The sequence below is a fragment of the Akebia trifoliata genome, chromosome 5 (genome assembly GCF_017979445.1).
Source record: "Akebia trifoliata isolate Shusen 1 chromosome 5, ASM1797944v1, whole genome shotgun sequence".
Classification (NCBI taxonomy): domain Eukaryota; kingdom Viridiplantae; phylum Streptophyta; class Magnoliopsida; order Ranunculales; family Lardizabalaceae; genus Akebia; species Akebia trifoliata.
The window spans coordinates 2,812,700-2,938,186 of NC_141379.1; the positions used below are offsets into that span (position 1 = coordinate 2,812,700).

At 35.9% G+C, this 125,487-nt stretch overlaps 10 protein-coding genes across 12 annotated transcripts; 4 read left to right on the forward strand and 6 right to left on the reverse strand.

Moving 5' to 3' along the window:
* The first annotated feature begins 5,458 nt into the window (after positions 1 to 5,458).
* LOC147400986 (inorganic phosphate transporter 2-1, chloroplastic-like) lies at positions 5,459 to 10,143 on the forward strand. Its single transcript, XM_086442062.1, has 3 exons — positions 5,459 to 6,384; positions 8,809 to 9,000; positions 9,107 to 10,143. Exons 1-3 carry the CDS (start codon positions 5,635 to 5,637, stop codon positions 9,932 to 9,934), a joined length of 1,770 nt encoding a protein of 589 aa, XP_086298188.1. The 5' UTR covers positions 5,459 to 5,634; the 3' UTR covers positions 9,935 to 10,143.
* On the reverse strand, positions 7,494 to 13,098 carry LOC147400987 (uncharacterized). Its single transcript, XM_086442060.1, has 2 exons — positions 11,033 to 13,098; positions 7,494 to 10,533 (listed from the first exon to the last, which is right to left on the reverse strand). Exons 1-2 carry the CDS (start codon positions 12,896 to 12,898, stop codon positions 10,435 to 10,437), a joined length of 1,965 nt encoding a protein of 654 aa, XP_086298186.1. The 5' UTR covers positions 12,899 to 13,098; the 3' UTR covers positions 7,494 to 10,434.
* A 5,958-nt stretch (positions 13,099 to 19,056) lies between these two features.
* LOC147400988 (ARM repeat superfamily protein) lies at positions 19,057 to 20,685 on the forward strand. Its single transcript, XM_086442064.1, has 2 exons — positions 19,057 to 19,685; positions 19,773 to 20,685. Exons 1-2 carry the CDS (start codon positions 19,477 to 19,479, stop codon positions 20,560 to 20,562), a joined length of 999 nt encoding a protein of 332 aa, XP_086298190.1. The 5' UTR covers positions 19,057 to 19,476; the 3' UTR covers positions 20,563 to 20,685.
* A 4,040-nt stretch (positions 20,686 to 24,725) lies between these two features.
* LOC147400989 (Sucrase/ferredoxin-like family protein) lies at positions 24,726 to 29,937 on the reverse strand. The gene is made up of 5 exons (XM_086442063.1): positions 29,428 to 29,937; positions 29,251 to 29,336; positions 28,856 to 29,161; positions 28,587 to 28,670; positions 24,726 to 25,327 (listed from the first exon to the last, which is right to left on the reverse strand). Exons 1-5 carry the CDS (start codon positions 29,836 to 29,838, stop codon positions 24,973 to 24,975), a joined length of 1,242 nt encoding a protein of 413 aa, XP_086298189.1. The 5' UTR covers positions 29,839 to 29,937; the 3' UTR covers positions 24,726 to 24,972.
* Positions 29,938 to 37,946: 8,009 nt separating this feature from the next.
* On the reverse strand, positions 37,947 to 44,364 carry LOC147400990 (protein kinase PVPK-1-like). Of its 2 annotated transcripts, none has more exons than XM_086442066.1 (4): positions 44,231 to 44,364; positions 41,352 to 41,420; positions 39,726 to 40,949; positions 37,947 to 38,971 (listed from the first exon to the last, which is right to left on the reverse strand). In XM_086442066.1, the coding sequence occupies exons 3-4, from the start codon at positions 40,292 to 40,294 to the stop codon at positions 38,092 to 38,094; spliced, it is 1,449 nt and encodes a 482-aa protein (XP_086298192.1). In that variant the 5' UTR covers positions 40,295 to 40,949; positions 41,352 to 41,420; positions 44,231 to 44,364; the 3' UTR covers positions 37,947 to 38,091. The 2 variants fall into 2 exon arrangements, with proteins under 2 accessions (XP_086298192.1, XP_086298191.1); XM_086442065.1 differs by having other exon boundaries at positions 39,726 to 40,993.
* LOC147400991 (uncharacterized) lies at positions 44,053 to 48,622 on the reverse strand. The gene is made up of 3 exons (XM_086442067.1): positions 48,482 to 48,622; positions 48,243 to 48,359; positions 44,053 to 44,364 (listed from the first exon to the last, which is right to left on the reverse strand). The coding sequence occupies exons 1-3, from the start codon at positions 48,515 to 48,517 to the stop codon at positions 44,185 to 44,187; spliced, it is 333 nt and encodes a 110-aa protein (XP_086298193.1). The 5' UTR covers positions 48,518 to 48,622; the 3' UTR covers positions 44,053 to 44,184.
* A 1,787-nt stretch (positions 48,623 to 50,409) lies between these two features.
* EMB3012 (embryo defective 3012) lies at positions 50,410 to 87,271 on the reverse strand. Its single transcript, XM_086442068.1, is given in 42 exon segments — positions 50,410 to 51,248; positions 52,477 to 52,646; positions 52,751 to 52,850; positions 52,959 to 53,122; positions 53,216 to 53,260; positions 55,429 to 55,749; positions 56,054 to 56,114; positions 56,257 to 56,348; positions 56,889 to 56,955; positions 57,275 to 57,491; positions 57,590 to 57,661; positions 57,832 to 57,973; positions 58,133 to 58,240; positions 60,182 to 60,203; positions 60,206 to 60,259; positions 60,430 to 60,501; positions 60,753 to 60,865; positions 60,952 to 61,054; positions 62,101 to 62,518; positions 66,636 to 66,769; positions 66,893 to 66,955; positions 71,407 to 71,562; positions 73,599 to 73,718; positions 74,008 to 74,127; positions 74,228 to 74,371; positions 74,665 to 74,733; positions 74,805 to 74,864; positions 75,539 to 75,730; positions 76,224 to 76,286; positions 76,413 to 76,532; positions 77,523 to 77,788; positions 77,930 to 78,053; positions 78,247 to 78,842; positions 78,934 to 79,045; positions 81,540 to 81,688; positions 81,767 to 81,905; positions 82,078 to 82,257; positions 84,322 to 84,668; positions 85,320 to 85,536; positions 85,620 to 85,786; positions 86,589 to 86,854; positions 86,957 to 87,271. Coding segments are annotated over 42 exon segments (6,858 nt in total). The 5' UTR covers positions 87,127 to 87,271; the 3' UTR covers positions 50,410 to 50,705.
* A 4,369-nt stretch (positions 87,272 to 91,640) lies between these two features.
* LOC147400993 (DEAD-box ATP-dependent RNA helicase 20-like) lies at positions 91,641 to 99,133 on the forward strand. The gene is made up of 10 exons (XM_086442070.1): positions 91,641 to 91,922; positions 92,013 to 92,725; positions 93,151 to 93,330; positions 93,403 to 93,564; positions 93,641 to 93,795; positions 96,955 to 97,047; positions 97,159 to 97,244; positions 97,329 to 97,555; positions 98,373 to 98,600; positions 98,708 to 99,133. The coding sequence occupies exons 1-10, from the start codon at positions 91,864 to 91,866 to the stop codon at positions 98,809 to 98,811; spliced, it is 2,007 nt and encodes a 668-aa protein (XP_086298196.1). The 5' UTR covers positions 91,641 to 91,863; the 3' UTR covers positions 98,812 to 99,133.
* A 3,632-nt stretch (positions 99,134 to 102,765) lies between these two features.
* ABCB26 (transporter associated with antigen processing protein 1) lies at positions 102,766 to 113,327 on the reverse strand. Its single transcript, XM_086442071.1, has 18 exons — positions 112,741 to 113,327; positions 112,417 to 112,544; positions 111,783 to 111,825; positions 111,040 to 111,084; positions 110,558 to 110,680; positions 110,358 to 110,461; positions 108,440 to 108,494; positions 108,266 to 108,336; positions 107,970 to 108,072; positions 106,365 to 106,575; positions 105,174 to 105,247; positions 104,444 to 104,500; positions 104,300 to 104,374; positions 104,029 to 104,103; positions 103,666 to 103,947; positions 103,498 to 103,562; positions 103,361 to 103,421; positions 102,766 to 103,165 (listed from the first exon to the last, which is right to left on the reverse strand). Exons 1-18 carry the CDS (start codon positions 113,272 to 113,274, stop codon positions 103,085 to 103,087), a joined length of 2,187 nt encoding a protein of 728 aa, XP_086298197.1. The 5' UTR covers positions 113,275 to 113,327; the 3' UTR covers positions 102,766 to 103,084.
* A 2,745-nt stretch (positions 113,328 to 116,072) lies between these two features.
* LOC147400995 (uncharacterized) lies at positions 116,073 to 120,669 on the forward strand. 2 transcript variants are annotated; one of them, XM_086442076.1, is made up of 7 exons: positions 116,073 to 116,141; positions 116,228 to 116,725; positions 118,060 to 118,209; positions 118,723 to 118,830; positions 118,975 to 119,022; positions 119,120 to 119,559; positions 119,944 to 120,669. In XM_086442076.1, the coding sequence occupies exons 1-7, from the start codon at positions 116,096 to 116,098 to the stop codon at positions 120,535 to 120,537; spliced, it is 1,884 nt and encodes a 627-aa protein (XP_086298202.1). In that variant the 5' UTR covers positions 116,073 to 116,095; the 3' UTR covers positions 120,538 to 120,669. The 2 variants fall into 2 exon arrangements, with proteins under 2 accessions (XP_086298202.1, XP_086298203.1); XM_086442077.1 differs by lacking the exon at positions 118,060 to 118,209.
* Positions 120,670 to 125,487: the final 4,818 nt, after the last annotated feature.

Consider the following 125,487-nt stretch of genomic DNA (forward strand, 5'->3'; position numbering starts at 1 on the left):
CAAAAAAATTTACACTCCAATATCAACCATGGTTTTTAAACTCGATTTCACGTCTCGTCTCGTTTAGCCCCGATACCGAGTTAACGCGGACAATACATCTCATCTCGTTCGAGTTGTCTCATTCGACATTGAGACAATGGTTTTTAACCATTTAAAAATTTTGAAAAAATTTAGAAATGATTCCTATTAAAAAATAGAGCTAAAAAAAAAAAAAAAAATCATAATATACCTATCAAACTAAAAAAATTAAATATTTACATTGTTACGTATGTTTCATCTTCTTCATCCGATTTCATCTTGAATCAGATGAAGAAGATGAAGTTTTCCCTCAAAACCTTACTTTTTTTTTTGTTCACTTAATTGAAAAGATGAAGAAAAATTGATTTTAGTGAAAGAATATAAGGTTGAGAATGTTTACCTCGGATGAGATTTTCAAAATCTCGTCCGATACATATCGTTTGTCTTGCGATTTATTCATCGATTTTAGGTATCGTTTGTCTCGGACAAGATTTTGCAAAATCTCATCCAATACGTCTCGCTTATCTCATAATACATGGATATATCAAATAGGTTTGTGAGTTGGTCTCGTTTAGTCCCGATACCGAGTTAATTCGAACGATACGTCTCGGTCTCAGACGAGTTTTAAAACCATGATATCAACCAAACACAAAAATGATGTTGCAAGAGATTTTCTGATGGCTACCAAGCAGTAGTATAATACTATAATTTGAGAGTTACTATTGCCACATCAACTATTATTAACGCCACACAAACTATGTGCAATTCTTTGATGATTACATAGGAATTAGTGTGGCATTAGTAAAAAAGTTAGTGATTATAAGATACATTCAGTGCCCCAATGTCATGAATCAAGATTGGTAGAGTTTGTTATGTAAAGAATCTTTATTTTTCTTGGGAAAATGAATAAAGATTAGGGGTCAATAATTAGTAGTTAAGTGAAAGCGATATTTGAACACGGGTTGCAATATCAACATCGACAAATCTTATCAACTTAGCTAGTTGGCCCCTTCGACAAACCTAATTGTTGTTGATTAGACTTGTAGCTATTCTTCAAACTTGGTTCCGTTGCCAATGTTCTTGTTGCATGCACTGCTATATATGTGATTTGAGATTAACTTTATCAATCCAAACATCGATTTATCGCCTGATACTTTCTTCTAATTTTCTTTATGATTTTTGGCTACATCAATCATGAGATAAGGCCCATGATATATACATATTTTAGTAATCTTTGTTCAATGTACTTAAGTGCCTATTTGGGAATCAAGTGAAATGTGTAGGGCACATTTGATTAAACTTAAGGGTCTGCTTTGGATCCTAAAATTAAAGCCAGTCAAGGTCACCATTAAGTTCTAAACCAATGCTCCAAAAGTACTTTAATAGAGTGGAAAGTTAACATACCCCCACGATTTCAAGGCCGACGTCCTTGTTAACCCACTTTATGAACATTTAAGTGGGTATGATTGGCCTGGTAACTCCTATCACTAAAAACCTGATTCAAACTCTCTCTCTTTCTTTCAAAATTTGATTTAGACACATCCCTCCAAGATTTTGGTGAATATTTTGGATACCTCGAGTTTTCAAACTAATGACATGTCCCTTGACCTCCTTCTAGAATAGAAGATTATAGAAAATGCCTTAAATATCCATGTCTTCGACCTCTAGTAAAAACTCATTCATCTTTCTCTCAAAAATCCATTTATCTTCAAGTTCCTCGACCTCTATGATAAAGTATTTTCAACATATTCAACATTCATCTTCAATTTGACGTTTTTCAACCTCATTTTAATAACTTGTAGAAAATCCTTGGTTTATCTATCCATAATCCGATTGTCTTCTACCCCCACCCCAATCTTGCTTTAGACTTAAAAGTGTTAAAGACGGAATCTTTTATCCTAATGCTGAAAATTTGGGTAAAATTTTTAAAGATTTTTTTGGCTAAAAAGATATGTTGGTAGTTTGGAAATATATAGGGTCTCTCAAATAATTAGCCTATTTTTATTTTATATTATTTTATTTTGATAGAAGTGTAGGTGGGGCTGATTTTGGTTTTTTCATTGTCTACCTTCCTACACTAATGTCCGTCCGCTATTAAATGAAGCAAATTTAAAATAAAGTCCGACTTTTACCTCTTTAATCCCAAAAAAGATGTTTGTATTAGCGAACTCTAGTTAGTTGATAAAATTGAAGAACTTTGAATTTCTTATAAACATTTAAGATCTTTCCTCTTTAATTTATATATATATATATATATATATGTATTTTTTATTTATAATTAGGTATCCCCATAGATAGTGGACTGAGCCTATATCTAGGCTTTGCCTAGTCCATAGACCATGGTCTTGTCCAAGGACTAGTCTCGGGAATTGTGCAACTCTCACACATCACACGCACCAGATCAATTAGGGTACACCCTCATGGATGGCCTCTAAGGAATCAATGCTCATATTAGGTATTGAACTCACAACCTACTGGCATTAATAACTTATCGGTCCAAAATTGCCATTGAGACAACCCCTATTTAAACTCTTTCCAATCCAGATAAAATTCAGAATAGTGAGAAAATTAAATATGTGAATAATCCAAGAATAGAACAAGATCAAGAAAGAAGTAAAAAAAATGCAATCAAATCTGAAAGTTCAAAAGAATAGAAGAAGGATAAAAAGTATGATAATGATGCTCTTTAATTTCTTGAGATTGTCAAAGGAAAAAAGCTCACACACGCAAGAAAATAAAAAAGAAAGATAGATATGCAATTGGTAGGACTTCCAAAAAAATTAATAATAATAATAATACGTGCAACTTCAGATCTACACTAAGGCGGTCCCTTTGATAGTTTGATGTTTAAAATGTCTCTATCAATTTAAAGAAAAGGAAAAAAGAGTCATGATAATACAACACCCCACTTTGACACCCCCCCCCCCCCTACGCCCCTATCACAGAACCGTAGATCATTTATCTCGATATACATAAAACAAAGATTTATGATTATGCCTACCCTGATGCAAATGATCTATTGTTTTGTGATGGGGGCGTTAAAAACTCATTACAAAAAAAAAAAAAAAAAGGAATTGGCTTCTTGGCCCTTTAGACCATTTGGTAGACCTACTCCTTATGTAAAATGTCTCAATTTAATGATTCTACATCATCAATCATGTTGAAAGTTGGTTTAAATACATATGGAGGAGTGGGGCCAAACGTTCATGAGTTGCGTGCTACCCAACTTGGAGAAGTACTACAATCTCAACCTTACAACTTTTTTTAGGTCAAAGTGACAGAGATATTTTTGAAATCAATGGAGGCATGCAAAATAAGCCTCATTCTCCCCCAACAACAAATAAATAATAATATAATTAGTGATTTAAACATACCCTTCCGTTTGAGATATCCATATTTTGAAATTGATGACATGCCCCTTGACCTCAGTCTTCTCTTAGTGATTAATAAAAAAGTGACTTAGATGCCCTTATCTTGAATTTGTAATGAGAAAACAAAACCATTTTTTTTTTTTTTTTTTTTCAAAGCAAATCATTTTAAGGCTCAAGTTCTTCAACATCTATGATAAATTATTTTTTATCCATTGAACCCAATCCTCAATTCAACAATTTTTAATAGAGTTGTGTTGGAGCGACCTCAATTCACGCTTTGCTGACAAGGAGGTGTGCATAGAACCGTAGATGTTTTTCACTAATATCTCGATGAAAAAAAATATTTATGATTCCACACACATCTCCACATCAGCAAAGTGTGAATTGAGGTTGAGGTCTCCTTCACTCCAACATTATTCTTTTTAGATCCAAATAAAAAATGATTTTTCCATCCAAAATTGCATCATCTTTTATTTCAAAAATGCTATCTTGTGGTGAGATTAGAAGGTTGAGCTGTTGAAGCAGATAGAATCTTAATGTTTAAGAGAACAGTAAAAAGATTTGAAGATGAGGGCATTAGATCATTTCTCATTAGTTTATTGAGAAAATCTTGGTCATAGGGAGGGCATGTCATCTATTGTGGAAAGTTACTCAAACATTCACCAAGGAGAAATGGATAAATCACCCAAAGAAAAACTCACTTATTAACTTAGGTCCTAGGATAACTTAGGTCTTAATGAGTCAGATTTGACCAACAACAAAATATGTATATAGGATCAGGTTGGGCAGCCAACACGTTTGTCCTATGTGGCTTAAAAATTTTAGATTGAGCTGATTTTTGGTGATGATGATCTCTATGGTGAGGAGATCATCCTCACCAAAAATCAATCGAATATAAAACTTCTAAGTCCATCAGAAGTGATTTAGAATTAGAAACCATCGATTTTTTTATCAAAAATTTGTAAATTACTTTTGATGGACTTAGAAAATTCAGATTCGGATGGTTTTTGGTGATGATGATCTTCCCTCACAAAAAATCAGCTCAATCAGAAATTTTTGAGCCACATAGGACAAACATGTTGGCTCCCTAACGTTGGTTGTCAAACGCCACCCACATATAATTACATTTAACTATAGGACAAGCTAAAATCACGAAGGATTATAACAAGTCTTTTTGACTAGATGGAGTACGACCTAAATAAGACTACAGGGCTCATTATAGTGGAGTTGAGATTTGGGAGTCCCAAAATAATCTCCAAATCACTTAGTGCATCCCAACGCACTATGCATCCCCTCCCAACTACTGTTTTGGATGATGGAGTCAAAAAATAGTGTCTGCAACGCAACACCCATCCCTCAACATGTTAAATCTGAATTGAATTAAAAAATTATTAAACAATTTATGTTATGAATAATATAGTTAGAGTGCATATCCCATGAATACCCATAATTGTTACCCACAACTATTAAATTGAGTATGGGTACAGGTAGTAAGGTTGGAGTTGCTCTTAATATCTACATACTATACACATTAACCAAAAAGGTAAAAACTAGGCATACCCCTCCATATTAGAGAATATTTGAGATACCCCTATTTTCAAACTGATGACATGCCCCATGTCCGTGGTCCTCTGAAATAGATTTATGGAAATACCCTTCCAAATGCCATCCCTTCTTCAACCTCTAATTAAAAAAATAAAAAATGATGGATTAAAGGCGAGGTTAACAGATTAAAAATAGTTTATCATATATGTAGAAGAACTTAAAAATGAAAGATTTTGGGGAAGAATATTAAAGTTTTTTTTTTTTTTTTTTTTTTTCCTTCTTCGAGTTGGAGGTTAAAGATGAGGACATTCAGATCATTTTTCATTAATATATAAAAGAAGACTATGATAAAGGGGCATGTAATCAATTTGAAAGTATAAGGGTATCTCAAATATTCACCAAAATATGGAAATATCTCTAAATCACCCTATAAAATAAAAATTAAAAAGAAAAAGGTGTGGATCCGGGATAGAATTGTGGGCTCTCAAGAAGCACAACCACCACTCATTTCGATCAACCAGAACAAGCAAGCCAAATCCATACCCATCTCTCTTTCCACTAAAAACTGAAAATATGCACAATAAAACTTCCTCTCTCCTCCAGATTCCATGGTTAACAATCCAGCTTAATAGCATATTCTCTTCTCCCTCTCCATCTCATTCCCTCTCTCCCCATCCTCTCCAACCCCTCTTATTAAGACATGATAACCTCTTATTTCTTCTCTTCCACAAGAATTGTTGGAGGAACAAGGAAAGCTGAAACTTTTCTTCTTCAGAATTCTCATCTCTACCTCCATAAACACCGCTCTCTTTTCTTCTACCATGACACACACTTCTCCAAAGGAGAAGACAAGACTCAAATACTCAAGCCTCAACTACCCAATCCCTCCCTCCCTATTCTGAGATTCAAAAGTTCTAAACTCACCCTCCCCTTCGCAGCACTATCGTCTTTCGCCGAAGGCGAAGAACAAGCAGAACCCGATGGTAAACAACAACAACAACAACATGAGAAAACTAAATCCGACGAATTACCAGGAATGGCTCAAGCATTCAACATCTCTTCAAGTACTGCTTCTGCAATATCAATTTGCATTGTATTTGCGGCTCTTAGTCTTCCATTTTTTATGAAGTCATTGGGGCAAGGGTTGGAGTTGAAGACAAAATTTCTTTCATACATAACGCTATTGTTTGGATTATATATGGCTTGGAATATCGGAGCAAACGATGTCGCAAATGCAATGGGGACTTCAGTGGGTTCGGGTGCTCTGACTCTTCGGCAAGCAGTGCTGACCGCAGCGGTGCTTGAGTTCTCAGGGGCATTGCTAATGGGGACACATGTCACCAGTACTATGCAGAAGGGGATTCTTGTTGCCAATATGTTCCAAGGGAAGAGTTCTTTGCTCTTCGCTGGGTTGCTCTCTTCTCTGGCTGCTGCTGGAACCTGGTTACAGGTGCATTCCCTCATCCTTGTAAATACATTTTTGTTTCTTCTAGATGTAATGTCTTCTTCACATTGTATAGACATCACCCATGATAATTTAGCATTGAAAAGTAAGACGATAGAAAGGGCATGCTTCACACTCTAATGACTGTTTATGGGATCAAAAGCTGTAAACACCCTCAAAGGCCTCATGAATTTTTCAAAACAAATGGGAGGATTTGAATCCATTCGCTACTTACATTTTTGTAGCTCTGTAATACAATGTATGTCCTCTCACTATTGTGGATTCACATTAGACGAATTGTTGTGAAACTGTAATTCATCATATAGACTTTGCTCTTGCTTGTAAGTCTGAAGCAGTTTCGACCAAAACTAACATTTTATCTTTTCAACTTAATTGTATTTCCTCTCACTATCTTTCAAACTTCACCTAGATGTAATGTCTTCACATTGTATAGACATAACCCAAAATAATTTTCATTGAAAACTAAGACGATAGAAAGGGACTGCTTCACACTCTAATGACCAAAAGCCATAATCACCTCAAAGCCCTCAGAATGCTAAATGAGAGGGTTTATGAACTCAGATACTTTTCAAAACAAATGGGAGGATTTGAATCCATTCACTACTTACATTTTTGTAGCTCTGTAATACAATGTATTTCCTTTCACTATCGTGGAATCACATTAGATGAAATCTGTGAAACTGTAGTTCACATTAGATGAACAAACCCTTATAGACTTTGCTCTTGCTTGCAGTCTGGAAGCAGTTTTGGCCAAAACTGACATTTGACAATTATCCTCAGAATGTAAATTTGTTCTCCTACTAAATTGATCGGGAAGACGGTGCTGAAACTGGAAATGAAACTCACCTCTTGTCACCACCTGAGTTGTGGTCTCACTGTGGATGAACTCAAATGACAAGGGAATGAGTCCTCTACAAAAAGAGACCATTCTTTCTTTCATTGTTAGCTTCATTTACATTTTTTTTTTGATAAGTAAGTAGCTTCATTTACTTGGGGGGTGGGGGTGCCTCAACAAAAATCCAGAGAAGTCAGTAGGGATAGAAAGTATAATTTGTAATATAGGGGGCATCTTTTTTTTTTTTTTTGCGGGGGGGGGGGGGGGTGAGAAGAAAAAAAGTCGCAATGGAAGCTTTATTGTAAAATTCTGTTGTGTACCTGTTGGTGGCGAGTAGATATGTATTAATTGGAATACCTCAGCTTCATAATCTTTTATGAGGGGTCCTTGCTGAATCGACGCAACAATTTGGATCCCATACGTATGTCTGGAACATTTCATGTTATGAACTAACCTGAATATTGTTACTTCTAATATTGCCGACATAGTTAGTCATTTGTTTAATCTGAATCTGATTGGCTGTTAAAAGAGTTATAAGTTCTTGTTGCTTGATTGAAGATATTTCATACAATAGAACTACAAATGTCCTTTATCGTCTCATTGCATACATGTTAACAAGTTCAGAGAGTCCTGTTTTCAATCTCAGAAATGACTCTATTTCAATTTGCTCATAGAAAACTTGATATTTTGAAGGAGAACAGAAAAAATAACTAATGTTTTTGTTTTAAGTGACTACGACTGAAGTCATGACTACTTCAACAGAAAAAAAGGGTGTGTTTTGGTTTTGGCATCCTAACTTCAAATTATAAAGTAAGGGGTTGGCCTACCTTGATAGGATTCTTACGTTGGATTATTTGATTGTAAGGGGTTGGATCACCCCTAATTGTTGCCCTTTTGTTTGAGGGATGGGGAATCCGTTGATCATCTTTTAATTCATTGTTCATTTTCTTTTAACATTTGGTCTACTTTCCTTGGATTGTTCCGTATTAATTGGGTCTTTCCTCGTAAGTTCTCCTCCTTGCTAGAAGAATGGGCCAATAATACTTTTCACTCCAGAAAACGGTTCCTGTGGGCTATGCTACCATCGGCTATTGCTTGGGGGATTTGGAACGAGAGAAATAACAGGGTGTTCAATAGTAAGACTAGAAGCTCTCACGCAAGTTTCTTGGAGATCTTGGGATATTTATACATGTGGTCTAAGCAGAACATAGACTTCATGGGGATTTCTTTTGATGACTTTGTATTTAGATGGAACTCCTTTTGTAATCACTAATGTTGTTTGTTTCTTTTCTTTGTTGTTTTTGTGAGGCTTCCTCGGCCTCCTTGTATTTGTTTTTTGCTCTTATCAATATATTATACTTATCAAAAAAAAAGTTAACTTTCTTGTATACGTTCATTCAACATGGTTATAAAAGAAATGCTCAATATCTTCTTGTATTTTTATTGTTGTAAAAAATGTAGGGCATATTTCATTCATCTACATACAGTCGCACACTATATATTTCTGGTTATAGTGGATGATTTTTCTAGTGGTACAAATCGATGCCATTCATAAGTTTTCCCCTTTTATTCAGGTTGCATCCTACTACGGTTGGCCTGTCTCCACCACACACTGTATAGTAGGAGCGATGGTTGGATTTGGTCTAGTCTACGGGGGAGTTGGTGCTGTTTTCTGGAGTTCACTGGCTAGGGTGACTTCCTCGTGGGTCATCTCTCCTGTCATGGGAGCAGCGGTGTCTTTTCTCGTATACAAATGCATTCGTAGGGTATGTTCTCACTCTATATGGGGCTTAAACTACTCTGCGCATCTTGATAAATGGACAGAACTAAATCACCTCTTAACTCTCACTGATTCCTTTTCATTCTCTCTAGTTTGTGTACAGTGCTCCAAATCCAGGGCAGGCCGCTGCTGCAGCAGCACCAATCTCTGTCTTTGTTGGTGTAACTAGCATCTCTTTTGCAGCTTTCCCTCTTAGCAAGACCCCCCTTGTGGCTCTAGCCCAGGCCTTAACATGTGGGACAGCAGGTGCAATCCTAGTAAGTAAAGTTATCAAGAAACAGTTGGGTCACCTCCTCCTCAAGTCCAAATCAGCAGAACAAGAACCAAAGGACGATACTACCCTCCATCATAAAAATATTGGATTCCTCTCTGACATCGCAGGTCCTAAGGGGACACAACTGAAAATTGTATATGGTGTCTTTGGATACATGCAGGTTCTATCGGCCTGTTTCATGTCATTTGCTCATGGGGGCAATGATGTTTCCAATGCTATAGGTCCATTGGCCGCTGCACTATCCATTCTTCATGGAGGTGCCGGCGGAACTGAGATTGTCATTCCAATAGATGTTCTTGCATGGGGAGGATTTGGGATAGTTGCAGGGCTGATGATTTGGGGTTATAGGGTGATGGCAACAATTGGGAAGAAAATAACAGAATTGACACCAACTAGAGGATTTGCAGCAGAGTTCGCAGCAGCTTCGGTGGTTCTTTTCGCGTCAAAGCTGGGATTGCCCATCTCTGCAACTCATACTCTTGTAGGGGCTGTCATGGGTGTGGGGTTTGCAAGGGGATTTAACAACGTGAGAACAGAGACTGTGAAGGAGATAGTGGCATCTTGGGCTGTCACAATTCCAGTTGGTGCACTGCTGTCCGTTTTCTACACATGGATCCTAACTAAGCTCTTGGCACCTCTTCTTTGAGATGTATAATCATAAGATCCAAAAAAAACTTCTGATATATTTGATGGATTGAAGACACACTCCTCTTTTTCAATTCATATGAAACAGTATTGTGTATGTTTCTCAGTGAAATTCCTCTAGGCAAGAGAAAGGATTATGTTTAGATCGGAAATTCAAAAAGAATGAGGCTTCCTGGTTTATGGGGCAATAAAAGCTCTTTTAGTTTTTCATATTTCCATGTTATGCAAACTCAAAACACTCTAACCCATAATTTTGTTACGGGTTTCACAATATAAGGGTTAATGGATTTTCAGATAGACTTCTCTTCCTAAATTGGATGCGAAGCAAATAGCCATGTTCTACATATATACAGAGCAGGAAGTAGGTCCTCATTACCCTCTCATTCCATGAAAGAATATATGGCACCATTACAAAAGGCCATATAAGAGAAAAGAGAAAAACGATTAATACAGTTGAGCCAATTTGAATACAAGTAGAAAGCAATCATTTAAAGAAGTATATCACCTGCTAATTTCTTTAGCATAAGCAAGTACGAATTCCACATATAAATTTTTTAAGGCAATCATCACTGTCATTAGTAGAGGCCCCATGATCGCTCCCTGTACAAATAATGAAGTAAATTATCTACCATGAAATTGCAAAACCTCATCAATGGCTATAAAAACTATACTTAATCATAAACAATGAAGTTTACGAAACTGCATGATTTGTATGATATATCCTATCCAAAGAACAAAAAATCCTAGTAAAAAAAAGAACGGGAACAAGGCTTGTAGAGTGTATATTTTCCTCCACTCTAGGGTGTGTCATACTTGAGTTAAACTCCATAACCCTCTTATATTCATAGTTCTCTCTTCAAAAGATCAGTCCTTTGGAGTAGTTGGTTGGTTAACATGGTATCAAAGCGCTAGGTTCGTATAGGTGTGTATGTCACAGGTTCGACTCTTTCCACCCTTATGGGTGAGGGTGAGTGTATATTTTCCTCCACTCTCAGGCGTGTCATACTCCAGTTAACCCCGTAACCCTCTTATACCCAAAGTTCTCCCCGTCTACAACAGATCGGAATTTTGGAGTAGTTGGTTGGTTAACAGGTCTCACCTCCAGAACAGATGGGAACAATGCCATGCCACCAAGAATGCTAAGCCCAGTCAAATAGGCACTCTGCCCTGGTATCTCGGCTTGAATGGCAGCTGTACCATATTCCATGAGTAACAAATGGATCACCGTCAACAAAACAGCTTCCACATATCTCGCTTCCATGGCTAACTGTGCAGCCGCCGGGATTGAAGAGAGCCACATCGGGGTTATGGGCAACATGGCACTCATCAAAGCAAGGAACGTAGACATATAGAGGAAATGTATACGGTAGAATCGAAACAAAAGATAAGTTAAACACCCTTGGAAGAACGTAACCTTAGCGGTGGCCAACAACACACTACTAACCGCATGATCAAGAACTTCGGCACACCGAACCCTAGTCGACTTCGAAACAGGAAGCATCTCCAAAACATGATCCATGACACCACCCGAATCCGAAGTAATCAAATAATACAAAAGCCAAAAGAACACCATTAGCTGAGAAATGAAATTCAACAGTCCGGCGGCACCTGACACAATCGAAACCACCACTGAGAACAACAAATTCGTACTCCCCACCAAAACCATAGTACTACTTGCGAACACACGCTTCGGTACATCCAAACTGTGAAGAACAAAACCCTTAATTTTCTCCACTAAATCCTCCCATGCAATAACAGACATAAACTCCCTAAAAACCTTATGGAAATCTCTATAAATCACATTCCACTCTACATTCCTCATCCTCCATTTAAGGCAATAAAGCTTCTCGGACAACGGTCTATGTCGCACTTGTCCTGGAACTTTTTCAGCAAACGAAGTCTGTAACGGCCTAATCAAATAATCCTGAACTCCTTCAACGATTTCCGTCACATTGTAATGCAAAGCAAGAACATCAATCTGTTGCGACATTGTCTTGTAGAATTTCATCATATAAGTATCGATCATTTCTGGCACCTTATTCTCATCCATCCAATGATCGATCCCAATTCGCTCTGCATAATTACTCTCCTGCAAATGCGTTTTCAATGAAATCACAGCATCTTTCCCCTCAATTCCAATCTTATAAGAAAACAACATGAATCCAGACACTGATCCAAAGATCATAAACGTTATAAGTCCGATGCCAACCGTTCTTTTTAGTCCTTTAAGCATTAAGGAAGTCGAGTATCGACTAATTCTACTCCAAAATGAACTTTTGGAGACAATTAGACCGTTACGTCGAGCGAACGATATCGCTGTGAGAGTCGACGCGACGCCAGGTGTACTCGGAGTACCGCAACCGGTGGCATAGGCAATGAGGCAAGGGACGGCGAAGGCGGGGATTGAAGCGGCACCTATGCGTTCATAGACGAGAACAAAGGCGGCGAAAGAGACGAGCCATTGCATGAGTTTTGAGAATCCGATTTTGTCATTGTGGCGGCGAGGGTGGTGGTGATGGTGGCGGAGGAGGCGGAGGAGGGCGGCGTGGGAGTCGATGAGAGAGGCGGTGGAGGCGCGAAGAATGGCAATTGGGATGGTGAGGATGGTTTCGAAGAGGCCGAGATTAAGAGGATGAGACCAGAAGCGAACGAGAGCGGTTTGGAGTTCGCGTAAGGGCATGGAACAGAGGATGGCCCATTGGATTGGACGCCAGTATTCTTGAAGGAGTTTGGATAATCCGTATAAGAGAGCTAGGGTTAAAGCTAATCCTGCATGGGCCATGGCTATGTAAATTGCCAAACATACTTGAGGATCTGTTGTTAATTGGATTGTTCGTCTTTCACCTCCAAGACTCTCTTGTTCTTGTTCGTGGTCTACGTCTTGTTTTTTTTGTTTGTAACGGCGGTGGCGTTTCGGTTTTGAGGTGGTTTGTTTCGGAATCGAAGGGGTTTCGGTTTCTGACATTCTGTGGGATTTCTTGTTCCATCGTAAGAAGAGGAATTTTTTTTTTTTTTTTTTCTAAGAGAGAAGATCCGATATAGTCTCTGAACTCTGCAGCATTCTAAGGGTCAACTCAAGTTTCATGCAAGAGCCGCAACTTCCTGCAACGTTTTCTTTGGAGTTTGGACCGTTCAATTGCTCTACTCCGGAAATTGGGTAACAAACCAGATATGCGTTTCTTTGACTGTCAGGGTTTGGGAAAGTGCCTAAATAATATGACTCGCCAGGTGGCATGCTCAACCGATTCTCTCACGTGGACAACTCCAAGAATAGTAGATCTGTAGGTTTCGAGATACGCAGTTCCGTTGATACACTTTTTATGGGAAAGTGTAATCATGTATCCCAAGACATACAGATCTCAATCCTCGCACTTGTCACTCCAGAGGGTCAATTGAGTATGCCACCTGACGAGTCATATGATCACAACTCTTTGAGAAAAACACATATATCGTAGAGTTCACTTGCAATCTTCCAGGTGTAAATACTCTTTGAAAATCATTTTCCTTACTAACGTATTATGTTTGGAGTGAAAGAAGTGAGTTTCTCTCCATCACGTTTGATTAGAGAGAAAGAAAACTCGTCTTTTTTTCTTCTCATCTCTCTAATTTTTTATTTTCTCTCCCCCAATTAACAATCCAAATAAGAGAAATAGGGAGAAATTCATCTATTATCTCTTCTTTTTTCTCCATTTCTCTCAATCCAAACATAACGTAATGCAACTCAATCTGATCATCAAATCTTTGTATTTAGACGCAAGCTTTTGAACCAAACTTCAATCGAACTTTAAAATGAAGATTTCATCTCTATATATCATTATTCACATCATCACCTTCTTCAAATATAGAGTCAAGAGAGAATTTTTTTTTAACCAAAAATCTCTATCACTCTTTTTCAAATACTTATTATACCCCTTTTTTTCATAAATGCCAATTTAAAATTTTTATTTTATTTTTAAAGATCATTTTTCTCCTATCTAATATATGCTCATTTTATTTTTTTATGAGTGAGTGACTAGTATTTTAAAGAATGACTATTGATTTAAAGATGAGACTAATTAGAGTTCAAAAGTGATTGGGACTGGTTAGGATTCAAAAGTGGTTCAGAGCCTTCAAAATGAAAAAGATGTTAATTTAAATTCTTTAGTTACAGTTGCTTTTAGTATTATTCCATCTTCAAATATAGAGTAAAGAGAATTTTTGAAGACCTATCTCTATCATTGTTTGCATTTTTCAAAATACTTATTTTATCCCTTTTACTTATTGACACCCTAACTTTTACTTATTCTTAGTCAAAAAATTATTTTAATGGGTAAATCTCCATTTCATGCATTGAATATGACGAAATTCCAACTCCGATATATTCATTTTAATTCCCAAAACATGTTTTTTCAATGACTTCATCATTTTTATAATCAATAAATTCCCTGATAAAATACCAACAAATTTGTTGTTATTTGCAACCTCATGGGTAATTTATCAATGAATTCATTGATTATAAAAGTGATGAATTCACTGAAAAACATGTTTTGGGAATCAAAATGAATAGTGTACCATAATCAAAATATTGTCTTATGTTGCGCACGTTTAGGATTTTTTTTTTTGGGTAAAGAAGGGTGTTTGGGCCAGTTTGCGTGCACCAAATAATCCCTCCTTTCCAAACAAGGCTTACTGAACAAGACTTTTAACCCTTCAGTCCGTGGCCACAGATATTAGCAACCGATGGGAGTCGAACTTAGTGTGCCAATAGCAATTCTCTTTTTTATTTTATATATATGTATATTTTTATGTGAGTGAAGAACATTTTAGAGAATGAATAATGATTTGAAGATGGTGCTAGTGGGAGTGCAAAGTGGTTTTGGAGTCTTCAAATTTGAAGAACATGCCAATTTGATGAAAAATTTAGAAGACAAGGGTTGGAGTTGCATCTAGAAAGATTGGGTCATTTGGTTCACATGGATTACCACATTGGCGATTCAACGCAACAGCTGATTAGATTTCATGAGAAAAAAATTCACATTCAAAGGGAAAAATAATAATAATTCAAAAAGATATATTTTTTGAATTTGATCCAAGGTGTTGAAAATGGACGGCTATCGAACTTCCAAAACTTAAAATTAAAATTCAACGATGAAAAATAATAATTTTTTGAAAATGATAAATTCAAAGCTCTTAGAATTTCATTCTTTATAAGCCTATGGCATCGGATTATGTTTTTGGATGCCAATATTTGAGCTCACGACCCTTAGTAAGATTTGAAATCTTAGTAGGTAAGTTAGGTTATATTGACTTCTCTATTTGTGTCACGTAGGCGAATTATTTTGCTATGTGCCAAAAATTCCTATATATTGTTAATTGACAAAACTAATCCTAAAGATTGTTCAAGAAGAAGCATCTACGGACATGTACCTGCCATCACGTCAAGGTGTTCCCCACTAAGGTCACTCTAGCACGACTCAATCCTAAATAGGCGATCTATGTCGAGGTCAGTCTTGGGAGTAGATCATTTGTGGTACTTTTTCCAAAGTCAAAATGAAGTCACTTTAAAAATTACTAACAACTCAATCCTCTAGATTTCACATCATAAATCATACTTAAATGGTGTGTATTTGTTGTTTTGATGACATAAGATCCCAACCGTTAAAATTCGCTATAGGGAAACTAATGCGAAAATGTACATGTGGACACGGGATTTTCAATATTTAAAACATCCCTCCACTTTGGGGTGTTTTGGAGTCGCCACCATTCAAATTTGTAAAAGGGTGTGAATGGTCACCCGATGTCACATTTTTCGAAAAATCATACATTTTGTATGTTTGATGACTCTTGTTGGATAATGCACGTGACCCAACCTTGATTCAAGGTAAGGGGGTCCATTTATGGAGTAGGGAAGGTGTTAGGCACCCTACTCCATCCACGTAACGTGGTAACCTCGGATTCGGTTTTTTTAAAATAAAAAAAGAAAAGAAGAATCGAAAAAGGGTCGATGTGTGCCCTCAAGTGTGAGGGGCTTTTGATATTGGTTCAAATCATTGAGGGCACCCTTATTAAAAAGGGGGCCCTTTGGTGATTTAAACCATGGTGATTGTGCAAATGTGTGGAGAAGGGGAGAGTAGAAGAGGGAGGTTTAAAGGGGACGGTTCCTTTTCAAACCCACCTTGATCTTGAGTTGATCTTCAAAGGATAAGTCCTTGCCTTGATCTTGACTTGCTTGAGAGTGTAGAGAATTGAGTTGAGTTGAAAATCCTAGAGAGTTGAAAGTGAAGTGTTGTGTTTGGTAATGTGAGTTGAGGATTGAGAGTAGTGAGAGGAGAGTTGTCTTTTTTGGGGGTTTTTTGTCAAATTTTCATTAGGTGTGGTGAGGGGAGAATGGAGGGATTTTTATAGAGGTTGGAGAGATATTTTGAGGGTATAATGGGGTGAATGAAGAGAATAATGGATAATGGCATGGGTTTGAGAGGAGAGGGGTATGAAATTTGATATGGAAATAAGGGTAGTTTTGTAATGAGGGAAATGGGTTGTGTTTTAACCCAAATGGTTTGGATCTTACCCAAATCCATTTGGGTAGAGTGTTTGGTGGGGTGAGATGAGTGATGGTTGATGGGTGTAAGAGAGTTGTTTGAAAAATGAGTGTTGAGATGGTTGAAGAGGTAAGGTGTTTGATTTGGGGGGATGGGTAGTGATTGGTTTGATTTTGAAAGGATTGAAGGGATGATGACATGTGGCAAATGGAGAGATGAAGAGATGGGTTGATTGGTGATGGTGGTTAGTTGATTAGAGAAAAGAGTATGGGGGTGATGGTGGGAGGTATGGGTTGAGGTGATTTTGTGGGAGTGTTTTAAGGAAAGTGATGGTTGAGATGTGGGAGATATGGGTTGTGATGTGGGTAGTTGATAGTGTTAGAGAATGAGGAATAGGTTAGGGTATATAGGGTATGGGTTGTGATGTTGGTGGTTGATAATGATGAGAGGATGGGTAATAGGTTAGGTTAGGGTAGGATTATGGGTTGAGTTGATTTTTGGAGGGAAGTGATGGAGTTGGTTGATGATGAGGGAGGTGGAAGGGTGTGATGACATGTGTCATTTTTTGTATTGAGTTGGTGATTGGTTTGATGAGATTGATAGGTTGGATTGGGTTTGGGTATTGAATTGGGCTTAGGTTATGAATTGGGCTTTGGGATAATGGGCTTAGGTTGGGTTTGGATGTGGGCTTGGATAGGAAATTGAATAGTAATCGTAATGGACTTGGGTAGCATAGTATTGGGTTGAGTTGATGTGGGTTGGACTTGGGTAATGAGTTGGGCTTATGTTGGGTTGGATTTAGGAATATAGAATAAGGTGGTTTGGGTTTGGATATAATAAAGATGGGTTTGGGGCTTATATCGGGTTGGTTTTAAGGGTGGGGTGTTTGGGTCCATGGTCCACGTGAGTGATCTCAGACATTTATTAATGGAAAATGTATTGGGTTTTTTTTTGTAGGTTTGGACTTGGGGCCCATCCCAATTTTGGGGTATTTTGCGTCGAGGGCCCGCTCAAATTCGGGTGTCTACAGTACCATAGAGGGGTCCACTCCTAGTTGCTACTAAGGGAAGGGATCCGTTGTAGCTCTTTTTCCATGTAACTTCCTATAGTGCTATATCATGATTTGAGAGAGCATCAACGTCTATGAGACACCAAAAGCACTTCGTTAAGGAATGGGAGTTCAATGATTTTCAATTTTTTTTTATTTTTTTATTTTTATTTTTTTTTAATTTGGTATAAGCCAATGATCCTTAAATGGTTTATTACTTTCAAAGCATAACAAAGTTCAGATTTAGTAATTATTCTGTGAGGCTTCAATTAGGTTAATTAAGATGAATTTGAAAAAGTTTCACTAAAAAATTCGTCGAAGTGGCATGCTATCGAAGAAGTGTGGATTTGGTTGATTGTTAATTGCTTTCAAGGCATAATAACACAGTTTGGATTTGGTAATTATCCGATAAGGCTTCAATTTGGTTAATTTAGATAAATTCGAGAAAGTTTCATTAAAAACTTTTCAAAGCAGTAGGACGAGCAGACGAGGACTATCAAAAGTGCCTCGACGCTTCCCAACTACTACTTTGACTCTTTTTATTTATGCAATTATGAACTCCCATCCCCTTCATCTATTCTTCCTTGATTCCAATATATATATATATATAATTGAAAAAAAAAATACAAATAATGTTTTTAGGTTTCTTATCAAAATCCATTATCTTTAACTGCCCCGAGAAATCATATCTTGTTCTTGAATTTGAATATTAGAGAAAGTGAAAAATAAATAAAAAATACATCAAAGTGAGAAGGGTAAAAATGTTACCATGTTTAGCAATCGATTCATAACTCATCGATTACTTTGTCAATTCCTCAAATAATTTTACAATTTTCCACAAAAAAGAAAAATAGATTGGAGAATTTTGTCACTATGTTTCAAGATGGTGCTCTCTCCAACTACGTTATTCACCCAAGTCATGTGGGTCTCAAAGGTGCTTTAAAATCATATTTTCATGAGTACTCATAATATAACTCGCCAGGTGGAATACTTAATCGACTCTCTAACGTGGACAAGTTGGGGAACCATAAATCTGTATGTCTCGAGATACAGGACTCTCTCAAGATACACTTTTGTATGGGGAAGTGCAATCATGTATCCCGAGGCATACATATCTATTTTCATAGATACCCTCGCTCAACTATTCAGAAGTAGGGAAGTTTTTATCGCCATGAAATGAATAAAAATATCAATCCATTTCAAAATTAATCATACAAAAAAAAAATTAACATAAACTAACAGATTAAATAGAAAATTTAGATTTTGAATTTTAAAATCAAAATTTAATGACTTTTTATAATAACAGAATGGATACTATTTTTAGAAGTTCTAGACTCCGTAAATTGAGAATCTTCATAGAAAATATTTATGTGGGCCCTCTAACAAACTAAAGATTAATACAACAGTCTGTAAAGCAAGTATCACTCGTATTTTATATTATAGGAAAATGCTGAAATGACAAAAAAATTTACTGCAATTCTCACAAATCTGACGTGTGATGTGTACATAATCATAGATGTGTTTCCTCGTGATACGTGTAAAACCCATCTATGAATCACAGTAAATCATGTGTCACCCCAGCACGACTCTATTTTATATATAGTTAGCAAGTTTCCAATAATTACACCCCCAAGTAACAACCGCCTTATGTTAGCCAAACTTCGAAATTTGAAACCGAAATAATCCAACGGTCCAAACGCAACGGCTAGTTGAACCTCCTAAGAGTCGTCTTGGATTCCAAACCTGCCATTCACACGTGCAGATCCCTCTTTCCTTCAGTGCTGACGTACCTTTTTTTTTTTTGCCAAATTTAGAAAGCTTAGATTCTTTACTCTTAGATTCTAGATTCTTTATAGTAAAGATGCAGAGCTAGATTTCCTACCAAGTTCTTTGCTTCAAACTTCAACAAAGGAATCAAAGAAAAAGAAGAAACCCAAATACCCATAATTGAAATTGGTTTCTTGAGAGTTTGTTTTTATGAGATTTTCAAGGTGGGTTAGGAAGTTTTCTTCAATGGAGAGAAGAGAAGCTCAGATAAAAGCTGCTATGGATCTTAGCAAAGAAAGAAACAGATTAGCAGATGAGGATGTCATCTCTCCTCTTGTTTCCATGCTTCAATCTCGAGATCATGAAGCCATTGAAGCTGCTCTTTGTGCTCTACTCAATCTCACTTTTCGAAGCCAAAGGTAAATCACTCAACTATCCAAGTCTTTCTGTCTTTCTTTCTTTCTTTCTTTAGAATTACATTGATTTGAATCACAGAAATTTTTCAGAAACAAGATTCGGATTGCAAAATCGGAATTGTTACCAGCATTGGTTGTACTTCTCACCGAAGAATCAAATTCTTCGACCGAACTTGCGATTGCCGCTCTATTAACGCTCTCGACGTGCAATGAGAACAAATCTATAATTGTGGCAACGGGAGCTGTTCCGTTACTCGTTGGGTTCTTTGGTAGATATGGGGATGGTACTATGGGGTACATTAGCTTGCAAGCAAGGCTTGATGCCATTGACACACTCCAAAATCTCTTGACTTACGATGGGGTGGACATACCATTAATCATATCAAATGGGGCAATATTTTCTCTTCTTCAAATGATTTTCAATTTCGGTAAATCGTCTAAAGCTGTCGAGAAGACATTAGCGCTACTTGAAAAGATTGCTTCATTGTCGGAGATTGGACTTACTCAAATTGTTGGTGTCCAAGGTGGGATTCTAGCATTGGTGGAGACGATTGAGGAGGGTTCACAGCAGAGCAGAGAGCACGCTGCGGGGATTCTGCTTTATATATGTAAGAATAGTAGAGAGAAGTATCGTGAATTAATATTGAGGGAAGGAGCGATACCAGGATTGCTTCAATTGTGTGTGGATGGGACACGAAGAGCGAAGGATATAGCTCGAGCTCTGTTATTGATGTTGAGGGATACGGCGGATTATGGATTGAGTAGAGAGTTGGGTAATGGACTTTTCGAGCAGATTATGAGAGAAATTGACACAGATGAAGTGGTTGCCGATGCTACAATGAGATTGGTAGAGAATATGATAACAAATTTCAGTTTTTGATCTGTTTTTTAGGATTGGGTATCAGCCCTTTCATCATACCATTGTAAATATGGTCTCTAATGTATAAATTATGGTTTGGGGATTTTTTTTTTTTACTAACTTATTCAAATAGACCTTAAATGACCATTTACTAGTACCCAAGGCGTTCTTCAATCTCGTACAAACAAAAAATTAACCATTTTGATGATCATCGAGTTTCTACCTTAAGAAGGAAGTTGGTTATGTATGGGTACCTTTCTTAGGATCTACTCCATGGATTCCTTGATTTGTGAACATTGTGGATAAGGTACATTCACAGTTAATGGAATGAAGGAAAAGAACAAAAAATTAAAAGAAAGAATAGAAACTTCAAGACCACTACAAAGAAGAGGTTTCAAGTTCTTTGATGTTTTCTCATCTCTAACACACAAATTACATACTAAATACCTACTAGAGATCAAACCCACCATTTATTAAATTCCTAGTCAAATGATTGTCGACTCAATCAATAATCTATATTTGTTGCATATTTACACTGTTCGGTGCAGATACATTTAACTAGTAAAGAGCCATAACAGTTGAGGCTTGCTTAGAAATTTGAAGATAATGTAAGAATCTCACAATGAAAATTAGTTCAAACTTCAAAACACCTCCCACTATAGGTTCCTTTGCAATAAGAAACAACTAAACAAAGCGTTTAATAGAGAACCTCTCACCTTATTATAACATGAATATTAGCACATAAATCATGCGTTACAGATTCCTTTTGAGGCTCACAGTTCAGTTTCTTGGGAGGATTTGAAGGAAAAATATGCTGATGAGGGACTTATGGAGACGATTCTTTTACAGAAGTGAGACTAGGTTGCCACCTTTGTGGCTGCCACATTCTTGCCCTTTTGATGGGTGGCCTAAAAGGTTTCTTTTCTCTTCTACCACATCTGCACATATTGCATTGAGACCACTTTTCTCTAGAGATGAAAAAATCTTTTGCAGAACAAAAATGTTCTTCGGAACAATCGATTATTTTCTTCCATCCCAATGTTTCCTCTGACCCCTTTTTCGAAGCTGCTTCTAGTAGAAATTTCTCGGGGTGTTTAAGTTTCAGTTTATTTACCGTAGTACAAGGAACTAAATAAAACTTTTGACCCGGTAGAAGCTTCTGCTCTGGTCGAAGAAGAGACTCGTGAGGCCGTTTGAAGACTTCCGGACATGCAAGACACATCCCAGGATATTTCTCCATCACGTGAGACGCAAGAATTGCTTCTTGATACAGCTCCACAAGCCCACCTGCATGAACGATTCTCACATACAAATTTTTCTCTAGTGAGGTCAAGTCTAATAATGATATTGAAGCTCCATCGAGTTCTTTCTTTCTTCTTGATTCTCCAATGAGGTACCGGGCGACCCCTAACAAATTAACAAGCCTCTTCAGCATTTCTAGCATACAAAAGCCTTTTGATCATTGGGTCTGCATCGTAATACGGTTGAGCTGGTGCTTTCCATGTGTGTGTGTATCGAGAGAGAGTGAGAGAGAGGAATTTGAACAGTTGGGGTCATTGCTCCTAATGAGTATATCTTGTTCTTCATTGTAGGCTCTCTACTTTATCGTCTTCTTCTACATGTCGATGAAACTGAGGCTCACTTAGCACAAATGGAAAAGGACATGAAAAAAAGTTACTCTTGTTTTCTTCCCTTCAACTTGGTACAAATGGAAAAGGACATGAAAAAATGTTAACTCTTGTTTTCTTCCCTTCAACGTTGAAACCAAAGTTAGACATAGAGCCCAAATTTCAGCTAGCACCAACCAGGGTTCAGAAAGAGCTTCTCTCACTGTGGTCCTGTGCCAGAGCTATCGTTATGTTAACGTCTTACATACACCTGGCATCACATGTAGCTCGATCGAGTTTCTTCTTTCCCCTACTGGTCCAATTTCTACAGGGGATGATGCACACATTCTTCGTACAGGTCGCTTTTAGATTCTTCTAAGCCTTTCAGGTTTGAGGCACTTGTCATCACATGTGGGTATTCCCACCTTTCCCACATAATACATCATAAATGCTTGGATGCTCAGATAGGAACGAAGTCATTGTGTGCTTCACCACTCTCCACATCGACTATCATTCAATCGGAATGGGTGAAATAGAAACAATCATTTAAGCAACTAGTAAGTTTATGGGTCCTGCAAAAAAAGGACCTGAACAGGAAGAAATCAAGCTCTAGATGGCATACTCTCTGCTGGTACACCATCTTCTAATTTCAATCGATGTAAATTGGAGCATAGGTGGAAAATAATAGATGATACTCTGTCTTATAGCAAACACCCATCTCATTCCATTCATCAAGAATGCTCTATTAAAGCAGGGCCGAAGGAGCCAAGAAATGGCAACAGATTTCCGAAAATGTAGTGAAGATGCCACCTTTCTAAGTTGGTGAAAGAAGTGTAGATACACTACCCACATGGATTCAAAACCCACCTTCACCTACTAATTACTAAGCAATAACCACAAAGCCGCTTGCTTATTAAATAAAAGTATATTCAAACATGTAATGTAATCATCAAAATCGACCAGGAATACTTGTACCTTGTTTTCAGGGCCTGAAGCCCATCCAAACTTCAATCACCCTCTGAAAGCACTTTAGACACAGAGTGGTAGTAATTGAAGTCCATGTTTTTTTTTTTTTTTTTTTTTTTTTTTTGATAATTATAAAATTTAATTAGAAACAAGAAGAGAAAAAGGAGGCTGAGATAGCGCCCATACAACAAGAAGAAACAAAAGAAAACAAGCAAGCAAAAAAAAACACATCCAAAAGAGGACTAAGAGTCACAAATGGAGTCCCAATTGAAAACACAATCCCGCAAAGTAATAGACCAAAAGAAAAGAAACCCCAAAATCTCCATGATCACCGCTTGAAACATACTCCCTTACTCTGGAACATCCTGTTATTTCTCTCTTTCCAAAGAACCCAAGCAATGAGCGGTCTTTGAATTATGGCACACCCTAGGCATTGTTAGGACATGAGAAAATCCTACCCGCATAGATCATAAGGATGGCATGATGCAAGATGCAAATGCAAGGTTTTTCCAACCTATATAAGTGCACCCATCAAGGAGATCTACTATAAAGGACCACTTAGCTAAGTGGTAAGACCTTGTGGAGGTTGTTCCCACGGTCCTAGGTTCAAACCTCTTGAACCCCTTCTTATGCTAACCATTAACCCCACCAACTTAAAAAAAAAAAGGAGATGGTAAGACCTTGTGGAGGTTGATCCCAAGGTCTTAGGTTCAAACCTCTTGAACCCCCTTTTGATGCTAACCACTAACCCCACGAGCAAGCCAAAAAAAAGAGATTACCATAATAAACACGTAACTCAATTGTGCAATCCCAACCATTCCAGCATCGCATTGTTGGACGATTTTAGTATAAAAACTATCCGAGAAAAGGGCAAACCATTATTCAAAGCCACCTTCCTCAATCGAAGCGAGCCATTAATCTTAGCAACCAAATGGAAGTGGTAACAGTGGCATCCAGTACTAATTTTTTTAATTTCTTCTGAACAATAAAAGGGCTATTCAATCATAGTTGCATGGAATCATTCAGAGTGAGTCTGGCCCTGCCGAGGCAGAGATCCAACTAAAATTTAATTCCTTGAACAAATCCACCCTCGCATCATTTCCGTTTATCTCAATGGAGTATCCTAAAGCCCAATCCTTCGTGTGATTATTAGGGGATGAATGTAGTAGTTGTAAGGAATTAAATTTTGCCAGACCTTAGGGATCAATGCTTGTAATGAACAAAAGGTGAAAGGCTTTACATGGCACTGTATGAAACAGAGGCTTACATCCTCAGATCATTCAAGCAAGAGCATGAAAGAGCGAAGTCTTCATGGAAGTTTCTAAGATCGATCTTTAAGAGCATCCATCACATGGAAGGTCCTCTGAAAGCATCCATAATGATTTAGCTTCCACTCTGCTTAGCCTCCATAATAATATAATTTAGCAAAACTCATTTCATTAAAAACCAAAAAAATAAAAATAAAACATATTTTTGATAGATTGCGAAAGCATTCTCCCCCAATAAAGCAAAAGCATTTTGGGTATGAATCAAAATCTCAATTATAAGTAGTATCCCAAAACTATTGTGATAACATGTATAAAAGCCACAACCAACTAGCAGACTTGATACTTGCATCAAAAAACCATGCATCATATATGAACTGCAGAACAGATTTGATTTGTGTCAATCTATGTATTTTCATGTTTGTAGTATTTCACCTCCATATGTTTTAACAGGGTCCTATCTTCTTTATCATACCGCCTTTGGAAAATAAATGCGGTTCAGAGAATTATTTATGGGTCCTTTTTCAGCTCTTAACTTGGGAAGTCTCTAGGTACCCAAAACAACAGGAAAAGAAAATACAAGACTGAGTAATTCAGCCCGACCTTCTATAAACGCTATAAGCCACAGCAACAGTTGCCACTGCACCAATCACAGCAACAGTGGTGAGAACATCGGATTGCTCCCATTTATCCATCCATGCTGACAGCTTGTTCAAACCCTTCGCACCGACTTTAGTGCCTTCTTCTGCAACTCCAATGCAGTTCAATTCCACCTTTTCATCCCTGCAACAAGAAAACCCATTGGCACCCTGGCAACAGCTTCCTCCATCTTGGGGTTCTTTCTCCTTTTTCTCCAAGTCGGTTCCATTCGGATAAACCACACCATTTTCTGGAAGCTTCTGTTCATTTAATTTTTTATCTTCTTCATTAGGAGAACCCATTTGACCCCTGCAATTGATCATTTTATAAATTTTAATTTGTTTGGAGCTGATTAGAGGAATTCGATGAATTAAAAACATTGCGAGCTAATATGTACGACATAGCAAAAGCAGCCTATCAATGCCTGACAGCCAAGAGTTTCACATAAAAGAGTAACTATTCATAGATATAAAAAAATTAAGCCGAGGAGCGAAGTATTACTTTTTAATAGAATGTTAGCTTCTGAAGAGTACACTCTAATACACTGTGAATAAGAGTTTTCTGCACATGTGAGTTCTGACATTTTAGGATAGATGCCCTTCCCATGACATAGCAATATCGCACCCGTCACTATTAAATGACTCATCTTGGAACCTACAAAGCTCATAACTCACTAATATGCTATGCATGACACCAGTTTGCCCATCCATGTCTCCACCGATTTAGTTGCAATTTCAGGTTTGCTCGGTTCCAAATTGTTACTTGGTTACCAACCACTATACTTTCCTCTTTATTGAGATATAAAAGTAAGTAGTTCAGTCTCTACTTCACTCAAAAACCAATATATATATATATATGAAAATGGGCTATTTTAAGATGCTTTCTTAACTTATCAAAAGAATAATAAAATTCATTAATGCTTATTTAATATATACAAAGAAAAAAAATAAAAAATTGTGTCATCATCTAGGAAATTTTTATACGTTGAAACTATATTTATTGTAGGAAACATGCTTCTCTTTTACAAGTAAATAGTGCCTCATTATATGTAACTAAGTGCAACAAGCATGAGTTTGATCCATGGATACATATTTACTCTTCTTGAGACATGAGTATTGAGGACATAGAGCTAGACAGAAAGTTTGAAGTGATCCAAAACCAACATTTGATTGAAGAACTAAGCATATTTCCAGATTTTTTAGAAAGATGATGTTATATAAAAATTTCTCTACTTCTTAGGAGGTATTTGTAATTATGGGGTTTCAGTTTAGATGGAGGACATGATTCAATAGCAAAGCTCAATAGATTCAAGATTATGTTTCCTTAGCATTGATTTTAATGTTAAGGGTTAAAAACAAAACAAATAAAAGTGGAAGGAAAAGCTGAGAAGGGAAAGTTTTTTAGTTGACATTTGGAACAGAAGATTCGAGAGCATTCTAATGAAGAAAGTGAATAGGCTCCTCCATTGTAGATATTCAGGTTAGGGATAAGTGTAGCTTCCTTCCTCACTTCTACAAAGTTTTGGAGTAGAAACCTCCCAATCATTGGAATAGAGTTCAATGGGCTTAAGATCTTCTTCCATTAGGGGTTCTGGTAAGAGGAGTTGAATTAACCAACCCACCTAGTGGCATCAAACTTGCTCCACCCCCACCATTCCAAGGTCAAGGTGTAAGTGTTGCCCCCTCCCTCTTTCTTGTTCACCTCAAACTTGTCCTTCACACGGGCACAAAGTATTTGAGTAATCCTCAACAACTCTTACCCGAGGGACGTGAGCAGATTCATAAACTATTACCAGTAAAAAAAAATCCTTGCAAATAAATAAAGAAATATTTGCACTTAATTCTAATTTGGGCAACCCAATCATTGAACTCCTTTAGGTAGCAGATTAGGTGTGCCAATTACTATTATTGTAACCCTATATCATTATTTACCACTTCCTTCTACAATGCCCTTTATAAAATTTAGTTTCTTTAAACTATCCTTTAAGGGAATAATGGGATAAAAATTCTTACTATTATTATTAAGAAATGTGGGTAAGAGAGAAAACCATGGTGATACCTAAATTTTCTCCCTTTTTAACATTAAATTGTCTTTTTAAGTTTTTTTCTTTCTTTTTTTTTTTTTTTTTTGGTGGAAAAAACATGACTTTTTTAAGTACGTTCAAAAGCTTATAAGAAGTGAGAAAATTTCATACTAAAGGGCAATCAAAAAATCAAAATCAAAATTATACTGTCTTATTCAACCATACACAAAATTACAAAGCAATTTTTCAGAACTCATAACTTTTGGCACATAATTTAGTTTGCTATGAAAATGGAAACATTAGAAGGCTCTAGCCAAGACCTTCCAATATATGCTCAATTATTAAATATTTATATTCAAGGTTGTTAAAAATGTTAAGCGGGGACCCCCTTAGGGCCTAGCTGGAAAAAGAATAATTTTCAAAAGATAGTAAAAGTCATTAAAAAAAGAGAGCAAAAAAGAATTATATAAATATTACATTACAAAGATATTGCCAACTAGTAACTACCAATACAACTAACATGTAAACAAAATTAAATTTATGTAACCACTAATAATCAAGCGGTTTAATGCCCACGCTCAAATGTCTTTTACTTTTAGACATGCCCCTCCAAGTTTGGGTGAATATTTGATATGCCCCTTATGTTCTAAAATTGATAAAGCCCCTTAGACCATGGTTTCTAGTTCTAACCATTATTACACAAAATTACCCTTTTAACCTACATTTTGAAATCCCGCTTAAAGCAAGTGGGGCCTAGGTGCTTGGATGGTGTAGGAGTCTACACCAGGTCCTAGGCACAGCCGCACAGCTTTTGACAAAACTGTTTATATGTAAATATTAGGTACATTTAATAATTTGATTTACCACAACACCCCCCTCCCCAACACGCACGCATGCACGTACGACTAACATCTAGAAACATCTAAACATATGGAGAAACATATTTCATGAAACCATCAAATACAACAAAATCAACCTCAATTATTGCAAATCTCCCTATGAAAGTTAATACTTCGAAAATGGAGAGGAAAAGAGAGTCAGGGGGGGACTAGCTGGCATCACCCATGGGATCTCCAACAAAGGGACTCAAAAGTTTGGAGAAAAGCCTACACATCAAAAATTAAGAGTGTACATTTCCTCTACAATTAAGTTATACAATTCAAAATAGAGCAGCATTAACACCATTCAATAATCATTGGAAGAAAATTTTGGCCCCAATAAGTAATATTATAGTTGGGAATGCGATTTTGGAAACCACACATTCCCATTGGTCCGCGTGTATTGAAGGGCATCCCAACATGCATAACATGGGTATTTTTGTAATTTTAGAATGCAATTCAATACACATGGACCAACAGAAATGTGTGGCCTCGATGGGTCTCCAAAATTGCATTCCTATAGTTGGTTGTAATTAAGGTATGGTAGAACAAAAAAAAATGAATAAGATTCTAGTCTTAACTCTTAAGATACTAATTACAAGGTCTGGCACCACTACATAATCAGCTGAATATCAAGAAACTTCGTATAAACCTAACGGAAACAAACCTCCAAAGCCGCTCGATGATCTCTCCCTTCCCAATATGTTGATCAAGAAAAATAGGGACATCATCAGGTGTAACATAGCCATACCTGCAAAGCAAAAGAAAAAACCAGTTGGTGCCACCATCAAACCAAGCTAATAGTAATTTCTAAACTACTAAGCAAAGAAACCAAAACTAAATCAGTTCTCCGAAAAAACATAAAATAAAATAAAATATGAAAAAGAAAAAGAAAAAAAGATCAACATATAGCTAGAAATGAGAACAAAATCTCACCAATGACCCGCAACTTTCCCTTCTGAATTAGGACTGAAAATTATCAAGTTTCCAGCATATTTGTGCCCGCCTACGTGAGAACATGCACTAACAAAAACCTGATCCTTCAGCCCTCGCAATTCAATCTCCTCTTTGAACTTCTCAATAAGTACAGGTCCACAAACGCCACATCTCCGATCTCTACTACCATGAGAGCACACGAATACATGTGAACCCGTCAACAATTCCTGAGATCCAGAAACCCATGACGTCCCTTTCACAAGCACCTCCTCCACAAAATTATCCACTTCAAGGTGTGTCAAACCCCTTAAATAGATCAGGTAAAAAAAAATTCTCAAATAAAGAACTCCAAACAATAATTCAAATGAAACAAAATCAAAGAACTCGTAATTTACTTGTATTTGATCATCTCTGGGAATATTAAAACATCCCCATCTGAAGAATCGGTCCCGTCTCCTCCTTCACATACGGTCAATCGAGTCTGTCATCCAAAACAAATCTCAAAAACATCAATCAAACCGTAAAATTCCTAACAGATTATACTAAAATGAAGAACTCTAGGTGAAACTAACCTTTCCTTGAATCTCTTTGCTACGAGATTTCAAACCAGAAGCAAGAAGACTCGGAAGAGGATCGTATTCTGCGGCTTCAACACGAGCAGGCCAGCTCTCAGCATTCTTGTAACAAAGAAAAACATGGCGATCGTACGGGTCAACAGTTCCCGATAAAGAACTAGAGTACATTTCAGGTCGATCAAATCCGTACTTGAGGTCGTCAGATTTCGACGAATCGATGACGGGTGCCACATCAATCTGAGGATTCGAGGAATCGATGACGACGGAATCGGTGTTGGTGGATAAGGAAGAGAGATCTTCTCCAGATCCAGCCATGGCAGAAATTAGGGTTTGCAGTGAGGAAGATTGAGAGGAGATTTTAAGGAGTCTGAGGTGCGAGAGAGAAAATCGAAATGTGAGAAATGTCATCCACTTTAAAGCAGATAATATAATTAGTTAATTACAGAACAGTGGTGATTACTGAAATGGACAAGGTGCGCAGTGCGCACACCTTTGTTCTCATTTCTTTTAGAATTGTGATGCTTCATGCTTGCTGGGAAAGAAAAAGTCGGAAGGTGTAATACGCATTGTGTGTACTGTATCTATTATCCAATAATAATGTACAAAAAATATACTGGATCTGCTCTTTGAATTTGATAAATGACAAAGTTGTCCTAAACTCAACTGTCTTTTGCGCCAAAAGAGGATTTATTCACAAGTGAAATGTCGGTTCGTATAAATTCACGCTAATTATATATAGAGTAGCGTTCAATGGCCAACAGTTTGGCAAACATTTTGGCAAACACATTTTTCAAAACATGGGTTAGAGGTCTTGGAATGGGCTGATTTTTGGTGAGGATGATCTCTATGGTGAGGAGATCATCATCACCAAAAATCAGCCCATTCTAAAACTTCTAACCTCATCAAAAATGGTTTACAAAAAATGGACGATTCACGATTTTTCAACTTGTAAAATGGGGCTAGAAGTTTTGGAATGAGCTGATTTTTGGTGAGGATGATCTCCTCACCGTAGAGATCATCCTCACTAAAAATCAGCCCATTCCAAGACCTCTAACCCATGTTTTGAAAAAGTGTTTGCCAAAATGTTTGCCAAACTGTTGGCCACGGATAGGGACCCATATATATATATATGGGGGGCGTTCAATGGCCAACTTTTTAGCAAACATTTTGGCAAAACATTTTTCAAAACATGGGTTAGAGGTTTTGGAATGGGTTGATTTTTGGTGAGGATGATCTCTATGGTGAGGAGATCATCATCACCAAAAACCAGTCCATTCCAAAACTTCTAACCTTATCAAAAAAAGTTTATAAAAAATGGACGGTCCACGATTTTTCAACTGGTAAACATGGGTTAGAAGTTTTGGAATGGGCTGATTTTTGGTGAAGATGATCTACTCACCATAGAGATCATCCTCACCAAAAATCAACCCATTCCAAAACCTCTAACCCATGTTTTGCCAAAAAGTTTGCTAAAAAGTTTGCCCTTGAACGCTACCCTATATATATATATATGGGGGGCGTTCAATGGCCAACTTTTTAGCCAACTTTTTGGCAAAACATTTTTCAAAACATGAGTTACGAGTTTTGGAATGGGCTAATTTTTGGTGAGGATGATCTCCATGGTGAGGAGATCATCATCACCAAAAATCAGCCCATTCCAAAACTTCTAACCCCATCAAAAACAATTTACAAAAAATGGACGGTCCACATTTTTCAACTGGTAAACATGGGTTAGAAGTTTTGGAATGGGCTGATTTTTGGTGAGGATGATCTACTCACCGTAGAGATCATCCTCACCAAAAATCAGCCCATTCCAAAACCTCTAACCCATGTTTTGAAAAATGTTTTGCCAAAAAGTTTGCTAAAAAGTTTCCCCTTGAACGCTACCCTATATATATATATATATATATATGGGAAATGTTCAGCACCCTAAGTTTTACCACACACTTTAACAAACGTTTTTTGTCCTACATGGGTTAGAAGTTTTGGAATGGGCTGATTTTTGGTGAGGATGATCTCTATGATTAGAAGATCATCCTCCCCAAAAATCAGCCCATTCCGAAATGTTTAGCCCCATGTTTACACGTTAAAAAATCGTAGACCGTCCATTTTTTGTAAACCATTTTTGATGGGGTTAGAAGTTTTGAAATGAGCTGATTTTTGGTGAGGATGATCTCCTCACCATAGAGATCATCCTCACCAAAAATCAGCCCATTCCAAAACTTCTAACCCATGTAGGACAAACACGTTTGTTAAAGTGTGTGGTAAAGCTTAGGGTGCTGAACGGGACCCTATATATATATATATATATATATATATATATATATATATATATATAGGGTCCCGTTCAGCACCCTAAGCTTTACCCTATACTTTAACAAACGTGTTTTGTCCTACATGTGTTAGAAGTTTTGGAATGGGCTGATTTTTGGTAGGGATGATCTCTATGGTGAGAAGATCATCCTCACAAAAATCAGTCCATTCCAAAACTTCTAACCCCATAAAAAATGGTTTACAAAAAATGGACAGTTCGACAATCCTAAAGTTTGCCAAGTTTTGTGTCAAACATTTTTTGGTAATCACTTTTGATGAGGTTAGAAGTTTTGGAATAGGCTGATTTTTTGTGAGGATGATCTCTACAGTGAAGAGATCATCCTCACAAAAAATCAGCTCATTTTGAAACTTCTAACCCTAGTTTACAAGTTGAAGAATCGTGGACCGTCTAATTTTTGTAAATCACTTTTGATGGGGTTAGAAGTTTTGGAATAGGCTGATTTTTGGTGATGATGATCTCCTCATCATAGAGATCATCCTCACAAAAAATCAGCTCATTCCAAAGCTTCTAACCTATATTTTGAAAAATGTTTGGCACTAAACCTGACAAACTTTAGGGCTACTGAACCATCCCCATAAGGGTCAATTGTAATTTAAATATCAATTAAAGAATTTTAAAGATTATATCAGCATGAAAATCAGGTGGACTTGCAATTTTTTTTTTCCACCAAAATGACACTAATTATATTAAGTTCGAATGTAAAATCAAGGGCATTAATGGGATCAAAAATTTGGTGGTGTTATAATAGTTATTGGGATCGCTTAGTGATTACAACCCGTCACTTAAAAAATCTCCAGAATAATTGCACTCGAAAAATATTTGTATTCTTATATTTTTACAGAAAGAGAGAGGAGAGAGATGAAAGAGAGAGATGGATAGATGAGATAAGAGAGTGTGGGAAATGAGGGGAAAAAATAGAGATTATAGTGGTGTGCAATCTACAAAGATTTTAGATAGATTAAAAAATGGATAAATTTTTTTCAAATTGGGGGTGCAGAGAGTTGATCCTATTTCTTTTGGTTAATCCCACCTATTTTAATTAAAATATCTTTAAAATTTTAGAATCTTTTAAAAGAATTTAATTTGTTGCTCCCACACGTGAACTACATTCAAAGAAGAACTAAGTAATAAGGTTTGTTTTATTTCTATATCAATCAATCATAATTATAATTGGAAGAAGTAATTGTAAATCAAATTTCTCTTTCTTAATCATTGCATTTAGGGTTGTAATTTTTCGTAAGGAAGAAGATTCAGAGTTAGAGATTGATAGAAAATTAAGAATACAAGATAATGTGAGTAGAAAATAAATAAAAAATATCTATTTTGATTCAATCATCAATTAAGGGTTCAAATCCTAGAGAAATTATAGATCATGCTCCTAACTTAAGATTTTCTTGTCTTTCTCGAATGATAAGAAGAAGAAAAAAAAGATTGGGTCAAAAGAAAATGTCATTTTGCGTTCTATCAATAATTTATTTGTGTAGGTGGGGGTCTAGTAATTTTTGAGTCCTTATGTAAGAAATTACAAAATAAATCTTGTCAACAAAGATATATATAAGGATTGGTCAATTATATATGAACCAGAGATTGAATCTTGATATACGTCTGAACAATCCATTTTTTTGTAATTCTTCCAAAAATTGGGAACCCTCCTACGATGTCATTTGGATTGTCAGTTTTTATTTTTCTTCAATACACTAACATCTAAAGTATTAAAATAAATAAATCAAAATCTCTAATAAAACAATAAATAATAAATACTTGATACTTCCATTTTTTTTCTTAGGATGTCTTTCAATTAATTGATCCCATTTATTTTGATTGATGATTTTGTAACTATTGAATTTTGGCCATAGTTCCATTTTGTAAAATATCACATATATATAGTATAAGATTATGGTTGGCAGGGGCGAAGCTAGTAACGAGAGTCGGGGGGGCACTTGCCTTCACAGAAGTCAAAACTTTGAGATATCTCTTATTGTCTACTAATTATATGTCTTATTTCCTCCCACTCCCTCATCTCTCCCCCTCTCCGGTCCTAATTCCACCCTTGATAGTTGGGAGGCGATGACTCCATGTAAATCATTAATTTGATGATAAACTGTGTTTGCTATAATTATTAGGGTTTTGTTAACATGTGCTTTTAGGACATGCATTAAAGAGTAGTAAATACACCTAGGAAATTAGAATCTAAGGGTATTTTAGTAAAATCAAAAATTCTTAGAAGTATTTTTAATATAAATTTTAATTTCTCAAATGTATTTATTGCACTTTAACGTGTGTCCAAGGGCAAACGTTACTAAGACACTTATTATTATTATTATTATTTATTATATTAGATCACCACCCTTAATTAAATGATGAAAAAAAAAAAAAAGTCAATTGGAAAGATTAAGACCTCCAATTTCTATATATATACTCTAGATATGACATAAGATTACAATAGGATTGGACCCATCATGAGAAGGATGTCACCTTACGGCACAGAATCTCAGCTACTGAAATATATTAAATTATTAGGCTTGTAATCATTGAATATTTTTTACGTTTTGTTACTTTTCTTCTCATCTCCCGAAGATTGCCTGTGGGGCACATCAACGGTTGTTCAAAAAGATCAAGAAAATGTGGTGGGTATGAATATGAAACATTGTCCACGTGTTGGATGGTAAGGTGTAACTCTCAAGGTCTTCTTAAAATTAGTTAAAAGTTTGATATCATTTAAAAACATTTTTGTGTAGTATACATGAACCACATATATCTTGAATTATTGAGAATTTTAAAAATATTTCAATTTATTTGGCAATAAATCACTGAAGATCATTTTGATTTTTTTTTTTTTTCCTTTTTTTTCTTTGACGGGTCGCACGTGCCATCTCACCCAGCACGTATACAACATTAAATAATCTTTTTTGAGGAAATGACATATAAAATTTCGAAGGCATGACCTAAGAAATAAACTCAATCAACCTTACCAATTCAGTTAACCCATTTTGAAAACATCATTTTCTTTATTGAAACTTTGTCTCAAAACGAGATTTTGAGATTGGATTTTGAAAATTTGTAATTAGAATCGATTTGTGTTAATTTGTTTTTGCGTAAAGATGTAAACATCCAAATGTGGATTTCTTATGTATAAGTGAAAAATTAAAGATTATTTTTTCAAGATAATAGTTATATACTTGAAGTTGTATCTCTTTGAAAATTATAATAAAATAATCATTTTACGAAAAATAATTTGTTCTAATCCATAAAAGATCAGTACTGATTTTTAAGAAATTTGTATTTTTCCTCTTATCTCAATAGCCTGTTTGATGGAGGAGAGCTTCAAAGGCCTCAGTCATGGGTTGAGGTTAAAAAAGTCCTTATTTTATTAAAATTAATTAATTCATTTTATATCATATATAAATTCATATTATAAAATTATATACGCCTCCTTTGATTGTATGGTGTTATTGTAGTGTGTACATTTGATTTTGTTCTTCCTCAATAAATATTTCTTTAATTATGGTGTTAAGAGTGTGATGTTGTGGCTGTGTTTCTCTATTTTTCTTGATTTTGAATGACCCTTGGTTCTAATTTTGCCCTTAAGATTTCTTTTTTGATACTCATATGGGCAAGTCTTTTTGAGTTTGTACAATTTTGTAGTTTGGTCACCATCTTTTAGGGTTACAACTTGGACGAGCTAACCAGAACTCAACCCGATTGATGGGTGAGCCTGGGTTGGGTTATATGGGAAATGAGTTGAACCTTGGCTAGGAAATCTCAACCTGAATTAAATTTAGATTAAGGCTCCAAATAACTCGAATCCGATGCTATATTTACATATAAATATTTATTTATTTATTTATTTTAAAAATATTAGTTTTTTACTTCCTAAATATATTTGTAAAATTAAGAAAAATAAATTATAATATAAAAATTAATAGATTTGGAGATTGTGTGCAAATTTATTTATTAGTGATTTTTTTTTTTTTTTTTTTTTGTATTTATTTTTTAAGATACATAATAAAATTTATGTGTTGATCAAAATGAAATTAGACTTGTTCAATGAACCCAACCCGTCCAAAATTATCTAACTTGGGTTAACCCGAGCTCAACCCGATTTTAGAAGCTCAATCTCTAGTTGAACTTGGGTTAATAAGCTCTAACCCGATAATTAGGTTGATTGCGTTTGGGTTGAAGGTTCTACAACTTGGGTTAACCCTCCAACCCACCTCGGTTGCAGCCCTATTATCTACAATGGATTTCACATTTTTTTGGATTAGGGCTTTCTTTGATGGCTCATTGATATTTTACCCTTAAATAGTATTATAAATATCCTGATCTACTACATGTTTTCAGAATTGTTATCTTTTACTGGACAATCAAAATAATTGAAAAAAATTACTTTTTTAGGATTTCATGCTTAATTAATTGAAAAGAATAATGATTTTCTTACGCACATATACTCCCCCTATATGGCATGTGCTAGAATCATAGATTCTTTTTTTTAGGGATACACAACTGCACATATTTATGGAGATGTACAGCTATGTATCCCTAGGGAAAAAAATCTATGGTTCTACCTCATACCACGTCAGGGAGAGTAGGGGATGTCAGAGAACGAATTTTTTTAAAAAGACGGAATTTAAATTTTTTTCTCTCAGGACAGCTTACTCTCTAGAAAAGGGTTTCTTCAGAAGGTGTAAATGTGTTGGAGAATCTTTGTTTTCTAAATAAAGAATGGCTTGTGTTGCCTGTTCTTATCTTAAAATTGAAGTCTCAGGTGTTTATGCCCAACAAAGAACAAAAAACAGATTTTTCAGTCTGAAATAGTATGAGAAACTCAATTTTTATGGCAAAATAACTTGTAAAAGTCCACTTTCATAGAGTATTCAATGTTTGTTTGAGCGCTCTAGGGAATTCTTTTGGAGCAAAACTTTAAATTGCAATTTTCAATTTTTCTTAAAGCTTTTTAGATTACATTCAGAACTTTTGAGCTATCAACACCAAAAGGGATTTACTTCTTGAAAAGATCAACAATCCACTAAAATTGGAAAACAAATTATTTATTTAGAAAATTTCCTAAAAATAACTTGACATTTTATTCCTGGTAGTACCTGTTACCCTCGGGCACCTATCGTTCGCCTTCCAATGTAGCATTCTCTTCCTCTAAGCACATACTTCATTGAACCTGGCTTACTTGGTTTGTATGATTTCCGGAAATTCAATTTATGGGAAAATAAATTACTTGAGAAAATGAATGCCAGTGTTAGATGACACCCAGAAAAATGTTAATAAGGGAGGTTGGTTATTAGTTTTGATCGGTGGGGGTAAGCATGATTCCTGAGAATTACATTGGTAGAGAGGAAATCCTTTTTCCGCTCAAGGAGCAATAGCTTTGGGCAGAGAAATAGTTTCCAAGGAAAATGCACAATCATACACCTGAAATTTGCATTTTTGAGGGGAAACATACGGACATTTAATGCTCAGATCTTTTCTTATACATTATTGAAAAATTGAAAGGGATGGCACAAGAATCGGACAATTTTCTTATCTTTAAGAGGGTGTTCAACCTATGGACGGATACCCAATCTGACACAATTTCCATAGTTGATTGTGTTCTATCTCTCCAATATGTGCATTTAAGGGTCGACTAAAGTTGAAAAGTTTTCAGTGTTCTATTTGTGTCCTACATTTTTGCCTCACCAAGGCCTATCAAAGATAAGAAAGGAAATCTGAAAGAATAACAACTGAATCTTTAAGATATTTTGCACTTGCTTTTTTATTTGGATGACCATTATAATATGGTACAATGCTAAAAAGAAACTAGAGACAACACTAGCATACATAATCTAATAGATACATGCATAACCACATCTTGGATACCTTTCCAATAGAAGCAAAACTTCAAATGATATAGAAATTATTACTTAGGTTCATAAAGAAAAGGTAAGAACAGTGAGCCTTAATAAAGGAGGGCGTGAACACATGACACAGTGCCCAAGTCGTTTGTATGTAGCCATTATAATAATAGGATTAGTAATATGCTCCTACTCAGTACCCATTGTTCTATTCATGGTTGATTTCAGCTAATAAATGTTCCACGTGAGTACGAGATCACACAGAGAACCATATAGGTGACAGTTGAAAATAACTAATTCCAGTTTGGTTAACTAATTCAAAAAGAGAAGCAAAAAAATTTGACGAAAAAAACAGCAACTTCAGTCTTTGTTTTGATGGACTAATTTCAGGAATATTTCTGGTCTCCGTGGTGTTGGAAAAAGATCCATTCAAACAGAATACATGGAGAGCAATGAAACAGATACAGGAAAACAAAATCACTACTAAAACAAATCAATCTCTAAGTAATTACCTGAAGGCTTTACATCAAACCCTGGCACATTCTCATTTTTGGAGACTGTTGACGTCTCTGTTATTGCTGATAAGTCCATCATGAATGGCTTCGGCACATCGGGTGGATTGGTGCATCGGATAAGTGCCCAATTCACACTTTGAAAAAATGGATGCTGTTTTATTTCTGTTGCCCCACGCCTATACGCAAAGCGATGCTGAGGTTCTTTCACAAGTAAACCTCTGATCAAGTCTCTTGCAGCAAAGCTCACGGTGGGTGTCTCTGGGAATCTGAGGGGTTGCCCTACTACATTGAACAGGGTAGCACGGTTTCCCGGCCCTTTGAATGGAGTCTTCCCATACAAAAGCTCATAGAGAAAGATTCCGAACGTCCACCAATCTACAGCACTGCCATGGCCCTCACCCTTGACGATTTCTGGAGCCAAGTACTCATGGGTACCCACGAAAGACATTGATCGAGCAGTTGTAGGTTCTGCAATGAGCTCGGGAAGTGGGTTCACTTGATTATAGACTTCATATTTTGGTTTCCCTTTTCTTTCTTTCTTGGATTTGCTTGATAAGAAGCGTGGCCCGAAACATGTCGGTTGCACACAAGATGGTTGAATCATACAAGTGGGTTCAATGCAAGCAGGCTGAACACAGTACCCAGAGTTCTTTTTTGACAAGTCCATGTCTGTCTTCGATGATTTCACCAGTGTAGGGCAGACGACACATCTTAGAGAGAGATCAAAATCTGAAAGCATTATATGTCCATCGTCCCTCACTAAGACATTCTCTGGTTTAAGATCTCTGTAAATGATCCCAAGCATGTGTAGGTACTCCAAAGCAAGGAGAACCTCTGCCACATAAAACCTGTATCATGATTACAAAGGTACAGAAGTTAAAAGCCAGCAATCTATTTTTCACTTGATCATTTCAGAACCATTTTTATGAACATATCAAACTGTCATAGTAAAATTACATGACTACTGTTAGCATTCTACACAGTTTGTACATAAAAGAGGAAATTGTCAACTTTGAATGTAAATCTATTAATTCTCATTCTGTGAGTTGAACACATGTTTATATTATGTACTCATCCATGGTCTAGGTGCGAAGTGCACTTTCTATATTTTTGGCTGCGTGTATGTATGCAAGGGGAGAACATCAAGGGTGTGGAAGTAGAAATAGACTTAAGAAAATATTACATAATTGCCTTTTTCGTAACCCTAAAAAATTTGGGTCAGGGGGCAGGGGGCGCTGCACCCCACAGCTCAGCGTACCACCAACAGAATACAAGACATTTTTTATTTTTTTTGGATAAGTATAAAAATTTATAAATCAAGAGAAAAAGTACAATGAAGGCCGAGATAGCCCCCCAAAACCGAAAAAGACAATTCACAAGGGCATAACAAAACACAAGGGACGCAAATATACAAGACATTTACACAACATGATTGTAGTAAGCAGTTGCTCTTAACACCATCATGTAGGTATCTAGGAAACCAGAATATCTATATGAAAGTAGAACCAAATCTCACAGAAGCAATCAATATTGAATAACGATTATTTTCATCAGAAACCAACAAAAATTCAAACAAGTACGAAGAAAGATCAAGGATCACACCTAGCTGCATGTTCAGGAAAATGCTTATCCGGTTGTCTTTGCCGGAGTGCGTGCAGGTCACCTCCAGGGCAGAACTCCATGACCAAGCAATAGAACTTCTCGGTCTCAAAGTGGGTATACAAAGTAGGTAAAAATGGGTGATCCAGAGACTGCAATATTTCTCTTTCAGTATGAGCCCTCGGAAGCTTCTTTCGACTTGCTAGAGCTGCTTTATCCATGACCTTCATCGCATAATAGCATCCAGTCCCACTCAATTCTGATAGATAAACACTCCCTATATCTCCACAACCCAACCTCCTCAAAAGCCTGAAATGGTTCCACCCCAACATCCCATCTCGAGACCGAATAGCCTGAATTGCTTCCCATCTTGTGTCATTCGCTTTGTGGGGTTTGTTAATGGCCCAGCTAAATCTACTCGAGCTGCTCTCATCACTAACATCACTGCCCGTGCTTCCTCTGCCAATGCTACTCTCCCTGCTCTCCACGAAATCGCAAGAGTCACTAATCTTGGCACTTCTGCAAGACTTATCAACACTAATCGTGGTGCCAAAGCTGTCCTTAGCTTCCATGTATTGGGTTCCACTGTATAAACTGTTAGGAGAACTCGGATAATGGGTTTCGTTATTCTGTTGCACAGAAACTTTTTTACAAGTACAAGAAACAGAATCTGCCGGCTTTGTCAAGCAATTCGAATTACAAGCCTCAAAATCATAAGTGAGAAGCGAACCCGACACATTATGTTCTTGAGCCACTTCCGTTGATCGTTGCTCCTGAGAGGCTATATCTGTTGTTTCAACAGAAGGATCACTCGAACCCACAACTACCAAATGCCCCTTATGGATCTACAAGATTTCTTCAATGAATTTGTTAGTTCTTGCTTTTGAAATCGGTTGTCGACCATCTTTTGTGAATGTTTCTGATCGATTACAAAAGCACTTTTCATCCCATGATCGGGAGCAGTTACATAGGAAGACGAGGATAAGTCTTCGTTTGAGGATTGTTTCCCGGGTGGTAGTGGAAGGGGGTGAGAGCTCCCCAATGTGCTATGGTTAGCTGCGGAATCGAGAGGTTTCGACAAAGAACCAATACCAGCACCATTGAGTGATTCGCTTGAGAAATTGGGTGCGGGCACCGCTACACTGTAATTCGATTGTGTACATAGATTTTTTTGTGAAGTTGCTCGAAATCCTGTTGTTGTAGCCATCAATCACAGAATACCCAACTCTGATCGAAAGACTCTATCGATCAGATGGATCAATGCGTGGAAACTGTTGTACAAAAATCAACCCAAAAGCAAGATTTCAGAGTAAAAATGCTTTAATTTGAAGGATCTTCCTTACAGATTTTTTTTTTCAAAACCCAATCCTCCGAATTTAAGGAGACTATCCATTACACCAGAATCCAAAAGATTACCGGAAATATCCCAAATCCATAATTAAGCAGAATAATTGACTAAAAAAGGATCAAAATCTTATCTTTTTCAGAAAAAAAAAGGAAAAGAAATCAATATTAGATTATAGAGACCAAAATATTGAATTTTAAAATTGAAAACCGTCATTAACAGATACTTCAAGAAATCTAAAAAATCTTCCACGAAATAAAGAAAGAAATCGATAGAAAGATTACCTGGTTAGAGAAAAGATCCCGAAATGCAATTTTTCATGACTGGGAGATCCAATGAGGCCCTTCAGAGCTCTGTGAGAGAGAGAGAGAGAGAGAGAGAGAGTGAGTGAGAGAGTTTCTTTCTAGGAGTTCAGATCCAATCTAGAGAGAGAGAGAGATGTTTTTCTGTTATTCGTCGTTTATCGTTTTGGCTTTTTTCGAAGAGAAAAAATGAGTTTCAGTCACAAGCAAAGTTAACTGCCCTTATTTTTGGATATTCCCATGACACAGTGATCTTTGTTCTCGGTTCTCGCAGACGGCACAGCAGACCAAAAGCCACAGAGATTCGGTTTTTAACATTTATTTGATATGGTCAGGCAAATTGCAAAATTCTAGTCCTCTTTCGTCTTTTAAAATATAGTCCTGGTTGTATCACTTTTACATTAGCTAGTTTTTTTTTTGGGCTTTTTTTTTTCGGCCCAAGTTAAGAAAACTATTTTGTTTTATGTTCTTGTTTTTTTTTTTTTTTTTTTCCTACTATGATTTGACTTTTCTTTATTTATTATATTGGATGGATTTTCTACACGGACTCCATGCACGTAAGGAATCTGTAAGGATGGGCTCTTCTTCTCTAACAGTCTTAACTTTTTGCCACCTCGCGTTGGGTGGGACCAACCCAACCTTGATGGACTCATTTCGATTGCAATCTGGGCTTGGAGTGGTACTATTTAGGGATTGGGTTGAAATTTTTCTACTCGGACCGAACTTTGGATCGTTTCTTTGGCCATCCCAACCAACCCGAGCCAATCACCATATATATATGATATTTAATAATTAACATATTTTTATTTCCTTTTCTTTCTTTTTTTTTAATAATTTTATATTCCTAGAGTTTAACCCATTTTAAATAACATAATACTTGACTTCAGACGCAAAGTTGAATGGAGAAACATTAACATTATTCGTTTAGTTGACCCAAATCTTTGGGACGAAGTTTCGTTATTGTTGTTTTGTCATAATTTTTTACACCCAATTTTTATTTAAATCTTAAAAAAATTTAGATAGTTCTTTCAACAATATAAGATAAAGATTTTGTCCAATCATAGGAGTATTAAAGAGATTTTAATAATAGTAAAAATATGACTAATATTGATGATATGATTGCAACATCTCTAGTTAAAATACACTTCAAATAGTGGTTTTTTTTTTTTCACTTTTGAGCATTTAAAAGTTAAGAAAAATTTGTTTGGGTTAATTTCAAACAAACTACTTTTAAAAAGAAAAATTCTTAACTTTTTAAAAACTAAAACTAAATTATTTTCTACTTTTTTTTTGAAGCTACTTTCTCTTAAAACTACTTTCTACTTTGTATCCAAACAGGACCTTCAACTATCACAAGGATGGTTTAAGTGCTAAACCATAAAATATCATTTTAAATCCGGTATAAATTGTTAATTACAATTATTTTTAATGCAAAAATAACTCAACCAATTGATCTCTAAAGTCATTGTGATAATATATAAACGTATCCCTCCATGTTTTAGTGGATATTAGAGATCCCCCATCTTTTCCAACTGATGACATACCTCTTGACCTGAGTCTTCTTTGAGAGACTAATAAAAAAACACCCTCATTTTCCACCTCTACCAAATCTCTTTCTTTTTTTTCCAAAACAGTCTTCTTCAATCTCTTGGGTGAAAAAATTTCATTCCATCTCAGTGTTTGAAGATTTTCTCTCCGTCAATGTTCAAACCTCATAAACAAGTGTCTTTGAGGGGGAAATGTTCAGCACCACCAACATTTTGGCAAACATTTTTCAAAACATGGGTTAGAAGTTTTGGAATGGGCTGATTTTTGGTGAGGATGATCTCTACGGTGAGGAGATCATCATCACCAAAATCAGCCCATTCCAAAACTTAAACCCCATCAAAAATGTTTACAAAAAGTGGACAGTCCACGATTTTTCAACTTGTAAACATGGGGCTAGAAGTTTTGGAATGGGCTGATTTTTTGTGAGGATGATCTCCTCACCGTAGAGATCATCCTCACCAAAAATCAGCCCATTCCACAACTTCAACCCATGTAGGATAAAAATGATTAGCTAAAATGTTGGCCAAAATGTTTGGTACTGAACGGGATCCATCTTTGGAGAAGTGAAAGAAAATGAAATTTTAGGTAAAAAAAAAAATTTAAGGATTTTCTCAAGGAAGTTAAAACCAAGTTTGAAAAGCATGGATTAAAGACGAAGTTGAAATAGGTACAATGGTATTTATGTCATTTTATGAGACCGAGGCCAGGGGTTATCTCAATATTTACCAAAAAGTGGAGGGGCATGTCTAAATACTGGGAGTTAGAGGGGCTGCTCTTTTTTAATATTTTACGGGACAAGAAGGCAACGATGTGAGATGTCGTCATGATTGCCATATGCTAACATGCGCTGCAGGAGATGCACCATAGGGTGGATCCCACCAATCCCCAAAGAGTAGTACGGTTTTGCTGTTTACGATACGATTGTTAAGCTTTAAGTGAACGTCAAACTGCCACGTGTTTCCTAAAAAAGAAAAAAATCTCATTCTCACCCACGTTTTTCTCACAATACAATTGATTCGGACATGTTCATCATGGGCTCAATTGAAAGGCCCATGGGCGGGTCTAAAGTCAATCACCTTCACCTTCCTCTGTTGGGTATTTACATTCTCACATTCTAGACTTACTAGGTGAAAATTATAATCAAGGAAACAAATAAGGTTTGTAAATTTTATTAGCAAAAAGAGAAGAGAATACAAATTATAAGTCATTGGAGGAAGAAACTATATTTTAATAATCAAAATATTGTTGAATTTCAACAGAAGTAAAATCAAGATTGTTCAAGTAGATTCTCTAGGTACAAGTTCAAGATGTACCTTCCAGTTGACAGTACGTCAAGCCTCTTCTCGCTCGGTTCATACTTTCCCTTTCGAAGCTGGTATCGATGAGTTACAGCCGAAACTGTGTAAGTTTGGCCTTCTATCGTCACATTCTCCCCACACTGCGTGTTCTGTTAAAGAAAAATGTGCACCAAACACAATAAACAAATAAATAAAATTAAAAAACAACACGACAAAGCCTCATCCTAGACATTTGGCTGTCCAGACTCCGGAGCCAAGTCTTCTATTATTGAAAGTAGGTAAATAAAATGCATATACATGTTTGGTAGTCCTTGTAGTAAAGGTATGATTAGGCCTACAAATGCCAATCATTGGACCATGCAGCTCACGTGTCCTGTGAAGTGCAAAAAATTTATTTATATGGAGTACACAACTCATGTCCTTGAAAATTTATTTTAGGCCTGATCATCCCAGTGATCAAATTATTTAGGGTCAGCGTGAGTCCCACATCTAGCACAGGCACATGGCGTTGCATGCTTATAGATAATATTCAATCAGTGGGCGGTCACGTCTTGAAATGCTTTCTAGTCCCAAAAGTATACCCATGGATGATTTCAATCAAAGGATATAAAGTAAAGAATTGTACAACTCCCTTTCTGTACAGGAAAAACTAGAGTAAGTGGTATCACTTTAAAAAATAATGAGACAGTAAATAAAGGGAGTAACTATTGACGCACCAACTTTTACTAATGCCACAAATATTCCTATGTAAATCACCAAAGAAATATACACATTTGGTGTGGCAACAGTAACTCTCTAAATAAAACTATTGGACATAGATGGAACTAAGCAGTAAAGAATCTAGCTCCAATCCACTTGACTGGATGACCTTTGAGAATAAAATTCATGTAGACATAAATCTAGAAATGTAAACAAGTTCCCATTCCATTTATATATCATGTGGAGATAGTGAACCAACTTTTTAGTTCAGTATCAACAAGAAAGGGAACGTAACACAGATTACATTACCTTTGGAATAAAATCCAACAAGAATTAAACCTAGAAATGTGGACAAGGTTGCCATTCCATTTATCTAAGTTGGAGAAAGTAAAATGACTCGCTTAACTATTAACAAAGATGCTCATAAAGTTGGAAAAAGGACAACCTCTTTTAGAGAGAACAACCAAATTTCCACCTTTACCCATACATGGAGTGTAGAGTAGGGTAGGGTAGGGTAGATTGATCGATCAAGGTCATGTGTAGGAGTGAGATGGGGAACCCGTTACCAAACTTACTATTTGTTCAAATTCTTAAACAAGATTTTGGACCTGTTCAGTAACCCGTCTTTCTGATCCACAGGGCCTTGCTATATGCATTTTGTTTTCACTGTTGTCCAATCCGATAACCGCATACCTAATAGACTCGACCATTTGTGGTCAGATTGGGTTCAATTTTAGACCGATTGTTGATGGGATCACGCTAAACATACTCGAATCCAATCAGTTGATACCCCTACTTGTGCATCCGAGGTGACTGATCAAGAAAATTTTGGGAAATGTGCAAAGCGGCAACATTGATTTGTATGCTTTGCACAGATCACAAATGAAACAATCCAGGAAAACAGTATCCTTCTAAAGGACATTCTTAGGTCACTAAAATCAATTTAAAAATGATCAGAACTTCCTAAGGGTCTTAATTAGAGAATTACGTAACCAAGGGAGGGAGGATGCGCAAGGTTGTTCAAGTCTATCTAAAGGCTTGAGTAATGTATAGGTTTTTTTTAAATAAAAAAAAAAAGGAATGCATCCCAACCTACACCCATCACCTCGAGATTTGTGCCATGCGACAAGATAAACAAATTCCGAGCCCATAACAAGATTTCCACTCACTTGCCAAAGGAAGTATCCCAACCTCAAGACCCAGACCAAGGATCAAACTGCAACAAAACATCAGTCAGGAATGACACGTCAACACGTAACAGTTTTTTAATATATATTTAAGTTCAAATTCAAAGAGTATCGATCCCAATTCTGTGGTACCACCACATGTAACTGATGTCGAGTTCTAAAAAGATAGTGATCCCAATCGCCAAGGATTACGGAAAGCAATATGGATGTGTACAGGAAAAGGTACCACCACATGTAACTGATGTCGAGTTCTAAAAAGATAGTGATCCCAATCGCCAAGGATTAAGGAAAGCAATATGGATGTGTACAGGAAAAGAAACATCCTAGAACATATTAAAGGGGGTAAAATTTAACTTGTTAGGGTTTTTATGCAATTCCAGTAGAACATTTTCTGTAAATCTAACTTAAGAACTGGAACTTGTTTGGCTACCCCACTGGTGCCCAGAAACAGAAAATTGGATTTATCGCAGTACGGGTCTTGAGGTGTCAGATTGAAGGAAAATATCCTCCACAAGCAATTTATTACATATTTCAATTCTCCCACTACTTCAAAAGAAGAAAGTTCTCATATCCCAACTCCCCTAGAACTCCCCAACTTCATTCATGAAACACATGTTAATAAGCGGGTTAGTGGAACCACAGATGCCCAATTGGAAAGAACTTCATTTTATCTAGAAGAATCGCTAAACAGATTTCATTTGTTGACAATCAGGATAACTTTGCACATCAATTTAGCTCATCAAAGTCCCAAGAGAGTCGATACAGATGGTGAGCCAGCAATCATAAAGACATGAGTATTAGGAAACACCACACATACTCTCTCTTATTCTTAGTGATAGTAGATGACTATTTTACTCTTTAAGTGCATTTTAATACTCATAATTTCGAAATAAAATTCTAATAAGCTATACTTCTTTTGAAATAAAACAAATAGCCAAGATGAACTATGAAATAACATCAAAAAGTTGTTTTCCCTCACAATATTAGTAAAGATAATGTTAATAAGACCTATGACAATTCAGGAAACATTAATAATTCCTTCAGTTTCACAAGCCTTGATGAGATACATCTAAACAGTTAATGCAAATTCAGAAAAATTATTATAGCCCATTGACCTCATGTCACATTAGACAGATAATTAATGAAATATCTATCATATTCTAACAAATTGAACATGAGGAATATTCAACATTCGGAAAAGCATAATGAGATAACCACATTCTCAATTCCCCCCATCACCGAGTTACTGATCTCATTAATAACATGTTTACCAATAAAAAAATTAAATAAACTCATATTTCCACATTTTCTTGCCCGCATATTTGAGGTAGTAAACACATCCAAATCATGATTTCCCCTCTTATACATTTTATTGTATTACAAAAGCATCATTATAAGCGGTCAGTCTCACATTAACCAAAAGCCAAATGTTGACAGATAACATTAGAGTGGTGTTCTCTTTGCAAAACCATGAGGTGAAATTTTTGGTTTTCCCATTGTAGCTTTAGCAAACAATAACTAGTTTTTAAGTTGGTATTCTTTGACCTCTCGTCTCATCCATGAACGATTAGTTTTCTGATATGTTTAAGTCATCTCATTCAACAATGAGACCATACCATGGTTTTAAATCTCGTCTGATACATTTGACTTGTCCATCCGTCTCGTTGGTGGACGATACTGAGACACATCGGACGAGTCGTCCCGGTCTCGGATGAGATTTAAAACCATGACACCAATGGCACTGAAAAAATTTATGTACTTGGAACAAAAGAAATTATTAGTGTCTTTATGGTATCACTGTGCTTCTACATAGTTAAATTGCATTTATTTTACTTTGGTGCATAAAATGGGAACCAACCCCACACTTGCAGAGCGGTACGTCGACCAATTCAGCAAAGGAGCTCAAACCCAAGTCTAGAATTATGTAAATGGAACAAATAATTATATTCTGTCAAGTAATAAATATACCACATAATTCCCCCCCCCCCCCAAAAAAAAAAAAAAATCATAATTGAAATAAGGGTCCCTCTTCAATTTTTCTAAAATTTCTTGTTTATTTATGGAAATCCCAAATCATGAAAACTAATATAGACCAATTTAAAATACTTAGAATTAAATAAATAAATAATCGAAGTACTAACGGAGGGAAAGCAACGAACGCCGAGGTTCTTTGGAGGTGGCGTAATTTCAATGACTTTATAGGGGTAATGGTCTCTATCTCTCTCTTTCTTTCTGCAGAAAACCTGAAGCCTCTGTGACTGAAAAATAAAAATAAAAATTAAGTTCCAACAATCATACTTAGTTTTTCTTTAAAAAAATATTCGAAATTTGGATGAAGAACGTAAGCACCGAAACCTCCAATAATAGTGGCATTTCGCACCTTCTGAAATGTGACCAGATTTGAAGCCATCGCCATTTCTTTCTCTCAACAACACGAAAACTACTTTGTGGAGAGAAAAGTAAGGATTTTCTCTTTTTCTTATATATAAAAAGGTTAAGTCCAATCCAGGGTATCTTCTTTGAGCCTAAACTGGGGCTAAGAAGTCATTTATTAGGCCCACACCCGTTTTAGATCCAGATCTATAAAAATAAAACAAAAAAATTGCATTCTTGTTGATTCTAGTTATTGGATTCGAGCATCTTCGTCATCCTGGCCATTCATTTTTTGGTATCTTCATCATAGATCAGTGGATCCAGAAGAGTATATATAGCATAAAAATAAAAAATAAAAAATAAAAAGGAAAAATTACTAAAAGAGGATTAAATATTTTAATATTTATAGAAATTTTTTTTAATTACTAAAACTAAATTAACTCACCAAACAGTCCAACAATTTAGTAACTCACAGTCCAATGTCTTAAATGAAGGCTAAATTACTGAGGTGTTAAAGCAAGCTATTAAACTACAGAGGGCATTTTTGGTAAAGCAATGTATTTTAACACATTAAAACACTGGACAATCCAGCGAATTACTAAAACGTTGGACCGTCCAAACAACTTAATTCATTTTTGATAATTTTTGATAAAATAGATATGGCCCTGGTCATGGATCTGCTGCTCATCTTCTTCCCACTCCTCTGATTCAAAGCCTTCAGATTCCAATTACGAGATCTCAAGATAGCATGAGATCATTTAACACGAAACTAGCAAAGCCATTCCGTTACTTATCAATCATTTAATGTGGGATCGACCGGTTAATTGTTGGGATTTTTACATTACACTGTGATCAACTCAAGCTGGTCTTTTGGACTGGGATCCTAACTAGTACCATGCCTCCCAAGATTCGTCAGTACATATGAGTTGGGGATTACAAGAACATCTCGCTAGTCATGTCCTCATTCCAATTAGGACAATGGGTAAGGAAGGCCTTCTTCCTAGTCTGCAGTTGTTGGAGTCACCCTCCCGTTATAGATCAAATCGGAGATTAGAAATCATAAGTTAGAGAACTTGAAATCAAACGCCCGTGGTCAAAAGTCACAAGGGGCAAAGGGGGGGTCCAAGTGATATAATATAATCAATACTTGGTGCACTGCAACTAGTCAATCACATAACCTTATTGTCATAGACGATCCATATTTTATTAAAGAGTCGTGTTGGAGTGACCTCATGTTTGGACCTCATCTCGCACATCTTGACATGTAAGTGGATAGGTGTATCACAAGGAAAAGCATCTATGGTTCTAATACACTTTCACGTCAAGGTGTGTGATGTGAAGTCCAATCTTGAGCTCACTTCAAGATTATTCATTTCGTTATGATTGAACTTGAACCTTCTTCTTAACTAAAAGATGATGGATGGAAAACGAATAATAAAGAGCTGTTTTTTTAGGAAATGGCCTCTTTGGAATAATTATAGATGTTTAGTCTTATTCATCACTCAATCTTATCTTAGAAGCATGGGTGGCATATTTTTATCAAGCGTTATTATCAGAAAAATTACATATATTTTGATGTTCTTCATCAGCTTTCCTTCCTTCCCACAAATGGGCGAAGTAGGTCTGAACCACTGTACTACACTTCGCCATTTTTGCCTTCCCATTTGGATCCAAATGTGCTTTCAAATGATAAAAACCCAAAAAAAAAAAAAAAAAAAAAAAGGGAAAATAGCAACCAAAAACCATTAAAATAACCGATTAAGGCCATTGGGTCAAATCATTTTTTTCTATACTAAGAGAAGGCATTAAAAAAAAAATGCATGTCATATAACATAAGCTTCAATCCCCTTGAACTTATTGCAATTTTCCTCAAATAAATGTCAATGGAGATGTAAAAAAATGTAACCATGCACCTACAATAAAACACAGAAAAACTTAAAAACATCCATCCACTTCATTGATGATAGTTAAAACTAATCCCAAGTACTAGACTTTCAGTATTTGTGAGGAGAAAATAATTGTATGGATGAACCCTACTATTGAGGTCACCAACCTCTCCCCCTTCCATAAAACCCAACGAAAGTACACCACCTCAAAAACCCTAAGGAAGATGCAAGTGAGCACAAAAATCTCCCCTTTGGTACATGAGAGTTAAAACTGTTTGATGCCACAAATTGAAGATTTAAATTCTCCTCCAGTGCTAATGCAATTATCAAAAACCGTTGTCCACTCTACCTTCCATAAGGATGGTATCGACTACCCCCAGCACCACCTCCATAACCCCCTCTACTTCCATAGGAGTAGCCACCACCACTACCGCCGTAACCACCACCAAGGCCAGCATCAAAGCTACTTCCGTAACCACTTCCTACACCACCACCACCATATCCTCCATAACCCTCACTTGCTCCACCGTAACCAACTCCCCCCATATCATAACCCCTTCCAAAACCTCCACCATAGCGGCCTGAGTATCCAAGGGAAGGCTCACCCCTATAAGCTCCTAAACCACCACCACCATATCCTCCATACCCACCACTAAATTCACTTCCACCATAGGCACCGAATCTACCTTCGAAACCCCCTCCCGACCTATAAGAACTAGCGCCAAAGCCACGACCGCCACCACCACCACTGCCGCTGCCGCCACCACCACCATATCCACCATAAGCATCCCCAAATCCACCACTATAGCTTGACCTAGTATCACTAAAACGCTTGGGTGGTGGCGGTGGTGCGTTTGGTTTCTTTGGTTCAGCCTTCTTGATCTCCACCTGCAACAAGAGAGAAACACCAACCAAATTGTAAAACTTCAAAAGCTATCCGAATGGGTACAATCCAGGCTCCTAAGAAACCATAATTGAAAAAACAAGAGAGATCACGGGGCATCATTCATAAATCCATCATTTGCACAAAGAAAATGTAAAAACTTACCAAAAACAATAGCAAAGTCATTAATGAATAAGAGGCTCAAACACAACAAAGGTTTCCTGAAGTGTGCAAAATTTTCCACTCAAATGCATTAAAGTCCATAAACATGCATTTGCAAGGCTGGGTATTTATTGCCAACCTATCTGAGTGAAAAAGTTTACAACAAACTTATCATCTAGCTAAGCATGGTTTTAAATCTCTTACGAGATAGATTTACACGGCGTCACAGAATTCACACCATCTCGCGAGATAAGCATGATGACTCAGATTATATTTTGAAAATCTCATCCGAGTCAATAAAACTTGGCTGAGCCAACTGGGATTTTGTATATTTTGATTAGAATAATTATTATTTTTAAATTTAAATATTTATTATATATGAAACATGATTTTATGACTAAACCTTCTAATCTACCTTATTTTATTAAAAAAATTATAAATATTTTCATTTGTAAAAATATATATGGGTCAGGATCCGAAGACACATAAAGCTACAAGTGTTTTGTCCTATATGGGCAAAAAGGTTCGGAATGGGCTGATTTTTTGTGAGGATGATTTCTATGGTGAGGGGATCATCCTTGCAAAAAATCAGCCCATTCCAAAATTTCTAACCCCATCAAAAGTGATTTACAAAAATGGATGGTCCAAAATTCTTCAACTTGCAAACATGGGGCTAGAAGTTTCAGAATGGACTGATTTTTTGTGAGGATGATCTCCTCACCATAGAGATCATCCTCACAAAAAATCAGCCCATTCCAAACCTTTTGCCCATATAAGACAAAAGACATTGTAGCTTTATGAGTAGCTTTATGCGTATGTGGATCCTGACCCCATATATATATATATATATATATATATATATATATATATATATGAATAAAAAATCCAAACCCAAGTTAAATGGTTTATCTAGTCCAAGTGAGTCAACTCCTATGAGACAAATCAGTCTCGTCCTTGGACAAGACGACAACAAACCATGTTTTGAAACCATGAGCTATGCAAATGCGTAAAAACAGTTAATGACTAATGAATAATAACTGCAATTATCAGCCTAGTAGGCTGTGCACTAACCTGAGAACCAGCCAGCTCAATCTTGTTCCCCATAGCCAAGAGATCGTCGACAGCTTGCTCGGTCTCAAATGTAATAAACCCAAAACCACGAGACCGGCTTGTAGCATGGTCCCGCATGATCATATGTTCCTTGACCTCTCCAAACTTTGCAAAGAAGTCCTTGAATTCATCTGCCCCATTCAAGACGAAGATAAAATTACATCTCGATAGTCAAAGAAACCAACCTACCCACGTTGAGATAAAGGAAACTGAAAGTAGCGAAATTGAAAAACACCTTCCGTCACAGATGTAGGAACTCCACCCACAAAGATTTTCTTCGTCTTAAAATCCCTAGAACCAATGGATCCCTTTGGTATGGTCCGCTTGATTTCCACCTACATTTCACACAATCGAATCGAAACAATGTTAACTACATCAACAACCAACAAACTAATGAAAAATAAGAATTCTAGCCCAAAATAGGCATTTTGAGTTAAACCCACTTGTTTCCCATTTATAATATGGGTGTCTTGAATGACTTTATCGACGACAGACGGATCAGCATAAGTCACAAATCCAAACCCACGAGGTAGCCCACTTCTTCGGTCTTTCATTATAACAGAATCGGTGAGTTCACCATATTTACCGAAATGCTTGGTAAATTGGACTGCATAAACAAAGATAAAAATTAATTAATTAAAAAATCAGAAAGAAAACAATGCTAACAAGAAATTGGAAAGTACATGAACATAGAACTAACCAGGAGTCGTCTCTTTTGCTAAACCACCTATGAAAATTTTTCTGCAAATATATATGGAATTGAGTAAGAGATCGTGAAAGAGCCAAATGAATTGCAATAAAAAAAACTTTAATATAACAAGAAAAAGAGCCCAATTCACTAAATCAAAGAGAAGAATATTACAGATAAAGAACAAATTAATGGGTTCATAGAGGAAATAAAATGGGTACAAAGAGAGATTCTTAGTTGTTTAAGAGATAACTTCAACAAACCAAGAAAAAGAACCAAACAAATGAAACAAAAATAAATGAAGAAGAATGAATCTGTGAAAATGGGTACCAGGAAATATCTTTAACTTACTAAAAAGGATACAAAATCAAGAGCAGATAAAATATGGGTTCCACAGATAATAAACAGAGAACTTAAGAAGAAGAATTAAAAGGACTCACCCAGGGCTAGCTCCTTGACCTGTATGAGGGTGAAACTTCTCTTCCTCTGTAGGCTCTGAGGATTTAACGTCGTTAGCTTCTCCGTCAGAGGAACCCTCATTTGTCATGATTTCCGAGGTAGGAAGACGGAAGTTGAGACGGCGAGGAGGGATAAAGAGAGAAGACCTGGAGAGGGTACTGGCGGTTTCGAAGAGGATTTGGTGAGTAACGAACGTAAGCCCTAGAAAACAAAAGGATGTTAGATCTGCTTTACGTACTATTTATTGTTGTTGAAATATTTACCCAAAATGACTGAATCAGAATCACTGTATCACACGGATTAACGGTCCTGATTTACTGGAAAGAGAGCCCAAATGGACCCAATTTTGAAAATCACTTATTGGGTGAAAGTAGAATCTGGAACTCATCCAAAATTGACCTGAAACTCAGCAGAAGCTGTGAAAAATGGAATCTGATAGCGAAGCACTGCAGGCTTCGACCGAAATAACACTTTCAAAGAAGCAGTTCAAAGTAGCCTTAATAAGGATGCTTTTTAGAAACGAGTTTTACGAGGAGTTTAAGGCCTATATGCAAACATTGATGAGAGCTTTCAGTTCCGACCATGATTTTTAAGCTCGATATCGCGTCTCGTCTCGTTCAGCTCCGATACCGAGTCATCTCGGATGAATTTTCTGATACGTTTGAGACGTCTCGTGAGATAACTCAAAAAATATAACGTGAGGCATAAAACTCGGTCAAAAAAATCACTTTGTGAGTTGATCTCGTTTAGCTCTGATACCGAGGTAACTCGGGCGATACGTCTCGGTCTCTGACAAGTTTAAAAACCATGGTTCTGACGCTAAACCTAATAAGGGGTTAGTGACTCCATCCTTTATTTTGGCTATGCTTCTCCTGTTAACATCGGGCTTCTCCAAATTCATTCCCAAAATATTCATTTATAATTCCTAAAATGTTCAAAATATAAGTACATTAGTAATTAGAGTCGTGATGGGGGTGACAAAGCATTTACTGCGATTCTTACAATTCTAACTGTAGATTTTTATTCGTATCCCAAGAAAATACATCTATAGTTATGTGCACATCTCCCGTCAACTTGTGAGAATTGCAGTAAATACTTTTCATCATTTCAGCATTTTCCTTAGTAATTATATTTTTCTTTTCTTACAATGATCCCTTCAAACCGTTAAAATAACGTAAAAATTACGTTTCAAACACACATTCAATATTTATTACTCATAAATAATAAGATTATAATGATGAATGCACACAATGTTGGCATGCGAATGACATGGCAAGGGCACAAAACCACACCTATTATTCTGTGCCCTTGCCATTGCACATAACCTGCATATCAAGAGACATGAATTCATCACAACTCAAATAATAATTAAGCAATTTTAAAAATGGAGCAACGATTGTCCTTTTAAGGGTGTACATATATCTTCGTACTACTAGAAGTTTTAGAGTTACAACTCGTAAAAATGACAACCGAAGTTTTTTTGTTTGAGATGGAAAAAAAGCAAAATTGAAGTTTGACAGATAAGAACCATCCAGGTCAAAGTAAATGACAACACCATCTAAAGTTGGTTTCAGATTTATGGGACGCCAAAATTTTTGCAGGTATGTTGCCAGTGTTCAAGTTTATGATACATGAGGCCATTTTTTAGAGCAGAAGTACAAAAACAAGCTTCTCATCCATCAGTTGAAGAATCATCGCAAGTGAATGGTTGGGAATGGAATTGTCATCGATCCACGATTAGTAAGTATTCTGTGGATTAAATCTCTGTCGCCCATCGCGCCTATAGTATGGTGTTTCGTCGATGGTCCTCCTCACGTAGTCTATGTATGGTCGAGGTGTCTGAGGTGACTCCTGCAAGTTGTGACCAGGGGTACTACGATCAGGTGTGACCGGACCTAAAATATTTGGTGTGGTAGCCATAGATCGCCTGGCCCTATCAGGTCTATCGAGAAACCATATGAAGATCGCCACGGTCATTAACAACACAGCAGAACACCCAAGAATAGTAGCCCAAAGAGCAATACTTGTAGTTGAAGATGGTACTCTTTGTTCAGGCTCATAGCTGACACCCAATTCCTCTCTTTGACCTGTAAAACAGATCCATTAGATACGTTATTGCTGTGGTTGGTCTTAAAATTTGCCCCAAAACTCTTCTCCCACTCCAAAAAGCATTAAAAAAAAATTAAATAAATAAAAAGGGTGACTTGTTAATTTTAAAATAATTAAATGGAAGAAACCATCCAATTTATAGGCTCCCACACCATTCAATCTATCCCCTACATGTGTGACATGTAAAGGGCTAGCAGAAAGAACAAATCAAAAAGAAGAAAATCCGAAAATGAAAATTTCATGGGAGAGGTCCTGTTTCTTTCCAGGAAAAAGTAGGCATACCAGTGGCTGGGAGAGTGATGATGATTTTGTCTTTGAATCTCTCATCTCTAAGAACTTTGACCTGAAATCATGTGTGAGAGAAACGGACATCACAGCAATCAATATTTTTTTGGGTAAACTGAATATTCAGATGGGATTTGAGATAGTTCATTGTTGATAGATTGCATCATGACAACGTATCAAAAGAAAGAATTCATGCAAACCTCATATTCAGCACGCCCACCAATCCCAAAATCATCTCTGTGGATGCATCTGACGAGCATCAGATCTCTGCCTTGCCAATGGATTTCCACATCTACAATTAAGAATGAAATTAGTTCACCATTGTAAACATCATAATGGCCAATCCAAAAGGAATATTTGCAGGATGAACAGAAGAAATTAAATTATTGTCCACACCTCTACCCAACACATGTGACACGACAATAGCTGCAAACAATATATTCATAAACTAAGGTCTGTTTGAAAAAGATCGACAGCGTTTCTGAAATGTTGGTGCGACAACGTGTGCAATATCACCAAATTTTCAGAAAATGGAATGTCCTTGTTACTAGGATCATTCCCGATGGTTAACATACTAAATCTTTAGAGACATTCAGAACAGCTGTAGTGAATGTTCAAGGAAAGAAGTGTATGGATCATACAGTTAAAACATCTCATTTGGTTAGGTGTTTCTTGGAAAACCTTTTTGGTGAGAACCTCAGATTATAAGTTCCAACCCAAAATGAACAAGCCACATATCAAGGCAGTCACAGCTAGAGTTTTTTCATCCTCCAATTCAAATGCAAATATTCCTCACCAATCTAAACAAAATATAAATTACTCAAGTCATCACCTGTATTACCCACAACAGTTATGATACTCGTGTTTGAGTCTGGTGTCAGATTCAACTGCATCAAGTCCTGTAACAAGCAAGCATCTCAAGTTGAGTGACTATGTCGTCAGAAATGACAAATCAATCTCTAAATTTCTTCTTTTATTTTTTTTTTCCTTTTCACTAAATCCAGGAGGGACTCAATCAACTCTGTATCAATTGAATTATCAAATTCGCCAACTTTGGAAAAGCTAAAAGGTAAGCTCATACTGATGCAAACAACACTCCATGGTTATATAAATAACACAAAATCATCAAAAAAAAATGACAGCAACAAAATATAACTTGTTTCATATGTAATTATCAGCAGATATTTCTTTGTTTTGTATTATGTAACAGCTTACTACCTTGCCCATTTCTAAAACTTTGAATCCTCCAACAAAAAGTGCCGTTGATGATCCCATTACATGTTCCACTTCTCGAAGTGAAGCATTGACGGAAAGAGTTATGTCTGATTTCAAGGCCTTTGATTTCGGTATGGAATGCGCCAAATGCTCAGGGGAGTAAGGGAAGAAGAGGCAATATGAGTTGCCAGTATCAAGATCTCTCCACGGCTTTACATACCTTAAGTCCCACCAAAAGAAAGCAACATTGAAAATATGAGAAAAGAATTTGGTAGTTTCATAAATAAATAAGCTTTAAAGAACAAGACAGAAAAATACCCAAGAAAAGTTGGCTCCACCCTACAGTCAAACAGGACTCCCTTGCTGTTCCCATTAGGTTCAAAGTCATTGCTGTAAATATCGGTTTTTCAATCAAACAAATAGATTAAAATATATCCGTGTATTAATCAAGGTTTCAGTTACCGAAGAATCCACAATGTCATAAGATTACCAAAACAAAAACAAAGTAATAGACATGCAAATCCAGAAAGGTTGGCAATCAAAGCAAGGGAGCTACTGACCTAAATCTCACAGAAAAGTAATATCCTTTTGTAGGGAAAGGAACGTTTGTCAAGGTCTCTGCGGGAGAATCAACAAGAACCAAATCCACTCTTGGCACTGTAACTGTTGTTTGCAGTTTCAAATTCGGACCTTCAAAGATTACTGTTCACAGAAAACAGTTACCGTGGGAATGATAGCACTGAATCCAAATTCAAGTGTATAAAGATGATTGAAAGAAGAGCAATAAAATTTTCATCAAGCGCGTGTTTCCTACGTAGCTACTTATGCAATATCAATTAAAATATAGTTTGATTTCAATACCTTCAGTTGCACCCTCCCCAACAGCATGAGCTTCTCCTGATTGCACATCTATGGATAGAACACTTTTATTGGCACTTAACCATTGGCCAAGTACACGATCATCCAACCCTACCAGATAAAGTGAAATACTAAGATACCAATTTACAGATTAGATGATAAATCATGACTACAGTTTGTCCCTACTGCACCCTCTTAGATACTGAGTTGAAAAATGACATCAAAACAACGTTTGATAAGAAACAAGACAAGAATAAGGAAACAATACTATCGGTGGCCACAAGGGGTGGGGGTTGTTTAAAATGGCAATGAACCCATGACCTCAACATCACAACATATGGCGTATCTACAACATAAGATGTTTCACTTCACACCCTTCACCTCCAGCAACATAAAGTGTCACTAGTTCCAACAAACTATTTTATTATGGGATGAAAGCTGTTCATGCATATAAAGAAAGAGAGAACTTTATTGAAAAATATGACAGGACGAAAGAATTTTATTATTAGTAAAAAATATAGTGGATATAAACCAATAAATGGGCAACATAGAAGGAAAATCTTAAACATGCTTCAAGTCAGATATTTCATACATTTTGTATGTAAATGTGAACTTTCTGTGTCATCCTTTGAGCAACACTTCAATACAAATAATTTCATCTTCAGTGTGTCTTAAGAGAGAACAAGATTGAATGAGAAGGATTGGTGAACACAAGAGTAATATTTTCAATGGCTATAGCCCCTAAATAATCACCAGGTCCTGATGAATAACCAGGGCTAGAAAATGCTGAAAATGAAAGTGGATTTAAATGTTATCCATGCATCCAATTTCCAGGCAGGCTCTACACCACGGAGGACAAGTATGATCAATGTAGAAGGATGTGGTTCAACGCCAAGGAATACAGTTATTTCATATATAGGACCTAAGCCAATTCATTATTTTGATTGATTTAACAATTGGACCCCCTCCCATAAATCCTACAAGAAAATCGGATCTATAAATAATTATTACACAATAATCAAATCCGAATTGAGGAACTTTGACAGGCTAAGGACTCCATGCTGGTGAGTGAAGGATCCTTTTACCAGCTCTTTGCAAGTTCATCAGTATCATAAATGTATGTGATATCCTAAATCTAGGTCAAAGTTTATCTCAGGAAAACTCAAGCATTTGCTTTTATTCCTCAAGCATCTTATCGGTCATGTAGCAAAAAATAGTTGTTGTCTAGTGATCAATCTGATGTTCATAATTTTATACATAGCCAAAGTAGTGTCTCATATATGTTGGATTCCCCTGATGTAGGGATGATGAGTGTTGTTACTGCAAATCCGGGAAACAAACCTTGTAGCCTGAACAAAGTTTTTGATGGATTCCCATCAAGGTATACTTTGAATGCGGTGCAATGCAACTTCTTCGGCTCTTCCTAGATAGCACCAGTAGTGCACCAAGCAAATGCTACTCCCGCAATACAAAGCTTGTGGAGAACTCACATGTCAAACTACATACTGTTGTATGGGTTGATAATACAGCTTGTTGAAGAGAAGATAATCAATTAATCAAAATTATAATATTGTTAGAGTTCATCAGGACATATTAATAATTTTTTGTGGTTTAGAAAGCAGAAGAACAAAACAGTAGACTGTAGATACTTCTATACGGGTTCAGGAAGTTGTCAAATAAATAACGTTTTTGAAATATCAATCTTCAACGAAAAATGGAATTGTGGGGTCAAAACATCAGGGTTCCATCAGTGCCTTGGGATTCACTCCCAACTATCACAGACCTCAGAAGTGCCTTGAGCAATAAAAGAAGATGATGGAAATGAACTGAACTGAAGTTCATTTGCATCAAATAAGCATTGAGCGATAACGTGGAAATGCTTGACATCAGCAAAGCTTTAGCCAAATAAAATTGAACAAAATATGTATAATAAAGAAAGAGCTGCCTCATCAATATATCAGGACTGCCTCCTGGGGACTTATTGAGGAAACAAATTGGTTGAGTTATGTCATAACAAAACAAGAAATATGTATATATAAACAAAACCACTACCTTCAATACTGAAGTTAAGATAATAGGCCCACGAAAAACGACTGCATTCCGAGGGTATAAATGAGCACCAACTGAAATCTGAAAATAGTAAATTTCAAACAAATAGCAAATAAAAAATCATTTTTTTCTCATATGCTGCAAATGGAAACACACACGTCATTTCAATGGAAATACGAAAGATCAACAAATAGAAACATTGATTGCTGTAGAAGACATGTAAAGAGTTAGAAAATGAAGAAATAAAGTACCATCACATAGTCTGACTTCTGTGGACTGTTGTGAATTGATATCCGTATAAGAGCTCTACCATGGCGAATTGCCTTCAATCAGAATAACAAAGAGAAAAGGGTTGAGAGTTGGATCAAATAGACAGGAAGAGCTTAAATTGATAATAGACAGAAATGATGTGCATGTCTTCAAGATGAGAAAGTGAATGAATATCAGGATAATTATAGAAAAAAGGTAACAAAGATGCCAGGAAGTCCAAAGCGTGATTCCTCCCTGATTGCATGTTTTTTGAACCATGAGAGAATTCAGAAGCTGCATAAAATTATAACGATGCCAAGCAAACCTTGAGGTGAATATTTCCAGAGCTATCACGTGTGTCATTAATGGTCACAACATCTGGATAATTAGTCTCAGCATCAAATTGAACCACATCATAAGCTTCATGAAAGGGGTTTCCTAATCAAAAGATGGTGAAGCCCCAAAGTCAGAATACATAAAGATAAATGGTTAACAATTGATTTAAATTGTTGAACTATAAATACCTAGAGCATCACGATAGTTTAGTTCAAGTTCAAGTTTAGCACCAACAGCAAGGTCAACCACATGGCAAGGGAAGTCCTTAGAACCTACTCTTATTTGAGCCACCTAGTCATAAAATAAAGCACCCACACAATAAGAATTTAAACCAATCCAATAATGTCAAGAAATTAGACTGCGGGTTTTACATTGAGAACAAGTTATAGAAAAGGCTCACAAATTTCCTCAAGGCGTATAACTATTTCCATGTAAGAAATTATAATATCAAAAAGATAATGGAAATGCCTGATATGCAGGTCAAAAGGAGACTGGAGACATATACTTAGTTTTATATGTATACTTAGTTTTTCATTGTCAAGAAAATTTAAACAATGACAAAATGCAAAATTAGACATTTTTAATGGTAAAAAATTGTACTTTCCAAATAAATCTACGTAAAGATTATACAATCAAATCAGAAATTGGGGTCTTATTTAAACTAAATACATTTATTTTATTCAACTTTTAGTGAGGCATGCGCCTGGTGCACGTTGCACCTTGACTGAGGCAAAGTCAAGGCATGTGCCTTGCTACGCCTCGCTCACACTGCCCCGGCTGATATGTATGACAGTGATTTCGGTCTGCCCCACCTCGAGGCGTGCCTCGCCTTGACTATACTGAAAGGAAGTTTGTTGTGCACAATTATGTGTGTTTCGTAAACATCAAAGAAAATAAGATTTATTGCACAATTATGTGTCTCGTAAACATGATAGATAGTAAGATTTATTGCTTTAGAAACTTTGGCTTCGCAAAACATGGATGTTAACAAGTTTGGGGAAATACTTAAAATGTTGACCAGATCCAATTTAATGAACTTTCAGTTCATAGGATCACATTTTCTTCTCCCATTTATTTTTTGTTTTTGCCTTTGACTCGGTTTATTAGTCATTAGAAGAACTACTTAGTCATTAGAAGAACTACTAAGCATAACCATGAAATATTGACGTAATACAGCAATTCAAAATTTTCAACACAGGTTTCTAACATATATAAAAACTGAGATGAGAACAGCGAAACATAGTTAAATTTAACAGATACAGCAGAACGATAACACTACTGTAATAGTTACATACATCACATCATGTAAGAGCCATGGATAACATAAGTAGACATACCTCTGCCACCCTTACACAAGATGCAATTTCAGTTCTTCCAGTTGTTCGATCTTTTGCCTGAATGCAACCAAGATTATTACTCTCCCTTGTCTTTATTCTACTCCCATCAACAGAAATAGCATCCTGTTGAATCTCTTCATTCTTTCCACCGCAAGGTCTCAATAAAGAGTAAATAATAGTCCCTTTGCGACTGTAAGAATCCAATTGATTGTACGAGCCCGTTGATGCAGGTAAAATATTTGATGTGGTATAAAAAGGTGGAAGGATCCAAGTGATTGGCACTCCAAGAGCAAGAGGAGGATCAGAAACCACCCATAACGATCCCGATACATTATATGATATTGACTGTGAGAGAAGTGTGCCAGAAGAAATAAAATCACAAGAGAATGAAACACCAACGTTTGTTCGGCCTCCAGATCTGGTATGAATAGAAGTTCAGGAGAAATGACAAGTTACCAACTTCATAACACATTTTAGAAAACATCTTATTAAAAAGCTCTCCCTGGTAAGAAGGATAAAATCCATGCAACAACATTATATTACAATCAAAGAAAATGCAATAGATAAAATACAGAACAAGATGGGGAAACCTTGACTACCATTCGAAATTCAGAACTAACAAGGACCACTGAACAGGTGGAAAAAAGCCGGGCATACTCATGGAAAGTGGAAATGGAAGCAGATGAGTTTCAAGTGAATGGATACCTACAGATAGATCCATTGTTCTAGCACATATCTTAATCTTCCCTACCACATATCTTGGTTGCAAGTTATCAACTTGAAACTCTGCTGCCATTCGAAAACATACAATTCCTATAGCTGCTTCTAAGACTCATTATGGGCTAATGGACTAGAACTTAGAAATAAGTCAAAGAACCTATTGAAACACCCCAAAAAAAATCTGGTCCATACTCATCAACAATCCCCCGCAACTGCTCTTGGGCATGGAGAAAGATTTTGCATTCTCGAGACCAAACAAAAAAACTTCATCTACCACATAATTGGAAATGGAAAGGAAGTCCCTTTGGAAGACCCCTAGCACCCCAAAGCGTTTCTCTTTGAACACTTTATCCATGCTAGCACAATCGATCTCTCCCCCAAAGTGGCGTCGAAGTGTCCTCTATTATCTTCAATGGAGATTGGCCCTCCGCCTTGGGCTCTAACAGTAAAAATGAAAGAATTTGGGATAACTTAGCTCATATCCCTCTTTCCAGATTCTAACAAAAGGGTAATAAGTCTTATGTTGTTAAAGCTATTCGGCCTGCAGGTAGTACAATGAATCATAAAATTATTTGGGTTAGAAAATCCGTTTCTTGCATTTGTTTCAATGCTTGGCTAGAAATCAAAGGTAGACTCAAAACTCAAGACCTGCTCATCCGTTTAAATCTCTTCACCAAATCTGCAACCTTATTAGAGGATTCATTTTCATTGGTTTCCCTGATCAAACTTGAGGTTAGCAAGGAACAATGCATAGCACTGAAAAGGGGGCGGCCGAAAACACCAGCTACACCTAACATATGAAATGGATGCATAAGGATGTTGTGCTCAGCCTGGAATACAATCATAAATTTGAAAGTTTTTCAGATGGTATGCCTCCGTGAAATTAGCACCCAGATTTTTTGTCTCTTCCAAAAGGTTTTGGTGGGCCCCGGATTCATCTTGTGTTTTCATGTTTCACGCTTAAAACAGAAACTCGGAAACATGTGATTACATCAACAGCATTTCCCACAATAACAAATGACGGCATCATACAGGTGGCAGTGTGGCACCATACGGCAAACGCTAATTAAAGACCATCTAATGGTCAAGCAATCATTGAGGTATTAGTTCAATGGGTTGATACAGTTCAAGATTTCAATCCTTGCAGGCAAGGACATTGCAAGGGGACGATGTGATATGTGTTGTGTATGAGATGTCTTGTATTTTGTTGCACTATACAGAGTTGCGGTGGGGGGGGCAGCCCCTGTCGGGGTATGAAAAGGGCAATCGTGTAATATTGTCTTAAGGATTTTCTATTTTGGGGAGAAAAACGCGATTTAGCAACTACTGGCTTTATAGATAGAGATCTCTAAGGATGTAAAACTTAAGAGAAAATAATTATTGTTCTTGTTCTGATATGAAGACGTAGGCACACTGCAGAACCACGTAAATCCTTGTGTTTTTGTGCGATTTTTGTCATCTTTGTTGTTTCGTTTTTTTCACAATATGAACCACCCTAATAAACAGTTCCTAATTAATGATTAAGCTTTAATTAGTAAGAGATACTAAGTAGTAGTTACCATGCTGTTCTTAGCTTTCTGTTTCATATTCTTATCTCTTTCTTTTGTTGCGTCTTCCTATTTTAAGATCCTTTCATGATTAGCAGGATAACTATAGCAATAAAAAGTAGCTCTTTCTATTGAGAAGGCCTCTATGGTATCTTTTTTTCACAAGAAAAAAACTTTATTAATAGAAACAACAAGAAAGAAGGTGGTCAAGACGACCAACCAAAAGAAAAACAAAGAAGCCCCCGAAAACTAAAAACAAAAGATCAACCCTCACTCAGATGCAAAACACCCGTCCCCCGGTCATCTCGAATTGACCATCTTCTTTTTCTTCTTTTTTTTTTCTTCAGATTAAACCAAGTTTAAGAGATTCCTGGTCGTGTCGAATAGACCATCTTCTTCATTCTTCTTTTTTTTTCTGAATAAAATAAGTTACTGACAGCTGCAATTCCATACCAGCTCTAACCCACGAATCATCATGTTTGCCTTCTAAAATACACAAATAAAAAAAGGTCTACAACAAGCTGGATACAAATAGCAGCCCATCAACAATTAATAGATAACCGAAATTTAAAATTGTAGAAGATATGAAATTTCAATAATGTCCTTCCATCAACATAATCATGATCCAAAATAATCTTGTAAAGGAAAACAGGGAGATCTTAACTCGCAAGTCATTAAACATGCCAAAGAAAATTTAAATTAAGACTACCTTAAAGCCTAAAGGCAGAGCGATGAGAAAACAAACTGGATCCTAGCTTTAATATTTAAAAGAAGGAACCAGTGGCATTTATTTAGAAGAATGATCACAAATGAAAGATAGAAGATGACGATTGCAAATGGAAAATTAAATTTCAATGTACGTCAACAATCAAGGAATAGAAGAAAAAAAATTTCATTACATGGTCAGTGTAGGCATCAAAATTTAAAGAGACTTTGCAAGTCTCTGAATTATTGGAAAGTCCCTAAAATCAGACCTGGGCCTACACATTTTAATTATGACCCATTAATTGAGACGAATCTCATATGGTTTAGGTTTGGGTTTGGACTTTTGCAATATAACCCATAATCTAAACAAAATCAAGTAATCCACATATTAAGTGTTGGGCCTTACTCCCAAATAAATAAGTCTGGCCCACCAATAATCCATAGAATCCTTAAAATAGGATTTGAAGGAACTTAACCTTTAAACTAACCAATCAAATCCTTTAAGTCAAGGGTATAGTTGGAAAGTTAATTTAACTTAATTCTATAAATACCAAAGCTTCCTCATCTGAAGGAGATTTGGATCACTCTTTCTCAGAAGACAGAAGCTCTCCCTTTATAGAAGAAGAAACTCTCAGGCCCTCATCCAGAGACAAAGCAAAATTCTCCAAGAGACTCGGACTCTGATTAACAAGAAGATCAAGCCTAAAGCCCTTCTCCAAAAGCCAAAAAATCATTATCAGCCTATAAAGCACGAAGCCCAGAGAGAAGAAAATCTACAAAAGCTTCTACAAAAGATCAAGCACTAACAAAATCACCGTCAAAGCAACCTTCTCATCCGATCATGCACAAAGCCCGGAGAAAAGAAAGCTACACACACGTCGCTATCTTTATTTTGTATTTGACTGTTAATCAGAGGATAACACTAAGATATGTATCGCTATTTTATCAAAATCATTTGCGATCTTGTTTCACAAATCTCAATGTATATTTGTGAAATTTGTTGTCGACAGTTGGTACTTGGATCACCCCCCCCCCCCCCCCGGAGAAAAGAAAGCTACACACACGTCGCTATCTTTATTTTGTATTTGACTGTTATTTTGTATTTGACTGTTAATCAGAGATAACACTAAGATATGTATCGCTATTTTATCAAAATCATTTGCGATCTTGTTTCACAAATCTCAATGTATATTTGTGAAATTTGTTGTCGACAGTTGGTACTTGGATCACCCTCCCCCCCCCGCAAAAAAAAAAAAATTTACATCTTTAATTTAAAGTGAACAATGCAGAACATCCCTAGGTTTTTAAGATGACTAAAATTGCAAAACAAATTGACATAGATGCACAATCACACCATGAATAGGTTTTTTTTCCTCCTGGTCCAAGAAAACAACAGTAATCATTCAATTGAAAAGTTTTAGCTAGTGAAATTATTGACCGAAGGAAGCAATCTTATTTTGCCAGTAATTTCTGCAAGAAGAATAGACAATATGTGGAGCTGCTAAAAGATTTTTTTCCCTAATAAGTAGCAAGTTAATACAGTCAAAGACAGTTAAAGCATACCTCCCATATACTACAATAATAAAACCAAGATCTTCAGCATTTGAATAACTGTGGGAGTTAGTTTCCTTTGCATTAGAGAATGAAACATTATAATTATCACCACGCGATCGCCTGGGACTTTGGAAACTCAAAACCTAAACATACAGAAAACAATTTTATCTTAGTTGTAACAAATATAAAAAGTTGATCTCCTCAACTATTTAACACATCTGGAAACAAGAGCAATAGATACGAAGAAATAAATTATCTCATTTTACCTGTTCATCTTCTATAATCCACTTGTAATTCTTGCAGAGTTCATAGAAGGAAAACAAATCGCCCTGAGTTACATGAACAAATTAGTTAAACATGTGCCAAGCCAAGATCATCATCATCACCAAAGCTTTATCCCAAAATTAAAGGAAGGATCAGGATTCATAAAAGAAATCGCAAATTTTCTCCATAAAGTAAGAACATCATTTTTTTATGAAGTCATTATAGAAATCCATTATTATAGATCAATCCTCAGCATCCTACGACTTTGCTAGTTAGGACCCAAAAGAGCCACCTAAGGCATCCTTCTTCATTTGGTCAATTTCACTTTGAGAAATTCTTACCATGAATGACTAGGAGATTTACTTATGTCAAGTGTTGTCATATGTGTAAATCAAGTGGGGAATCAGTCAATCACCTACTTATTTATTGTTCATTTTCAAGAGAGGTATGGCCCCCACTTTCTTTCCCTATTCCAAATCTCAAGATGTTTTCCATCCTCAATTTTAGCACTGCGTCAAAGCTAATTGCTATAGCTCATTATCCGCAAACCAAAAAAATTCAAAATCAAATAATCTTAGTATTAATCAACTTATTAATCTACCATCGCAAATTAAATTAACTAATTGAGCCCATCGATCTTAATTTAGGATCAAACAAACCAATGTAAAAAATCAATAATTAAATTGATCATCAATCAAGCCAACCAATTAAATTCCGATTAACCAAAAATTCAACAAATAAATTCAATTTTAATCAATCTCACAACTGATCAATCTAATCCATGATCCATCTTAAAATCTTAGACCAATCAATGAACAAACTCAAATCACTTAAACTAATCAATTCGACCCGACTAAATATTTTCGATCTAACTAATCTCAACCATTCAATCGATCAATGATGAAGTAAAATTCAAGCAAATCATCAAACAACCAATCATAAAGAGACACCAAAGTGCATGAGATGTGTGGGATCACCCTTCCCCATTTGCAAGAATAGAAATAAAAAATAAAAGAGAAGCTTCCATCTTAGGTTCGGTCAAAGGAAAAAAAAATAGAATAAAAAGAAAAAAATTAGGAAAGAGAAAAATATTATAAAATCCACTCTCCCTTTGTTACAAGCCACACATTCGGTTCAGCCATAGCAGCCAAAAAACCGAGTTGAAGCAATCCCAAATTCATCTTTCCATATTCGCATTTTTTGCAAACAGTCCAATGCGTTTATTTAAACATGAGTAACTTTCTCTAGAAAAATCGAATCTACGAGTCATTTTTTATGTTAGAAACTACACATGAAGAGTTTTCCAACGGTATATCACAAGACTCTCAACTCTTCTCCGATTGGTACAGATTTATCTGTGAAGTTAAGGCAAAATTCGAGATAAAATATAAGGCAATTTGACACTTTTCAGTCAAACGCGTATATCTTCCTCTACAAAATTCCAATCAGGAACCGTTTTTGCGCTAGAAACTAGACACACAGAACTTTCCAACGACATATCGCACACCTTCTAACTCCTTCCCAATCAATACATATTTTTCCCTGAAATTGAGGCAAAATCTGAAATTCGACCTCGATTTTCATACTCATTCAAGTTTGACTCATTCAGCAAATTTCATTAACGTTAACCTTGAACATAGTCTTCTTCATTTGACCTTAGGATTTTCTTAGATCGTAATAGAGACCGCCCACCTTGATCGGGCGGGTTTAGTGTCTAACACCTTCCAAAACCCGTAACTTGACCCCTTGCTCATTTATCTTACCCGTGGACCAATCCAAATCCGTTTAGGAGTTATTTTGGTTCCTAGACCTAAATTAGGTGGCGACTCCCCATTCCCTCAAAATTCTCATTTATCATCAAACACTTTTATTTGAGTAAAAAAGTGTCGAGGCATTTACAATGGCATAATGAAATTTGTTGAACGAGTCGGGCTTGAATGAGTACGAAAATCGAGGTCGAATATCAGATTTTGCCTCAACTTCACAGACAAATATGTATTGATTGGGAATGAACTAGAGGGTGTATGATATGCCATTGGAAAAATCTGTGTGTCTAGTTCCTAATACAAAAGGCGGTTCATAAACTGGAATTTCATAGAAAAAGATATACGCGTTTAACTGAAAGGTGTCAAACTGCTTCAAATTTTATCTCGGATTTTGACTCAACTTCATGGACAAATCTGTACCAATTGGAAAAGAGTTGAGAGCCTTGCGATATACTGTTGGAAAACCCTTCGTGTCTAGTTTCTAACGTAAAAAACGGCTCGTGATTTGATTTTTTTTTAGAGAAAATTATTCACGTTTGAATAAAACGCATCAAAATGTCTGCAAAAAATGCAAATAAGAAGATATGGACTTGGGATTGCTTCAACTCGATTTTATGACTACTATGGCTGAACCGAATCTGTCCAGTAACAAAAAGGACAATAAATTTTATAATATTTTTCTTTTTCCAATTCTTTTTCCTCGTTTTTATATTCTTTCTTTTTATTCTATTTTTTTCTTTGACCGAACCTAAGATGGAAGTTTCTATTCTATTTTTTATTTCTATTCTTGCAAATGGGGAAGAGTGATCCCACGCGTCTCATACGCTTTGTGCCTTTCTTGATTGGTTGCTTGATGATTTGCTTTAATTTTATTTTATCATTGGTTCGATTGAATGAATGATTTGAATTTCAATGGGTTAAGGACAATAAGCCCTAGTAATTACTATTGACACCTCACATTCATTTAATTTGACCTTTCAAATTGGGGTGTAATAAGTAAAATTTTAATTTTTTATCGACAATGGTCCAATACCCAATTTCTTGATTAAAATAAATTCCAATTTTATTATCTTAACACGATCGAATAGTGTCATTCAATGTAATAGAAATCGTCATTTTATATGATCGATCGATGTCATTCCACATGACATAAATCATCATTTTAAGTATAAAATCTTGTCATTTTATGCGAAAATTCAGTTTTCCTAAGCGTGGGGTTTCTAGATATGCTCGATGTACGTGAATATTGTCGAAAGTTTTTTTTTCTTAGTCACATTTCCTAGGAATCGAGGTTTCTAAGTAAAGTCAAATATCAAGGGGCATTTTGGTCATTTTGTTGTAATTCTTCGTAAACATGAATATGCATGCTTCATAAACTCCTAGCAATTCTTCGATGTGCTCAGTATAGAAATCTAAGTTTATTGAGAATTCTTGAATGAATATTACAAAAGCCCCAATAGGGTATTTAAAGACATTTTACATCAACCAAAATATATGAAAACTACCTAATGTAAATATCCTAGAATATCATAATTGATATATTCTAAATATCAATATATATTCTAGAATATCCTCCATCAAAATCTTCCATTTGTGATGAGATACACTAACAATGAAACAATGTATCTCACGCATCTTAATACAATGCATCTTATTCTCTAACATGGGAGGATGATGATTAGTTGATGACTATTAATGGTGCAAACTTGAGCCCTTGATGATGTTCGGAAAGCATGGAGTGATGGAGATACGTCTTATTGTTGATCATGATCATATGTCGTTGGCAGCGATGATCTTAATGGCAAAGACAAAGGCATGGACGAGGTAAGGTTGCAATGGCTATTAGGTAGAATGTGTGGAATACATGAGAATAGGGTCAACAAAATGGACTCCACCGGCATTGTTACCACCACTGATTGGAAGATGAGATGCAAAAAGTAAGGATCAATAGACTACAAGTCGGTGGAGGTGTTAGAGAAGAAGTAAATACGGTGATGCATATAAGTTTTTTTGATGAAATACCTAAGAGACATAAGTTACTAATGCGGCGGAAGGTGGACTACTAAGATCAGTCTCTCAAGAGAGACTCAGCTTTGACACCATGTGAAACCTGGAATTTTATTGAGATTCTCGGATGAATATTACATGAACCCTATTAGGGTAATTATAAAGATTACATCAACCAAGATATTAGAAACTAACCCAATATAGATATACTAATTATCTATAATTCCTAATTTAGAATATCTAATAGATATTACTAAATATTTTATTCTCAATCACCACCTCAACCTTCCTTTCATTATGAGATACATTGACAATGATACAATGTATCTCATGCATCATAATATGATGCATCTCTTACAGTTCGTAAAGGAAATCTATCACAAAAAAAGAATCATTGAGTCTAGAATCTCGTTCACCGTGTGTCTGGAAATTTGGATGGAGCTGAATAGTAGGACTTTTCAAGGGAAAGAACATTCGCTGCAAGATGTCATTTTGTCCATTTTAAAAGGTTCTTCAAAGATTTCATGTTTAAATGGGATTTAATATGTTCTAATTGAGTGGAGCATTGTTTTTTTCTCCTTGGCCTTCTGTACTCTAATAAAATAAATAAAAAAATTACCTATCAACAACAAAGAGATCACAAATTTTTATATTGGTTGCCAACTTAACAGAACCCTCCTTTATACAGGCTTGGAACCGGTAATGCAACGTAAAATGAACTAATAAATTATTCTAACACTTGCCTCGGCCAAAGAAGGGAATACTGGCATTTCACGACCAACACCAAGTTGTTCACTCTGCAGACTCAAAATCATTGAGGAAGGAACCCCTACTCTAACTCTTCCATATGCTTGACATATCACAGTATCTCCATTCCCGTAAATCATGGCACGTATAGTCTGTTCACAAGAACAAATTCGTCAAAGTACATTAAAAAACATACTTTATATCCAAAACTAGGATGTCAACAATCAAGGTAATACAAATTAAAAGAGAAAGACTAAACACGCTAATTTAAAGTCACTGATGCAAAGAAGAAAAAGGAAAATCCACAAAGGGAAATTAAACTAGAGGAATCTATCCGAAATGATTCTTCAATATGTAACGTAGACAGAGAACATGTCGGAGCCGGTCACAAATATGAAGTGTCAGACACATTGATCCCGCAAACCCAATACAAAAACAGGCATGTGCAGTCGGCTTGCTTTATTAAGAGATATACCTTAAAATTTAATTTTATCCATATAATTACAGAATAAAGAAATAAGAGATTCTGCTAACTAAGATAATGTGCATTAAATTTTGTTTTGTTTTTTTTTTTGCTTATCGTGGGTATCCCCACACTTCGGATGAGACTAATCCCACAGTTACATGCATCGCCCCCTCGAAAAGTCCTATGTGCAACTCGTTGAGTCGAGGGCCAATCGGACCCTAGAGGGCGGCCCCAAGGAATTCATTGCTTCGTGGGTTTCGAACACTTGACCTACCCATCCTGAGGAGCTTATCGAGGCTCGGCTTGCCACTAAGCCAACCCCTTGGGGTTGCACATTAAAATCATACAATTGGCATAAATTATTCTTGAAAACAAGACTTCAATCAAAGAGATGAGAAATTCTATGGAACCCACCATAGGGTCCCAAGCATGTGGAAACCTCACTGCATAAAATTATATACAAATGGTATAAATTAGTCCTGAAAACAAGACCTTGATCGAAGAGATAAAAATGCTATGAAACTAACTGAAGGTTCCCAAGCACGTGAAAACCTCAATGCATCAACCTTACCAAGACCCTAAGTGACAAGAAACCAATACAACAGGCACTTCTAGACTAAACGAAATGAAGAGAAGGTAAGGGGCTAAAGTTTTATTGATTGTCAGACATCTAGTGTTTGCCCATTTCACATGGCATCAAATGAATTCAGGCCCCATAAAAAGGAACCATCCCGGTTGTGCTAGGATTAGTCTTAAGTGATTTCTGAACAAGTAAGGATCAGCATTTTTTTTTTTTTTGGATAGATATAGGATCAGCATATTTTTAGGATTACAGATGAGAAATTTTTAAATAAGAGAAGCATGGCACTTATGCTTGACACAAATATCTGGAAGTGCAACCTAATTTTTTCAGCTGAATCTAAATTTTCCAAACATGGCTAAGATTTTGGATCCCATTACAAAAATAGGACAAGATTTGTTATTTCTCAAAATCCAAGGATGTATACCGGGAAGAGAAGATTTTACAGGTTCCGACGGGAATCTTTTTAGGTTTTCACTTTTCCAAAGTCCATACCTCAAACGAGCACTTTGAACCTTGGATTTCATATTGATAACTAGAATAAAAGATAGGGAACTAGATTCTTACCAGGTCCCATATGAAGAACAACCATGTTTAGATAGTTTTTTTTTTTTACCAGGTAAAGAGTTAGTGGTTAGTAAGGTGAAGTTGGGTTCAAGGGCTTTTGAAACTAGACCGTGGGAACAACACTCCACACGTTTTAAATGTAGTTTTATAATGATAAAATTTCTACTTTTGTCCTTAACATACCAAACCCAATGGAACTTGATGTTTTTACATTTGGAATCTTTACAATATCCCATTTGTACGATTTTATTACAAAATAAGTAAGATATCATTAGAAGAACATAACAGAGCCGATAGTATACCCAAAAATAAGTTGACACTAAACAGTAACTCACAAGAACTCATGCACACAATATTCTCCTTCTTGATACTCCTTTGGCTTATAAAATAGGCACCAATGTCAAGTACCATTGTGGCAGTGTCAATACTATAATGCACAAAACATTAATAAAATTACAAGGAACGAGATGATTGCATCCTAAAAGAATTTAAGCAGCATCCAGCATACTTATAGGTCGATACTGATTTAATATGGTTTGTCAAGCAAGAGTAACTATTTGGGTATCAGAGCTTACAGTATTTCCTGGTGATACTGCTGAAAGCCGTCCTGAAGATCCAAGGATTGTTGCAGTCCCATCATCCATGCTGGCATACTCAACAAACACCCTATTTGTTGGGCCTCCTTTCAATGTAAGCTATATAAGAGAAATCAGACCTACCTTAAAACAAAACATAATAGAAGAAAAAAAGCTCCAATTTTGGCAACTAAAAATAATGAAAGATAAAGAACCTGAGTTATATAACAGACTGGAATGCATATGCACTTTCAGATATAAAGCTAAGACAGACGTGAACTTCAGATTTGAAGCAATTATGTTAAATTTTTTACTATTTTACAATCCCAGTATTTTAATTCCAATTTCCAAAATTACTGTCTGTCATCAACATATGGATAAAAGGAAAAAAGAAAATTCTGGCACATACCACATAAGATGCACCTGGCACAAGGAAAATATCATCAGGATGTATCCTTGGCGGTGCATAGACTTCTACTTTAATAGGCTGACTTAATATTTCATGGCCGGAATGTCGTCTAGCACTGACCTGCAGATTTCAAAATTTATTTGTAAATTAGTAACACACCCAAAAGAGGGTTAATCAAACCATATTAGTAATTAAGCAAAAGACTACATGGAGGACTCACATAAAGAGTTGTGAACCCAAGACTTTTTGCTCGAATTACAAATTTTGGCACACTGAGTTCTCTGTCACCAGGATTTGAGGCATGCATGTTGACAAGATCAAGTATAGGATCCTCTATATGCACATGAATATTCATATAGGCATACTGCATCAAGTGGAACGTAACATAAGCCCAAAGAGGAACATAATCTACGAGAAACAAAAATTGATTCCAAAGGAAATACATTTTGTGGAAAACAAAGCTTTAGAATAATTGGGTAGCAAGTGGAAAATACATCGTGGAAAAGAAAGAATCACTGGCCAGGGAACCCAGACATTATACAGGCACAAGTACTCAGTACATATGCTCAATGAATACAGATCAAGAAATGTGACCATAAAACACCGGAAATGAACACAAACGCATCAGAAATAATACAGACAACAAATTGTTCAAACCTGAGAAGAGTCGAAGACACCTCCATCGTTAACCCCTGCTAATATATCAACAGACTTTTCACTCCCTTCCTACAAAACATCAAAGTAAACGTCATACTTCCAACAGAAACAAAAAAAACAAAAACAAATATCCAAATTACCATAAGGCTTATATCTTCTTGTGAAATGATCTTAATCCAGTCCACATCTGCAACTTGAACCTGTAAAATTTATGTTAACCATGACATCATAAAAAAGTAGAGTTAGTGAAGGTAGCATAACTGTAATGGACATGGTAGACAGCAAAGATGAACGATCTAAGAAATGATTGAAAATCAAACCGTGTGATGAAAACGTAAGACACTTGCAAAAGCCATAATATCCAAAAGTAGTTGGTGTGTAAAAATTGAATATGGATCTCGTTCATTCCCAATTTTAAAGGGCTTTTCTTTGATGATATTTTTAGAAGGGATTGGACTGTGAATGGAGAGGGGCAGGTTTTAGGGGTGTGTGGTCCTTTTGTTTATTTTTTTTCTGTTTCTTTTTTTTTCTCTCTTTTACTTCTGCTCTTCTTTTTTGGGTACTTGATAGGTCATCTCGACCTTCTTGGTTGCTCTTATACTTCGTTTTTCTGCTTTTCTAATAAGATCTATATATTCATAAAAAAGGAACAAGAGGAACAGAGATGCAAGTAAAAGTCTCATAAAAAAAAATTATCCACGAGATTTTGTAAAACAGTAATACATGAAGTAAAGACCAAAGTGAGATCTCCTTTTATCTCTGTCACAAGCAAGAAGGTGGAGTTCCAGGAGGAAGAACTACACATAATAAAATGTGAAATTATCAAACCAATGAAGTAATCCAATATAAAAATACATCAGAAAAAAAAAATTACCACAGCAGAGGCTGCAACAGGAGGAGCAAGTCCATTATCATAAACAGTAACAAGTGCAGTTCCCAACCCTCTAGGACCAAGCATCAGAGGCAAGCACTGCAAACTAGGTGGTGCTTGAATTACTTCTACGACACGAGTATCATTCACAACGGCATCTAGGAAACAGGTCCCTCCAGTAATCGACAGATTTACCTGGTAAAGACATTCCAAGAAATTCTCATTTTATTTAAAATTACTAATATGGGGAAAACCAGAACCAAGATAACAGAAAAGAAATTGACCCAAGTTGTAATAAATTGATTAAAGTGAAATGGACAGAAGTTGGTTTAAGTAGCTTGTCTATGATCTATGCATTCAATGTATCCCTCCATATTTATCGCCTGTTCTTGTAGAGGATCTCACTTGTACTTACATTCAAATGTGACTCCCTATTTTTCTTTAATGAATGGGTAGAATTGCCCCAGCTTACCAATCAAAATAAATAAGAAGACTTGAAATAGTACTGCTCATCAAATCTTGTCATAAGAAATGACTAGATTGTGCAAGGCATGCATAGATGCATGATAAACAGGCAAATACAACTTTCTTATGGGACATTAAAAAATTGTATAAACATGATGATTACAGATCAGTTTAGACAAAGTTATGCATCAAAATAGTGGCAAGGGTTATGAAATCTAAATACCTTTACATCAGCATTGAAAAATAATAACATAAATTCTGGAACAACCCTTGGGGAAGAAACGAGCTGCATGGTCCCACAATTTGCAAGTAAGAATAATAAGAAAAGGAAACAAAAAGGAACAAGCAAAAAAGATAAATCAGCATAAGCCATCCGGCAAACATGGATATTATAATATCATATGCTACAGACCTGCAAACGTATGGCATCTGTGAGAACATTTTCTGACTTTTCAAGCAGTGAAGAAGCTTTCTCACGAAGATGACCAGTCATGGTATCGGAGAATCCAATTACAGTAGCACGGACAACGCACTGAACAGTGAACAACATACATTATGTTCAAATACCAAAGTTAAACAAACTTCATTTAATATGAAATTAAATAATCATTCAAAATATTAAGAAAGTCAAAAATAGTCCCAATCTCAAATTCATACATTTCAATAAAGAATACCAACCATAACATATAAATTCAAGTAAGAAACTAACTAGAGAACCTAACTACAAAAGGTTAACACAAACTAACTACTTGACAATATTATTGCACCAATCCAGTAGGAACAAGAAAATGACAACTAATAACCACTAGCCAGATTGGGCTCTAACTTCAGTTGGCTATTTTGTTTTGATAAATAAGTAGTTATTCATTTGGAAAACTTTTTTTTAGAACTCTCCCTGCACATACAAGTTTCTATATTTACACCATTTTTTTGGTAGTATAACTGTATTTAACCAAGAAGGGAGATTGATGAGGTTCCAACCCAAATCTCCACAGCCATTTCCCAAACTGGATGCAGAACATTGGAATTTGACATTGTGAATTGCCATAATGTTTTCTTTTTTCTTTTTTCTTTTTTCTTTTTTCTTTTTTCTTTTTTCTTTTTTCTTTTTTCTTTTTTCATCCAATCTTCACTTGATTAGAGTATTTTATATTTATTTATTTGTATAATTATAATTAATTATTTATATTTCAAAAATTTATGCTCGTGAGGCTTATGTCTCAGACTTTGGCTAGGGAAACACCTCACCTCACGCCTTAGCATTTAAAACAATGATTGGAATATCATGCAAGCCTAAAGCCTTTCATATATTAATCTTAGCTAAAAAGTTTCTTTCACTCTTGCAATCCTAATCCGACAACAATTGAATTGCCCAAAGATCCCTCTAGGATTAGCATTTCCTTCTAATTCCAAATTCCCAATATCGCATTAGAGCAACAAAGAGGGTCAACCTCCAAAAAAGCTCAAAAATATTATGATACACAATAATGGGTAGATATAAGTAGCATTAATTAGGTCTTACCAGTCCCGATGCATTCTTTAAAACCAAAAACCTCTCCCAACTGGCCTTAGAACTTTCTATCTCATTAGCATTCCAGTAGGTCAACCCATTACAATTGCTCAATTCCCACTTTAAGCAAAGAGATGAAGAATTTGCAAAAGCCTTTCCAGAGTTATGGATGGCAACTGCAGCTACTCGAATAGTGCAACCATTTGGCACAGTAATAGGTGTTGCACCCGGACTGTGATCAGCATGAGCCGCAGACCAAATAAGATCAGGCGTATTCACTGAAAAGTATGATGCGAAATTACACGCCAATAGATGAGAAGCAAACAAGGATAAAAACAGAAACATAACAAGTGGTAACTGTTATTAGGCACATATATAGGAATATAGGCGTAGGTTTCATGGAGGATTATCACTCGTACCAGGTTCATTAGCAATCAGAGTGATTGAAGAAGGAAAGGCACATGTAAGAGATAATTCCACTTTTTCTATAGCTGGCAGTGGATGGTCGTCACCAACCAAGTTGCCACGTGAGAAAACCAGTTGCTGTGTCAGTGAAACAGGAGAGTAAGTTGAGAAATTCACTCAAAAATATCAAATATAGGTATTTTATTAAGTATATCTTATCTTAAAAAATAAATGGAGAAAAGAAAGGCAAACCAAAAAAATATATATAGTAAATGAGAATTTATCCCAAAAAAAGAAGGAAAAGAAAAGAAGATGAGATGCAAAATCTTACAAAGTTGCCCAATGTTAGGCACAAAATTCTATACAGTCGCCCTCTATTTGCAGATGCATGAACCACATGAACTCCGTCATCAAACGGTCTATGTTCCTCATTAAAAATGTCTACACTTACAAGAAACTCAACACCATGGTCCCATGGTTCAGGTCCTCCGACAAGCATTACATTTAATTCTGTTCCAGGAACAAGATTCAGCTCATTCAAGGTTTCCAACAGAACACCAGCTTCTTCCCTAGGCAAATCAACCGAGTAACCCCCAAATTTGTTTCCATCCCCGGCCTGTTGCATAACAAGAGGATCATACGCAGCTATAAGTGAAGAGGCTTTCAAAACATTCGATCCATCTGATGGGCGATCAGAAGATTGCAATTCTTTGGACAAAGTTGCATGCAGAAAAGCTCGACCAACACTCAACGCATATATATAGGTCCATGCACATGGAGGACTATAAAGTGATTTAAAATCCTCAATGTCTTGTAACTTGTTGAAGGCAGATGCCTTCCCTGATGTATTGACGATTTTGAAAGACTCGCTTCCAGATTTCCACCTTACAAAGGAACTAAAAGAATCACACCTGTCGAAATGGCTACCTGAAAATTTCAAATCACATACATAACAAAGAGAACTGGAAAATAAAGTAATAATAAAAAAATAAAAATAAAACATCTTCTAGATAATCACCGTCGGAGGCTTTCAATGTCACTGCAGCTTGAAGATATGTTCCTACAACAGTCTCTACAGGGAAGTTATGTAGCATAACCATTGATGAAGGAATTGAAACTTTAATGACCACCTACAATTAAAAGAACGACAACATGAAGTCAATAATGAAGAAGAAGAATAAAGATCGAACCGGCCAACAGCTGATGACTCCATCTGTAAGAGTGTGAATAGACCTAGTACATTAGTTAGGCAATATTAACTATGTAAGTATAAAATAACTCTCAACAGAAACCAGATGTACAGAGAAGGATTTAGAGCTTAAGATCAAAGAGTATGAAGGTAAATTCATTAACAGAATATCATTACCAATATTTTATTTTATTTTTTTGATAAGTAAGAAAGAATGTACAAAAACCCAGAGTTCAAAAGACCAACCAAGTGAAAAAACGGGAAGAAAAAAAAACAACAACAAAGCTTGGGACACAATAACAATCATGTTCCATCTAAAAAAGAGATCTTCAAATAAAATCCTTTAGCATTCCTCAAAAACAGTTGACCACGACAAAGCAAGGCCTTTATGTTGATCCTAATGTTCTAGATGTCCTCTACTTTTGCTTTGAAAACCCCATGAATCATTTCCTTACCAATGCCCCAGCAAATGGCGAAGGGAAGCATCCTCCACAGACTACACCCGCTCGACAATCGAGAAGGCTAAATTTGCCAGCTAAAACAGAAGAGGTATCTACAGCTGTAGAGTCCTAACAAAATATACTTCAAGAACTAAATTGGATAAGATCCAGGCCATTCCAAATTGAAGGGAAAATGAACAACAAAACGAATGAAATCCTGAACACCCAATAACCAAATGGTTCACATTTTCCGCATTTTTCTTGCATAAGAAATAGAAACTAAAAATTACATTCCGGGACCTGAAATAATCAATGTTTAGAATTTTGTGGAGACATGAGGTCCAAAAAAAGGTGGCAACCATGGAAGGAACTCTAGATCCCAAAATGAAAGATGACGGAAAGAGAGAACTGGCTTCATTCCCCTATGTTTTATAAAAGGGTCTAATTATGAAGCCACTATCTCGATCTCAAATCCAGAATCTCTTGTCTGAAATGGATGGATTTATGTGGATACTAGAAAGTTTCGTGAGAAGCATAGAAGGGGATTCCAGCTCTTCATCATTAAGACTTCTTCTGAAACCAAAATCTCATGACAAATCTTCGTCATTTTAAATTATAAAATCCCAGATTAATGATTCCTACTTGTATGACAAACATAAAGGATTGGAAAGGTACTTTGAAAGGGCTTTCTCCACACCATTTTCCCTATAAATTATCTTATCTTCTCTATCAACCTTAAATATGATTACTCTTTTAAACTCAGATTGAACTTTCATGATATCCCTCCAGAATCCCCGCCCGAGATAGTACTCAAAGGCCCTTAGAAGTCACAAGAATTCACTAGGCAACTCCAGAGTACCATCAACATCCAACACTGAAAGGAGAACAAATAAACCCCAGTAATGACCATAAAGAATTGGAAGAGCAATGGTTTATAACCATATTGAGCATGATATCTTAATACTTTCGACATGCACTTTTCTGGTTGAAAATAAACAACATCAAACTTCTTGAACCAATTATCTAACTCTAATGAACTAAAATACCTCGTAATTCTTAGTAGGCTGGATATCATAATTCACAACTACCACCTAAAATAACATAATGAAACCCGATACTGCTGTGCCAATATATTTTTTAAAAGCATAAATGTTGTAGAAAGAAACCATATTCAAACCCCTGTGCAAAGGTTTTGTTGAAAAATTCATTCCAGATTCCTATATTTAGTGTGAACAAATTAATGTATCATATATAAACATGCATCTTCACAATAACAAAATAATTCAAATTTCTCTCCGTTTGGTATCTATGAGATGCGTGAGTTAAATAACCCACCTGAATGTGGTACTGTCCTGACACCATCCACAGGATCAGCTCAGGCCCCAGTATGAGCCCCATGTTAAACAGGATCAAACAGCCCATTCAGATGCAATATCCAGATCCTATTCTAGGTCTAGGATTCACTGATACCACATACCACATAGAAAACAAGAAATAAGAATTTCAGCACTATATTTATTATAGACTTTTACAAAAACTACAGAAAATAAATGGATAAACTATAACAATGGAAGGTCAAAGCACACAGAAATTGTCTTTTTAAATACAATGCAATTCAAATTAAAAGCAAGTAAAGAATGGATTATTATTTGGACAGGATATTCTGAATATTAGATTGTCTAAACAAATATTAACCAATTGACCGAAATCCTGTTGGTCTCGTCTAGCCTAGTTCATTTCTTGTGTCCAACTTAATGTTTTATCTAGTCCCACAATAAATTAAAAGCATGAAATGTAAAATCTTTTTTCCCATCCATACCCACGATATGAAGGGAACTATCAAGAGAAGCATGACTATCAACAAAAACTATTTCTGCTCATCTGAGTAACCAGATTTTTGTTCCCAATCAGAACAATAGTAAATATAAATAAATAAATGTTTGCTTGGACAAGAAAGCAACACAAGCATCTATAATGCTACTGGAATATCAATACCTCATCATAATTCATCGAATCGAAAACAGATACCACTTTAATCGTAGCCTGACCAGGCTTCTTTGCCCGGACAACCCCAGAAGCAGATACAGATACAATGTCCACATCAGAAGAATACCACTTATAATCCAAGGATGTTTCCATACAACCTGCAGTTTGTGAATCCCAAGTTTGAGAGTAGTGTCACAAGTGAATTATTTAAAACATCAAAACTCAAAATCCCTGACCTCCTGTTGCCCTTAGCTCCAATTCTTGATAAACTCCGGGTGCCCAAGGAAGGTGAATGAATTTAGAGGAATCATTAATATTTCCCATGTCAAACTTCACTTGATTGCAGACCATGACTTCTTGCACAATTTCAAGAACCTAAAGGTGCAATTATCAGTAGAAAGCAGCCAATACTTGCTTAAACAGTGTAATTTTAAAAAGAACATCCCCACCCCCAGCCATACTCCAAAGAGTGCAAGGATGCCATTTGTGCGTATGGGTATAAGTTCCTCCCCCATCAAATACAAGAAAATAGCAAAGTTGGCCACACCTTGGTTGTTTCTGGAAGCCCACTATGATAAGATAAGGAAGCAGTCAATCTTCCCAGCCCCCGTGAAGTTGCTTTTAGGATTCTACAACTCTGCCAACCATGTTTAGCAGTGATATTATCTGGCACCACAAACGTTGTCCAATATGCAGACTCGTTGTACTGCAACTTGATATCATTGCTCTGCACAACGGGGAGGAATTTTAAGTATAAAAGAACTCGGTGAAGGAGAAAAAAGAAATACACCAACTAAAGTATAATTTTTATTCACCAAGAGAATTAAACAACAAAACCGAAGAAGTCCTATAAGGAAAAAATTGATTTTCACATGGAGAAATGAGCATGGTGTAAAAAAGCATTCTCAGAAAAATAAACCCAAATAGAAACTCAACAAAGTCTTCATCATCATCACCAAAGCCTTATCCCAAATATATGGGGTAGGCCGCCACTGAACAAATCTGTTCCTTCATTCAATTTAACGATGTAACATGCTTCATGATAGGAGATAGTAAAGTTTTTAGACCGGTTGCCAACCTTATGTAACATTCCTCCATTATTTGGGCTTTAGACAAGCAATGTAGAGCCCAAAAAAAAAAAAAAACCCTACACAGTACTGATTTCACTTCTTTTTTGAGCAGTGGTAAGATAAACTTCATTGTTAGAAAGTTACAATATCTTTTATCTTATTAAAACTTCTTTTTACTTTAAAAAAAAAAAAAAAATCTTTTATCTTCGCTCCTACTGACAAAAAAGGTAAAATGCCGAGGCATCTACTGATAAATGATTGATCTGCCCAAAAAGATATGGTAAAGACCTAATCATCTGGTTATCACGAGTACCACAGATTCAACTAGTTATGCATGTACTGGGTTTTTCCGGAATCCATGGACCTACAATGATCGGGAATCAGAATCAAGTTTGGGAGGAGCTTGATGGCGTCACTATGTTTCAGGCCTGTCTATGGTGAATCGAAGGAGATTTTAATGTCATCAGCTTCACGCATGGGAAAAAAGGGGATCAAGAATAATGAAAAATATGAAAAATCTTCACGGAGTTCCTAAATTGCTACACGCTAATTGACCTTCCATTGAATGAAAGAGTGCTCACATGGCCAAACAATCAAGAGGAACTCGTGCTGTCTAGAACCATGTTACCGGGTTCATTGGTTTGCTCGATTCAACTTTGGGTCCGTGGCTTAACACTTTAGAATAACCTAATTCGCAAAGGTAGTTTCGTAAAGGGTGTTTAGGTAATTGTAATATCGTTTCTTTCATTATTGTAGTTGGTCTTAAAGATGCTGTACTTTCTCAATAGTTATCTCGACCATCGACATTTTTTTTTCATAAATAAATTTATACTTTTCAAGAAAGAAAATGGGATGTATCTTGTTACATACATTCAGGCTCATTTTTTTCTTAGTAACTTTGCATGTGGTAGGTCTTCTCAACCTCTACCCTTCTTTTTTGATATTCATCTATAATATATATATATATAGCTGTCAAAGCTATCGTTTAAAATTATTCCATGCCATCTTTAACGAATTTGACATATCATCTTTACTTTCTTCTTCTTAGAACGAAATAACGGTTGCTACCGGCTATGGTCCTTAATGATGTGCATGCTAATCACAATCAAATGTGATGAACATTTAATTTTAGTGACATGTAGGTAGTCCAAGAATCAATGTTTTCTACAAATGAAACATGGGTTGCAAACTACAATGCTTTTTCAACATGCACATCGACCTCCCACTGATCACCAACCTATAATTTATGAGTCATAGAACTTGTAACAGAAGTTGGTTAAAAAAAAGCACCAACACCGATTAAAAAAACACTCATGTCAATCATAGTCGCCGCCTTTTTCAAAAAATTGTGTTTAAATCGTGATTTTAAAGACTGGCAATTCAATCATGACTTTTTTTAAAAAGTCACGATTTTGACCCCAAAAAAAATGTTTTTTTCAAAGACAATTTATTCTTAAGTTTAAAATAGGATTTGATGTATAAATGATAACATCACTTAGTAGAAAAATATATATTACCTTAACACTATTTCGATTTTTTCCCATTTTTATCCCGATTTTTCAGTTTTTTCCGACTTTTTCCCTTGCCGACTTTTTCCCGAACCCCGACTTGGTGACTATGATGTCAATAAGGGGATGCGTACCTCTTTTTCCATTAGCTTGTAAAAAAATAGTAGTGGTCGTAATGGTAATGGTAATAAAAGTAATAAAAGGGAGATATACCTCTGTAATATATATTTCGTGTGCATCAGGTCCAAGTGAGACAACCTTCATGTAAATGATATATTGTAGGCCAGCAACTACATACCAGCGGCCAGTGGATGGAGTTGCTTTTATTCCTTCAATAGGATCACCATTAGCATCCACAGGTAATTTGTATAGACATAAAGTGCCCGGTAAGACAACATGAAGGGACGACATTTGCATGTGACCTGCAACTCTGGTATCTTCAACAGTGATAGTTGTAATCCCTAAGTTCAATGCATGAGCTACACCCATCAAAGAGTCCACTTGAGCGACCGAAGAGTTCCACACATGCCACTGGTGATGTGGAGATGGTAAAACTATTACTACAGTAGACAATGAGAAGAATATTAGATCGTTATAGAGAATATTCATAATTCAATAAAATATAAACAATCTACTTCCCTCTAGCATATAAATCATAAATTGGGAATGGGCTAGCATGTCAATGGAAGACAATTAGATGTTCTTTCAAGCCTTAACTTTGTAAACTAGGGTACGTATGATTGCATAGGAAATCAGCGAGAAAAAGGTTTTCTTGGGAAAATGCAATTTGAAGGTGTACGATAGCAGATTTTCATGGAAAGTAATTCTCCCCAGAAAACAATCTCCCAGTCTTGAAGGGAAATATTCTCCAACCCGTCTCCAAGAAATGCTTTTCTTGTGTGGGTGGGAAAATTCTAATGTCATTTTCTCTTGATTAGCACCAACTCCAAAACTAAAAACAACTTCGCTTTTTGACATTTTCCTAGGTGCAATAAAATTCACCAGGAAACATTTTGTGAAGAAATCCATTTCTAGAGACCATTCTCCTGGGAAGTATTTTCCCAGGAAAGCATTTCCTTTGCATCATATAGATCCTTAGCAACAACTTCTGCAGTTCAATTTATGTATACGGTATACCAGATTTTGTGCCAATTGCAAATGAAGTAAATCAGTAGCACATTAAAAACTAAAACGGGTTCATATTAGAAGACCTTGAGGAGTATTCTGACGGATAACTTTAAGACTATAATGAACAGATGCACCAATGATAACAAAAACAGGGGATGGAGGCTCGATAGACATGGCTTCCGCAACAGTTAAGCCAATATTATCTGCCGTAAGCTTGAATTCCGGCTCAATCAAATTCACAGAAACGACCTCATGGCCAATTTCAGTTCCTCTCACCACATATAAGTCCGAGAAAACACCCTGCATCAAATAACAAGGAAACTAACTGAATCTTAATTATTATCACTAGTAATCAATAAGAAAACTGTTGGCATCAAACTTACACTATCTTCCAGTTTTATTTGCATATCTAAGTCTCCACAGAAACCTCCACAATCACTCAAGGGAGATTCCTTCAAGGGAACATGAACAAGATGATGATTCCCTCCATAATCTTGAGGCTCAAGCCGCCACATAAATTGCAAACCAACCAATGATGAAAACACATTCTCTGCAACACAAATTACCTAGTAAACTACCATTCGTTCCCAAAATCGAATCAAATGCAAATAACTACAACTAAAAACACACAAATTACTGATCAAGCTACCATTTGATCCCAAAAAACTTCCAATCAGAATCTACACTGAAATTCAATCAAACGCAAATAGCTACAACTTATAACACACAAATTACTGAGTAAACTGATCCCTAAGTGCTTGCTGTTAGAAATCTACACTGAAAATCCAATTAAATGCAAATAACTACAACAAGTAACACACAAATTACTGAGTAAACTGCCATTTGATCCCAAAAACTTCCAATCAGTTATCTACACTGAAATCCAATCAAATGCAAATAATTACAACTAATAACATATAGATTACTGAGTAAACTACCATTTGATCACAAAATGATTCCAATTAATTATAACTATAACATTTTGGGGATAACTACAACTAATAAGACACAAATTACTGAGTAAACTACCATTTGATTCCAATTGGAACTCCACACCTAAATCCAATCAAATGCAAATAATTATAACTAATAACATATAGATTACTGAGTAAACTACCATTTGATCACAAAATGCTTCCAATTAAATATAACTATAACATTTTGGGGATAACTACAACTAATAACACACGAATTACTGAGTAAACTACCATTTGATTCCAAAATGTTTCCAATTGGAACTCTACACCGAAATCCAATCAAATGCAAATAGTTACAACTAATAACACAGAGTACTGAGTAAACTACAATTTGATCCCAAAATGCTTCCAATTAAACAAACATGTTGGGGATACCTTCGTCGTCAAAAGCACGGACACGGAGTGTTGCAAGTCCATCTAGGTCAAGTTTAACCGAATTGTGAAAAATCTGGATTCTGGAGATCTTATCGATGAAAACTTTACATCGAATTACAATCCCGGTACGTAGATCAGCCGCGTAAACAGCCGTCTCCTTCCTACCACCATAAGGAGAAATCGATCTCAACCGAGCACTTGTCGAGCATCGAGAACTGGAATTGAACTCAGGTTGAACAAATAGAATGTCGTGGTGATCCCAAGACCTGAAGAAAAACAACAACAACAAATCAAAAACTGTTCTTGAGGTTCAAAACCTCGGTTTTAAAAATGAAGATGAAGTGTTTGATGTTTGAACTCTTACGTACCATGAAAAGCAGCCATCGCTACCTTGAAGACGATACTCCACTGGATAAGTCATGTGAGGAGGTAATAATAGGTTCACATCAGCTATGTGAGGACCTGTAACTGACTCTGATTTAGGGAAATTGGTTAGTAGAAGAAGAAATAGTACGGATAAAGAAGCGACGATCGACATCTCTCTAAGCTTTAGTGAAAAACCCTAGTGACTCTGCTTCAGGAGTTACACTCAACTGAGCATTTCCCACTAATTTAAGCGGGAAACTGCATCGAGTGGGAACAACGTGCGTTCAGTAACTTGCTTGGATGGGACGAATGTTGGTTTTCACATGCTTCAGGTGTAATTTCTGTAATTATTATTTTAATTTGTGTTTGGAGGTGATTTAGGCACGTGACACGTCCCTCTACATTTCGGTGAATCTAATACACATCCTTTGACCATGGTCTACACTTGAAGAGTAGTCAATCAGCCTTTAGCTAAAAATAATTAATTTTGAGAAATTATATTGACATTCCAACTGTAACTTATTACACCCCAACTATGCTCTTGTTGGTCTAAAGATATTGAATAATTCAATATTTGATGACTTGATGGACTTTTGGGGGTTTCACCTATCTATTAATTTGGGTAAGAAGTCTTTTAGGATGGATTATATGGATTTGCTCGGATGAATTTTATCCGTGAAAATACAAACTCAAAGGGTAAGAGATTCGTCTTATTCGTTTTTCCTTGTCTTAATTGTTTTGTTCATGTATCCAAGGAAATCAACAGAGCTACTAACTTCTTGGTTGAGGCCCAACTTTCAACATCTAATGGCCATGAAAATATATTCTTACAAACAAAGTAGACGTCGACAACAAAAACAAAAATCTTCCAACATGCTTACACAATATATTTAAATTTACTTGTTATCGAGGTCTTTTAAATCAAAATGATTGCTCGTATCCATCTTAGTCATTTTGTTGAAATATTATAAATATTCTTTTAATCTTCAATTTTTTTAATGAGATGTAGGGGTCTTAAGTTAAATTGTTAATCTTACGGGTTTATAGTCCTGTCATTCGGCCTTACGAATGCTCCAGCCACATTTTGCATACTCATAAATAAGATTTCCCACGCCTACTTGGACTAATTTATGGTGGTCTACTTGGATGATATTGTTGTTTATCAATATACATTAGAAGAGCATTTAAAACATTTAAGGATTACGTTCAGGGTGTCAAGGGAGAACTCCTTGTCTATGTTAAAAGTGACAAGTATTCCTTTGTCTTACCAGAAATATCATTCATTTGGGCATTAGATTGGAATAGGGAGATGTGGATGGATGTGGATTAGGTAAATGCCACCCAGGAAGGGGAGGACTAAAATTAAAATGATGGAACTAAATGTCATTTATGATGAACTATTGTAGGCGATTTATATAGGAATATTCAAAAAAATATCTATATAATAAAACAATTGCAGATCTCATTATTATTACACTTTTGTGCAAAGATGGACATTTCATCTAATTATAATATAATGGGGTACAAACTCCCCCTTTTATTGCATTTTTTTCTTTACCCCTTCAATTTTATTTTTATTCTTTCCTCCCCTTATCCTTTCCATTAATATCCTCTAATTTTATTAAGGGCCGCTCTATTTGCATACACCAAAACAGCCAATTGCACCCACATAATTTTTCTTTTAATTAATCTTGTTTTCTTTTTTCTTTCAATTTTATCTTTTTGTTATTACTTATCGCACACACCGCTACCTATTGAACAAAAAAACTCATTTCTTCTTCCTTCATTTCTCATTGTTCTTCTTCTCATTTTTCATATTCATCTCCTTTTGAATTTTGTGAGAAATTTAATCAATGGAGATTAGGTTTTAATTATTTTTTTCTTCAAACTATTTTATTTATTTTACGTTTTTGCATTTAATTATCAAGAAAGATGGAAAAAATCATTATTAAAATCTCGAAACGACGATTTTCAATTAGAAAACTTTAAAAAAATTTGATATGTTCATACTGAATTTATTATAATAGATTCAGTATGTACCTATCAAATATTATCAAACAAAATCGATAGGTACCAACTAAACAAAACTTTCCACTAAATATTACAAAATCGATTCAGTAAGTACTTATGAAATCTTACAAAACAAAATCAATAAGCATTTATCAAACAAAATTTTCATGTGAAAGGTTTCGACTCAATTGGAAATGTTTAGGTAAGAAAAACAAATATAATCAAAGCTTAAAACCTTGATTGAAACCTCCCTAAATGCAAAAAAAAAAAAAAAAAATGAATGATATAGAAAAAGAAAATGATAAGGGATAATGAAAAATAATAAGAAAATTTATTTGGTACCTTTTAGGTAGGTGAAATAAGCAATTTAGATTAAAGTACATGTATTAGGTATGTGCAATTAGATATTTTAAAGTTAAAGTGGGTATCCCAAGCAAGTGGGTACAATTGGGCATTTTGGTGTGTGCAAATAAAGTGACCATTTTATTAACTTTCCTCCTCTACTTCATTTTTCAATAATACCTCTCAAACTTAACTATTTTTCCTCTTTTGTCCCTTTAACTTATTTTATTGTCTTTTTCATTTTCCCCATTCTTAATGGTACCTTAGCAACTTTATTATTTTATTATTTTATCCATTTTAACTTCAATTATTCTTAATAATTGTTGAAAAATTATGACCTTTAAAACCGGGAGTAATTTAATAAAGGAAGAGAAATAACTTATAAGTTTGAATCTAATTCGATATCTTTTAGACAAATATTATCTCTTATTAGTTAGAACCACAGTACACGAAATGCCTTTAAAATATGGAGAAGTTTACACTTAAGTTACTAAATCGGATTATGTATGGTCCGATTTAGTTTTAAACACTCGAGAATATTAAAAAACTGAGAATGCCAAGAGCTTAAGATTACGAAGATAACACATAAAATTTCAGTGAATACATATAATTTTTTGTTGATTTTATATAACTATTTTTGTGTCTGTTGAATAAGAGTCATGATTTTATGTATATTGATTTAATAACTATTGGATTGTATTTGATTTCAGATCTAACGATTTAGATCACTTCCTATCAAAAGTATGTATTTTATGTATTTTAATCAACACCTATTAATTGAATCGACATGATTAAATGGTTTTGATCGCGTCCGATCAGTTGCCATTTTATCTAATGGATTCGATCGTTCTTTATCGAATATCAATCATGAATTAACACACCTGGTCAATTCTGATCAGGTACTAATTTGATCCAACGCACTAGATCATTATCGATCAGGTATTATTTTGATCCATCGTATCCGATCAGATACTAACGTGATCGTGCAATACAGATTACACTCGATCCACCACACATGACGGATCAACCACAACCATTGAATGGTATTGTATTATGAAAACTTTAAGACTCCTTAACTCATTGTAACGATGTGTAAATGTTAATGACGCCTTAAAGTACCTTAATTGTTCTTTCGCATGTGTTCATGTGCGGGTAGTGTTTCGTATTATCTCGAAACACCGAATCAAAACTTTAAAAGTGTAACACAAATACATATAACTATATTAGCTACTATTTATAAGGTACATCACTTTCTCACTTGTAAGTAAGTAATGCGGGACTAAACTTTATATATAAAAAAAAAAAAAAAAAAAACTAATTTAAGAAAAATAAAAAAATTAAACCACAAAAATTATATTTTATTTTGAAAATATTCAACAATAATACACTTACAATTATATTATTTTTCTACTTTTACCCCTTAACCTAAAAAATGATGTCCGTGACGCAAATTCCAATATATAATAAAATACAATGATGGACCCCATTATTTTTATCTCAATATCTATACATTATAAAATAATATATCTCGAGAATGCTCTTTACCTAAATCCTCTTTTCTTCAACTTCCTATGAATACCCCGCAATTTTATTGTCATTTTTCTTCTATCAATTTTTAAAAACACCATTGCAACTTCTTTTTATATTATTTATTCTCTTTCCCCTTTTCAATAGAACTTTTTCAAATTTATTATTATTTTTTTCAACCCCAAAAGCACAAAGAAAATGCCTATGTCTACGACATGAGTAAACTCTAGTATCCAACAATGCTAAATGCAGATAACAAAACCGTACAAATGCCACAACACTTTAATTAATATTTTAAATTATAAATAAAATTATAACAATAAAAATTCATAAAATAATTATATGAATTTAAAACTTCATAAATTGTAATTTTTTTATAATACATGCGTTCGCACATGTCATTATCAAAATTCAATATATTTGATTTTTATCACTTGGACATTTGATCAAGTCTGACCAACCTTAATAAAATCACTTTAATATTTTTAGGTGGTGTTTAAAAAAAAGAGTCATGATAATGTGATTCCCCGCTTTGACACACCCCTCATCGTAAAATCATAGATTATTTACCTCGAAATACATAAGAAAAAGATTTATGATTTTGAGTATTTAGACACAAATGATCTATGATTTTATGATGGGGCATCAGAAAATCACTTTTCTAAAAAATAAAAATAAAAATTACCCTTAACTTCATTAAGTAATTTTCCAAAAAAATTAATGAAGATGTCGGCGAGATACACCAAATCAAAACCCCTTGATATTTTGCCAGTATCTCTTTTCCATTCCCGAACTTATATTAATAGCAAAGGGAGTTCCGCAGATTTTATTGGGGGCGAATGCGTTAAGACGCAGCGTATTTGCATATCCCCAACTTTATTTTGGTTCTCGGTGATCAACAACAAAGACCTTCCCTTTTCGTTCTGAAATACAGATAAAACCCTAGCCCCCTCTTTTTCATCCTCAATCTGAGCGCAGGAAACCCTAGCAACTCTTCCAACCCTAATCCAAGCGCAGAGAGGTTCATAAAATGATGAACCATTACGATATTAGGTTGGCCGATCGAAACTCCTACCGCGAGAGGAGAAGGTAAGAAAATTATCCATGGATCCAATCTCATCTCCATCGTTGTTTATAGATTTGTATCTCAAATGGAGATCTTTTTGTGTGTGTTTGCAGTGACCTAATGGGACCACAACCACCAATCCCACCGCCTATGGTGGGCGGAGTGGGTGGAGTTGGTGGTGCTTCGACGAACATCGGCCGAGGTGGATCTGGCTACGGAGGACCTCCCGGACCTTTTTCTGCTGGAAGAGGAGGTAGTAGTTTCAATGGGTTTCCTCCTTTTCAGTCCGGCGGCAGTGGGGGTGGAGGGTTTGATACGGGTCGAGGTGGTGGAGGAAGGGGTTTTAGCATAGGTAGAGGTGGTGGCGGAGACCATGGAGGTAGAATGTCGAATGGAGACCGTGGTAGTTGGAGAGGCAGCGATGGAGGTCGGGGAGGTGGACGTGGTGGAAGAAGTAGTGACGGTGGTGGACGCAGTGGTGGGAGTAGAGGTTTCGATTCTTTCAGTGGAGGTGGAAGAGGTGGAGGCGGCCGCGGCGGTCGTGGTAGTGGTAGGAGCTTTGGTGGAGTCGGAGGAGGCCGTGGTGGTGGCAGGGGAGGTGGCCGAGACGGTGGCCGGCCAAGAGGAGACTTGAATGACATTACTCTCCCAAAGAAGGATTTTGGAAATTTAGTTCCTTTTAAGAAGAGTTTTTATATAGAGAGTCCATCTGTGCAAACAATGTCGGAACAAGAGGTTGCGATCTACCGCGCAAGACGAGAGATCACCGTTGAAGGTTATGATGTTCCAAAGCCGATCCGAATGTTTCATGAGACCAACTTTCCAGGTATTTGTTCTGGCTCGTGTCAAGGGCACCAGTTAGGCACCCACGTTTTAGGCAGTGTCGACAGGATCTTGTTGACACCATTAAGACATGTCGACAATACCCTGTTGACACAAGCAAAAAAAAATGTCATAACAGGAGATCAGAAAGTAATTTTAGGCATTGTAGACAGGATCCCGTTGATACCATTAAGGCCATGTTGACACTAGCCAAATTTTTGAAAAAAAAAAAAAACGTGTGGGTACCCAAATCTCTCCTACCCCTCCCAATTAAACAAAAAAATGGACTTTTTAAAAAATACGTGGGCGGCTAAGCTAAGTTGCTGGGTGCCTTTAACGCTGGTCAATTGTTCTGGTTTCGATTTACCCTCTCTTTAGTGTCAATTTAATTTATGTAGCTGATTGATGTAATTGTAATTGCCTCTATAGATTACTGCCTCGATGTGATAAGTAGGTTGGGTTTCGTCGAGCCCACGGCCATTCAAGCTCAAGGATGGCCGATGGCATTAAAGGGTAGAGATTTAATTGGTATAGCCGAGACTGGTTCGGGGAAAACACTGGCATATCTGCTTCCTGCATTGGTGCATGTTCGAGCACAGCAGTCGTTGGGTTAGTCTCAAACTCTTCTGTTTTATATCCATATTATGTTTTTTTAATTTTTACTCACAATACATGTTTCAGTACAAGGAGAAGGTCCTATTGTACTAGTTTTAGCACCTACTAGAGAATTGGCTGTTCAGATTCAGGAAGAAGCCGCAAAGTTTAGTTCACGTACAAATATCAGGAGTACTTGCATTTATGGTGGTGCTCCAAAGGGACCGCAGATTCGGGATCTTCAAAGAGGTATTTCTTGTTTGCTGTTTTTCTGCCTTGATCAGTGAAGAAGGTTTTTATCGACTGATTGTATTACTTCTTCCAGGGGTTGAGATTGTTATTGCAACACCGGGTCGATTGATTGACATGCTTGAAGCTCGCCATACAAATTTGGAGAGAGTTACATATCTTGTGTTGGATGAAGCCGACCGGATGTTGGACATGGGATTTGAGCCCCAGATCAGGAAAATCGTAGCCCAAGTACGATTCATACTCTTACCTATTCTTTTTCTGATACATATTCTTCGAAAGGTTATTCAACAATATTGGATTTGTGTGCCTAATACTGTATTTATTTTTATCTGATACATTTTCTTCAAAATGCCATTCAAAAAAATTTGGACTTGTGCGGCTTACTTCTCTATTACATCCTGACTACTGACCTATTTTTTGTGTTAGAAGTGACGTCAGAATTCTTACGTTGCTGAATGCTTGGTATTATATGAATTAAATTCTATGTAAATTTCTGTCACTGTTATAAAAGATTGTTATGTATATATATCTTTTGATTGGTAAAAGGTTAGTGGTTAGCAAGGAGAAGTTGGGTTCAAAGGGGTCTGAACCTAGGACACGAGAACAGCATTTCACACGTTTTCTCAACTTAGCTAAGTTGGCATTTCATAAAAGATTGTTATATTATCTATCTTTTGTTTTCCAACACACGCTTTGATTGTTGTAAAGTTGTTTATGGATTATTGCTCATTCCTTCTTGAATTGGTAATTTTTGAAAGCTATGACTTTGTGGCGAAAGTTGGTTGCTCCAACTATGTTCTTTAGGGCCATTCTTAATACTCTTAAAATCAAAAATTGATGAAGTGGTTAACATTGAGCATAAATTGCAGAAGTGCATCAGATTGAACTTGAAGTAATTTTTCTACTAAGGTAGTTAGTTATTAATACTCACACTATGTAGCTGTGCCTTGTCCCAACTATTTTGGGTCAGTTATAAGAGTAATGTTCTGAAAATGCAGATTTAGAGTATTTATCTAGTTTAAAAAATTACCATTTTCACCTTAAAACAACAATGATTCAAGCTGGGATGTCAGGTATGTACAACTTTACTTGTGTGCTCATGTTTTTTTCATGTAAAACATGTAACACCAAATAGTGTGTATTGCAGACCGGTTGGAAATTGTGGTCTGGTGAAGTTCTAGTTTGGCACCTTTGCCAATCTATTCCGCATTGTTCATTTTTAACAAGCTCAGGATTCAAGGCTGTCGTTTTGGTCCATTAGCATTAATATTTTGAGGGCATGAAACATAAATACAAAACTGGTGTTTTTGAGATAGTATTCCGTCACCATCACATTCACAATTCACATTTCACACTTTGCACTTTCATCTTGATTAATGCCTATGAATATCAGATGTGATGCTTTAATGATATTTCTCATGCCTATAAGTCTTTAGATATAAAATATGAACATTAACAGTTTTCCCAAATATATTAGTTCTGTATAACGAAGCAACACTGTCTTTTTGTTAAGTTTTTTTATATTTTTTAACTGGTGATATTACTTGTCGTCTGTAAATTGTAATAAATTTATAGTCTCACATGAAAATATGCAATACTCCTGTCTTATGTCTACAAAGTAGGAGTGCATACGAAGGTGTGCCACCTCAGTGAGGTGGTATGAGTGATAATACCCACATACTTGGGATCAAAACCCACCTTCACCTGCTTACCAAAAAAAGGGTAGTGCAGGTACAATCCCCTTCTGATTAAGTAATAGCATTGGCTAGTATTTTTTCATACTCAGAGAAATTTTCTGAATAATAAGAGTTCATTTAGATAAAAAACTGCAATAAGAATTTTATTTGAAAAAAAGTAAATGGTGGGAAGATGTACAAAAAGTAGAGCTTTGGGAAGATGTACAACTATAAAGATCTTTGGGAGAGCTTTCTTAAGGTATCATTGCATTTTGAGAAATCTAAACAATGACAAAACCTCTCTTCTAAAGAAAGAGGAAAAGGGTGTCAAAGGACTAGATATGGGTTGGTCGCCATAGTAGCTTTGCATTATTGTTAATATAGGCAATCTTAGGATGATTGTAAAGGTGCCTCCATTAAGTTCCAAAATTTCCCTAGAGAATGATATTGTCACGACTTTACAATGTAAGGGTAATTTTGGAAATATAGCCAAAATAACCAATGCAAGTGCGAGCATATAAATAGGAGAGATAATAGTTTAATAAATAAATGACACAAATAGTGGGAAAATCACTCCTCAAATGTCACTTTATCCTCCATGAAAAAGAAGGAAAAGAGAAAAGAAAAGAAATGCTTTCCCAACTGTTAGTGTCTTGGTCTATTCAGCATAACGTAGGAAAGTTTTCATGGGGCATTCGAAGATCTTTTTGAAGAAGCAATTATTCACATAAATTTGATAGAAGTTTGAAATATATAATCACAAGGACTGCAAATTTACACTCATGTCATCCATAGCTGCCTAGGCCCATGGCTTATAGGGTCGTTTTACATTTTATAATCATTTATTATTATTATTACATATAACAGCTGTGCTAATGATGCATAACGACATTCTTTTTGTATATTTCTTGAAAGTGTCCAAGTTATTACATATATCATGATCAATACGTATTGGAAATACTAGGATAGTTAGTTCTAGTTTTATTTTTCATTAGTTTATTTCTATTCTTTCTATGTAAGGGCATTTATGTCCATTCTATTATTATGGATTATAAATATATATCAAGCTCTCATTATGAGACTTGTAATTTTTCCCTTCTAAAATTCTTCTATACGAAAATGGATCTAGCCATCTGTTCCTTTAGACGAGAAAATGTATTTCTATTTTGCATGGTCCAATCATTGTGTGGACCATGACATTTATTACCAAGACAAAACTACCTCTTTAAGTGTGTGTGTGGACCCTGCAACGTGGATGAAAACAACCGTGGACATATAAGTTAGGAAAACGATGACTTATTTTGTGTAGGGTCTGATAAAGAGTAGAGTCTCAAGTCTCATATTTTATTTTTTCTATTTGTTTCCCAATTCACCTTTTTATACATAATATTTATTACTAAGATTGCACTACCTTGTATTCCGTTCACTCTCTTTTGGTTAACTCAAGAGTCAAGTGCACAACCACCTATTGAGTTGACTCATTATAGCGTGATTGGCTCAAAGAAGATGTTAATGCCTTCTCATATTTTTTTTACACAAATTTCTTTTCATGTCTGATGTTCAAGAATTTCTTAGTAATATCTATTGCATCTGCATGTTATTATGTTCTATTCAATCTGATCTGATCATAGTTTGCCATTGATGGTTTTATTTTATTTGTTTTTAAAGAGAACTTTATAGCTAAGTGGTAAATGTGCTCCATAACTTCCAGATTCGGCCTGATAGGCAGACATTATATTGGAGCGCCACATGGCCAAGAGAGGTGGAGACTTTGGCAAGGCAATTTTTACAAAATCCCTACAAGGTGGGTGGGTGGGGCATTTTTTATAAAATCTCTACATTCTACTTGTGTGGGATGATTTCTGTGAATCTAGGATACTTATTTGGTACCCTATGAAATGATTGGCTTATATAGGTGATTATTGGATCCGCGGACCTGAAAGCTAATCAATCTATAAACCAAGTTGTTGAAGTTGTGTCAGAAGTGGATAAGTACAGCAGGTGTGTTTGGGTGACAGTTGTAACCAAGATACTTGATTTGTCAAACTCAATGTTGTTCTTGATGTATCCTTGTGTGTTTTTCAGGCTGATCAAACTGCTGATGGAACAGATGGATGGAAGCCGAATTTTGATATTTCTGGAGACGAAAAAAGGATGTGATCAGGTCACGCGAAAGCTGAGAATGGATGGATGGCCAGCTCTATCCATCCATGGTGATAAGAACCAGGCTGAAAGGGATTGGGTTCTAGCTGAGTTTAAAAGTGGCAGAAGTACTATAATGACTGCCACTGATGTAGCTGCACGGGGTCTTGGTAGGATCATTACGTGTTAGGAGTCCTAAATCTCATCATTTGGTTATTGAAAAATGAGGAAGGTTGTCGAGTCGGCGGGCTGCTGACCAGTTTCCTTGGGATTCAATTCGTGGTTTGGTGGTGTGAGGAGGTGCTGTCGCAAGTTTTTGTTTTTTTTAACCCGTGAGGATGATCTTTCTCCTTCGCGAAGGGCTTCATCAATTATGGTGTGGAGTAATTTGGTGTCTTACCTCTTACCATTGGATCCCATAAAGTACATCTGCTCGGTACCTCATTATTGCAGCTTATGTTACATGGACACAAGGGAGCGCAGGTTCATGAATATGTTTAGTATGGTGCACTATTCTCTAGATTGTCAGGACTGCCATCATATTGGGCTGGTTAAGTAAATAATACCACATAATTTGTGAATGAGAGGCAACATAACATGAACAATGTCGGGTTTATCAGGATTTTCCATTTTTTACTAGAATGTCCAAAATGGCCGTGGTCCTACCATCAAGTGTCTATGTAACAAAGTTGGAAGTTATCGCCGCCCATCCACGGTTATGGAGCTGGTTTGTTGTGGCAGCCCGGTCGACTCATGCAAGCATGTTCATTGGTTGGGTTATTAAGGGGTGGTGGTGCTGGTCCCTATCCCTGCAACAAGGTCAAGGTGGGCACATTTACTTGTTGAATGTGTTGTCTTATTATTGATCCAAAATTAGGGGGTGCAGGGATAAGGGGGCAGTTGCATTTTTCTCAAAATTTCGAAAGCTTTAGTGCAGAACTTACTTATTAATTTGTGTTATATTAACTTTGCCTCCATTGGGTGCAGATGTGAAAGACATCAAATGTGTGATCAATTACGATTTTCCATGTAGCCTTGAGGATTATGTTCACAGGATTGGACGAACTGGCCGTGCTGGTGCTAAGGGAAATGCCTTTACCTTCTTCACGCATGCAAATGCGAAGTACGCTCGTGAACTAGTTAAGATCTTACAAGAAGCTGGGCAACTAGTGAATCCAGCGTTGGCCGCCTTGGCACGGTCAGGTGTTTCTGGAGGTATATATATTTGTGTCATGTCTTTATTTCATTACTTAGTGTGATGTGTATCGGTGTGTTTATATTCAAATGGCAATGCTTGCCTGTTTCTTTCTCTGTTTTGGCAGGGTCTGGGGGGAACTTTCGTTCTAGAGGTGGTCGTGGTTTTGGTAACCGATCTCTGATTTCAGGGTCCAATGTAATCCCCCTCGGCGGGAAGAGGCCATGGTAGCTTCTATTTGCCAGAAAGCACTAACCCAAATTAGTGTGTAGATGGTGTTCGCTATCATGTTGTGATTGCAACTGCTCTTCTGCTTTTGACGATAACAATCATTTGTCACTTATGAATTGCATATGTTAGACACCAGTATCCATCTACCTTTTTTTCTTTCTTTCTCCTTTGGGTTAATGGAAACTTTATCTTCTTTTTTTATTTTTATTTTTTTATTTTGGCAATAGTCGGTTATGTATCAATTTGCATACTGAGGACTTCTCTCAAGAATCTTATTAGTTTTACAGCCCAAGAACATTTCTAGTTGGATTTTTTATATATCTGTGCAGATGCATCTGTGGATTTCACTGTATCTATGATGGAAAGCTTGTGATTAGCTGAAGGAATGTTGAGTTTAATTAAAAATGTTAACCTTGGCAATCAAACTAAAAACTGTCTTTGCTTCCCTTGTTGAAATTGTACTAGGACCTAATTAGATCTTAAAATAAGAAAATTCTGACTTTGCTTTAGTCTCTACCTTAGTTTTTTTTTTTTTGGGTGGGAGTTATTTCCAATTTTAAGGGTTTCTCTCTCAAGAATTTCTTGTTCAGAATTCAGTAAGAGCATGTGTTGTAATAATTTTCTTGGTTGTTTGTTATTTGGATAGGTTGTCTGTCTTATATTCTTTCATTAGGGGATGGTTTCTAGGCCATCCCAAGAGAAGAAAACTGAGATTTTTTTCCCTTTTAAAGGTTTTCACCAAAGAAAATTGTTTACAGGTTTAGAATTCTTGAATTGGATTTTAAAGGAAAAATTTCCTGATGTTTAGGGCTGGTAATGGGTTGGGTAATATCTGCTTACCCAACTCATCCTATCTAAATTATTTGGGTATGGGTACAGATATGGTTTTTATCTGATGAAGAATGTGGGTAAATTTATTTGCACTTGTTTTTATCCAAATATTTTTAGGGTCAAATGTGGATGTGTTCTATCCAACTGAATATTCGGTTTATTCAAGTTTAATACGGTAAATTCACAATAAAATATAAGTATAATAAAAAATTAGGGATTTTCTATCATCTTCATAATGTGATATACATATATGGAGCGGTTCGGCAGCCCTAAAGTTTGCCAAACATTTTTTGTAAATCACTTTTGATGGGGTTAGAAGTTTTAGAATAGGTTAATTTTTTGTGAGGATGATCTCTACGGTGAAGAGATCATCCTCACAAAAAATCAGCTCATTTTGAAACTTCAAAGCCTAGTTTACAAGTTGAAGAATCGTGGACCGTTCAATTTTTATAAATCACTTTTGATGGGATTAGAAGTTTTGGAATAGGCTGATTTTTGGTGAGGATGATCTCCTCATTATAGAGATCATCCTCACAAAAAATCAGCTCATTCCAAAGCTTCTAACCCATATTTTAAAAAATGTTTGGCACCAAACTTGGCAAACTTTAGGGCTGCTGAACTGTCGCCATATATATATATATATATATAGAGGGTGGTGTTATTACGACCCCCTTTGCGACACACCATTTTGTCTTATATGGGCAAAAATGTTTGGAATGGGCTGATTTTTTGTGAGGATGATCTCTGTGACGAGGGGATCATCCTGGCAAAAAATCATCTCATTCCAAAACTTCTAACCCCATCAAAATTGATTTACAAAAATTGGACGGTCTAAAATTTTTCAACTTGAAAACATGGGGTTAGAAATTTCATAATGAGCTGATTTTTGGCAAGGATGATCTCCTCACCATAGAGATCATCCTCACAAAAAATCAGCCCATTCCAAACATTTTTGCCCATATAAGACAAAATGGTGTGTCGCAAAGGGGGTCGTAATAACCCGACCCATATATATATAGCGGTTCAACAGTCCTAAAGTTTGCCAAACATTGTGCTAAACATTTTTCAAAACATGGGTTAGAAGCTTTGGAATGAGCTGATTTTAGAGAAAGATCTCTTCGAACCCTAGTTTACAAATTGAAGAATCGTGGATTGTCCAATGTTTGTAAATCAGTTTTGATGGGATTAGAAGTTTTGGAAAAAGCTGATTTTAAACATTTTTCAAAACATGGGTTAGAAGCTTTGAATGAGCAGATTTTTGGTGAGGATGATCTCCTCATCATAGAGATCATCCACACAAAAAATCAGCTCATTCAAAGCTTCTAACCCATGTTTTGAAAAAATGTTTGGCAAACTTTAGGGTAGCTGAACCGCTCCGTGTGTGTGTGTGTGTGTGGTGTGTGTGTGTGTTGTGTGTGTGTGTGTGTGTGTATATATATATATATATAATATATATAAATATATATGGGTCCCGTTCGCCACCCTTAGTTTTACCACACACTTTAACAAACGCGTTTTGTCTTACATGGGTTATAAGTTTCGGAATGAGCTGATTTTTGGTGAGGATGATCTCTATGGTGAGGAGATCATCCTCACCAAAAATCAGCTCATTCCAAAACTTCTAACCCCATCAAAATTGATTTACAAAAAATGGACGGTCCACGATTTTTCAACGTGTAAACATGGGGCTAAACATTTCGGAATGGGCTGATTTTTGGGGAGGATGATCTTCTAATCATAGAGATCATCCTCACCAAAAATCAGCTCATTCCAAAACTTCTAACCCATGTAGGACAAAAAACGTTTGTTAAAGTGTGTGGTAAAACTTAGGGTGCTGAACATTTCCCTATATATATATATATGGGAAATGTTCAGCACCCTAAGTTTTACCACACACTTTAACAAACGTTTTTTGTCCTACATGGGTTAGAAGTTTTGGAACGGGACCCTATATATATATATATATGTATGTATATATACAACTTGGATATCCACTTGAAATTTGGGTAAAATTCAGATATGATATCCTTTAAAGAAGTGGGTAAATAGTCGGATATAGATATCCGTGGTATAAGTGGGGTGAAAAATAGAATATGGACAACTGGATATGGATATGATAATAGCTTCATACGGCCCATTGCCAGTCCTAATGGGTTCTATTCCTTACTCCTAATCATATTCATATTGATGTTTTTTTCTGTTTTTTGCTGCTCTTTGCGAGACTTCCTCGGTCTCCTTGTAATTTTTTTCCCTTCTTTTCTTAATAGATTATACTTTTCAAAAAATAAAAATAAAAATTTCATGGGACCTCTTTTTATAGAGAATTTTCGTTGCCACCTCTTCATATGGCACCCAACAAAATATAATCTATACGACCTATTTCTTTGACAAATGTGCAAAACCTCACGTCCCAACGCCAATTCAAAATATAACCTTGTTCAAACAGACTCCAATGAATTGGTTGATAATGATACACTCAAAAACTCTAATCATACGTGGAGAAACAATAAGATGAACATAACCCTAGGTTGGAGTAGTTTAGCAGTGAGGGTTTTGATGGCTCTGCTTAATGCTCAACATTCCAGCAGTGTTGCGATTCTGGTTTGTTATTGGTGATCTCTAATTCTAGGTTTGCAAAAAAAAAAAAAAAAAAAAAATGTACTTCGATTTTGGGATTTGAAAACGAAAGAGATGGTATTGTGGTTCTCCGTCTTTAAGTTTCTAATCTTCCAAGAAGAAACCCTTGAAAATTATTAGGTAGAGAACTTAAATTTTTTTATTTATTTAGAGGGCATGTGCCTAGTAGATAAAAAGGTGGTCTGGGGGAATAAGGTCTTATAATTTGAAAGTTGCACTGAAACTGGGGAAAAAACTGAATCCAAATCCTCTGACTAGGGCATAAACTGGGTCAATTCCAGATATGTATTTAGATGATTCATGAAAACCTAGCATAACCAATGGCCATGATTCATACTCAATCCTGACTCCACCCCTATTATAGGCAGGTTCAGTTCTATCCATAGTCTGCATAGTTTTGATCCTGCCCCATTCATGCACTAGAATTTTGGAATAAAGTTGCAGTCCTTGACGGGATCAAAACCTTTTTTTCCGAGCCAAAAAAACTTTGAATTTGAAGTGTTTCTGATTATAGAGCACCGTTTATACATAACATGAAATATTGGGGACGTCAACAATGATCCTGACCCAACAGATTTCATTCGAGGTTTCTGCACATACTACACAGAAGTTGAACTGCGGCAGTATTAATCTGATGTTATAATACAATAGGGAATGTACACCTTTCTGAATGTCATAACTTATCCTACTTGAACAAATTGAGTATAAAACAGAGTAACAAAAATGGATTGAATTAGTGGGGCTGTGTTCCATCCTTGAAAAACTGGGAAACAGCCCCACTTCTCCATCACAATCTATTCCTGGATCAAGCCAGAGCATCGACCTGTCTTTTGGTTAATCTTGCGTATAAACCACCCTTTGCTAGGAGCTCCAAGTGTTCACCCATCTGCATATCACAAATCATTTTAGGGATCTTTTTAGTCTGGTTTTACAGAGTAAACTCTGTACAACTGATCTACTGAGCTCAATTTTATCTCTACTAGGGATATTTTTGGTCAGAATAGATGCAATCTGAGCAGTAGCCAACTTCAAAATGCAATAATAAACAACTATTTAGTGCAACGTGACGAGTTTGACAAACCTCAACAATCCTGCCGCCATCCATTACCACAATCCGGTCTGCAGATTGTATTGTTGATAGCCTGCAAAAGGTTGTTTGTCATTGGGAACCTTGCATTTAAATAAGAAGAGAAAGGGAGAGATTGAGAGAAAAATAACCTATGTGCGATGACGATAACACTTCTCTTTTTCTTGGATCCATCGTTTATAGAACGAAGAACCCCCTAGAGAAAATAGAAAGGCAAACAATTCATTGACAGAAATATGATGATTGACCACAAAAGAAATTTTCCACGTGTCATTGCTTTTGATAGTGAAACTGCGTACCTTGATGTTATGTTCACTCTCAGCGTCTAGAGCACTGGTGGCTTCGTCTAGGATCAAAATGGATGGTTCCCTAATAATGGCTCTCGCAATGGCAATTCGTTGCTTTTGTCCCCCACTGAGAAGATCATTGTCAACGAGAGTTTGATAACCATTTGGGAGGGACAAAATGAAGTCATGAGCGTAAGCCTGCTTAGCAGCCGATTCGATATCTTCCTGATTAATTTCTTGGGTGCATCCATATTTTATGTTTGAACTGATGTCCATCCGAAAAAGACGAGGTTCCTGTGCAATATGATACAATCAGAGAAACAATCTAACATAATGCTCCAGTTAAATTTCAAGGGTAGAAATCTATGGACCAACCTGTCCCACGTATCCAATTTTTTCTCTGAGCCACTTGATGTCCAACTCTTTTAGAGGGCAATCATCAATTAGTATCTGCAGTCAAAAAATTTCAAATGTAAGATCCAACTATTCAGAATTTTGAGATTGTTCCATTGCGTCCTCTAAATTTCGCCTTTTAGTGATTATTAAAACCATATAAGTATGAGGTCTTTCCATGTACGTTATTCACTACATTTCATGCTGTTTGACTCGTAAATAAGGCTAAATGAAGTGAACTAATGAAGCTTACCTGACCATCTGTTGGCTCATACAGATGAAGCAGAAGATTTACTAATGTGCTCTTCCCACTACCACTAAGACCAACCTAATCAGATTGAACAGTTATTCTTGATCTTTGTAACAGAAGGAAAAAGGAGGGCAGACATTTACTTACAATTGCAACCACTTCATTTGGGTTTATTGACATGTTTACATTTTGCAGAACGGGCACCTGCTTAGATGTCACAGATTAGTAAGGATGGATGAAGGTAGCGTAAAATGATCTAAGAGGCACAGTTTGAGTTCGTAATTATCTCCCAATAGCTGTGTCAAACTACTGCACATAAAAAATTTCTTTACAACAGAGACACATTATGCAATTTACAAGAAAGAAAGAAAAATGATAATGTCCTTACAATCAAAACTCCACTCCCTTCCAATACCTTACCACTTACCAGAAAGTTCCATGATTATTGATCTCTTGAAAAGTGTTTGTGTTCCATCTTAAGTTGCATGAGGTGAAGGCATTGTTATTCATTTGTGAGAGGGCCGCATAAAATTAATGCTTGACCATCTAGGACACATATCTACATGTATGTTTCTGGCTATCCCTAGTACTTTCCTGTATGTCTTACTCCCTTTTGGGCTGTGGTTACTCTTCCAATGGTCTTTATTTCAGACTGGGGAGCTCTAGTGCTCTACTAATAAAAAAGCTACAGAACCCCACTAAAAATAAAGTGCGTGCATGTTACATGCATCTTTTATTTGGCTTGTTTTCATCTAATTGCACATGGACAATGGATGCAATAAAATGTTCGGGACATGTAACCAAACCAAATAAAGAAAAAAATATATCTTCTACTCAACCTTAAAAAAAAATATTCTAATGGGGATATTAAACATACCGTTAACCTTGAAGGATAACGAAAAGATACATTAACAAACTGAATATGTCCCATCAGCCTTTGCAATTTCACTCCTGCAGTGCATGCCACATTCAAAATGATTAAATTTCATAGAACCCAATCATCCAAAAAATAAAAAAGCAGACAAGAGACTCTTTTTTAGCTTAACAAAAAGAAGACTAATAAATCGCATGAAACAAAAGATTGCATCTCTTGAAACCAATAACCTAGTGCCTTCCCATCTTGAAGTTATTAACCTATCTATTTTTAAGACCATATGCATATGAATACACACAGATATATGTTGGCAGGAAATCTTAAAAATTGAAGGAAGAAACTGATAGTAACTCTTTCCAAGAAATTGCATGCAATATTTAAAATGAAAAGTTCAGATTCCATGCCTCAGAAAGCTGAAAAGGGCGCACGATGTGTTTAGCACCATGTAAAGTAGCAAGTGTAAGAGTGTCTTATGTATTATTACATCAACACATCCCATAATTTTTTATACAATGTACTTATAAAGGCCCTTTTATGGTGGGGTAATGTTACTTTAAGAGTGGGATCTTCTATGTAATTAAGTAAAGGATTTAAAACACTATGTTGATAATTCATGCTAATAAAAGCACAATTTTGAATGGTTGTGCCCCCATTGACCATAATAGAGGAGCCATAATTTAATTAGGTAATAGGTCCAGTACCTAAAACTTATCTCGGAAGCTGTGGAGGTTACCCCATTTCTTTCTATTTCTTAACGAGAAAAAAGTTTACAAAGATAAAATGATCTTTGTAATTTTTTTCCAGTTCAAAACAGTAAAATGTTAAATTACACTGAAGTAAATGAAACGTGTAAACCTAATTGAATGAATAAAATGCAATTAATAGAGTTGCACACTATTCATGTGCTCCCATTCTATCAGAAACTTTGTTACACCATTCAGAACTTCATTATTAATCATCAAGACCAAAATGTTAATAGGATTATGCTTTAACGAATTGGCACATGTAGAACAATATATAACAAAATAACTTAAGGTGGGGATAAGAATGGATATCATAGTTGAAAGGTTGCAATTCCTACTCACACCCCGTACAAGTAACCACGGACAGAATGATCAGGGCTCTTTAAAGCAAAGAAGAAATTCTTAAAAACAATCAAGATAGGGCTTTCATTAAATATTGAGAAGTGCTTGCCTTCTGATAAGAATTGGTCACTAGGCAAGAGATCCATCAATTGGAAGACCTTTTCACTTGCCCCAACAGACTGCATTAATGATGACAAATTGTCTCCCACCCACCATGTTGCGTAAATCACCCATTCGCAGTACAAAATGAATTTAGTAAGTTGCTCTGCCGTTATGTTACCAGCTACAATAGACGCTCCTCCTACCAGCACAGCAATAACCTATAAAATTAATTTGCCAAATAATGCAGAAATTAACTGATTGATCTTATATAAAATTCATTTATCATGTAACAGTATAATAAACCTTAAAATATTCAATTTAACATTTGAACCTAAGGTATTTTGCAAGAACCGATCTTCAATATTTTTTTTCCATCAATAACTATCATTGATTAAAGTTCCTGAAACTATACGCATTTTAGGATCCTTAATATGCCAAATCACATGTGGATACAATGAGCATATAGCCAAAATGAGGTGTGGAACGAAGATGGATGAACAACAAGCCTAGGAAAAAAGAACAGAAAAGAAGGTGTCCAAAGAAACTAAATGCAACTCCAGTAGGCATAGTTCTAAACTTTAACATATTTCCATGAAATATTTCAATTTTCACAAGGCTTGAAATGAAATTTAACCAACAGTTTCGTTTTATATAAATTCTGGTGGAAATCACCGTTCATTTCACAAAATATTTTGGTGAATAGTAAATTTAGACCAAAATAATCAAATTTCAAGAGTAAAAATAGAAGATTTCGTGTAAATATTTCGACGAACGGTATAATTCATTAGAAATAATATTTTTCAAAAAATTTATATGAAAATAACAAAAATCCTAAATTACTTGTAGAAAAGAATTGTGAATTTCAAATAATCTTCATTCACTAGTATAAATAAATTATCATTAGTTAGGTATCAATATATCATCTTATTTACTATATTTTAAGTAAATCAACACGTTCAAATAAGCTCATACATACATTTAATTAGTTTGAAATTATTGTTGACTTGTCCTTTGCTTCATTTTCTTAACTAGATGCTTTCTTCAATCTAGGAGGAGATGGGAGTTAATGATCAAGATGGTCAAATCAAGAACTAGAAGGATCTTCTCACAGAATAAAATCCTAATATGCTGGATCAATGGTTATGGATGGCTTAAAGTTCTCAAGGAGTTGACGCACTTGACCACTTCTCCGAACACATTCTCCGTTCTGATCACCTTGATGAAAGAAAATGTATGCGACTCAAAAAGGAAAAATTCTATACTTGATGAAGCAACCAAGACCTAAAATTCACCAAAAAGTGTTGGATCAACATGAACAAATGGAGAATTTACAATAGTAACGGTAGTAATCCTTTATTAAGTCACCTAGAATATTTTTGTTTTCCAAGAACAATATAGATAATATATGTACTAAACCCAAGCAGTGAACACCCAAAAAGACAAAAAATAATGGTTAATATTGAATTGTAACAGATAAATTTGAGTTCACCACAAGGTTTCATTAAGTTCGCAATTTCTAATCATACCAAGTAAACATCAGCAGTGGAGGATTATGATTATTCTTGGAAAATACACAAATCTATAGTTTAAAAGCCTTAAAGAAAAGCCAGACCTGTGTCGAATGATAAAGGGAGTTGAAGCTCAGATTCCAAAAACCATAAGCCACACTTTGTCGCAAGCTTATATCAGCTAATTTCTTCAGCCATTGTTCGTATCTGTATAATATAGCAGGAGTCAGGTTTTCCATTAGCTCATACCCATAAGGCCATAAACAATCATATATGTGTGTGTTTCTGCCTCTGTCTTTGCTTGATTGAGCATTCCTTTGCTAGTTTTTAGATGTACATATGAGGAAACTCTAAGATATAGATTATTGATGGAAATCATGATACTAGTAGCAATTATTACCTTCCAAGTTCTTGTTTCTCCGTTTTATACACCCGAACGGTTCTCATCAAAGACAATGTCTCTTGTGAAACCTGAATATAAATAGGAAATAAAAAAAAATGGACCATATTACAGAAAATCATTCAAGCTATGGAATTTTATTAATCAAATTATAAATAAAGTTCTGTATGTTACTTCGTTGGCACAAGCACCAAACTCTTGAGTTAATTTCGCTGCTTTCTTCTGGTACCTATTCAAGACAACAGGCACAGAAACACATAACTTATATCAAGCATGGACTTTATATCTGAAAGCAGTCACCGGAAAGTATGCAAAGATAGTAGATAAGCAACACATTCTCTATGCATGTTAGCAGCATGGAGTTACAATATGGCAGCCTTGCAATCGGGCTTTATATGTGATAAAGAATACCGAGATATCGCAAGCAGGTTCTGTTACCTTGAAGATAATAATTAGGAAAATTATATGCTTATCAAAATATAAGTCAAATAACTTAAAAAACACATTGAATACCTTCAATAACTGTGAAAGTATACATCATCCATTCTTGTATTGTTGATCACATAATGACATAAGCTTGTTCTAAGGTTTGGTGATGCTGATAACTTGATACTTACTCTCCATGCAAAGCAAATGACAGAGACCGTGAGTTGGTCTTTCCCTTAAAGGACTACAAGATGTCGCTTTCATGAAACACAAGGTTTGGTGAGAAGTGTACATCATTATTTTTTTTTTTCTCACATAACCTGTAAATGAGATACATAATTATTGACATGTTTGTCACTCAGATGGATGTGCTTCTTATTGACTCCAAGTCTCCTACGCCGTCAGATCCAGAATTCATCATATCGGCAGCAATTTCGCACCACACACTGGACCATTTACATGGTGCTACAAAATTCTATAAGCTACATTGGATTGGACACCATCAAATATGCATGCAATAGGGCTATTAAAGCACATTGTATATTTTTTCACCTCACCTTTTTACGAGATGTAAAGTTTAACTATCTTCTACTAGAAGAAACCCAAAGGGAGTTGTAGGCTTCCTTTTGCATAGATTTTCATACAAGTCTATTCATATCTAAGAAAAGAGCATGATTTTCTCTCTTCTTCTTATATTAGATTATTGCTTGGTATGTTTCTTCCGTTATTCAACATGTTTGGTATTAATAGGATTTTTTATTTTTTTTAGTTAGAGAATTTTATTAAAAGGTGGTCAAGGACAAAATAGGAATTTGTTATTTTTATGTAGTTGCGTCATTTGAAAACACAGCTTTTCTTATTTCCTTTTTGATAAAGATTTGTAGTGAATCTTTTTTTTTTTTTTGCTTTTGATAGGTAAAGAGAATTTTATTCAAGACCAAGGGGAGGTAGAGGTGACCAACCCAAGAAAAAAAGACAAACTAAATTACAGACTTGAGATACTAAATGCTCTATCCCACCTAAGCAAGAAATCCTCAAAGAAGACACCTTTGAATTCTACAAAAGTCTAACACCAAAAAAAATAAATGCCCAAGAATCGAAAGGAAAAAATCGTGAATAGTTTGCTCCTTTCCTTAACAAACTCTTACATTTCTCTGCCTCCAAAAACAGCAAGGCTTTTGGGTAAAGAAATTGCAAAGTAGGTTATGAAATCACATTATAAAATTTTCATCTCATTTTTTTATGAGATTTGAATTTTAATTATATTCTACTAGAAGAAACCCTAAAGGGGGCATGTGTGTTTCTTTTGCATAGATTTTCACAGAACTTCCATTCTTATCCAACAAAAGAGAGTGATTTCCCCTCTTCTTGATACTATATTGTTGTTTGAGTTGCTTCTATTGTTATTCAACATGTTTTTGTGTGGTAAACTTGGAATTTCCAAGCCCAAAGCATCATGTGGCCAATCAAAGACTAGATTATTTCAAGACAACTCAAACGGAAAGATGATGCGTTTATGTACATGTTATGCCATTGAAACAGATAGAATGATAAACATAGCACTTTTAGTCATCCTCAATATTACAATACTAATAGAAATAAAACTAAAGCCTAGGAAAGTGCGCCTAATGAGCGAATCAAGGCAACAAAAGATAAAAACTCTTACAGGCCATAAATTAGCATGACTGTTGATAGGACAGAGCATATCACCAACGTAGATAATGCAAGAGGCCATGACAGTACAAACAAATAGATCAATGCACCCATCCCCTGAAAAGAGGAAATGAAAGGGCACATTATATTCTCAAGTTGTAGACATTTTCTGTCAAGAAAATAAATTGGTTTGGACTTTGGAGTGATATAAACCTGTAGGAGATTGCGTAATATCATATTAAGATCATTTCCAATAACACGAGATACTTGCTGACAATCTGAACCAAGCCTACTAGTCAAATCACCAACTGTTTCTGTGTCAAAGAAGGATATATCCTGCATAAAGAAGCAGCACTCAATGTACATATGTATCTATATAATAAAACACAATGTGGGTCCCACTCCAGCTACAGTGGAGTGAGGTCCACACTACCCACTTTATTGACTTCCTCTTCACCCCCTTCAACTTTATTATCCCTCCAATTTTACTACCTTTCCTCTTTTACCCCTATATTACCCCTCTAACTTTACTATCTTTCCTCTTTTACCCCTTTAACGGCACGGGGAAACTCTAGTATATGGATAAGTAGCAACACCCAATATATTAAAAAAATACATACCAAGTTCTGCTAGATTGTTGAAATACACCTTGCAGCAAATAAATAGGAAGACCAATTTCTAAATGCATCACAAACCTGAAAGAGAAGAGCTGAATATAATGCTTCCCTCATACGTTTAACCTGCATAATGTTTTAAAAAACACCAGCTTATGTCATATTTGTAATTTGTTGAAGAATTCCAAACGATGCATTACGAAGAGTAGTTCAAAAGAACGGACAGTATATTGTGTTTGTGAAGGAAACAAAAAAGTGCATCCGTGCAATAGTGCAACACAGGTTGAGCCATGACCCAATCCACACACTTCAATATGTGGTAAATTCTACAATGAGTGATATTCCACATGTCATTAAGATTCTTAACTGTTCAACGTCTTGGAATTTTCTTCCAGATTGTTTAAGCATTTAAAAATTCCTTCAAATTTTTTCTATACTCTTAAACAGATGATCAAGAAAGTGGCAATTGATAGATTTTTAAAGTAAGCTCTGAGCAAAGTGAAATTTGACCCATAGCTCAATTGGTTTGACACATTGCAAAGCAACTTGATGTCGTGACTCGTGGGTTCAAGTCCCACTTAAACAAAAAAAAAGGTGAAATTGAAGTCTGTTTAACCGATCCCAAATCTCTGGACGAAGGCTTTGACAGTGGTGATTGTGTTCTAAAGTATGACCCATTGAAGAGTAGGACGCCACTAGAACTGTCCATACCAATGCAATAGGTGACCGACATATGAACATATTGCAGAATTGAAACAAAAGTGTAGTCCACACAGAGAAGCAAGCTTTTCAACAAGAAAATTCAGGAGGAGGTTAAAACTCACCAAGATCATATTTGCAATGCCAAAACAGCAACCCCGTAGACCACTGAATTTCACATATACAGAAAATGCAATTAGCACCTATTGTTTATAACCAGCTTAGTTGGTATCCAAATATAACGGGAACAACAAAGCTTATTCAAATATTTTATAAATGAAATATAACAAAGCTTATTTCATTTATCAGTCCCGATAAATGAGCTATTTTACGTCTAGGGTCTAAATGTGCTTGAATACTAGACAACAACAGCAAACTATTATGCTACCAGCGACCCACCATTCAATGATATCTCGACTGATGAGTAACAATGAGGTTTTGGGAGATTAGTTATTATTATATTTCTGGATATAGTGATGACCCAATTTTTTCTTTTTTGGGTACAAGGCTTTGATGACAATTGATGATGATGAGATATTTCAAATAAATATTTTTTTTGATCGATAATATTTCAAATAAATATAGTATTTAAAGCTTCAATGTCTGGTGGGTTAGTGCAACTGGTAGAACATTTTCATATGGGCCGATAGTATAATTTACGATAAAGATGATCGTTCTATTTCAATTCAACAATACCAACAACAACAAAGCTATAGTTGAAATTCAAAGGAGGGAACTTTAACCATACAAGATTTAGACCTGCAAATTCCTGAAGTAAAACACAACATAATCAAGAGCCGAGCATTCCTACGAAACAGATAAGTCTCCCCTCGTTGCGCAGAAAAAATAGATGCTGCCAAGAAATGTGGTATTGAGATCTCCGAAAGCTGCACCACAAACGCATAATAAAGTAACTACCACTAATTTTAACATAACTGAGGATCAAAAAAGAAGACGGGAAGATTCGGGCTAGTAATTCCTGCTAATTACTCAATCCTCATAATTCAAGAAATATAATCGAGTTTAAGTCATGTAAACCACATATTTGCTTAAAAGGGATCGAAACGGATAAAGAACATGTACCGCTGCAAGAGTTAGGGCAGCAAATGCAGTGAAGATAACCCATCTATCATTAGCAACCAAATCCCACATTCGTCTTAGTGCATTAAACACAGTCACGGGCTTTGCAACTCCAATTACATCGACATGCTCAGGAAGCTTCCACCAACTTCCACCCGGTGCAAATGATCGAAGAGAAGCAATCAATCTCGAAAGCTTTTGTAGATACCCAACATTCTTCTCTTCTCCATGACTATCACTCTCTTTCTGGAAGTTTCTTACCGAAAATCCATCAATGGAGGCGGATTTAATAGGAGAAAATGAATTTGTTGTTCTGGTCTTAATAATTGGGGTAACAAGACGAGGAGGAGAGAATTGGAATTTCGTGGTGGTGGTGAAACTGGGTATCTTGTGAGAGAGGAGAAGAAGGATTGGTTGTTGTCGATGTGGGGAAGAAGTGGTGAGACAAGGTTGAAGGTTTGAGAGAGGCAGAGCCATGGATGTTGCAGAGGAAGAGCTCTGCAACAATGGCTGAGGATGAAGTGTCTGTGTTCGCATAAAGGCCGCTGAGAGACCTTGAGACACCCGCGCGATTATTGCGGCGGCGTGTTTATATGAATAAAGAAATACTATTGCTACACCAACTTTTGTTAACGCCACACCAACAGTATGCTATTCCTGTTGATTTACGTAGGTAGGTATTGATGTGGCATTAGCAAAATTTGGTGTGGTAATAGCAGCTCTCATGAATATCACTATAAATTCTAGAACAGGGAAGTTCTTGACGCACCTATCGTTTCACGCAAGTGCACCTCTCTATTACGAGTAGTATAATTTCGCATGTTATAAACACTTGATAAATGCATATCTCCTCCAATAAACCCTAGACCTAATAACTACCATTATTCATCTTCTTTCCATCGTCAAACCACCATCACATTCTTCTCTTCGTTACAACAAAGCAACAAAGTTATGTTAAATGATAAGGACTCAGAAAAGTGAAGCAATCTTGGAAACCCAAATCATTTGATAATAATATTACCTTTAAAAAAAAATAAAAATAAAAATTATCTTTAGTCTCTTTCATGACGATAATTTAGTGTTGACACGGATTTAGATTGATGAGCCCTATCGGCACATGCAAATAGTAGTTCCAAGCTTTTGTTTGTGTCGATAGGGGTCATTCAACATGACTCACATTGACATAGATAGTGGATCCAAGCTTTTTATTTGCATCGATAGGGGCCATTTTCATGTCGACACTAGCTTGTTGACATAAAAAATCCTCTAAAAAGTAAAAAAAATCCATCTAAATCCCAGTATTTTATTGTCTTGTGTTCATTTAACTTGTTAGTTCATTGAGTTTGTTTTTTATTATTTGTGTTCACCTGTAACTTTGTATCAAGATCATTGAGTTCAATAATGAATCTATATGAAAAAAAAAAAAAAAAAAAACTTTTGGCAAAATCAATCTCCATTGATATAATCTATATAAGGTTGGATCTTAGAAGTTTTAAGTTGTGTTTGAATTGAGAGAAATGGAGAGAAAAGAAGGGAAGAGAAAATAAATGAGTTTCTCTCCATTTCTCTTGTTTGAATTATTAAGTGGGGAGAGAAGAGAAAAGAATTGGAGAGAAAAAAAATGTGAATTTTCTTTCTCTCTAAAAGTGAAAAGAAACCCTTTTAAAATATTTTATAATTCGAACTCTGCCCCTAAATTTTTTTAAAGATATTTTAAAATTCCAAAGTTGTCGTAAATTCTCTCTGGTCAATCCAAACATGATGGAGTGAAATTGAATTTCTCTCATCTTCTCTTCTCTCCACTTCTCTCAATCCAAACGTAGCCTTAGAGTGGTGGAATCAGTCGAAAGACAACAATGTGAGTTATTCACTTTGTCTTTAAGATTCGAGGTTAAGGCTTTCCATTTGAAAGTGGTTGGTGCACATGTGAAAAATCAGGGAACATAGAGGGGATTTAATTTATTTATTTTTGTTTATGTATTTTTTTTGTAATTTAATGTGGTGCACTTTCCTCAAATGGGGTTGCAAATAGTGCAATCCTCCTTAAAATTCTTATATTTTAAATTGATTTGCAATCATATTCTATTATAACTCAACATTGTTCAAACAAAATCCAATAATTGGACCAACTATAAGAAAAAGAAAAAGAAACGAGGATCTAACCAAAATAAAATCATGCTATGCTCATCTGGGACGTCTAAGAGCGTGGGCAACTAGTTCCCCTCTTCGTTTTTCTAGTAAGGAAACCAATTCCTTGGTAATATGTAATTTGTCTTCAAGTGTCATTAAATTATTGGAGGAAAAAATAAAAATAAATGCCCAATGGTTAGCACCTTGAGTTGTTAATTTATTTGGCAACCTTTGATTAAAAACTGTCCCCTCCCACAAGAAGAAGAAAGACCCCATCTCTACAATCCTTGATTTATTTGGTTGTTGTCGAGACTCGAGAGTCCAATCCTATGTTACCCAATTTGTTAACAGGTGCTGAGCACGGTATGACAAAAATTCCCTCCACTTATTGATAATATCAGACATATCCCCCTAAAATTTGAAACTGATAGCATGTATGACCTTTGTCTTTAATCTGTTATCTTGTTTTGATTGCGCCTATTTTCTTAAAACTATTGTAGAATAATGCAACTCATTTGATGTTTCCTTGAAGTATAAGAACTCTGATTTGGTTTGTACAAAGAGGAAACTAAACCTTATTTCAATGCGTCACATACTCTTTCACAATTGCATGTTCATTTTAATAAAGAAAGCATGATTTAATACATTAATCTTCAAAGTCAATTATCTTATTTATCAAACGCTTGATATTATTAAATTGCATCCATCATACTATTAGTGATCATCATTTATTTAAGATTACATAACTATTGTATTATGTTATCCTCAAAAGACACATTGGCTTTATCTTTTGATAATTTTTAAGTAAGTTCGAGCCTAATTGATCCGCTCGCACCATTCAAATTAAAATTAACACAGTCCCAACCACAGTACTACAAAAAGAGCACTGTACTTTTCGGCATTTTCTTTTTGCTCTAGCGGGAGACTGAGAGAAGCTATTAGAGGTGAAATCTATTGGTTCATCTTTTCTTAATGGTAGTGGGGTCATGGACCCATGGAACAGTAAGACCTTGAATCACTAAAGTTTGTTCCGTACCAATTTAAATTCTTTTTTTGGAGGGAAAACATGTTAGAGACAAAATTAAACCATGGACAACATTTGCTATATATAAACACTCCTATATAGCCAACAAGAGACAAACACCACATATTACCTCAAATGGCTACATCATCCCAACATGACCGATCACCACCACGAACACAATCATCATCATCATCATCATCATCTATGCCTAGTTCGTCCCAACACAAACAAGCTAACATCATCACACCTAGTAATGTTTTTTTGTGATTATTTAATTTTCTCTCTTGAAAAAACCGCCATAATTGTTGAGTTAAATTTGTTTTTAATGGGATGCAGATAGGAAAGACAAAGATCCTAAGCATTACATACCCCTTTACAGAGCTGCATTAGAAGGTGATTGGAAAAGAGCCAGAGATTTCTTCGACACTGATCCAGACGCAAAGGTAGCGAGAATCTCCACTAGTTTTGAGACAGCTCTCCAAGTTGCAGCCACGGCAGGACAAGCAGACTTTGTGGAGGAATTGGTGAAGTTGATGCCTAAAGAAGCTTTGGAACTGAAAGAAAGTGCTGGGTTTACTGCTCTTCATTCCGTGACTACATCTGGAAACACCAAAGCAGCTATGGCTATGGTGAATGTGAACCCTGATTTGCCACAGATTCCTAACGATGGTGGAGAGACACCAATATTTCGAGTAGCTAAACTTGGTTATAAGGAGTTGTTGTCATATCTTTGCTTAGTAACAAAAGATGAGGATTCTCCAAAGAGTAGTAGTCCTTTTAGAAGGAATGAAGGTGCTGAGCTTATCATGGCTGTAATTACTGCTGATTTTTATGGTAAGTTTACTTTTATTAATTAATTTATCATTAATGACCGCACTGGAGTCACACCGGACATATTGATGCCGTGTGTCCTGTTCAGGTCACTCCGGTGTGATTCTTAATTTATTTTTCAAACATTACACCTTGACCGTAAGTCAACATTATGTTTTATTGGTGATTTAATGGTGAAATTTTGTTTTTTCTTCTTCTTCAAAATGCACTTCAAGTTCGGAAAAAATTCAAAATTTCACTATCCAATCATCAAGAAAAAGCAATGTTAATCTACGGTCAATGGGGATAAAACTAATCTTGTATTTTGCAAGGGGATAAACCTAATATCATTAAATTTACAGGGGGTGTTTCTAAAATACCCTAATTATACTACTAAAATATGCTTTACTTGGTGCATTTCTACCGAGTTACCAAAACATGCAATGAAATCACAATCTTTATTTATTTATTTTTAATATGATCTAGGCCATAATCTTTATTAAAAAAAAAAAATACTATCCCTAGATTTTTATTTAAAAAAAAAATACTCTTCCACATAGAAGAATTCCTAGCTTTGCTCCTACAAATATGCAAAGAGTGCTATGGGCAAAGTGAGATATGAGGTATAATCTTGACTCTTTAGGTCACTTCAGCATTGTTCTTTGGTAAATATTTGGAATGTGTACTGTCACGGTTTTAGTTTTGAGATCTCTAAGCCATGAGTGGGTAAATTTCTTTTGTTCCAACCCAAATCAAAATTGAATTCAATCAAGTCATATTAATAGGTTGAGTTTTGAGGATGGTTTTAACTCTCATCCGATACGTCTCGGTATCATCCACCAACGAGACTGATAGACAAGTCAAACGTAGTGGACGAGATTTAAAATCACGATTCCTTTTTCTCAATGTTGAATGAGACGACTCAAACTTATAGGAAAACTCGTCTGAGACGACTTGGTCTCATTCATGGATGAGATGAGACATCAAAACGACTTTTAAAACCATGGTTTTGAGTAAGCCCAATAAGTTTTAAAACATAAATGGACTGTAAATCGGTCAGGGTCCCTTCTGGTTGGGTCATTTTGGGTCGAATGCCTGTTCCAACACAAATTTTCCAAACCTAATGTGGACCTATGCCTGGCTTGTCAGGCCAGGTTTAAACATTTTCTTTTCAAACCCAGTATTGTGGCCTTAGTGGAGGCCTGATCGGACTGGACTGTGGATTTTTTTCCTTCTAGACCTTTATAATCAATCATCCATTACGCCATTCCCTCTCAAATGTGAACAAAGGGGATGCTACAACTTACAAGTAGGAAACTATGTATAAGTAATATTACATCCATTTTCTCTGTGAGCAGATGTGGCATTGCATTTAGTGAAGCAGTACCCACTATTAGCAACAACTAAAGATCAGCATAATCTCTCTGCATTATACGCGTTGGCGAGAAAATCTTCAGCTTTCAAGAGTGGAAGTAGACTAGGATTTTGGCAACGTTGCATCTATTTATGTTAGTCTCTCCATCTATACCTCACTTTAAACAAAAAAAAAAAAAAATTCAATTGTTATTAATTTAAAATTGAATCTACTAAAGATTCAACCACACATGCTATTCTTAAAGGCAGAAAAGATTTGTAAATTTACTATGGGTTGATGGCATAAAGGCATTTTGGATAAAATAATAAAAAGAAAAAGCCAAGTTGGCATGTTCATTTCACAAAAGTTATGTTTGTAAAAAATTAATTGAAAGGGTTATAAACTCATTTTTGGATTTTTGGTATGGACACATTTGCGAAATTATTTTTATAGCATACTTCAACTTTACATAAAGATAAAATTTTATCCAATTTATCATACCAGTTATCTGTTTTCGGCAAAATATTTATATGACCCTTTTGATAGATATTTTGAAAACATGACTAATCCCATAATTTTGGCGAGACGTTGTAATGTTGAGAGGTGCATGATGCATTATTTTCATTTTGTGTTCTAAATTACTTACCTTTAGTTTTCTATCTTATAGGTATTACTATTACACAAGCTCCCATAATAAACAATCAAGGAAGAGGAGACACTGAAAATCCTCTATTGTGCTCTAGTGACTGCACACACATGACCCAAATAGGCCAAGGTATGTTGTAGTTCTTGATTTCAATAGACCAAGTAATATATCTTAACTATGTATAGTTGATTTCACTAGATGAAGTAATATATCTCAAATGGATCCTTGGGTTTTTACATTTTTAACTAAGCAAGTTTGGTTTCGTAGGATTAGTGTTCCAAAGGTTGAATGGGCTATTTTGGAACGCTATAAAACAAATAGGTATGCAACACTATCATTACTTAAGAATGAATATTATTGTCCATTTTTCTTTCTACTCGGTACAAATTGATGTTACTTGAATTGGTTTTAATCACAGTTCCGAGCATTAGGCATGTTTATGACACCAAAGTGATGCATACCCAAGCCTTGGAACTTCTCAAATGCATTTGTGAGCAAGTTTCGCTTTTGGAAACTCAGTTGGAGATTGCAAAGTTATTAAATTTTCCAACCTTGGTAGCGGCCCAGTATGGAAATGTGGAGCTTATTACCACTTCTGTTGAGACTGAGCCTAACCAGATTTGGACCAAATACAATAAGACTAGCCATAGCATTCTTCATGTTGCTATTGTACATCGACAAGAAAAGGTTTTCAACCTCATGAGAGATATGGGTACAGTTAATAGTGTGCTCGCCTGTTATACAGATAACGAAGGAAACACCATCCTGCATTTGGCAGCAAAACTAGCCCCTCCCTCCAAACTCAAAGCAGTATCTGGTGCAGCACTACAAGTGCAACGAGAACTTCAATGGTTTCAGGTGATGGATTTTTCTTTACAAGTAGCGAAAGATGAATTTTTTTATTTATTGTTTAGATGTTATGGACAACCAAATTGGAATGTCGGCATTACATAACTGTGAACTCATCACAAATTGTATTAAATTTTTTTTTGAAGAAACATTTTAAGAATTTTAATTCAAAATTTAAACTTATTTCTGTTGCCTATGTGGTTAAACTCGAGTTTTGCATTTCTAGGTTGGAATATTTTTGTTTAATTTGACATTAGGAATCAATTGGCCTGTCCGACAACAAACAATGGCTTTGGAGTTTGGATTTTTGATAGAATCATGCTTCCCCCAGTGAGAAATCTCATCTAAGATGGTAATCATGTCTATGATTTTACGTCACACTTTGTTATGTAGGCGGTGGAGAAGCTTGTACAACCTACATTTCGAGATTTGGAAAACGTACAAAAAAAAAGTCCTAGGGAATTGTTTACTGAGGAGCATGAGCAGTTGATCGAGAAAGGAGAGAAGTGGATGAAAGACATGGCAACATCATCCATGGTTGTAGCCACGCTCATTGCCACAGTGGCATTTACTGCAGCCTTTACGGTTCCCGGTGGCAACAATGGTGAATCTGGCACCCCCATATTTCTAAAAAGCAAATGGTTTATGGTTTTTGCCATATCAAACGCATTAGGATTCTTTTCTTCCTTGACTTCAGTGTTGATATTTGTAACCATCCTCACATCCCGCTATGCTGAAGAAGACTTCCTTAAGTCCCTACCCCAAAAATTGATAATAGGTCTTACTACGCTCTTTTTCTCTATAGCAGCCATGTTGACAACATTTAGTGCCACCTATTTTATCATGCTTGGACATCGATTCGCATCAATTTCTCTTCTTCTATCCTTCCTTGCTTGTATCCCTGTGACAGTGTTTGCATTGCTGCAACTTCCTCTCTTTGTTGAAGTAATTCGTTCGACGTATGGGTCCGACATCTTCCATTGTTAAAAGTTTAGTGTTGCTAATGTTAGCTTCTTGTTTTTTGTTGGTTTAGAGCCTGTCTCACAACATGTTTTACGATTTTGTTGAATTTATCTATTTTTGTGATGGACCACTTTTTTTTTTTTTTTTGGATGGTAATCGGGGTTGAGGCAGACCCCCTGACCAAAATATATAGACAAGAGAAAAATAGTTACAATCTCACATAGGGGTCCCAGAGGCATCCTCCCTTACAATGGAATTCATCTCAGGCGGAAGATCAGAAGCAAAAATGATTGTAGTTTCTTGAGTAGTTAACAATGAAACAAGTTTGTCCGCAAGCATATTTGCTTCTCTAAAAGTGAATTTGAAGTGAATGTTATCATACGTAGAACATAGGGCCCAAATTTTGTTAGCTAAGGGCTTGACTCTCCATGGGCAATGAAATTCCTTGTTAAGGATTTGAATAACTAGTAGTGAGTCAGCTTCCACTATGAACGGCTACGGGTCCAAAGACTTAGCTAATCGAACACCTTCCAAGAATGCTTTGAGTTCGTGCCAAAGGATTGATTTCTCTATGGAACATTCCGCAAGAACACTCACCACCTCTCTTTTAGCGTTACGGATAACAACCCCTTGCCTACCAATGTCCCCTCTAAAAGTGCCGTCAGAATTTAGCTTCCAATGGCCTACTTCAGGAGCCATTCATTTACAAACTATGGTGGAAGGAGTATTGAGCTTCATTGAGATACCTCAATTATCTAAGAAGTCTCTATTGGGTTGTACATCCACATCCAAAAGCCCTTGGTTGTCAAACTTTTCTTTGATATCACCTTCAATTGCTTTAAGCAGTAGAATGAGATTTGAGAAGGCATTTTGGAAGATTCTTCTACATATTTCTCTCCAAAGATGGTATAGGTAAGCACAAAAGATAATTTTCTTGATGGTATCAATGGACGATCGCCCTCTGAATTTGTTACACACCCATCGAATTTTTGAGTTTCAATCTCCGACTGATCTTCTATAATTCATTTTATGGAGAATTCTGCCCCAAAGCTCCTTGGCAAACCTACATCCCATGAATAAGTGGTCATCATTCTCCTCTGTTGCTCTACAAAAGTAGCAAATCGATTGATTTATGATACCTCTTTGCATAAGCCTATTCTGTGTTTTAATGCCTCCACTCATAACTTGCCAAGCTATAAAGCAATGCCTTTGGATACCTTGGTTGTTCCATACAATTTGTGCCCATTGTTTATCTGTCCCTCGAGGAATAAGGCCTTGATATGCTGATTTGATTGAAAATTATCCTTTGGTGGATGGAGCCCAGATCACCTTATCCGAGTCCTCTCTATCGACTTCCACAATTCTAGCTTCCTCCCATATGTGATCCATAGATCTAGGAGCTGACGAGGGAATCATCTATGAGTTATCATTCAAGAAGGAACCCACTCTAGCCTCTAGGTTTAACTGAAAATTATAAAGTAATTCTTGTGGGAATAAATTCCTCAATATGCCTTGAGGGTGCCAAGGGTCGTGCTAGAAAAGAATGGAGGAGCCATCACCCATGTTATATGTCATCATTGTTATAGCTTGTTCCTTAGCAGCGAGGATCTTCCTCCACATCCAAGTGGAATTGGTAGGGGCATCAAGGGTCCAAAAGTGCTTGTCCTTAATTCTGTTGTACATGATCCACTCCACCCAAAGGTTATCTTTTTTAACTACAATGTCTCAAACTTGTCTAAATATGACTGCTCTATTCCAAATCTCAATGTCTTTGATCCCTAGGCTACCTTCCCTTTTCGGTTTGCACACTTTATCCCAGCTAACAAGATGCAATTTAGATTATAAGGAGGGGCCAACCCATAAGAACCTAGTACATATTTGCCCAATCCTCTTAGATACCTTCTTTGGAAGAATGAAGCAGTTTGCCCAGAACACATGCATGCTTTGGAGCACTGACCTGATCAACTCTGGTCTACTAGCTATGGATATAAATCGACCCTTCCTAGTTTGAATCCGAACGGTTATCTTTTCTATCAATTGGTCACAATCTTCATTCTTGAGCTTTGTGGAGATGAATGGAACTTCTAGGTGTTTTATTGGAAGTTCCCCCTTTTTGAAGTTTAGAATGCCTAAGATCCTATTTAAATTGTCCACACTCAGCCCTGTACTGATAAACTTACTCTTGTGGATGTTAACTTGAAGGTCGGAGAACCCTTCGAACTTAGTGAGAACTCTATTGAGGGCTTGAGCCGAACTTGTATCTCCTTTGAAGAATGCCATTAAGTCATCTGCAAAGCATAAGTGAGAAACTTCAGGATTTTTACAATTATTCAACAATTTATAGTTCCCATCCTTAACTTCTTTACCCAAAAGAAGCACAAAGAGGCAGGGGGTCCTCTTGTCTCAGACCTTTCTTTCCTTCAAAAAAACCTTTAAGGCATCCATTCAGGCTGACAGAGTACCTAGCTGTAGAAATACAAGTCTACACCTGTTTAATATGCCTTTTCTAAGGTCTATTTTAGCCACACGGTTTGATGGGATCTGTAGAAGTCTTTTAAGAGTTCATGGGAAAGGAGGATGCTATCAACGATTTTATGGCCTTTTAGGAAAGTTGATTGGTTTTCGACAAACAAGCTTATGAACAATAGTTCTGAGCCTATTAGCTAAGATTTTAGCAATGCACTTGTAAATGGTATTACAACAAGATATTGGCCTAAAGTCTTCCATGGATGTAGGAGACTTTGTTTTGGGAACAAGTGTAATGGTTGTCGAGTTGATTTCCTTGACGATGCTCCCACTTCTAAAGAAGCTTCTAACTGCTTTGCAGACATCTCCCCCAATAATCTCCCAAGACTTTTGAAAGAATAGGGATGTGAACCCATCTGGCCCAGGAGCCTTATCACCATCCAAACCCCAAACAGCTTCCTTGATCTCATCATCTTCTATGTTCCTACTCAAGAAGGAGGCTTCCTCTATAGACAACTCTTTCCCCATATTGACCAACTCATCTGGGATTATCTCGTTGTGCACTTCACTTCTAGTACTTCGTAGTTTCCTGAAATAGCTCAGCACTTCCTCTTTTGTATCTTTTTCATCTTCAATCAGCTCTCTGATGGTAAACTATACTCGATGTTGTATTTGGTTCTTGGTTTTGATATATTTTATCTTAAAAAGTAGTATTATATGATTTTATATTTAATTAAATGAGATTCATGCTTTTGTGGATTACATTGGATTGGATACACATCACTATTTGGATTCTCAGTTTCATCATATGCTGAGTAGGAAGCTTCTTATTATAATGGACCAACACTCTTTCAAGTTGAATTTGAATACACAAGGCAATTAACTTCACACCATTGCAAGCATTTGAATACAAAAATCTATCTCCATTGATGTAATCTGTAGAAAGTTGGATCTTAGAAGCTTTAGGCTATGTTTGGATTGAGAGAAATGGAGAGAAGAGAAGGGAAAAGAAAATAAATGAGTTTTCCTCCATTTCTCGTGTTTGGATTGTTAAGTGGGGAGAGAAGAGAAAAGGATTGGAGAGAAAAAAGGTGAGTTTTCTTTCTCTCTAAAAGTGGAGCGAAACCTTTTAAAATATTTTATAATTCCAACTCTGCCCCTAAATTTCTTTTTAAGGTATTTTAAAATTCCAAGGTGGTCTCAAGTTCTCTCTTGTCAAATCCATACATGGTGGAGAGAAATTGAATTTCTCTTGTCTTCTATTCTTTTAATGAGTTTCTCTCCTCTCCACTTCCCTCAATCCAAACATAGCCCTAGAGTGGTGGAACAGTCGAGGGACAACAATGTGAGTTATTCACTTTGTCTTTAACATGCGAGGTTAAGGCTTTCCATTTGAAAGTGGTTGGTGCACATGTAAAAAATCAGGGAACATAGAGGGAATTTATTTATTTATTTTTGTTTATGTATTTTTTTTAATTTAATGCGGTGCACTTTCCTCAAATGGGGGTGCAAATAACGCAATCCTTCTTAAAATTAGTATATTTTAAATTGATTCTCAATTAGATTCTATTTTAACTCAACCATTGTTCAAGCAAAATCCAATAATTGGACAACCTATAAGAAATAAAAAAACAGAGGATCAAACCAAAATAAAATCATGCTATGCCCATCTGAAAGTCTAAGAGCCTGGGCAACTGGTTCCCCTCTTTGTTTTTCTAGTAAGGAAACCAATTCCTTGGTAACATGTAATTTGTTTTCAAGTGTCATTGAATTATAGGGGGAAAAAATAAAAATAAATGCCCGATGGTTAGCACCTTGAGTTGTTAATTTATTTGGCAACCTTTGATTAAAAAATCGCCCCTCCTGCAAGAAGAAGAAAGAACCCCATCTCTACAATCCTTGATTTATTTGGTTGTTGTCGAGACTCAAGACTCGAGACCAGTGTTACCCAATTTGTTAGAAAGGTATTGAACACGATATGGTTTGTTGTGGGTACGTGAAAAGTAGCGAACCAAATGACAAAAATTCCCTCTACTTATTGATAATATTTGACATATCCCCCTAAAATTTGAAACTGATAGAATGTTTGACTTCCGTCTTTATTCATAGACTTATGAAAAATGACCCAATACCCTTATCTTCAACAAATAAATAAAAAAAAAACTTGATATTTTCTTTACAAAATTAGTTTTTTCAATTTTTCTTTTTTTTACCCTTCTCATCACCTTAACATTTAAATGCCCTCAGCTTTGTCTACCCTACGAACCGTGTACATTCTCAAGTGGTGAACCAAAAATTGCGAATTCGAATTCGAACTGAGTAATCCCACAAATCAAGTAACATAGGTTGAGACAAGAATAATTTATTTTGACAAATGTGATTATGGTACCTCAAAACTCGCAAAAGAAGCTTTGAAATTTCACTAATTTTATGTAAATCCCTAGTTAGGTTTCTTGGGGCATATTATATTTCTCATTTTGGTGAAAGGGTGTAATTTATAACCGTGAA

Excerpts from the sequence above, each read along its gene's own strand:
- LOC147400991 (XM_086442067.1), bottom strand. The coding sequence starts at position 48,517 with ATGGCGATGGCTTCAAATCTGGTCACATTTCAGAAG. Across the intron at positions 48,360-48,481 it reads ATCTGGTCACATTTCAGAAG|TCACAGAGGCTTCAGGTTTT; the intron begins GTGCGAAATGCC and ends TTTATTTTTCAG. Across the intron at positions 44,365-48,242 it reads GCGTTCGTTGCTTTCCCTCC|AACACGCAGTGTGGGGAGAA; the intron begins GTTAGTACTTCG and ends TTTCTTTAACAG.
- LOC147400993 (XM_086442070.1), top strand. The coding sequence starts at position 91,864 with ATGATGAACCATTACGATATTAGGTTGGCCGATCGAAACTCCTACCGC. Across the intron at positions 93,565-93,640 it reads GATTCGGGATCTTCAAAGAG|GGGTTGAGATTGTTATTGCA; the intron begins GTATTTCTTGTT and ends TACTTCTTCCAG. Across the intron at positions 98,601-98,707 it reads ACGGTCAGGTGTTTCTGGAG|GGTCTGGGGGGAACTTTCGT; the intron begins GTATATATATTT and ends CTGTTTTGGCAG.
- LOC147400988 (XM_086442064.1), top strand. The coding sequence starts at position 19,477 with ATGAGATTTTCAAGGTGGGTTAGGAAGTTTTCTTCAATGGAGAGAAGA. Across the intron at positions 19,686-19,772 it reads CTCACTTTTCGAAGCCAAAG|AAACAAGATTCGGATTGCAA; the intron begins GTAAATCACTCA and ends GAAATTTTTCAG.
- LOC147400987 (XM_086442060.1), bottom strand. The coding sequence starts at position 12,898 with ATGTCAGAAACCGAAACCCCTTCGATTCCGAAACAAACCACCTCAAAA. Across the intron at positions 10,534-11,032 it reads TGTTCCCATCTGTTCTGGAG|GGAGCGATCATGGGGCCTCT; the intron begins GTGAGACCTGTT and ends TTATTTGTACAG.
- LOC147400986 (XM_086442062.1), top strand. The coding sequence starts at position 5,635 with ATGATAACCTCTTATTTCTTCTCTTCCACAAGAATTGTTGGAGGAACA. Across the intron at positions 6,385-8,808 it reads CTGCTGGAACCTGGTTACAG|GTTGCATCCTACTACGGTTG; the intron begins GTGCATTCCCTC and ends CCTTTTATTCAG. Across the intron at positions 9,001-9,106 it reads TATACAAATGCATTCGTAGG|TTTGTGTACAGTGCTCCAAA; the intron begins GTATGTTCTCAC and ends CATTCTCTCTAG.
- LOC147400990 (XM_086442066.1), bottom strand. The coding sequence starts at position 40,294 with ATGGAAGCTAAGGACAGCTTTGGCACCACGATTAGTGTTGATAAGTCT. Across the intron at positions 38,972-39,725 it reads TTTCCTGAACATGCAGCTAG|GTTTTATGTGGCAGAGGTTC; the intron begins GTGTGATCCTTG and ends ATCATGATACAG.
- ABCB26 (XM_086442071.1), bottom strand. The coding sequence starts at position 113,274 with ATGCGAACACAGACACTTCATCCTCAGCCATTGTTGCAGAGCTCTTCC. Across the intron at positions 110,681-111,039 it reads ATTCAGCTCTTCTCTTTCAG|GATATATCCTTCTTTGACAC; the intron begins GTTTGTGATGCA and ends TTCTTTATGCAG. Across the intron at positions 103,166-103,360 it reads ATGGCGGCAGGATTGTTGAG|ATGGGTGAACACTTGGAGCT; the intron begins GTTTGTCAAACT and ends TGTGATATGCAG.
- LOC147400989 (XM_086442063.1), bottom strand. The coding sequence starts at position 29,838 with ATGACATTTCTCACATTTCGATTTTCTCTCTCGCACCTCAGACTCCTT. Across the intron at positions 28,671-28,855 it reads GGGAAAGTTGCGGGTCATTG|GTATGGCTATGTTACACCTG; the intron begins GTGAGATTTTGT and ends TTTGCTTTGCAG. Across the intron at positions 25,328-28,586 it reads ATCATCGAGCGGCTTTGGAG|GGGTCAAATGGGTTCTCCTA; the intron begins GTTTGTTTCCGT and ends GATCAATTGCAG.
- LOC147400995 (XM_086442076.1), top strand. The coding sequence starts at position 116,096 with ATGCCTAGTTCGTCCCAACACAAACAAGCTAACATCATCACACCTA. Across the intron at positions 118,210-118,722 it reads GCAACGTTGCATCTATTTAT|GTATTACTATTACACAAGCT; the intron begins GTTAGTCTCTCC and ends TCTATCTTATAG. Across the intron at positions 119,560-119,943 it reads GAGAACTTCAATGGTTTCAG|GCGGTGGAGAAGCTTGTACA; the intron begins GTGATGGATTTT and ends TTTGTTATGTAG.